Below are 104,122 nucleotides of genomic sequence, written 5' to 3'. Positions count from 1 at the left end.
TCTTCCATTGAGATTCTTGAAAACCATATGATATAGTAATAATTATGTTTCGTACTATTTTGTAACAACAAACTTTAGGAATTAAAAACACAAAGTACATGTGAGAGATCAAATTGTGTATTTGTCTACAACAAACTCTTGCAAGAACCGCACATCAGTAAGCAACAAATGAGTTACTTTCTTTATTCAAAACACAAAAGGCTATATCTGCGACAGTTAATTTTATGTGATTAAACTCTTGGCATTTATAAACTCAAATGTATTAGACACTGAATTCAAGAAGAACGTCCTTATTCCTTGGACTCAGCTACAACTTTCACCAGCAGTCATTTAAATTACAACAATTGTGTGGTTTGGTAAAAAGGTCAAAAAATTTCAAGGCACGCCAGATAAAGCGAAAAAATCACCTGACAAAAATTTGCATTGTAGTCTGTAGAATACAATCCCCATACTACGCACTTTTCTGGATTCATTTTCTTTGGTTAACCTACAATTTTCTCAATACCTTCAAATTTAAATACTACCTTCTCAAACTTCACAAAATTTTCATGCAAGAAACGTATTAAATTCTTTACATCAACCTCAGTGATCATGAGAAATAGCCCGGTTGAATGGACATGGACTCCTCACATTGAGCTACGACAGCTTCCTCGGCTATGATCCAACCATTATTGCTATTGGAGTTCACTTGTTTATCTTCACAACAACTCTGAATAAACGAAGACATGAGAACATAACATGCACCAAAAGATGTATTATTCTCTAATATCTACAAAAACTGAAACTTACATCGTACCAGTAAGAGAAAAAGCCTACAAAACATACTACAAGCCTACTTGTCTACAGCTGTGCAATATTCAGGTAAAACATTGACCAATTATTGGTCAAATTTCCATATACATGGCAAAAGATGTATCCTCCTCCGCATCAAAACACAATCAAGATAGAAACCAAGGAGGAATTAAAGAAATTACGGCTAACATGAAGAGATAACAAGGTTGGAAAATCAAGTATGTTGTCAGTAACCAGCACAACCAGTGTTGTTAAATAGCGGCTATAGGGCTATTGCATAGTGGGATTTGAACATATCGCTATTGTTCCGTGTTACAATAGTAGTACAAAATATTGTGAAAAAAAGGTGCTACAGCACTGTTGCATAGCGGAACAGCTATTTTCTGTGATCCGCAATTGACAACACTAAAGTATACAAACCCATAAATCCTCCTTTTCTAATCCCAGTCAACAAAGCAATTGGCCTGATATATCTACCAGGAAAACACTAATTGATACCATTGCCATCAAACAACTTTTTCATCACTAAGCCTAATATTTTCAAATTTGTGAAAGGGCAGGGACTAATTATCTAGATAAATTTACAATTTCAATAAATTATTAGAGGCAGAATACCAACCTCAGGACAAGTATATACGAGAAGGGTCATCCAATCCCAGTTTTCAACCATCTGTCTTTGGTTGTCAGCAAGTGCTTCCTGTAGAAAGTATAGTAATGGGGGCATTAGTTGCATCTCAAATTGCCTTGGTTTGCCACAGAGCCCGCAACTTCCAGGGCTTATGTCATTAGCTACAGCTAAAATTGGCTTGCCACCATGCGAATATCTGCACAAAGGAATAATAACAACAGAACGTTGCAGTTCCTCGAGTTAGGATGGAAGAAAAACACAGGATAGGGAAGGAATGTATTAGAGAAAAAGAAAGATATGATGCTATGGAAAAACATAATTGATAGCATGAATGCGAGGTTGATGTATGTATCAAAATAACCTCGGTCAGTATGCTTTCACTCAACTAAAGGGAGCCACAGAGTGAACTGGATGGAGAAACCAAATTTTCTCCAGCTTTCTTAACTCGTGTGTATTTGTACAATTATATTTACATTACTAAATGTTCATAAAGCCTAGCCCAGGTAAAATTATTGCAACTCCAAATCAGTATGATGATTAGAAAGAAATTATAGGTAAAGTTGAGGAAATTGCTTCTTTGAACAGCTCTCAACAGTTACATCAGAACCATACAATCTTTAATTGAAGGAGGTCTAGTGTTTAATCTCTGCTACTAACAACAAACAAGTTCTCTCTCTCCCCCGAACAAATTAACCATTAACATTTGACTATAAATTAAAAACAAACTCCAATTAAAACTATAAGCCAACCTTATGACCCCGGTGTGACTGCAACACCGGTCTCACATTTTTTCACTTTCTAAGAAGACAATGGACTGTTCTAAATCTTTAATCAGTACTTTCGAAACTGTTTGGATCAAAATATGTGATATCAATGTGTCAGGTGCATTTAGCTCTGTAGTAAGTGTAGGTTCACTCCAAAGCATAATTTCTTACATACCTAAAACACTGCTCAGGATACGCATCCAACCGTTTCTTGAACTTGAGGTATGTTCTATCAGCTGTCAAAGCTTTATCATATTCATATTGTTCCTTTTCCCAGGTTTCTTCTGCTTGCATATTATCCTCAGCAGAATTTCCATTCTCCTTAATAGAAAGTGATGAGTAGCTAGAACATACAGAACTAAGATCCCATGTAGATGGCTCTTCTTGTGTGTATATATAAAAGCAAGGCACCACTGAAAATAACCAATGTTAGCACAAAATCAATAATGTTACAAAGTAAAAATTAATTTACATATTCCAAATCATATTTTCTGCACCTGGAATATCATTATGATTGTTAACATCTTCAGAAGCTGTTGTTGGTTCTGGATACGGAGAAGATGTAGGGAATTTGTGTTGGCGCTTTTTCTTTTGTTTCTTGCTCTTAGATTTAGAATTAGAAGAAGCCAAAGTCCCAGCTTGATAAAGTGCATTGGCCAGTTCTTCAAAACTCATGTCATCATCACTTTCGTCTTCATCATCCCCTGAGTTGGGATTTTGAACTTCGACTTGTTTATGTTGAGAGGTTTCCACGTCAGCAAGTTTCTGAAGTCGAAGAACTCGCCAAGAGGTTGCGCATTTGGGCGAAACACAACCGAAAATGAAAAGAATGCGATGATGATGAGATAGAGGAGCATAAATCTGTGCAACGAGAGAGAGGCTATTGGCACAGGTAGCACAGCAAAGTAAATCAGTATTGATGGCATCCTTGGGAAGGGGCCAGTCCTGTTATTAATATTATTAGAATACAAAAGCAAATCAGTTACAGTTGAAGTTGCAATTACAGAACTAAGGATTCACACACACAAAAGTTGAAGAAATGAATTACAGGGAGGCCTCCGATTTTAGTAGTATAAGGATCAGATGGTTCGCGGTAGTCATCGGCCCATGGCCCCGGCATTCCTAGCAAAACTTTACCCATCATTACTGTTGTGAGGGAGAAAGCTCAATTGAGTGAAACAGTGCTTTGCTTCCTCCTTTTCCTCCAAAGTCGTAGTCAGGTCCAGCGGCCGAACTTGAATAAAAAACTTGGGTTGTCAAAACAAATTTTAATAATGCATAAATCAAAAATATATTAATCAAAAATATATTAATCATAAGCATATTTTTTGTCTCGTTCTCTACAAAAGCACTATCTCAAATAATAAGGTTAACAATTTGCCATTAAATTAAAAATAAAAAAAATAAAAAAAAGGTTAAAGATTCTGTCTTATTGAGATTATTTAGGTATTAACTAAGCAACTGAGCAAAGAGATAGTAATGAAGTACTATATTGAATTTTAATGTGAAAAACATAAAATATAAGATAAGTGAAGAGGAAGACTAACGATGAAGAACGACGCGGCAGAGCAGTAGTATTTGAGGGAAATCAATGGATGCACTGTTCGCATCTGGGTGGGTGCACACTGCACTCACTGCCTCTGTTTGTTAACTTTGTGGGAGTTTGGATGGTAGTCTCAGAGTGTTTACTTCGCAATAGCGACCACGCCGAACAACCGATCAAAAGGACTCGGTTAGATTGGTTTGATTCTACTGTTGTAAAATTTATTTCAATTTTGTTGTTGTAACCCCAAGTTAAACAAAACACAGTTCTGGGCGGCAAGGGACGGCGGCGGCAGCGGAGATGAGAGGAAGAGGGGTTTTCATATCAGTGGAGAAGGGAAGAAGCACTTTTACTTTTATTAAAAAAATTGTAATTTTTAAAAGTTTGATCTCAACCATTAGATTTATTTTTTAAACACGTGTCACACATCCGTGCAATTAATTGGCTACATGGAGGACACACTATGGAGGGTAGGGGTGATCGCGGTGCGGTTTGGTTCGGTTTTGAGTATAAAAGTCATTCTAACCGCGAGATAAAAATGCATGCGGTTCGGTTTGGTTCGGTTGATTTTTAAAAAGTCATCCAAACCAAATCAAACCAAACCAATGCGGTTTGGATCGGTTCGGTTGGTGCGGTTTAAAACATAACGATTGTACCGAACAATTTTAAGCATAAAAAAAAATAAAAAATTGAAGTTCCAAAATAACATTGTAGTACCAACAAAAATTATTTATCCAAAATAACATTATAGTAACTTACAATTTTAAATATATAAAAAAATTGAATTTTCAAAATAACATCACGGTACCGATAAAATTTGTTTATTTAAAATAACATTACAACACCAAAATAAAATTTCAGTACAAAAAATAAAAACAACTTGAAGTTCGATTAATTTGGTCGACTGACTTGGTAATTGGGCATGTATATTGGAATATAAATATATTTTCTTTTACGATATTGGAATATAAATATATAATAGTAACTTAATGCGGTTTTTGCGGTTATCCGCGGTTTTTGCGGTTTTTGCGGTTTGCGGTTCAGTAAGAAAGCCATCCAAATACATCCAAACCAAATGCGGTTTTTGCGGTTTTCGGTTTGGTTTGGTTCGATTTGCGATTTTACTTTTGGATTGGTTCGGATACGATCACCCCTAATGGAGGGAACCTGGCAACCTGCACTCGGTTAGAGTACATTTTCTTTTCAATTTTTTTTAATTGTTTCTTTATTAATTAATTTTTTTTGAAGAAGCAAAATTAGTCTACTCAAATCGGTACCAGAGATAAACACACTTACAGGTTTCAAGTTAGGGTCATGCTAAACAGTGCCCCTGGGGCACTAGTTAAGCATACTAAAAAAGGAAACAAATGATAAAGTTAATGATGAGAGAGAATAACTTTTCACATCATTAAAACATTGAATGCACAATTTACGAGATAAAACTTCTATATTTGTATCCTTAACTAATACTCCTTGTTATTTTTTTTTTTCACTTTTAATTTCTAATTTTTTAGTTGCATTTGCATTTTTTCTCTTTAATTTTTTTGGAACATTTTTTTCTCTTTAATTTAATACAAGACTCTTTACAAAATTTTAGTAAAAAAAAAAGAATTTTTACAAAAAAAATTAAATATTTTTTTACATAAGAAAAGGAATTAAATTATAAAATTAAAGTTGCTCAAAAAAAATTATACTGTAATAGCAAGTCAAACAAGCACCTCTTACATCATATTCTAGCACAGGTTTTAAAGCAAGAGGAAAACTTAAAAGAAAAAGAAAACAAAAACACGTGATAAGAAAATCTTTTTTTACCATTTACTCTCTTGTTATTGAAATAAAAGGTTTAAAAAAATGACAAAAAAAAAAAATCAAAACCATAATACAATTGTATATTCATGACAAATTTGAAGCAATTTTTCTTTTTTTAGAGAAGTCAAAGAAATATGAGGTATTCTTGCTTGGGCACAAGCCTAAATGTTTTATATTTAGGTACATACATAATTTTTTTTAAAAATTAATAGAAATGTTAATGAAGTGATGTTAAATGATGTGACTAATTTTTTTTATATTTAAACATTTTTAATCATGTGTATCCAAATATTTTTTATTTAGGTTTGTGTCTATATTAGAATTCCTCAAGAAATATGCTATAATTGAAATATAATTAGGCACAATGATGTGCTTAACTAATGAGTTTACAAGAGGTTACAAAAGATGCAACAACATCAACATTCAGAAGCTCAATTAAAATCTTAAACAAGGCAATCAATTTAACCACCACATATTCAAATCAGAATTAAAACATATCTTTCTAGTCTTCAACTACTACCACGGTAATCTTTTCACCTTGTCAAACGACATTTCCACCGAAGAATCTTTATCAACAAAAATCCTATTGTTTCTCTCTTTCCAAAGAATCCAACAGCAAGTCAACCAAACTATTTGTAAACCTAGTCGAACCTCTTTACTAAAAACATAAACATTATAAAATTGTGAAGCGTGGCCACCAACAACATGATGTTTTCTCTTTCCCCATCCCATGAATCTTTTATACCCCCAATATTCCAATTTTGCCCTTGTAGAAAAATTCGGTTCGCAGAAACCGAATTTTTTCTAGTGCAAATTCAGAGTAAATTTCGGTTTTTAGAAACCGAAATTTGTTTTCAAGGCAAAAAAAAACTTCGGTTTCTACGAACCGAAGTTTTTTCAAGAGCAAAATTGGAAACTCTGGGGAATAAAAGATTCACTGGGGGTGGGGAGAGAAAACATCTAACAACATTTGATAATGGACTATACACATCTAAACAATGAAGACTTTTATTCCAGAGAAAATGAGAAAAATTACAGCCAAAAAACAAATGGTTGGAAGTTTCAGCGACTCCACACCACCTGCACATAATATCGAATCCAAATGAGTCATTCCTCGACGAATCAAATTATCTTTTGTTGGAAGCCTATTATTGAATAACCTCCAATCAAAAAGAGACACTTTCATGGGAGTAATTTTGTTCCAAATAACGCGATTGTGGGCAGCCACTGCTAACGGAACGATGTGAGTTAACAAATGATAAGCTCCGCTGACCAAATAACCTGCGTTAGGATCAGACAACCATATGCAACTCCTCCTCCCACAAAAGAGACCTGCCGCCATCATTGAGGAAGCAAACAATTTTCGGTATGTGTTTGCGGAATCATTCAGGTGTTTTTCTTTCCACTAAGATTTATTGCATTTTTCCATTCGCTATGGGTCTTCTAAAAGGTCCTTCATTGGATGTCGAGATTGAATTATAGGTCTTCTAAATACCTTTTGAATTTTACAATGATTATTAGATATTGTCTTAAACATTATTTCCTATTTCTCAACTTCAGCGTAAGTTGCCTTAGGCACCAAGTGATTGGTGTAGCTCATTCCCTTGCAAAAGCAGCACTATCCACAATTTGTCCTTGCTTATTTCATCATATTACACTTTGTACTATGCCGTTTGATTGAATTAAAGATACTTAAAAGTGATAAAGAGTTGATAACGAGAGAGAGATGAAATTTTAGAAAGAAAATAGATGAGTTATAAGAAAACTTCTGAGATTGAAAGTATTTCTCATTTCCAGTTAGTAACTTTGTTCCAATCATGCGAATAGACCATCTAAATGTGGATTCTATACATACACTTATTTTATGTCAAATAAATTTTTCTAGGTACAATGTCATCTAGGACAACCTCTAGTAGCACCATCTATTGCCCTTAATCATATCGCATTAAGTAGGAATCCAACTAAACTCTTTGATCCTAGGGAAAACAAGGATGACTAACCACCCTAAAAATTTAAGAATCATGAACTCCTCACACCACTAGAAAAAGTTGAATTAACTACGAAAATTAGCAGCTAATGTGTTTTATTACTGAAAAAAACCATGATGCTCTACAGGTCCGGCGAAACAGTTTTTTTTTTCCCTTCTAATTACTGAAAACAAGTAGTTGTTGAGACTGCAAACTTTACTGGAATCATCACAAATGCTATAATCGAGCTTTTCTATATTCTAATCATCAATTATATTCAAAGTTAGTACATTGAGACATGATATATACAAAGGCGTAGCTAACTCAATATGCTACTTCACCATCTATCCTCCTCACGCAGTGAACAAGTCTAAGATTGTGCTCTTCTTATATGGTGTAATGGAATGGGTTACTACTCAATTCCATCTCTTTGAGTTTTTTGCACTTTTAGACTTCTGTTTTCCTGCCTGAAAGGCCTGCATCTTTTGCTTCTTCCTTGCTTCTTTCTCAGCCTGATATTGCAATTAAATAAATAAGTAATGGAATCTAGTATAATTTATCATAGAAGCTCTTTGATACTATCTACCGCTTCATTCATATCTCTGTTTGAAAGAAGAAGTTTACCTTGGACATCTTAGATTTGGCTTTCAATTTAGGAGCTTTGTCCTCAAGCTCTGCCTGGCGTTCAAGCTCCTTTTCCCTAGCATCAAGATTCTTCTCCAAATAATACTGCAAATTTTCAGATTCATACTTGTTAGAAGCTTATAAGATCATGCAGTATTCATTATATACAAAATAGGATAAGATTATTCCGTAGAATATTACCATTTGATATGTCCATTAAAATTAAATCGATCAATGAAAAAATAGCTTCAGACACAATCACAAATTTGCCATTAACATGATAAATTATACCCTCAAAATTAAGTTACATAAACACATCTAAAACACAATATAAGGCTATCTACATAAACACACATAGATCATCCATTATTCCATGAATCCCTCCAGTGAGGGCATTAGCAACAGTTTGCCCCTTTATGTTCGTAAAAAATTATTTTTGACCCTCTCCAATCAAATCTAAGTTATTTTGCCATTTAGATCCCTCACAGGTGTACTCACTAATCACTATCATTTTTTATACTCACTTTTATTCCCGTCCCTATATCCTTCCACTTGTGTGATGAAAGACTGCAACAAATTGAGCAAAGGATCCAGCAGACTGTTCACTTCATTATTATATTTTACGTTTGAAAGGAAAAAAAAAACTCGATTTAAAATTCAGATATGTTGGTGAAAATGTTAAATCTGTATCACAAAGGAACCAAAATGAAGTGAAGAAATCTGTCAGGGATAAAAAGAGTTACACAATTTTACTCAAATTTTACAGTATGATGGGAGAAATGAGACCAATTACAAACAAGGTCACCTAGAAGAGGGCAATGCAGATAATTAAGAAAAGTGAGAATTGAGTGAAGTCAGGCATCCATTGAATCTAGATAGTATTACACATCAAAATACTGCCAAGAATCCAACTAATAACATGTTTACTAAAACAGATTATATCAAGAATAAAGTTCAGTTACCCTGTTTCAACTAACTCCAAATCTTTAAAAAAAAGTATATTTACACAATCAATGGACTGCAGAAAAGATAGTGGCAGAGAGGGGGAAATCGAATGACTTACATTATAATCTCCAGCATAATCCTGTAAATCGCAATCTTTTACTTCAATCACTCTATTAACTATCTGCTTTATAAAGTACCGATCATGAGATACTGTGATAACAGTGCCCTCATACTCTGATATTGCCTCCTGATAGAAGAATTATGAATCATTATTAGGCTGATGGGTGATAGTGAGCATTAAATGCATAGAAATGTAAAAAAGTAAAAAGGAGGCAGACCTCAAGCATTTCTTTAGAAGGTATATCCAAGTGATTGGTTGGTTCATCCAAAACAAGCAGAGTTGATGGTTTTACCATGAATTTGCAGAAAGCCAATCGTGCCTAGTAAAACAAGACTATTAACTCCAAATAGTTTTGCATAATACGAATTTAGTGAGAAAGAGAGTAGAACACCGTGATGAAACTAGGGAAGCTATCATAGAAGCATGTAAACAGTTTAATTTAAAAATTATATATTTGTGAGGAGTAAAACAGAGGCGCTTATAACACAATGAGTTTGACCCTACCCAGAACCCTGCCATTGCGAGAACTTAATAGCACCATGTTTCCTTCTTTTTTTGGCAGGAATAAATCATGCCTAATGAAATTAAAAGAATTTATATATATATAGGGGAGGGATCAAATTACACCGGTGTAACATTTGAGTAATGTTACACCGCTCAATAACGCTTCAACGAATACAAATTTTACAAAATCCACCGTTGGATTGAAAGTTTATATCATATAGATCATCCATGTTCAATTTTACAAAAATCTAAAATCGTTTGATATGTCATTGAGACCGATCAAGATTAACGTTTTATGTGTTTTTATTGAATACCGTTAAGCTTGATCAATCTCAATAACATATCAAATGATTTTAGATTTTTATAGAATTGAACATGAATGATCTATATGATATAAACTTTCAATCCAACGGTGGATTTTGTAAAATTTGTATTCGTTGAACCGTTATTGAGCCGTGTAACATTACTCTAATGTTACACCGGTGTAATTTGATCCCTCCCCATATATATATATATATATATATATATATATATACTGTACTTGACGGTTGACGCTACAGTACATGAAATGCCCAAAGGATGCACGTATATGAATATCTCCCAAAATTGTCAAATCATTTGCCAAGAGAGGGATAAAAAGAATCCACTACCTCAACGTTCGAAGTTGGATTATGCATCTTAACATCATCATGGCTATTTTAATTATTGTTTCTTAAATTTCTCTAAAGACAGACATTTTAAAGATACTACTCAAGCAACAAACAACCACCTTTCAAAGGAGAGCAAAAAAGGTTTTCAAAATGTCTAGTGCATTTAACAGCAATTTCATCTAATCTGCGGGTAAAGAAGCAACTTTCGGTTAAACCTAATTACATATGAATTACAAACTTGATGTTGAAAAAACAAACCATTCAATCATAGAAATAACACAAATAAGCAAGAATTTGAATGCTCCGATTGTTCACAAATGCTAACTGAATGTCAACTGGAAAAGAAAACACAGATCTAGATATTACCTTCTCACCACCACTCAATAGAGAAACTTTACGATCAAGCATATCAGATTTAAAATTACAACGCCCAAGAAGTCCTTTAATATCGTCACTCCTCCAGTCCTCTGCAGCTTCCTCTACTGTCTGAAGCACTGTCTTTTCCAGATCAAGCGCCTCAGCCTGTTAAATAAATCAAGTCAGCACTAAAATATAAAAGTTTTGAAATGAAGAATTGGAACTGATGGCACCAGTTAGCATTTCCTCAGTTAAAGTTGCGAACCTGATTCTGCTCAAAATAGTTAGGCAATACATTGTGCTCCCCAAGGATAACTTCACCGCCAGTTGGCTTCTCTAAACCCATAATCAATTTTAGTAAAGTACTCTTGCCACATCCATTTGGACCGAGAATGGCAACCTTTTCTCCCCTTTCAAGTGTAAGATTTGCCTTGTTGAAAAGTGTCTGGCACAGAAAAACTTGATCAGATGATGTCTTTTAACATTTTAACATTTTAACACTACTTTTTATATAAAAATATCACGCTAACTCACTTTATCCTCAAATCCAAAATCCAAGTTCCTAACTGTTACAACAGATCTACCACTGCTTCCACGCACAGGGAACCTGATTTTCATTTGTTTCCGTTCAAATGGCTTCTCTATTAGTTCCTCTCCCAGAAGTTTTTCCAATTTCTGTTGTCACATACGAAGGAAATTCTATTAAGCAAATAGCATAAGAAGTGAACAATGAGTCAAAAAATAAATATAAGTGAACAACAAAACATTACAGTAATATTTACAATGTGGAAGGATGCATTGCAATATGCAACTATTTCAGTAATTAACACAACTGTACTGTTTTTAAGTTATTTAAGTGAATATTATTTAAGGTCACTTAAACTTATGGCAATCACAGTGCTAGATAAATAAATTCATGAATCTTGATCCTTGTGATTTTGGGAGAATTGGTTCTTGACCCATTTAATGAGTGCATTTGACTTGTTAACATTTAGTACAAACAATGTTATATCTATCTAAATTAAATAGTTGATCACATATACCTTCTCAGCGGAAGAAGCGCGGCCCGAACTTGCTCCGGCACCTAACCTACTTATCAATTCTCTTGTATGTTCAATTTCTTTCTGCTGCTTCTCCCATGCAGCATACTGTGTTTCAATCCAAGTTGCCTTTGAAAGTATATACTGAGAATAATTTCCCTCAAATGTCCTGGATACACCCATGTCAGTTTCCACAATTTTTGTACATAGTTGATCGAGAAAAGCTCTGTCATGGGAAATGATAACCATCGGCACATCCTGCTTGTTAAGATATTCTTCAAGCCACTCAATGGTGTCAAGATCAAGGTGATTAGTCGGTTCATCTAACAACAACAAATCTGGTTCCTGCAAATTAAAGACACGTTGTCATTCTTATCAGCAATACTTTCACCTTCAAACGCACGTAATCAACATCAAAGATATATATATGCACATCAAGTAACATTCCTTACAAAGTAACATTGGTTATATCACAATTAGAGCATATGGTTAATAATAGGTACAGCCTAAGGTTACCCTTCATTGATCTATTATTTAAATATAAATGAGACGTAAAGATTATCTTCCTAATTATTAACTATATACCTACACTAGAATCACTGTCTCTCAACAAAAATGCAATTTGCAATACCCTATACCTATCACCTGTGTAGCACAGACACTTTCAATTGAAGGTGTGTCGGTCTCCAACACTAACGCATGCATTACATTCATTTATTCGATTTTCTCAAATTAGCATCAGTGTCATTTTTCGGTGTATGTAACTTATATTATAGCCCAATAGTATACCATGTTGTGCAATATACCTGAAGTAGAATCTTGCCAAGACACATCCTCATCTGCCATCCACCACTAAAAGAAGCAACCAACCTATCCGAATCCTCGGTACCAAAACCAAGCTCGGGCATCAATTTACTAATCTTCGAATCAACAACATCCAAATTCACAGCTTGTGCTCGTCTCTGAAGCAAATCAAACTCATCCAAAAGCCTCCCCATCAATTCCAAATCATTAACAGAACCCTCAAGAGCCTTCTGCACTTTCTCCAACCTTCCAGCAACTTCCATTTCCTCTTTAAAAGCACTCATGAACTCCTCCCTCACAGTCCTACTCTGTGACACCTCAAATTCTTGACTCAAAAACGCAATTTTCATATTCGGTTTCGCTTTTATCACATTTCCCGAATCCGGTTCTTCAAGACCAGCAATAATCCTCATTTGAGTCGTTTTCCCCGCACCATTTACACCAACCAAACCAACTTTCTCTCCTTTTTTCACTTCCCAATTAACCTCTTTCAAAACCGTAACACCTTTATAAGTTTTACTTATATTTTCCAACTTCACACCAGACGAAACGCTGGAAGCTCCTGTACTCGATTGTTTATTCTTGCCGCGTCGTTCATCGGTTGAAGTATTGGAAAATAGAGATTCGATATCGTCTTCTGCTATTGGAGTATCGTCGACCGCTGTTACAGCGGATAAACGTGAAGTGTAATTAGGTTTTTTGAGGTAAAGAATCGATTGGGATAAACTAAATTAGTGTTAGTGTTGGGTTTAGGGGTGAGATGAGTGTGAGTTAGGGTGCGTGGTAGACGTCGTGAGTCTAGAATGAATGCTCCGGTGAGGTCGAGGTGGTGGAGTTTACCGGCTAATTCCATTGTGTTTGATGATCGGAATATTTTCGACGGTTAGAGATGAATGTTTAGCTAGAAGAAGAAGAGGTGTGAGGCAGAGAAAGGAGGATGATGAAGCTTCTCTACCCCACCAAAATGTTTGGCAAAATTCTGCGGCTAGTGAATTTAATGGAGTTTTTATTTTTTATTTTTTATTTTTTCTTTCTTTTTCGAATAAATTTCTTTTTTTTTTTATTTTCTTTTACTATTGATTTAATCTGGTTTGTAATCAGTTCTGACATCAAGTGATTTCAGATTCCTCCCGATCGTAATTGCGGGGATTGAATCGTGGTCTTTCCTACCAAATTAAGCGTCAACCATCATTGAACTAACTAACGATTGGTGAATAAATTTCTTTTTATTTTATAATTAGTTTGATTACAATTTTGATTCATATTCTCACTTATTTATGAAATTGATTTTCTCATTCTCATTTAAAATTAACTAGTTTTGATTTTTTTTTCAAATTTTTAAATTAAGAATTTTAACGTGAAATGTTTTAAATGACGTATTGATGATAGGAAATAATCAACAAACTCGAATTGCAGAAAAATCCCTTACCGTAAAAATTTCTATTTAAGTATGATATACCTTTTTGAGCAAAAGTATGATATACCTATTGCATGTTTGAATTTGAGTTGTTTGTCAAATGTCTTTCTATTTATTAAAAAAAAAATATTTCCATATATTTTACCATTTCATTTTTTGGATTTAGCCAATAAATATATTTTGGTTTTAATAAAATCTATATGATAATTACTTTGGGTAAGAATTGAAGTTGAATATTCTTAATCAATTCAACTATAAATTAAGCTTAACACTTGGAGCATCTCTAATGATAATTTTGCAAAAAAATCATCTTTAGTTTTATGCACAGTGATTTTTATAATATCATGTCATACTCATGCAATTGATATATATCCAAAACAACTAATATTTATAGGCAACTTCTAACGTGCATGCACCATATGGTGCACAGTGCACAAGTTAGCGATTTCATTGTATCAAATATGAATTTTACAAAATTTACTGTTGAATTGAAAGTTTATATCATATAGATCATTTATAATTTTTTTTATTTCATACAAAATTATACTCATGTAACTCATACACATTTTATATCAATGATATAAAATAATGCAACTTTTAAGCAACTCATATTTTTATACAAAATAATTTAAGTGTCATGCTAAACAGTGCCTCCGAAGCACTAGTTAAGCATACTAAAAAAAGAAAGAAAGAACAAAATTAATGATGAGAGATAATAACTTTTTACATCTTTAAGGTATTGAATTCACAATTTTCAAGATAAAATTTTCATTTTGATATCTTTAACCAATGCCCATCACTGTTTAGCATTTTCCATAATTTAAATATGCTCACTTAAGCAAGTCATAAAAGGTAGTTGAACAATTTCATTGCTACCTACCCACCCTACCATAGTTCATCCAATGAGAAGAAAAAATAAAAAATAGGCTTAAATGCAGTTTTGTCCCCCTGTTTTGATTAAATCAGAATTTTATCCCCTATTTTAAAACGCGGATTTGTACCCCCTCTGTTTTATAATTTTTTGGATTTTGCCCCCCCTAATATTCTGTTTTCGAGTCACAACTTCAAAGCTTCACACACAACTCAATTTGGATCAATAATTCACCAAACGGATATCAAAATGACCGTAATCGAGTTATCTTTTTACATAATCAAACCCCACTAAATTTGGAGTTACAAAGAGAGATTAATTACCATTTTAGTGAAGGTATGTCCCTCAAAATTCTGCAAAAATCTGCTTTCGAGTCACAACTTCAAAGTTTCGCACACAACTCAATTTGGATCAATAATTCACCAAACGGATACCGAAATGGAATTATGGTCATTTCGGTATCCGTTTGGTGAATTATTGATCCAAATGGAATTATGTGCGAAGCTTTGAAGTTGTGACTCGAAAGCAGATTTTGTGCAGAAATTTTGGGGGACATACCTTCACTAAAACGGTAATTAATCTCTCTTTGTAACTCCAAATTTAGTGGGGTTTGATTCTGTGGAAAGATAACTCGATTACGGTCATTTCGATATCCATTTGGTGAATTATTGATCCAAATTGAGTTGTGTGCGAAGCTTTGAAGTTGTGACTCAAAAACAGAATTTTAGGGGGGGCAAAATCCAAAAAATTATAAAACAGGGGGGGGTAAAAGTCCGCGTTTTAAATCGGGGGGGGGGGGTAAAATTCCGATTTAATCAAAATAGAGGGGACAAAACTGCATTTAAACCTAAAAAATAAATCATTATTCTACGAAACTCTCTTAAATATGTACTTTATAAATGCTCTTAAATAAAGTTTTGTCAAAAAATATTTTCACCAAAAATCGAACTCGATTACTCTCAAACATCATAACGAAAATTCATTAGCTATTTAAGCTCAATATTTTGGTTTACTTATTAGAGTTAATCTTATTTAACAAATAAATGTGTTTTATTTTATGGTAAAAAAAGTGATTAATAACTATCTTTAGTTACCTTCCAATGCTCTGAAAGTCTGAATTTTAATGTTCTTTTTTATTTTAAAATCAGAATATTAAGACAAAATAATAGTACAATATATTATATTATATTATCATAATATAATTTATTGTAAAAAAAATGATCATAGTAAATAGCATAATATAATTCTTGTAAAAATAATGATCATACTGAATAGCATAATATATTACATTATAGGAGTATTATCATAATATAACTCCCGTAAAAAAAATCATAATATAACACAGTAAAATATATAAATTATAAACAGTGTTACTGAAACACTTGTGAAAGTATTAAATTGAATACGCAAATTTTAAAATAAATTTTTTTATTAATATAATTAACTAATGTTTAAGAGACAGTGCTTAGCACTTATCTTATAATTATTATGATTATTAGTTAATATCAATGAGTGAGAAAAAATAAAAGTATGAACCAAAAATATTGATAATATTGAACAATCTTCTTTTTCTCTTACAAAGATAAAATTTAACAATGAAATTTGATATTTATATCATTGAGGAAATTGTAAGCTTTAAATTCGTCTTTTGAAGCATCTTTAAAGAGAGTTTGTTGCTCATTAATACTCTGTTTGAATTGGTGGAATGAGATGGAATGAAGGAGTATATAGTGGTATGGAGACAGGTTCCATTGTTTGGATTTTTTAAAATTGAGTGGAATGGAGTGGTATATGATGGTATTCATTCCACCTCATTCCATTATTTTCTCTCATTTTTCTTCCTCTCCAATTTGGAGTGAATGAGATGGAATACAACCACTTTATAAAATTGTCCAAACAATGGAATGAAGTTTATGTTTCATTCCGTCCCGCTTCATTCCATTATATTTTATTTTATTCCGCTCCGTTTCATTATGTACCATCAATCCAAAAATAGCTTAAGAGCAACGATTTTTTTTTAAAAAATGATTAAATTTTATAATTGGGTACACAAAATATTCACTTAATAAAATGAAAAAAAAATCAAGTATAAACATAGAGAAATTGAATTTCTTGATTAAGGATATAACAGATAGAGGGCCTATTTGTTATATATGTTTTTTTAAATAGATTCTGATAGTGTTACATAATTTCGTGTAAAAAAATTTACAAAGAAACTTTTTACAAAAGGTTCAATGAAAATTTGATTTGAATAATTATTTCTAAAATATTATTTTAGGTATTTGATCATTTTATTGAAAAAAAATTTGAATATCACAATTTCAAAAAATCACTTAATTTTAAAATTATTTCAAATAAATTTTCATAAAAATAAATTTTTTTCCAATCGTTTTAAAAAATCATCCAAAATCAAAGCCATAAGCCCATAACTATCTTGGTCGAGTATGTTTTGTGTGGTGCATACTTGCGCTTTATGGCCCACCCCTGTCATGCCACGAGTGTGTTTATATTGGGTGGCCTGCATCACCCTATTCAATCCACGTGTTGCTTTACAAACAAACTAGAAAAAAATCTTTTTAACTTATCTTATAAATAAATCTATTAAAAGATAGTCCTATGAAATTTCCCAAATTATCCCTCCTTGTCATTTCTTTCTTTTTGACACATCATTATAATTAAGGGTAATTTTATCTTTTCATACTAAATTATAATAAAATAATATTATTATAATCATTATACTCTATTACATATTACTTTTACATTTTATTTCTACTATTTATATGAGATCTAGGGCTGTGCAAACAATTATGATCCGACCGAAACCCGAGCAAACCAACATAAACTGAAGGAAACGGGTCGGGTTTAAATAGTCCACGGGTCAACGAGTTGAATTTATCAGTTTCACATGGATATTGCTAGGCGGGTGCGGGTGTGAATTATTCAATCCACAGATACCCAGGCCCGACCGACTGCATAACTTAATCAATGATAATAGTGTTTTACTCTGTCCAATCATAACTTTTAAGAGGCAAATCTGTTAACCTATAATACCTACATGTACTTAATGTTCATTGAAACCCACAAAAAACCCACTTCCCCTAAAGTGATAAGACCAATCACTGACCCAAAATTTATTTGCAAGACACGTTTTCTATCCTTTGGCATATTTCCAAGACACTTTCATAAATCTTAAATATTTTTATATTATTATATTAATAATTAAAAAGTACTATTATTCATGAATAATTATCAACTTGCATTTTCATGGTGTTCTTTCTTCTTCTAAAGTCATTCAAGTAGAGACTACTCTACTAGCAACAACACCACGCCACCATTGTCATCTGTTTTGACCATGAAATCCACTATAGCATGCAGTTAAGTTACAATTTTTTCATCTCTTGCATACTCCAAAGTCATTCTTCTCTCTTCTGTTAAGATTTTTGACAAATATAGTAAACAATAAATAGCGAGCAACCTTCTTCTTCTTCTTCTTCTTCTTCTGTTTCTTTCATGATTTTTCTGAAGCAGAAAAAAAAACACAAAACGATCTAGTTTACCCGAACAGATCCGTCCGATCTATCCGACACCCGACCTGTCCACCACCCGACAAAACCGTGCTTGTAATCGGTCGGTGATGGGTGGACTTTTGCCTTCAATGGGTATCATCGGTTTTGCTTTTTCTGGCCGGAATCCGACCATAACCGCCCGATGCCCAGCCCTAATGATTGAGACCTATATTTTTACTCATATTAATAAAATCGCATATTTTTTAATAATTTCTACCAGACCTATATTTATGCCCATGTATTAATCTGAAGACCTATATGCACGAAAATTGGAATTCAAAAGTGAATTTACTAAATTAATTTACGGTCAGAGTGAGTGAAAAATATTAAAACTGAAATTACGTTCATATCATGTATTTCAGAATTTAAGTCAACATGCAATTCTCAATTTCCCACCAACCAAGTTAATAAACAATCATTTGTTATAAAATTTAGGAGAACAATTTTCTCATATCCTATCACACACAAATAATCCAATGGAATTGGCTCAGTTATAGTATGCTAGCTCTACAAGTGGTGATAATATGTTCAAGGATACTGCTTACTCAGAGATCCCTTTTTTGATCTTTTGTGTCAAACAAATTTCTTTTGAGAGCTATCATACTTTATTGTCATTATGTAGGTCTCGAATAGAATTGTCTTCAATAAGGAATAATAAGTTAGTGAATAATGTGAATAATATTGAAACTGAAATTACAAGCAATGTTCATATTTTGTATTTCCTTATTAAGAAACAACATCAAACTATTCTTGCTTTTCCCTGTTTGAATTTCAGAATTTCAATCAAATGTGTGATTCTCAATTCCACAAATAAGAAACATCATTTTTCTTGTCTCCTTTCCCACAAATAACAACATTCTTATTCCATTGTAAGTGTGTGAGGAAAAAGATGAAATTGGTGCAGAGTGTGATTTTCTAACTATAAATAACCCTTCTTAGTTCTCACTCCGCATTAAACACGTAGAGAAACATGAATTTATTCCCACTACCAAACGTGACCGTCTTGTTCTGTTATTGTTAGTTACCATTACATAAGCACAAAACCATAAATTATAGAAAAGTAGGAGAAACGGGTTTGTGAAGCACAATTATAAGGAATGAATTTAACAATTGTGGAAGTTTAATATATTGGTTTTAGAAATAATTGAAATTGGATGAGTATTAAAAATTAGGTTAAGCAAATCATCATGGGAGGTGGTAAGAAAAAATGTTCTTGGAGTTTCTTGTCAATTTTCAATTTTTTTTCCATCTAAGAATAAGTATAGTGGAGGGTACGATGATTATGATTCCAGGTGCAAACCATAAGGAAGACGTTTCAAATACCACACGAGTTACTGGACATGCTAACTTTATTTGGAGGTCCAGTTCCGAATATTAAAAATAGATGTCTTATAATAAAAAAAGATGCAAAAAATTTAAAAGGAATAATTCTTATTTAAATTGTAAATAACATTAATAACATAAAAAATTGTCATCTTTGTAACTAACATACAAAATATTAATATTCTAATTAATAACAACAAAATATTTTTTAGCTACGTAAAAACAAAACCTCACTTCAAACAGTTTTTGAATTAAACTCATCAAATAAATTTCATATTGTATTTTTTTTCACTTTATGTTTTTTTTCAGAAGCATAGCCATTTCCATTTTAGTTGAGCCTTTCAAATTATTTTTTAATAAAAGACAGATTAGAAAAAAATTGAATTCTTATTTTATTTTTGTGAATCAATTTTTTTCATACTTTTTTAGAGACCTACTACCATATAAATATTTGTTGAGGCCCCGTAAAATGGAGGCTCGGCTATGTATAGTACACTTTGTACCTGCTAATAGGCCTTGCCCAAGCCTCACCTTCAGCTAGTATCATGACTCCATTATTATAAGCAAACATTGTGAGGATGAAAGACCTCATTGTGTCACGCACACAAGCACCCATGCTTACCTTCTTCTCCGGTGTCTCTGTCTTGTTTTCCCCAAAACTGCAGATTTTGTATTGGTCATAGACTTAAAGTTGTCATGGCAAAAGTAACAAGCTAGAACAAATCGAGTGTGCCATAACTGTACGAACACGTCTTTGAAGCTTTCAGCCTGATGTACTGGTGTTTCAAGCTTATTCCATTACTGTATCTTTCTTCAACATGTAATATTTTCAGTGCAACAAAGAAAAATATGCAATTGTTTTCATTGTAAGTTTGACATATAACACAATTTGATTACCACTCAACACATTTACTCAATAGTCTATTTGGAAAACAATCTCTCCCAAGCCTCCACATTTTCACCTTCTCGATATGAAGTGGTCCGGAATTCGAACCCTGATGATATGAAGTGCCCAAAGCTTATTCCAATCACCAGGGACGAATCTAGGATTGTTTTTTGGCGTGGCCAAAATTTATTAGCCACAAAAGTTTTAAAAGCTGACCCGCCAAGCCTGAATAAATGTAGGACTTGAGTCTTAAAATATTAGCCTAAATTTTTTATTGCTTTTTTGCCTGCCCCAAAAAAGGCTGAATTTAAATATGGAATTTTTGGCCCGACCTGAAAAAACCTCAAAGTTCATACGTGTCGGTCTGTCTAGGGCATGTAGCCTGTTTAGTTAAAATAATCTAGTCAGTATGGGTCATGCTGCCAAGCCGGAATAAATGTAAGGCTTGAGCCTTAAATATTAGCTTGGCCCGAAAAAGCCGAAGCCCATCTGAGTCGGCCCATTTAGGGTCGGGTAGCCCGATTTGACAACTCTACGTGATAAGCACTTTTAACAGTATAAATTCCTTTTTTGTCATAGCGTCAAATAATTTCATCATTTGTACCATAATTCACAATAGGTATTTGTAAGATTTCTTGCACATCTGACATCTCTCTCATTAAACATCGTAATAATAAGTTGAGTATTCCAACAACTTTATTCCTCATCTATAAAGTTGCTAACCTTGTGCACTACTTGATGGGAGTAATTATGAAAAGATTGCTCTCATTGTGAAGACAAGAAGTCTGCCATATTTGAATCGACGAACCATCACCAATTCTCCAACGATAGCCCTCTTTCAACACTATTCGGAAAGACCATATGTTACGTACGCCAAACATAACTAGGATTATGTCCCGAGAACGATCCTAAAAAAATCAAATTCAAAATATTTAGCCTCTAAATTAGTTAAGAAGTTACAACCCTGCTTACCCAAAATTGCTAAATTAAAGTCATGTATGCCCTGAACCCCATACCACCCATTTTTTTCCTCCTAGTAAGCCTATTCCAACTCATGACTCATCCATCGAATACTTTTTTGATTTCCACCTTTCGCACCCATCCACCCAAATGAGTTTAGCAGTTTTCTATGTATTTTTCTAAAGATGTTGAGAGAATAAAAACTCCCATACAATAAGAAGAAACAGCCTATGCAACTATCTCATGTTGTTTAAGAAATGAAAGAAGTGTCATTTTTTATGAAGTAATTGAGATTTAAATATAACCATCGAAAATCTATACGTAGAATTCTACAAATAATTTAGCAACTTTGTATAATTCAACTATGACCAATCAACTATATTTGTTGAATTTATGGCAGTCATTCATCCTTCAAAAGTGGCAATAATTTAGCTAAAGCTGAACAAATAATTATTTTTTTTCTTTATTAGTTACTAGTAAAAATTATTTTTGCATCGATTCTGGGTTCGATTCCCGGTCGGTGTTTATCGAGAAACATTTGTTGGGAGGGATCAATCCTTTAAATAGATCTCAATTATCTCCAGGGAATTAGTATATGCAGTTACGTACGAAAAATACCTATAATTTAAAAATAAAATAAAATAATTCTTACATCTCAAAGATAAGGAAAAATAAAAAAACGACGAGGCAATAACTAGCTGGCAAGTGAGGGAATATCTGTTGTGTTGGGTAGACAGCTAGTAAACCGAAAGGCAAGAGTCAGAGACGGGTACCACAACACGTAAAGAAGGTAACACATTAAATAAAACCAATAACATTACTCTCATTTTCTTTTTCTTCTTTATCGGTGAGATGATCGAAGTTCAAAAATCGTGACAACACGCCTTGCATATATAATATAATGTTATGCTAATTGAGTTAAGCTCATATGATCATTCCTCTGTCATTTTCTAATTATAATAAAATCTTTTTACTTCAAAAAATAATTATAAAATCTTTTCCAAATTTTAGTTGATTCTTACCCAATAAACAATATTATTTTCCAAATTTACTAACATATATTAACGATTTGTTTGTAAAAATATATCCATTTAAAGCAAATTCTTAATTTATTGACAAATTTATTAGTATTCTTAATTGAGTTTAATTGTTGTGCGCTGTCAGTGTAAAGATTGTTTACACATGCATCCAATAATGTGTTGTCACATCATTTAATGAACGTGACACATCATGTGTTTTTAAATACCATACATCATATGTTGTATATTATTGGACGCATGTGTAAAATAACTTTACACGCATATAAATTAAAGTATACCAATTTATTGACAAATTTATTAGTATTTATTTTAAATGTAGGAGAATGTTAACATGTGCCCTTAAGGCACATGTTAAGGAAACAAAAATAGAAACCATTAAATGTTAATTTGTGCTTTTTAACATTTGAAGCATTAAATTTCTAGCATCATTAAATGTTGAGTTTCTATATTTGGATATCTTAACATGTGCCCTTAGGGCACATGTTAACAAGACCCTTAAATGTATTCTTTTATGCATTTATTCAATGAACCTTTTGAGAATTTAATTCTCTTCCTAAAAAGAAAAAAAGAAAAGAAAAAAGAAAAGAAGATTGATAACAGACACGGTGAAACAGGTGTATATAGCCAGTGGCAGTAACCAACCCTTCTTCAAAACCCAATCAGAGATACAAACTCTTTCTCATAAACTCTCTCAAAATCTGAAATCACTATCATCAATCCATGGAACAAAATAAGGAGGTAATAACTTCCTCACTCTTCTCTATCAGTAGTAAGTAGTAGCAAACTCAAACAAATTTTTGCAGCACCATTCTTTTTTTTTTTTGCTTGAAATTGCTGTTTTCTGTGTTAGGTTGAATTCTACTCCGTAACAGAGTTTTTTTTTTTAATTCAACAGAGAAATTATAGAGAACAGAGTATTTTCTTCTTCTTATTTTTTTTTATTAATTTTCAACCTAATAAATAAAGTTTCTGTGATTTTCTTTTTGTTAATAGTATGCTAGACTCTGTAGTAGATGTCAGCGTTAATATGTTGATGATATTGTTTTCTTTTATAGCTCTTTAATTTCATTAATATATTAATTTTGTGTTAAAGCTTTTGATATGATGATTTCAATTCTCATGTTGTTGAATTCTGCAATTAATCGGTAATCTATTTGCATAAAAATTTGATTATTAAATTCCGTCACTGTGATTTAGGCTCTGTTTGGTAAGGCCATATTTTGATCTTATAGCTATAAGCTCATATGATAAAAAAAATCTGTTGGTAAAGGTTTTTCAAAAACAGCTTATAGCTTATTTTACTAGCTTATAGCTTATTTCTCAAATGTTATTACAAGTAGCTTATATCTTATCATTTTTCTTCCAACTTTACCCCTGTCATCTTAGCTGAAAAAAAATTAAATATTAATTAAACATATATTTTTATGTCATTTCATACTTATAAGCTAGTTCAACCACTAATTTTACCAAACACTACAAATTCAATCAGCTAGCTTATTCGTTATAAGCTAAAAGCTAGCTTATGGACGAGATACATCAAACATTCTATGAATCTAAAAAGTAAATTTTTTCTTATAATAAGGAATAGAGGGAGTATGCTATTAGGAAAATACTAATTTTTTAACTTGAAATTGAGTCTTCTGTTTTAAAAATTATTTTTGCCTCTGCTTGTAATGGTTCTGCTGGTTTAGGAGTCAAAACTTTTCAACAATTATTACTCATTCATTTGTTTAATTAGAATTTATTACTGTACAATGAAGAACACAAATATTGCAATTAACAACTGATTTTGCATTTCATAATGTGAAATTCTGCTATGATGATCTCATCATTCCTCTGACCTTTAATTAATTTCTATGCAGAAAAATGGCCCTTGGCTATCAGTTCCAGCATTTGGGGACTGGGATCAGAAGGGTCCAATGCCGGACTATTCGATGGATTTTTCAAAAATTCGGGAAATGAGGAAGCAAAATAAGACAAACCTTTCAAGAGCAAGTCTTGGAAATGAGGAGGAGTTGGTTGCCAATTCTACCAAAACAAATACTATAAACACCGATAACAATGAGCGTCAGCACCCGCATTACCACCAAACTGACTCTCCAGTTGTAAGTTGTCTTTTCACCTTTGCCGTTCTTTATTTTGTTAGCTACTAAAGTACTATTTTAAACCACCACTTAATGATGGTAATATAATAGTTCATGCAAAAAATTTATATTGCTCAAATGAGTAAGCATTGTTATTTACTGTATTACATTAGCTGTTGTTGATGAATGACTTCTCTGGTAGATTTTGTTATTAGAAAATAATTCAAATGGATTTAATTGACTGCATGCATATACATGATAACATGAATCTTTTACTCAATAGGTATAGTTAAACTATGGCTTGAGTTCACATGGAGAATTCCTCATACTCTTCCATAAGAAATCACTCAAATCAATCATTTCTTTTGTTCCCTCTTCAAGTTGAAGTGATTTTTTTTCTTATATTCTTTAATGGAAGGGCACTAGTTAGTATAATAATCTTGAAACTTGTATAGTCAATATATCTAAAATCAATGTTGTTTTCAATGCAAAATTTACCTTTTTTTTTGGTTCCTTAACTAGTGTCCATTCAGTCACTAGTTAGCATGACCCTTCTTTAGTTGTCTATGTGTGTGTACTAGTATGAATTAATCTAGTTTTTTTGGCGAATGACTCAAGTCCTTGAAAATGCAAATATCCTGAAGAATTGTTAATGGCAAGTATGTTCCCCGTTGGGAATAGACATTAGTCCTTGAGAATGACTAATACTATGACCGATATTTGTGGTTTTTACAATGTGATTTTTGCATTTTTTTTTTGTTTGTTTTCATAAAACCAATGAGTTTGTCACCAACTTCTTTTACGGTTTAATTGAGGAGTTTAGTCAACAAGCAAAGAACATAAAATATCTGTATAATAGTACTAGTAATATTGGAACATGGTATGAGGAGAAAGTACTGAGAAGAATAATATGGTGGAAAGTAGGTTGTAGTAGTACTAGGATTTTAAAAAACAACGCCACAAAACTATGGTCAGGGACTTTGCTGGTTAATTACTGGTATAATTGTCATATGCTTCTTTGGCCAAAGCTGGTAGTGGAAACTTATGTTTTTCTATCCAAAGAAAAAAAAAATACTACTTTTTATTATACATTATACATTTATTGATTTATACAATGCATTATTTTTAGCAAGGGCGGTGGTTAGGTTAAAGGATATAAATAAACATTATCATATGACATAATATATGATACTCTTTTGTTGCACATGCATTGGATAATTGGTGTAATCATTTCATTGGTAATGGAGGGTCCCAAAACATGATGATAGGTGGGATTATAGTATTTTACAATCTTTATTAGAATTTAGATTTAGATGTGTTACTGTTACATAAAAAAAAACTATTTATGTGCATCATATTCATTCTCTCTATTCATAAAATAAGTATTTATGGTGCATAAAATATTTTTTTAATTGAAAATTTCTCTCTCTTTCTACAGACAAGGAGGAGCTTCCTGAGCTACTTCAACTGTTGTATAAAAGCATGATATTCAAGGGTGTCTACAACCTTTCTCGTGTCTTATATAGATTGTTGATTAGGACAGTTATGCTTTTGCTATTGGTTATATATTAATTGTCCATTGTTCTTTAGAAAAACAAACAATTCTCAATCTTCAATGAGGATTCTATGTGTTTAATTTGACATATTCTATGTTTCTTTTTGACAAGTTGACATATTTTATGTTATTTCTAGTTAAAATTACTAACTTCTTTTGGGGAGGACGGTTTGAGTTAAAGAATAAAGGAATCAAAGGAAACATATAATTTATAAATGTTGCCCAAGACTAAGAAAACTTTACTACCAGCTCCAAAATATGCCATGAGGGAATTCAGGAAAGTAAATCTTATAATCTTAAAAAAAAAAAAAAAAAAAAAAAAAAAGAAGCTTATAATCTATAGTGAAACCTGTTTACTTTCCAATTAGTCTTTTCACTATTTTGTTTCTTTTTAAATCAACAAAATTACATAATGTTTTGTGAAGAACTTGGTATTAAAAGATGCAAGCACATTCTTCAAAAACAAATGATGCAAGAACCATTCTAACCTAAAGTTTAAAGTTAGGAGTTGGAACCTAAACATGCTAAACACAACTAAGAAAAGTAAAGACAGTGCAGAGAACTGCCTTGAAAATACTGCAGTATCCTGCATTAGAGCTCAATAACTTGGGGTCAAATAGTAGTATTGTCCTTCTTTACCTTTGACTCAGAGGTGGGTGCCTCCTCATTGTCACTAGTGCTTTGCATCAGACTTCTTCCTCAGTTGATCTTGCTCAGCCACCTTTTGTTCTTTCTTCATCAGTGGATTACAAATCCAAGTCTTGTCTTGTTTTCTTCCTCTTCTTTTGGGGTTATGGTGGCTCCAGATCAAATCTCACCTATAACCTTTACCCATATTCAACCCATCAACCCCGACTAACTACCAATACACAACCATCACAGTACGCCCATAACCTTCATTATTGCATCACCGACCAACAACCGTGCATGCTTCCAAGCTGTTGCTTGCCAGTTCATGCTTCATGCAGATTTCATACCTTCGCTTTGTTGGATTATTGTAATATTTTAATTTTTCTAAATGTTTAACTTGGCAAATTATTCGGGGAAAATGAAGTGTGGTAGCAGTGATACAACATCAAAATAGAAAGCCACATGCAAACTTGATCTACAAGTCATACGCTATATTACTATAAACAACTAACAAAATATATTGACAAGCAGTTTTACAAGTCATGCGCTATATTACTATAAACAACTAACAAGCCATTAAAAAAAACTAGATATATTGACAAGCAGTTTTCAATTTAGAGATTCTCACAATTTTTTATTTTTTTATTTTTCAATTCGACACATTCCTATTCAATTCAACGCTTGTACCGCTGCTTGGCATCCATCGCTAAATGAAGGAACCAATTAGCATGGCATCCCAACACTTTTTTACCGACAATTGATTGGTTTCTACCAACAAAATCACAGCAGTCAAATCAGCCAAGTGGTACTGTTAGGGATTAAGATAGTGAAAAGCATAAATGAAATTTTACATAAATGTAGTACCAAACTGTCCAGCATAAGCATACCTGAATATTCACCTAGACCCATCACAATGCTAATTAAATATCCAGCAAATCATATTAGTCTTCACAAAAAAAAAAAAGGCCCCAATTATTCTGTTAAAGACGTATAATCCCGCAAGATGCATCATTTCCAAAACTAACAGAAAAACAGAACCCCTCGACAGCAAATGGTTTAACTAACCATCACACTATGTATTTCACCTAATCGCTAATAAGAAACAAGTAATTGTAGTGTGATCCAACAACCCTGGAGAAAACTTTACAAGGAGACCTTTGATTCTTCACAGACACCCTCTAGTATCTCATGCAGGCATTGTGGTCCATTTTAAGAAGTCTGACTACGAGTTTATATTTTCTTGATAATCTGAACAACGTCTTCGTCCTCAAGTTCATGTTCCTAGAGCATAACAAGGCATTCGATTTATTATTATTACAAGTATCTTCACAAATGAGGGAGAAGAACAAAAGAAAGAAGAAATTAAGAAAGAAAATGTTGCAAAAAATAAAGAAAACTGTGTAGAGAATCAAAATCAACCTTGCCGACTCTTTGAGGCTTGTGTTTTGCACTTGAACCCCAGACCAGAGCACTGCATCATTTAAAAAACGTAAGCATTGGATGAAGGCGAGGCAAAAAATTGTCAGGCGTGGTAGGAGGATATATTAATTCTAATAACTCTCTTCTTCATAATACAATATGCAGCTTTTTCCCAAACTAAGTTAAGTCATCAAAGTAAAGATCCATTCTAAGTATATAAAGTTCAGACGAGCAAAGGACACAGCAAATAGATAATAACCTAAACAATAGCAGCATATTAATAAAAGGTTTCCTGACTGACAACAATTCAGATCTAATTGTTCGGAAAAACAAAGTTAATCTTCACATGCATTGCTGAGGTTCATGCAAACATAGAGAAATTGCTCAACATCATAAAGCAATAAATCTTAAGATATCCTTTGGGAGAAGGTACTCACTACTTAAACTGTTTAAGCATGTCCTTGTGAATGCGATCACAGAAGTCTTCAACTGTCTTCTTCTTGGATGACAATATTACAGGGTCTTCATAATCAGGATTCATACCTTTAGGTTTAGTATAAATACGAGTTAAACTGAGATACTCCCAAACCATATCCAGAAGTCCATCAAGGTTCCACTCCAGGTGTGCACTGAATAACAGACAGAAAATTACTCGAACTTCTATATTCTAGTAGTAGATGCAATACAAAAGGAGAATTCTTAATGCCAAACAAAGACAAATAAGAAAGAATACAATAATATAAAAAGCAATTAGTTTCTGAGAATGGGCATGGAGGATTGAATAACCAGAATAAAGGTAGACAGTTAGAGGAACCAAATGGAAGGCAATAAAATACTCCCTCTATCCTTATTTATAAGCAAAACTCCACTTTTTAGATTCATTCAATAACGGATGTATCTGGTCTATAACATAGGTCAGATACATTAGTTATTCAATGAATAAGGTTGACTTTTGCTTATAATTAAGGATGGAGGGAGTATTGGATAGTGAAATCCCTCAAAACTACTGATAAACAATAAAAAATAGCATCTTAAGTGCCTTCACATAAGAATGAATAAAACTCTTATGAAGATTTCTTATTTTTCCAAAGGGGGAAAAGGATTGAGGTAACAATAAGATGGCGACGAGAAGAATTACCTGACAGGGCAGTAATGAGGAAGCTTATCCAAGATCTCCAGTTCCTCAAGTGTGATCTGATCAATCTTATTCACAACATAGATGCAGGGTGTATATATTCTACTGCCTTCAATGACATCTATAAGGTCATCAGCAGTGGCATCGTACCTTAGAGTAATATCTGCATTATGAATTCTGTACTCGCTACATATAGCCTTCACAGTATCAAGATCAAGATGTGTGTTTGTAGCAGTTGAAGTGAAATTGATGCCACCCTTTTCTTTCCTCCTGAAAGTCAGGTTTGGTGGCTCTTTGTTTAACCTGAAGTAGGAAATAAGAGAAATAAATAATCATCAGGGGAAATAAAAAGCAAGAAAGACAGCAACAGACATTAGAGCCCATAATTATATAACCAAATTTCTTTCCCAGAAGATCCGGCCCACCTGCTACATATGTTGGGGGTTACATGTAGTCGCACTTATCTCGTTGCTTATACAGGTGTGGGAAAGGTTGTCAAAGTCAAGATTCTATGTAAAGTCGTTTTGCCTAGGTGAACTCTGATCATAAACTCGTAAAAGTCCGCGTTTATCTCATATTAGAAAAAATGTCTTAAAAACTTGTATAATATTATTATTATTATTATTTATTTTTGGGTTAAACAAACGCAGGACAGAACCAAACCTGTAGAATGTGCATGATGGAAACAGAGCACATCAAAATACAAACATGTTCTGTTTTTAAGTTATGAAACAGAGGCATAGTGATAAAACGAAACGGAGATGGTTGTTTTCATACGCATCACCGGCATCGGAGGTTTCCTTTGTGCCCTCGGAAACAGCTTTCTTTCATTGTGGCGCATGATTTAAGCTCAGAGACAGGGACGATGGTAACCCCTGCTTTCATTTGAAAAAACAGAATCGGCAGTAACCTCTATTTTTGCGAAAAAAAAAAGAAACGACAGTACCCTCTGTTTTTCACACAAAAACTTAAACGAGAGAAAGGGAAGAGTAGTCTCTTAGGCCAGGTTATGCTTTTTTTTATTTTATTTTTTTATAATTTCAGCAAGTATGTAAACTAGTGATTCCATCCGAGTTGAGTGAGTGCACGAGTCTCCTACAGTTGGCCACATAATTGGTACCATATCATAAACATCATAAATAAACAGTATAACATGTTACCTTATACCAAATCCTTCTAACTCCTTTTCTATAAGACGCTTATGAGTTATTGGCTTTATTGCATCAAGAACAATTAAAATGCAATTGCATGTCCTTGCGGTACTAATAACCTGTGTTTGCAGACAGGTATACAAAACAAAAGATATTAGTGTTTGCCTGTGTAAATGAGGGATGAAAGATGCATTCCAAACACAGATGTTAATTGCTGCAAATGAAATATTCTGTAGGTAGAAACTCAAAAGATACGCCATTACCAAGTAAGGATCATTAAATAGGTAAATATTGATCACATTAACAGAAACTTGGCAGACCAAAAATAAAGTAATAAATTATTGTGACTTAAAAACCATATTTCCTCAAAAATATATGCTATGGATATTAGTTCAACGTTCAGAAAAATGTAAATAGAAACAGATTAGAAAGAACAAGCTTTGGCTGATGAATATTATATCATCATAAATACCAAATGTAATTGATAACAAGAGCATATTATTGTTACCTGCCTTCCTCTGCCCTTTCCATCCTTAGCACCCTCAATAATTCCAGGGAGATCCAGCAACTGACAAACAAAATTAAACATTTACAACAGAAAATTGCATGAAACGAAAATATGTATCACAAAGATAAATTCTCTTATGATTAAGTTGCAATTACATAAACTATTTATTAAGTACTAAAAATTAAGGGTTGAAAACTTCATTTTTTTTAAATAAACAATAATAGTGGGATCATCTTGTCTATCATGTTGCATAAAAAAAAATTTGTCTATCATGTAATAGATTTTGAGAATAAAGTTAATTTTAACCCTTAAATGTCTAAATTATATAAAAGAAAAACTGCCAAAGAAACACCTCTACTTCGTTGTAGAAACTTCAAATAGGCAATCTTCCGATGCTTAAATTGACAATAGAAACAAATCTAGATTGGGAAACATAAGAACCTTAAATATACATTCTAAGTTGTAAAATTTTCAATTGAAAAGGTGGGCTAAGGGATAGCTGATACAGCAATGAACAATCAAGACAATGTTTATATCTTTTTTATTTTTAGTCATTGAGGGATAATTGATACAACAACCATCACAATGTTGCAACCTATCTATCAATGCCTGGAAATGCTCCTTGAAAACTAAGTGCACGTGCATCTGATAGTCAGAAGTCATTGTTTAGAGAGGCACCATTCATATATCATCTACAATTCTCTCAACTATCATCAGAAAGAGGGTCAGCTAAATTTAGTTTTAGGCATTCCGAATTTTTCAACCCACACAAGAATATGTAATATATTGCCCTTAGTTTTGGTCCAAAAAGAAAAGCAAAAAAACTATTTCCCTTAGTAAGGTGACAAATTCATCAATATATACCTGAATTTTAGCTCCACGATATGTGATCACACCTGGGATGCAAGTTAAGGTAGTGAACTCATAGGAAGCAACCTAAAAACCAAAATAAGTAAACTTGTTAGACAAACTATTTAACACAAGCTAAAACTAAGATAGATTACAAAATTGTTATGATCCCATCACCCAAACCCAATACAAAGATAAAGTTACCCTGTAGGCACAAGATGACTGACTACTAAATAAACACAGTGAATAATCTTTTTCCATTTTCCAAAAGGAAAAAATAGTTGATTTGAGATGGAAGAGGTAGAAACAACAGAAGTAAATACAGCAAGTAAAGTAAAAATGAGAAGTTTAATAAAAAAGAAACAGCTGCTCATATAATGCATCAGATTAGAGTACGTTAGGGATAATGTGAACAATATAAGATAATATAAAATAAACGCATATCTCATGCATTGTTTGATTAGTAAAACACATTAGAAACATGATATATAATAAAATAATATAATATTAACAATTACAATATTTATAATTATAATATAAGATACATTTTTTAAAAGATATTAAGATACTATTAATATGTATTAATCCACTTATAATTTAATAACTGTTACTATATATAAAAAACATCTAATATCTTAATAGTAAGGTTGACTCTCTCCCTCCCAAAACAAAGGTTGATGTGGAACAATTTAAGTCATCCTTTAGGATTGGTTTCCATGTATCCTTACATATCAAAATTTATTTCCTTATTTAATTGAGAATAGCAGTCTAGTATTTGTTTCAATAGGGATAACCAAGTGAATGGGCTCAGGTGGTTACAAAACTCCAGTTAATGATAACTTATTCGGGATAACCCGAATTTGAATCCTGGCTGGAACAATCCTTGGCTAGGCTTTACTTACCAACTGGCCGAACAACGTATTACCAGGGCCAATTCCCCTAGGAAGGAGGGTTAAGACAAAAAAGAAAAAAAGAAAGCATTGGTGCTGTCTTTTTGCAAAAATACTTGACATTCATTTACATCATCAATACAAGTCTATTGTAGAGTATCCGTTTTCCTATTTTCTATACAATAAGCACTGAGAGTGCGTTTATTTAAGATTTTCCCCCTTAAAAAATCACTTCATTTGAATTTTTTCTCTCTCAATTATAGAAGTTAAACATAGTGTTGAAAGAGAGAAACAAGAGAGACATGGAGAAACCGTGTTTGAACTACACAGTGGAGTCAATTTTTTATATGGCAATAAATACAAAAATAAATATAGAAGACACTATCCCTATTTACATATTATGATATGCCTGTACAATAAATACAAAGTCCATATGTTGTTGAAAGGTTAGACTTCCTTGGGCTCCATTGTATAATATTGACTCCAAAACACGGCACAGAAATTAAAGATTGGCCCATAGTATAAATGACGAAGACAATGCATGAATATTCCAATACATCCTATACCTCTGAAAATGTCCCAGTCAATTTATTCAGCAGAGTAGACTTGCCAACTGAAGGGAAGCCCACGAGACCAACTCTTGCATCCCCACTTTTGGTAACATCAAAACCTTCGCCAGCACCTCCACCTCCCTTAGTTGTAGGTGTAAGGAGTTCCCTCCGCAGTTTTGCAAGTTTAGCCTGGCACCAAGAACGGAAAAGAGGTAAAAAAAAACGAGAGAGAGGAGCTAGAAAACCTAAAACGATAGGGGTAGTAATAGTAAGGAATAAAATTCTAATTCTAAAAATAGAACACTCATTATTCCTTCAATATTGCATATTGAATAAACAATAGTACTATAATAGCAAGGATGCTTGTGGACTATAGAAACCAGAAGGAAGGGAGGAAGAAAAAAAGATAAAGAATATAAGAAACCAATAGCAGGAGCAGAATGTGCTACGCAGCCCATGCCTAAAGCTACAAAAACAACTTCTGCAAAGAAATGTTGGCAAATTTATAGGATCCTGAACAATTGCACTTCAAAATGCAATCCCTAAAACAACTATTTGATCTAATATATACAAAGACACTACTATAACAGCACTTGAAATAAACATTTTATACAAGCTTAACATAAAAATATGCCCCATTGTCTTCAAAATCAAACCTCAACTAAAGCCAAACAGAAACCACCAACAAAAAAAATAGAACAGCACACTGCTTCTTCCCCGTATACCATATAATATTTAATAATCAAACAAAATGTACTAATATGATTACCTTGAGTAACCCCAAATGATGAGCAGTTGCCTTGTTCTTTTGAGTCTTTGCCATCTGTAAAATACAAATAACCATGATCATCCTCAAAATAATAATAACTAAACGACAGAATAAACTTTGCAGCTATTGCATATAAAACAATCAGTACATATCTAATGCAGTTCTTTTAGTTGACAATTGACATACACCAACTTCACTTATTTTGAGTAGTGTAAAATTCATCATATTTAGTGGCTTGCAAAGCACAGACACTCATTTGATGAGGTGTGTCACCGTGTTAGACATGCACCGACACTGACACATATGATTACATTGAACTATGTCATTTTCTCAAATTATTATCGGTGTCGATGTGTAAGGGTTTGTGTCTGTGTACATGCTTGTAAACATTCATATAAGCAATCAAACAAAGGATAAAAAAATTTACATTCATATGTACACAAATAAAATATAAATTGAAGGATATAAACTCAGAACTTAAATTAGGTCCGTCAGATACACTTCAAAAGGGGGGGGGGGGGGGGGGGGGGAAGTTGATGATTCAAAATCAAACGGTAGAAAATTCAGAATTTGTTAAAAGAAAACTAATAAACTCCAGCAATATACAAAAAATTCTATCAATTTATAAAATTCTATTCAAAATGCGAAATCAGCACTTCAAAAGGGGGGGGGGGGGGGGGGGGGGGGGGGGAGTTGATGATTCAAAATCAAACGGTAGAAAATTCAGAATTTGTTAAAAGAAAACTAATAAACTCCAGCAATATACAAAAAATTCTATCAATTTATAAAATTCTATTCAAAATGCGAAATCAGCACTGCTATAAAAAAGGTGAAGTTTCATTCGAATAAATCGTATAAGCCTACAACTATTTCCCTATGTTCCATTCATAATCGAATCAAACGAAGCGGAAATTAATCTTGTGGTAAAGCATAAGTACCTCATCTTCGATGTCTTTGATTTTCTGCATTACCGTCGACATTGTTGAAGAAGGATAAGCTCGAAAGCAACAGGAAATAGATTCGGTTTACTTCCGGCGAGAAGTGAAGTGAGATTGAACTTTGAAACCTATGCGGTGGTGAAATGTATAGACTTAGAGCGTTGCGTTGCACCGGAGAAGAAGAAGGTGCTAGAACAAATATGCAGAAATGGTTATGGTGAAGCTTAGGGTAGAGAACGAATTTGCGATTTGTATTGGGCTGGCCCAAAATAATCTAAAGTTATTTGGGTTGGGCTAAAATAAAAAATATGGAAAGAAATATGTTAGAGATTTACTTTTTGCCACCCCATCCATTTTCTCGGGTGCCCTACACAGGGACGGATCTAGAAATCAATGAGACGGGGGGCCGAATGGGCCGTTTTTTTTTAATAACAAACAATACATATAAAATAAAATCACTATAGTTTTTTTTACAAACATTGTAGCACCTAAAACAAAATAAAATTTTGTGATAAAATAAAGGAAAATGCTAACATGTTAAAAGTTGGATATGGTAATTTTGACTAAAAAATCGTGTAATCAATTTCTTAAAATTACAAAAAAAAAAATTGCTCTTATCAATACAAAATTTCTATATTTAAATTCATTATTATTAGTAAAACTCTAAAATAGAATAGACAAACATATAGTATTAGATTAGATATTGTATAAAAAGAAGTAGCTAGGAAATAGGATGTGTCATTAGCAACCCATAAACATTAAATGATCATCTATTTAAACCACTAGTACACAAAAAAACAACAACTAAAACACTCACTCTCTCCATTCACTTATAGGATAGGATATACATACACATATGCCCAACTTAACAACTTATAGATTATAATATACATATATATAACATAGTATACATATTTAGGGAGGGGTTTGGAGCCCCTGCTCGCCCCCCCTCCAGTCCGTCCCTGCCCTACAAATTTACCAAAATATCTCCGTCCGCTATTTAGGTAGCAAACACATAAAAAAACTTAAACTTTATAACGTCTTTAAATAAATAATATTGAACATAGAAGAATTGTTTTGTTTTTGTCTTAAGTATAGAAAAAATATTTAACTTATACGTACAGCACATTAGTGCAATACACAAAAAAAAAAAAAGAAGCATGTACACTAGCACAACCTACAGAGTATGTGCGCTATTGATGGAGCATGCTACAATCCAACGTTGCACAAACTGCAGCAGAAATGGCAGCAGGCATCACCGCTGATCGATCATTTTAATGATCTAAGGGGGGTGTATTCAATTAGGATTTCAATGGATTTTAAAAGACTTTTTTATGATGACAAAATCTTGTGGTATTCAATTAAGATTTTAAAAGACTTTAAAAAAGTCTAGTGGTATTCAATTAGGATTTTAAAAGATTTTAAAAAAGTCTAGTGGTATTCAATCAAGACTTTTTACAACTTACAAAAAGTCTTGTGGTATTCAAAAGTATTCTAATTTCGATGGATTGTTTAAAAAATAGGATTTTAATGGATTTTGATGGACTTTTTAGTGAATTTTGAGCTACAAAAAGTCTTTCCTCATATCATGAGATTTTGATGGATTCTCATTTTTTTTTTATTTCTTTCACCTTTCCTCATGTTTCTATTTCATGTTTCATGATTATCTCATGTTTTTTATAATCGTTTATATTTTCTCCCTACCTTTCTATCACGTTTCCTCTTCATGGTTGTCCTGCTACCATAGAGTGTCACGATTCATTATAGGATATAGACATTGAAAATATATACAACAACATGTTTCAACAACAGCAACAAAACCTTGTTCGTCATTTTTTTTTTAAATTGTTTTTTTGTTTATTCATTGATTTTTTTTTTTTTTTGTAGAATTTTATTCATTGATTTTTTTATTATATTAATGATTGTTGATTTTTTTAAGGAAGGATTAATTTTCATTGATTGATTCATTATTGTTTTAGAAAAAATTTATATCGAATTTATTGACTCATTTAAATCTTAAAAGTCTATAAAGTACTTCAAAATCTCAAAAGTCTGTGTCATAAAGTCTCACAAATTCTTGTGTTAAGAATCTTGATTGAAAAAGTCATTCAAAAAAGTCTTCTAAAATCTCATAAAATCAATACAATCTCACAAAGTCTTTTAAAATCTTCAAAAAAAAAATTTGCTAAAATTGTCTTGTGAAATCTTAATCCAATACACCCCCCTAATATTAATAATACAAGATTATCGTGCCTAAAAAAATACTACTATCATTTTGATGTTACTATTGTGGAGTTCAAAACACCGGATAAAATGCATTTTTTAACTAAGTGTATAAGAATTTACTAAGTCGCAATTAAAGGGTTTTAACCCAACTTTATAACGTCTTTAAATAAAGGCTTAATTAGTCTTTTGGTCCCTTAAAGATATTTTAGGTTTCACATTGGTCCCTTAAAGAAAAAAAGGTCCGGATTGGTCCCTTAAAGTAAAAAAGGCCCGGATTGGTCCCTTAAAGACATATATTTTTGCCATATTGGTCATTTCCGTTAAATTTTAACTCCAAATATAACAAAAAATTCCAATGGTTAAAATTTTAAAAATTAATAAGGTTTTTAGTGGACCACTTACACTTAATGACATCCACAATTCAATCTACTAAAACTAACGTTTTTTTTGTAAAAAATTGACGGAAATGACCAATTGAGAAACAAATGTGTCTTTAAGGGACCAATCCTGACCTTTTTTTCTTTAAGGGACCATTGTGAAACCTAAAATATCTTTAAGGGACCAAAAGACTAATTAAGCCTTAAATAAATAATATTGAACATAGAAGAATTGTTCACACTAGTGCAATACACAAAAAAAAAAGAAAAGAAGCATGTACACTAGCACAACCTACAGAGTATGTGCGCTATTGATGGAGCATGCTACAATCCAACGTTGCACAAACTGCAGTAGAAATGGCAGCAGGCATCACCGCTGATCGATAATTTTAATGATCTAATATTAATAATACAAGATTATCGTGACTAAAAAAATACTACTTTCATTTTGATGTTACTATTGTGGAGTTCAAAACACCGGATAAAATGCATTTTTTAACTAAGTGTATAAGAATTTACTAAGTCGCAATTAAAGGGTTTTAACCCAACTTACACCGTAAATTGAGTTCATATTCACTCGATTTCATTATGCTTCATTTAGTAATTCCTTTTAACAAATGTTTGCTAAGTGGCATTTAGAGATTCCAATGGTCCAAATTTATCCTTTAAAACCAGTTCTTTTTATTTAAAATATAAAAAACATGTCCTTGTGACTCATGTTTCTATTCATCGTCATCTCACCACTCGCGTCATCATTGAATCACAGTTGTATTACTTGGATATATTCAATATCTTCCCCTTTTTAGTTTTAGCCTTTTATGCTATGTTTGGTTCGGGGTTTTTGGAGGGGAGGTGAGGGAATATTTTAAATGTTTTGTGTTTGGTTCAAATTTTATGAGGGGAGAGGAGGGGAGGGGAGGTGAGCAAAATCTCTCAAATGACCAATTTTTGCTTCCCCCCAAATTGGGGGGATTTGGAGGGAAGGGGAGGGGAGGTGAGGAAAGATGAGTTATTATAATTTTAATTACATTGACATAATTATCCTCATATTTATTTGAAAATACCAAAACTATCCTTTTAAAATTTATATTAAATCATACTGAGTTATTTGCTTGTTGCCATTTTTTTGACGTTGCCAACATGTGTTTATTTTTTACGTGTACTATTTTTTTTTTTTTTTTTTAATGTACTTTGATACTTGTTTTTATTTTTTACCTATCGTACAACATTTTTAAGAATGAATACTTTTTTTTATATATAATAAAATGAACACTTTTTAATTCGTTGCACTATATATATATATATATATATATATATATATATATATATATATATATATATATATAAACTATCAACAAGTTTTTTTAGGAAAATTAACTATCAATAGATTGTTTTATACATATTTTCATATTCTACACATTATTTTAGAAGTACTCTAATATTTTTGAACATAAAAAATTTTGTTAGAATTTTGCATTTGATTATTTATGGAGTTTTTGATTATTTAGTTTTCATATTTGATTGTTTATGTAGTGAATAGTGAATAATTTTAAAATGTTGAGATTTTGTAAAGATTATAAGAATAAAAAAGTAAATTAATTTTAGAATCTCTCTCCTCCCCCCATGAACCAAACATATATTTAATCAAAATACCTCCCCTCTCCTATTCTGAACCAAACATATATGTAATTAAAATTTCTCCCCTCCTCTTCCCTCCCCTCCCCTCTCCTCCATTAATATCCCCCCTCTCCTCCCCTCCATTGAACCAAACAGACACTTAGGGTTCAACATCCGGAGATTGAAATTAGCTTCTCAAAGGTTTAAGCAATGAATGAAATTAAAATGATAAGTTATGGCTATTTAATTTTATTGTTTTTATGGTATCTATCTATTATTTATATGTTTAGGAGTTTCTCTCTCATGGTCTTATTCCTATGTGGCACCATTTCATTGATCCATGTCTTATGTGGCATTCTAATATTTCTCCAATTCCTATGTGGCTAACTATGAAGGCCTTTGCAATTTCTCTAATACATGATGATATCATTTTACTTAGAATCTTTGGCTAATTTGGAAATTCAATTATTTCTCAATTATTGTTTATAAATCGAATATAATGTTCTTCAATTAAATCAGGATATATTCAAATCATTTGATTCATTATATTACATATTAATTCATTAATATATTATTAGTGTCAATCCGTATTATTATTATTTTTTTTTTTGTAGCAAAATTTTTGTGTGAATAGTAATTATGCTCTTTATTGACATTAATTAAGTTTTTTTATTTTGAGAAAATCCTCATTGACTTATAAAAAGAAAATTCTAATCATGATTAATATCATTTAACAGCAAAAACGTTTTAGTGCCTGGGATCAATATATAGGTATAGTTTTCACCATTATTTATCACATATTGTTTTTCTTCCATTTTTTTTAAAAGGTATAGCACACTTTTTTTTTCTGTTCACTTACTTATTTTCACGTTTATATTGTTCTACTCTAACCATTTTTGTACACTTTTTTTTTTCCAGCTAACATTTAAAGGTACTCTCTTTCTCTATTCGTCTATTTTGTGTGAGTAGTATATTTCATTTTCATCTGCTTCATTGTTGGCTTATTTTTGTACTACTGTTTTTATACATCTCTATGACCAATAAAATACTATGAGCACTTATTTATGAATTTATTGAGCACTTATTTATGAATTTATTTTCTACGCAGATTAGACTATTTACAATGCATATGTCCTTAATATAGATAATTTTGTTTTGTTGATTGTAATTTTTTTTGTTGATTATAATTGTTTTCATTGTATATTGCAGATTCATGATCCTTGCAAATATTTGTGATCTTTGCATGTTAGAGACAAAAATTACAACACAATATTCACGTGTACAGCCGCATCGTAACCGCACCACAACCGCATCAGAAGCCGCATCAGACATTTTCGACGATGTTGGTTCAAATTTTCTCACAAAAAAATAAAATTTATGACCTTTAAATCATAATTTGTGTCAAATCTAATGAAAAATCTTACTTTTAACCATCTCTCAACCGTGTATTTTAAGCACATTCAAATTAGTGTTTATGGAATAAACTAAGACTATGCAATGATGAATAAATAATATAGTTACATAGTAGTTTCATTTTATATAGCTTGTGAAATGTCAAAATGATTTCACGCCGCAATAGCCGCATTGCGCGTTGTAGCGACCGTAATGACCGCATTCGCAACAACCGCAACCACATCCATGACCGCAACCACAATTTAAAACCTTGACATAGACTAAAAAGATGGTTTAACTTTTTCATGATGACTAAATTGGATCCTTTATTGAAGGAATTGTGTCTTTTTTTTTTTATATCAGAAGAAATTATGTCTTTACTCTAATAACTTTTTAACAATTATATTTATTCAATTCAATATAATGACTTATTTATGCATTGACCATATTTAAACTTTCTATGAATAAGATCATCCTATTAAAATTCAAATTTCATATAATATTAGTGCAATAAAAATATGGAATATGCTTAACTGTATTATAGTAATTATTGTAATACATTAGATGTTAATACATGTCAAAATGCATTTGAATATTCATATGTTGTATATCAATCAAATAAATCACTTGATACCAGAATTAACCCCGAATCAAATTAAACTGGCTGTGAAAACAGAAAAAGAAAGAAATAATTTAGTGCTTTTTTCTGCAATTTATAGAATTCTTTCTTTTGATGTTCAAAAAAATATGTGTAGATCCACATTATTTGTAGTGTTTACTATTATATAGTACAAAGTTTCCACATCTGTTGCTTGACAAAAAAACCATGAACATGTTTATGAATAAAGAAGGCCAGAAACACTATTTTTTTTAACACTTTCAATTACTCAGTTCGCTCTTTAAGTGAGTGACACTCATGTGAGTCTCACCACTATATATAGAATATATTAAGAAAATGTTATTAACACTCTTCTCAATTTTATTTTCTAAACAAGAGAATCATTTAAAAATATGGTCACGGGGAGGTTGATCTTCATCTGAAAAATAATATAGAATTTATTTATTCAATTTGTTATGTTCATGAGATCCTTGCATTGTAGTAAAGACCCGTGGAGATGGCTACAAGAGAGAAAATAACACGTTGATCGGAAATAGAGAGTGGATGAGTTTCACTCTTCGTCAGACCATTCCGCCCTTCCCCTTTAAAATCTCTAAAATCTGTATCATTTTTCATATTTAGATAAATTACATTGAATATATCAAATAAATTTTGTTAATTAATAAATCACAAAATATTATTATTAATATTTTAATATTTTTCAATGAAAATTAACCCGTGCAATTGCACGGGTCAGTTATACTAGTTATTTATATATTTAGGAGTTTCTCTCTCATGTTCTTATTCTTATGTGGCACCATTTCCTTGATCCATATCTTATGTGGCATTCTAATATTTCTCCAATTCCTATGTGGCTAACTATGAAGGCCTTTGCAATTTCTCTAATACATGATGATATCATTTTACTTAGAATCTTTGGCTAATTTGGAAATTCAATCATTTTTCAATTATTGTTTATAAATCGAATTTAATGCACCTATTAAAAATAATTTTAAAAGGAAATAATTGACTATTTTTGTACCAATTTCGTCAAAAAAAAATTATTTTTGTACCAAAGCAATTGTTTTTAAATTTTTTTTTATGAAAGGAAGATTGCCAACTGCATATAATAATTAGGTATAATTGTCGGCTGGATATAATAATTTTTATGATCTTCAAATTCAATTAAAAAAATATTAAATCTTTATGGTCTCCAAATTATTCTCTCACAAAATTTTTTCTAAATGGTCGTGTATCAAAATACTAAGGTCACACACACACATATATATATATATATATATATATATATATATATATATATATATATATATATATATATATGGGAGTCCCTAATATGCACCTCTCTTTTTTAGGTGCACCGGTGCACCCCTGTCTTTTACCTGCTATAGCAGGTTGCATTAGTTTTTAGATAGTGGGGCCCACATGAGAGAAAAAACTAATTTTTTAAATTGAAATAGGTTGATTACATTTATGTCATTGGATTGATTCTCAATCTCTTTTCAGCTTTCCTTCATTCATCTTCTTTTCCAAGTGTTAAAACTCATATTTCTCTTCTACTCTCAAAACGTTGCCGACAAACTCATCGTTGCTGCATCGGCCGCCGGTAAAACCATCCTCCGCCTTGACCCTAACTCTTACGGAAGCCATTTCGCTTCTCTCTCCCTCGAAGATCTCACCTCTTACCTCAAATGTTTCTAATTACACCGAAGAAAAAAAAATTGGATTTGGGAATTTAAAAATGAAAATAGTTTTTTTTTTTTTAACTGCGAAAATAGTCTTCTTCTTGTTGAATATGACACCATTGTTCTCATTTTCTTTCTCTCTCTTTACTCACTCTTCTCACGGGTCTCTCACTCTTTCTCTCAAGAACACCAACCGGTGTTCTTCGATTCCGGTGGCCAACTCCATGTTATCTTCATCTCTCTCTGATAATTGTAACCCAACTGCAAACCGTAAATCCCTAAATTATGTTTTCCCCAAATTTTAATTTTTTGTTGTAATTTCAAGTTATTGTGTGTTGTTGTAGTGAAGAAATTGGAGTATAAATTTAGATTTGTTGCTGCTGGTAGTACTAGAAATCATGTATTTTGGACTTTTATGTTTGTTTGTGAGAGAACAAAAGTAAAACAAGTGAGATGAAAATATCTTAGTAAGAATCGGAAGAGGGTGAAGGAGAAGAGAATGCCTTTTGAGACTTTTCTACAAATGAATGAAGGAAAGAGTTTGGAAATCAATCCAAGGACAAAAACGTAATCAATCAATTTTCATTTAAAAAAAATTATTTTTCTCTCTTGTGGGCCCCACTGTCCAAAAATGGGTGCAACCTGCTATAGCAAGTCAAATGAAAAGGTTCACCGATGGACCCTAAAGAAAGGGTGCATATTAGGGGGACCCTATATATATATATATATATATATATATATTGTATTACGGTAAAAAAAAAAATTATATATTTTCATAATTTTATAATTATATAGAGTCACATAATATAATTAATATTTTATTATTATTTAAAAAAATTGGAATATGTGTGTTATATTCATGTGCATTAATTTATTTAATTTATTTATAATATAATGGAATATGTCTTATTTACTAATTTACTAATTACTAATTTACTAATATATTTTTAAAATTAAAAATGAAATCAATATATTTGACTTTTAATGAATTTAATTTCATATTAAAGACAAAATTACTCATTTGTCCATTTTTTTAACTATATATATAACATTTGTCTGAACTCTAAAACTCACAATTTTTCAATCTTCATTATCTCTTATTCTTCTTTCTCGATAATCACTATTTTTTCTGTATATTGTCACCTTTTTAAATTTCTTTATTTTTTCTTCTTTGTTCGATATTTCTTATATTTTTAATATATTGTTTGTTTTACCTTTTAGATTATTTTCTTTTGGTCATCTTTTTATTTATTAATCCTATTTATTTTTTGTGACAGGGAAATAATTGAGAGGCAAGACGAAATGCATCACATTCTCACAAAATGGATTGAATTGAGAGCTCAGAGTCTGTTTTAACAACTGTAGTTTTGTTTTTTTAGAAAATCTTGCTTATAGCACTTTATCAATATCAATGATGTCTTGGATACAAGTTGGAATATCAATGATGTATTTACTTGATGAATCTATCAACAAATTAATCAAATGATGTATTTTTCCAATAGTATTAAGTTCATCATTATTGTATATTTTTCTATTGCAATTTTTATTTTATACTTCTTTTTTTAAAAAAAATGAGATCTTTATTTTTGTGAATCTATTATTTATATGTTTAAGAGTTTTTTCTCAGGGAAACAAATCTACGTGTCACTTTCTTATGAACTTTAATTTTTATTAATCCAATGTGGCATCCTCTCATTCATCATTCTCTTAGGTGGCGTCCTCTCATTTCTTTTACCGGTCAAAATCTCACGTGACAATCTCTCAATTCATTTTGCTGATATGTCATTCTTCTATGTTTTTTCCTTTAGTCATTAGTGCTCAATTATAAATATAGAAATTGTTCAATCAGGTTTTATGAACAAATGTCTATATATTAATATTTTGATATAATTGAAATTTTATATATGGAAACTTTTGATTATTGACCAACTCATTTTTGGAATATATATTGATTAAATTAAATCAATGCTGAAATGTATGGAAATTTCAAAAATTAAGGACCAAAAATCTACTATAGTTTCTATATATACGGGTCAATATGTAAGTGTGAGGGTCATTTAGTGTCTCAACGCCCCTTCTCTATTTTCTCTTCTCACCTTCACTACTCTCTTTTTTTTTTTTTGACAGAATCACTACTTTTTTTTTCTATCTATTGCTATTGTTGGTTTTTTTTTAAATAAAAAATCTATTGCTATTGTTGGTTATTTCTTATTTATTTGTTCAATATAATTTTTGAAATAAACAAATAAAAATTATATAAATTTGGACATTTTTTTAAATTTGCACATTAACAAATGAGATATGCTTAAAAAAATTATATAAATTTTTTTTGTGTCAAGCAAATGACAAACAATTCTACTGTTCATTACTTTTAAATAAATAATATTAAAATTAAAATCGGCCCATTTTGCTTCTCAAATGTGAAATTTTTTCACACGGGGACATGAGATAAAATATTCCTGAAGAAAACAAATGTCTAAAGGAGAGAGATGACGATTAAGAACAAGTATATTAACCGTTAGATTAGTTTTTGCATAATGACTTTTTTTTTATGAAAATAAAAGAATAAATATATGAACATGTGAGTTTGGAACGAGGAGTGGAATATCACTCTCCATTATGTCATTTCTCCTTAAAATATCCAAAATTTGGATCTTTTATCATATTTAAATAAACTATTACATTAAATATAAAATTAATTTTACAAATAATTAAAAAAATCACAATATTAAAATTTTAATAATCCATATTTTTCATGTGTGAAAAAAAATGATCTATATTTTTCATAGAACATTAACCCGGGCGATAGCACGGGTAAGTTATACTAGTAGTTGTTTAAATCCATTTGTATTGTATTCAATTGCCGTGATGGATTTCTTCTATGATGTTTTGCAAAGACTCCTTAGAGAAAGCTAAGAACGCCGCCGGTAACCTGAAACTTAGAGCATCTTCGGTAAGAGTATCTAAGAGAGTTTCATAGATTAATGATACGGTACTTTAAATTTTTTTTATCATTAGAGTTCCATGACAGGGCACAAAGGATATCAAAATTGGTGATACCGGGACCTTAAATAAGGTACCGTATCATCAGTTTAATGTTATTATTCTTTTTATTTTTGGTATATAAATCCAATTTAATATCTTTCATATATGTCAAAACATTACCGTTTGTCATTAATGTACTCAAAAAGTGGTATAAAATAGATGACTTGCATAAATATTACATGGTATTGTATGAACCACTCGTTAGTAATGTATGATACCCAAAATGGTATCACCATTAAAGATGCTCTTGGTATTTTTTTAATAAAAATATTGATTTTTGAAGTTTTAATTACGGCCATTGAAATGTTTCATTGTCACATAATAAAATAGATGACTTGCATAAATATTAGTACATGACATTGTAGGGACCACTTGTTAGTAATATATGATACCCAAAATGATATCACAATTGAAGATGTTCTTAGATATGTGTTTAAAAGATCCGGACTAGGTTATCTTTTGGGTACAAAGTACATGATAGTGATTAAACCCCACTGCAGACAAACTTAGTTTAGGTTATTTTTGAGCTTATGCAATTTTTATGTATTATTATAAGTTTGTCAAGGTAGTTTATGATAAAATAGCTTATAAAAATACAATTTTCACTAGTGTGAAATTATAAAATAGCATAAAACCTAATTTATATAGCATAAGCTGGTTGCATAAGCTCAAAAATAAGCTAATACAAACGGGCCTTAATCAAGGAAAAATCACTATAGTATACGCCCATAATTAAGTTTTAGAACTTTTCAAACTAACAACTTTGTTCAAGTATATCTTATCTTATTTCATATAAAAAATAGGTAAAAAATCAAATTAATTACTTAAATATAAAAATAATTTTAATCAGATACAAGTATTATTTTTTATAGCATGGTTAACTTCAGAACATAATAAGCAAACAATAAAATGAATCAATATGCTTCCCCAGAAAACAATTGAAACATTTTGCAATGTACAGAACGAAAATCTTGTATCAGACCAACACTTTTTTGTTTGAAATTATTGTGAGGTATGCCAGCAATGAAGTCTCAAAATTATAAAATCAAACAGTGCACGAAGATAAAATATATTAAGGAAAATACCTGACAACATAAAATACAAGTTTTTCAGAAGTCTAAATACCAAGAAAATGTAAATGATTAAAACTTAAGATCCAACTTTGACAATAAATAAAAAACAAGGGCAAAAACAATTCTCTAACACTCTTGTTTCGTCTAGAAGAGTAACTCGTGAGGCTTCACACCAGCCTTCAAGGAAAACCTAGCACCTAGGTAAGTCTTCAAGTCCGGAACACTCTCGATGGCTTTTAACAAACCAGCATCGACAGTCTTCTGATCATCCTTCTTTTCCTGGGGGAGAACCTTTTTATCCTAAAAAGACAACAACATTGTAAAGATCAGCAAAAACAGGAAACTCATATACACATAAAAGATCAATGATAAATAACTACAAAAACATGATCAATCGACGAACAAACCTCCTTATCTGCCTCAAAGAACTCGCCCTCTCCCTTCTTTGTCTTCTTTTGGGATTCCTTTGAAAAGTACTTGTCATCAAACTTATCGACATTAACTGAAGAAACGTCTACTTTGGTTGATGTTCCGATAACATAAGCCTGATTCACACGCCTCAAAGGGACTCCGTTAATCTTGAATGGACCTGAAGCAGTGAGAATGAGCAAACGAAGACTGGTCAGAGATGAGCAGGGACTAGGATAAGTAGCAATACAAATGCACAACACCTTCGTACAATGCATCAAAAGCTAAAGTATAATTAAAAAACAACCTAGATACTAGGTTTAGCATGCAATTAGACATAAACAATTAAAAGCAATGAGCAAGAGATATTTATTGATTAAGTGCACTGGTGAAAAAGCAACAGCAGAACAATAAGGCGCAACCAAGCAAACAACTTAACTCAACAATCCCATCCCATCTGTGGAGCATAATTATGTTTAGCTAACTGAAATAAGTTTTGCACAACCTATGGGCATATATCAAGTAACTGTATCCAAACACTAAAAAAAAGTAGTACATGTCAAAATATAAACCATACTAATTCAAGCAATAATATCTAAATCAGTATTCTACTTAATCTTACTCTTTCTCTATAAGAAATGCAATAATATCTGAGTCAACATTTCCAAACCAATTATTCATCAAAAGTGGGGAAAGAAAAAAAAAAAAAAACCACAAACACAGCTAATAAATTCAACAAACAACCTTGAGAACAAATGAAGTATCTACACCAAATTATCAAGACACAAACTCAATAAACTCAGGCAATAACACAACTGGAAGCCATCAAAACAATGTTGATTTCTTAGAAACAATAATTACCGGTTACGAGAAGAAGTCCAGAAGGAAGTTGCTTGAGAAACACAACTCTCTTCCCCTTGAATCTTCCGGCAAGAATAATCAACACTGTGCCGGGAGTAATGCTAGCCCTGAAAACAACAATAAAATCATTCATTCAAGTAATTTCATAAACCAACACTAAGAATTCAGATTATAAACTATAACAACATTTATCAGATCCAAAATAAATTAAAAGTAAACTAAAACCAATTTATCAATAGAAATGAACTAAAATAACAAACCTGAGCTTAGTAGGTTTTGGTTTGTGCTTGTTACGGAGGGGCTTCTTGACATCATCAGCGGGGTAGAATTTGGGAGGCTTCTCAGCGGGAGTTTCAGGTTTAGCGACGGGATCATGGCGAGGAAAAGCGCCGCCGTGTTTGGCCTTGATAGCCCAAAGACCTCTCTTGTGGTACATGGTAGACCTAGAGTATTTTCCGATACCCCTGATCAATTCAGGGTTACGGCTAACTCTAGCTGTTCTTTGTTTTGGTGCCATTGCCGCTGTGTTAGCTTCCAAACGCTAATTTACTCACAGTGTAGCCTTCTTTTCAATCCATTTATATATCTCTGTGTCTTTCGGTTTTTTCCTCTCTTACTTTGTTTGGGTCTCTAAACAGACCAGTTTCTAGCCCAGCCCAATTCTACCTCATTTTCATCTTTTTTATTTATTTTTATTTTTATTAATAGCTTTTTTTGGTTAAATTTTCTTAATTAATATTGTACTGTATGTATATATTTGGTCAAAAAATAAATTACTGTATATAAATATATTGGCAATTCTAAATTAGCCCAACCAAATTCTCTATTTTTTCCTATTAACATTAACATTTCTTCACCACACTACCTTTAATCATTTGCAACACCCGTGTAGTGTCATAAGAGAGTTAACAATTTTTAATAAAAGATTTAATCGAGAGGGTTTGTATTGTAAATTTCTGCTTATAAATTGCATTTTGTATGATAGCCTTTACAATTTTTTTTTCTTGTAAAAGATACAAGTTGAGGGATACAATATTTTGTTGTGAAATTATGAATGCAGATATGAAGTGTCGTACCACATTAAATTTGTGAGCTGTCTCCTCTCTTTTTTTCCTTTCCTGTGTGGGTTTGCTTAAGCTTGTTTGGAAATTTTTCCTTGTTGCTTTACTAGTAACTGACATAAGAAGTGAGGTTTTGATCAAAGAATGACGAGAAATGGCGTAGCTGGTTTGTCGTCGACACCCCGAGTTTTGTTCAAATCCAGTAGACTAAATTCCAAACCCGTGGACAAACTTTACAAACTAAAAAGATTGCATGACGTAGAACCGTGTGATACTTATTACACGTTATTTCCACCGATTATAAAAAAAAAAAAAAAAAAAAACACGTTATTTCCACCGACATCCCTTTCATACCAGCACAAATCTGATACTGACATTCAAGCATGTCTGCAGGGATGTAAGTGGATGTAATGTGTATCAAGCATTGCTCTGTAGAGCCAATGTGTCCTACACAACGAACATCAATCACAAGATGAAACAAATATAAAAGTCACTTGCATAAGTTCAAACTGGACACATACACACCATCAATTTGATAGTTATTATTACAATTTACAACTATTACAACCAGCAATGAGTTGAGCCTCACCACCTATGTGCAACTTATGGATTGACAAGGATATAAAACGCAATAACGGGAATACAACACAGTACATACAAACATTACAGTTGTAAATATGTACTACTACTTGAGCAGCTCCTGTTTATTCATATATACACCAATGGAGCAATACCTGATCAAACTAGAAAGAATTTAGGAGACCAAGGAGGAGAAATTAATCTAAGAATGAGGTGTTTGGGGATCTTGAATTCTTGATCCTGCAAGACATGCATATGTTGGGAGAAACAAACAGGTGACCTGAAATAAAGCAGAAAGAATTTAACCACAAGGACAACATAAATCAATAAGTGTTGCTTAAAAGAAGCATAGAAGAAAAAACTATAACACATCTTAAAATTAGAGGATATAAAAAAATGTAATATGCAGAATTTGTTGAAGATAATTTTCGGCCTCAAAAGCTATATATGCTAATCACATTTTAAACCCGATTCACAAACTAAGGCCACTTTGAAGATTTCCCCTATAGCTGTTCCATCATTTCCATCCTCGTCATTGTTGAAAGCCTTAAACTAACTAGTAGCTAACTTTTGTAATTCAATCAAAGTGAAACCTTGTCAAGTGTTAACTGTTAACCAACATGTTATGAAAGGATGATCAATGTTGCAATTTAAATTTTGAATCTAATGGATGAAGAAATGTAACATATTGAAATTTAAAAGCAATACATTGAAAAGTTATTTAGGAACCATGGTAACTACTAACTCCTCATCAATACCATTTATCCTGCAAAACCATGACACAAAACTGGTCTGATATAATGTAATAAACAACACAATGAGTTATTCAATTACCATAGGATCAGTTGCTTAATCTCACATTGATTGTATTTCCGTTTATTTACAAAAGTAAAAAACTACAAGTAGTAACCTATGATCACAAAAGCAAAGTATATAGAAACTACTAAGCAAGGAATTAACTTACCAAATTGACTCATTCAACTTGAATGGATGATTAATGAGAAAAGAAAAACAATAGTGGAATACCTTATAAGGCAAGCAATGTGATATGTGGTTACAATCACAAGGCAACAGAAGAACAATGAACAATGGAGGATCCTTTTGGAACAGAGAGAACATTTTTTACCCAACAAACTTCACCCGACAATTCACCATCCTTGTTCTTATTCACAGCAATCTCAGCACACCAAATCTCCATTTCTTTTTCTTTCCCCTTCCTATTCAAATACCCATGGCACTCCCAAACCACAACCAATTTTCCACCAACATTAGCCATTGTAGCTCCACAAAGAAACCTCGGCAAACCTTTACTCAAACCCTTCAATTCCTTCCACAAACTATTTTTCACATCAAAACCTTTGATTTTCCCCAAGTAATCATAGCAATACAGAATTCCATTGACAACACAAGCCCTCCCTCGCCACCCGAGGTCAAGCTCGGTCCCCACGCTCTCCCACGCGCGGCTACTTGGATCGAGTGAAACACCACCGCGATCAGCCATGGCGTAAACCTTGCCGTCCATGACAGCACTGGCATGCATCCACTTCTCACGAATCTCCGGCGGGCTAGGAATGCCTTCCCAGCGGCTAGTGGCTGGATCGAAAACCTCCGCCCAATTAGCTGATTTAGACCAATTATCAGGAACGCAACCGCCGATTACGTAAATTTTGCCGTCAATAACACCAGCAGCGGCGAATTCACGTGAGACACGCATGGAAGGACCGGGAAGCCAGCGGTGGAAGCGGCAATCGAGGATCCAAACATGACGGGAAGGGATATCGTTGATTGAACCACCGATGATGTAGATTGTGTGGCCGATGACGGCGTAACAGGAGCCAAGAGCGGGAGAAGGGGGAGGAGGTAGAGGAATGAGGCGGTGATTATTGTGGAGCGTGAACCATTGAAGAGTGGTGGCGCGTGAGCGAAGTGAGAGGTAGAGGATGTGTTGGGTAGAGTGAATGAGAGAACGAGCGGTGAAGAAGAGTGGAGAAGATATGAGAGAACGGATTGGTTTTGAAACGAGAGAGAGAGTTGTGTGTTGTGAGCGAGGGACACGTGCGAGACAGTTTACGGCGACGTCGTCTGGAAGAGATGGGATCAAGTTCTGATTCTTCATGCCTCTGGTGCGAGGAGGAAGAAACACATGCACAGTTTTGGTTACTTCTGTTTGTTCGAACTTGCTCTCTTGGAATTGTTTTGGTTTACGAAGATAAATTATGGTTTGCGAGATTGAGTAGCATCAAGTTGAGATGGCCGAGTTGGTCTAAGGCGCCAGATTAAGGTTCTGGTCCGAAAGGGCGTGGGTTCAAATCCCACTCTCAACATAATTATTTCATTTTATTTTTCTTATACACAAGAGAAAATGCACACTCTTTATGTTGTACATGATCTGGTATATCTGCTCTAATATTGTGAAAATTTTTAGATCCCCTTTTTATGGATCTTAGGAGACAGAAGTGTGTAGGTTAAGCTGGTTTCATGAAAGACACGTTTACGGTGGAGTGATGATCGATAACATGTCATTTGTTTCTTATTACTCCCTCTGATCTTATATATGAAAGACACGTTTACGGTGGAGTGATGATTGATAACACGTCATTTTTTGAACAAGTTGATAACATGTCATTTTTTCTTATTACTCTCTCTGATCCTAAGGAGCGTGCATAACTATTATAGTCTAGATACATCAATTCTAAAATGTGTTTAAAAGTGATTTTTTTTTCCTTATGTATAGGACCGAATGAAGTATAATATTATAATGAACATTTTCGCAGTATATATCATTAAACTTGCACTTGAGGTGCAGATTTTTTGGGTTCTTAACACATAACAAAATTATTGAATTCATACAATTATTATTTGGGATATTGATCCATGCATTCTCTCTGAACTAGTCATACCATGATACAAATCCTTACAAATTCATTTTTGAGCATGACAGAATTGCTTCTTTATATCACCAAAATGGTTCAGGTGAACTATCAGAATACCGGGGGTTACATATACAAGAATGCCTTAAGTATTTGCGATATCATTAGAAATCACAAAAGCATCCAACTTTATTAAATTTCTTGAACAACACAAGGCACCTAGCTTTTATCAAGATTGTGCCCACTCGAGGGACTTGTGAATAAAGACTGCAGGCTTGGCATTTTCCACTTGAGCTGCCGTTGCAAGGGAAACCTTTCTGCTTTACACTCAGAAAGGGATTTCATATTTCAAAGCCGACCATACATTGAAAGCAACTCTTTAAGTCTGGTTGCCTCTCTCTCTAACCTGTCAAAGCTCACAGAACTTGGAACCCTCCATCCCCAGTTTCCAAACTGCATTGGTCAAAAGATCAGCACTTAATTTTCTTAGTTACGCTTGAGTAAAGTATTTCTGATAGAACAAACTATGAACACTATGCATGAACTTTTACCTGAGTTGCAGGAATATTCATCCTGGCAGAACTCCCGAGTCCAAGAACATCTTGCATAGGTATTATTGCTGTTTGAGCAACAGAGGCCAGAGCTGTCTGGATTAGTGCCCACGGAATATCATCTTCTCTGGTTAATGAAATATAACTCAATACCTGAAACATGAAAATAAAGAAGACGATGAAGTCATCCAACTTGATTAAACAATAACATTTCACTACCACACAGGGCATGGCACCTACATGGGATTTCTCTTCTTTGGTTAAAGCTTCCCACCAACCCTGAATCTGCAGCAGAAACACATCTCTAGATTTATTGTTGTTCACAGAAGAAATTATTTAAGACATGATAAATGGAAACAAAACAAATGAGATATCATAAGCTATACATGTTGGTAGCATGCATTTCCAGTGCATACCCCGATCCTTTCTAAGAAGATAGATATGATGCATTGGGAAATGCATAGAAGAATTAATTTTTACCGTGTCATTGTCATGAGTCCCTGTATAGACAACTTGATTGCACTCGTGATTATGCGGCAAATGAGGGTTATCAGCACCACCTCCAAACCCTAGCAAAAGTAAAAAAGATTATTATCAATTGTTCAGGCTCTCGGACTTGAGATCACTTTAGAGTATGATACTAAAAGATGGGTAACAAAATTAGCAATTAGTTGTTTTTTTTTTTGCAAAGGAAACTTAGCAATTAGTAATCATTACCAAACTGGAGGACAGCCATTCCAGGGGCTCCAATGGATTTTCTTAGTTGCACTACATCCTCAGTGATAACTCCCTGCCATTAATACAAAAACCCATAAATTTAGGCAGTGCTTCGGCAAGAGCCAGGTATAAATTAAAATCAAGGCCCTCGTGAGACTAATGAAGCAGGAATATTAAAATTCGGAACTTTTTTTATAATACATACCAAGTCTTCTGCTGTGATATTAATGCTCCCAACAGCTCTAGAAATGGCATCAAAGAAGGATGTGCCAGGTCCTACCTATCAAACATTTAAATATGAAGCATTTTAAAGTTTGACAATTAGATCAAAGATAGAACAAAATGACAGGACCTGACCTTCCACTTTCCACCCATAGCTACTTTTGCTTCTGCATATTCATACAAATCACACATGTTACACAAGCATGACATTGAGCAAAAATGTTAAAATAAACTGTGTAGACTTACCAGAGGGAACAGCCCAAAATCCAGCCAATCCTCTAAAATGGTCAAGCCTAAATTCGTCATATATATCTTGTGCACGTCGTATGCGGCGTATCCACCATGAGTATCCTTCTTTTTCCATGGCTTTCCAATCATACAGGGGGCTTTTTTCATTTAAACGTGAAAATGTAAGAAATCATTAATTGGAATGAGAGAGGAGGGCTTCTACAATGCGCTTCAATATAATAAGTGAGCAATTATTACAAGAAAAATAAAGCAAAATGCCAAAAATGGGTTTAAAGAATCAAACCAAGCAAGACACTAAAGCACGAAAAGATGAAAGGAACTAAAATGACTTGTCAGTGGAGACTCATGCTCACCATGATTACATAATAAGAAGATACATTTAAGAAAGAAAAAAAAAAATTATGCTGAAATGAGGACAATTATTGAATAAAGAACGTGGAAAACTAAGATTTATGGCTAAACATTTATCCTGGGATTAGTATTGAACCTTCCCCACAGCTGACCAGTTTCACTGAATGCATCAGGAGGAACGCCACTCACTAAAAGAGGAAAGCCTTTCCTGTTCTGCCAATTAAATAAGTGGAGATAATTTATGATCACAAGTTACAACTTGCTCCAAAAAAAAGGTTTGGTTTAGACTTTAGAGACATATTCTTTGGAGATAACTAACCAGTGCAAATTGGTTCTTATTTGCCCAAACATCTGCACTATGATAACCAACGTAAATGGGCATGTCTCCCATTATTCTGATTCCCTTACTCTGCGCATAGTTACGAACTTTCTGCCATTGCCTTTGAAACAAGAACTGTTGGGCAATAAATACATTTATCTGCATGCAAAAGTATAGATGATGCATCAAAAAACTTGTGGGGCTATAGTTAGGTATACAATGAGAAATCGTTAATGATGATATAGCAAGAAGGATTCTTCATGATCTTACAAAATCTCGCTTTTGTTCATAAATATCTTCTAGAGCTACAATATGGCGGTTTTTTAAAGGTTCAGGCCAATCATACCAGCTGAGTGTGTTCAAACTGTCGTCAATAGCAGCAAAGTAAGCTGCATCTTCAAGCCAGCCTATTATAAAATTAAAAGATATTACTGCCTTTCAAAAGGAAATCCCCAAATGAGTTGTTTACTTGGAAAGAGCTTAGATACAAGGAATGTCAGCAATATTTAATCAAGAGCAGAGAAATTCTTCCCGTTTCTCAAAAGAAATGAAAGCTCCATTACTATGGTTTTTGGTGTAATATTGAAGCTTAATTGTGTCACAAGTTTTAGAAATGTGGGTTTTTATACACTCTAAACTATAGTAATGAAGGTCTTCGTTCCTTTTAAAGAATGGAGAGAATCCCTACCCAATGTTCAGAATGATGCATCCTCTTATAAAAGAAATGCCAGGCAATTCCCCAATGGTCATGTCTTTTGTCTCTTCAGTATTTCAATTATTACAGCCACAAATCCTAATGTTTCTTTCCTTCTAACTTCTCCATCACATAATCCTACAACCCCTAAGTCATCTCCACCGTGCAAGCATCTGAAGTAAATTCTTGCAAGTATTCAATTATTAGCTTGTTTCTAGCTTGAATTGATTGCTTTGGTTCGATCGTTGAACAGGGAGTTTCTAAATACAATTGCATTGTGTTTGATTGAATTTTCCCATCAGAGCAAGTTTCTATAACTTAGATATTTTTCCGTTGAATAATTTTTTGATAAATGAAAATTCATTAAGAGAGAAATGCCACAAAAATGATCAAGGATCCCCCCACAAGCAGCAAAGAAGCTTTTTGACAGAGACTTAGATGAAGAAGTGAGCCTAAAGTCAATGCTCACTTCCTCATCTAAGTCTCTGTCACTTTTCAAGCTTACAATGCATTTAAATGTAACATAAATCAACTTTATTTGCAAGTTATACTCACTAAAGCGAAACACTGAAGATAAAATGAAACATAGATATAAAATCAAAATAACAACTAAATGAGTGTCTCACTTGATATGCTAGGATCCCTACGAAAATTCTCAAGCTGCGTTTTGAGCTCCCCTTTGCTTGAAATGAGCCTCTCTGCAGCCTGAGGAAAATTAACATAAAGTACCAGATGAACACAAGGCACTGAAAAGTTCAATGACATAAAGAAAATAAATTAACACTAATATGAAAAGGGAAGAATCTCAAAAAAGATCGCAAAAAACCTCCACGGATCAGTAACTGGCTAACCATAGAGCACTTGTAGTCTTTTTCAGTTCATCATTATAAAACTAGACTTTTCTGGGAAAATAAAATTGTATTTGTAGACTATTACTTAGGTAAAAACTACAGGCATGTTCCCTGGCAAAATTCCATTGGCAAAACGAGTGTGGCTGATGAATGACTAGAAAATTGTTAAAGGTAACATATGCAGTTCATTTCATGCATGCAAGGGTATTGTTGAAATAGAACGGACAAACCTTTACAAAATTGAAAGATTTCTATAATGGATAATTATCATCAAATTACTCGGGGGTGGAAAATATTCAATTCAGTTCATGATTCAACCAATTTCAACAACACTAGCAGTAACTATGACTCTAACTGTCTTACCTTAGTTATCAAAGGATCCTTAAGATCAGCAACAACCGAAAAATTCACGCGCTCTGCATCACTGTATTCATTAAATAAAAACTATAAGATATGCAAATCATTAACACTGGGATTAAAATAGCTCAAAACTAAGATGCCAATAAATATATACAAATTCTCACATTGGTTTGGGAAGCTCGTGTTTTTCCAACAATCCATCCTCAACAAGCTCTTCAAGAGAAATCAAAAGTGTGTTGCCACAATTCGCATCCTATAAAGCAAAATTTCAAATCACATTGTCTTGACGATCCAAAACTCGGCGACATTAAACAAATTAAATTAAAAAAAAATTGATAACCTGGCCTGAGTAAGGAGATCCCTCTTCATTAGCCTTTCTACCAGGTGGCACAAGAGGAAGAACCTGCAAACATAACATGTTTGGATTGAAATGATTAAAATGTTTAGATAAACACCTTAATTAAGTGCTTATAGCATAAGCACTTATGCATAAGCAATTTATATATAAATTGTTTTCATATAACTAAGCAATTTTCATATGCTATCTGGTAGAGCTAGTCAAAATAAGCTAAAAATAGCTAGTGGATATGCTCATATGCAAGTTGTTTTCATATAAGCTCTTCCAAATAAGCTAACTAAAACGGTAAAAATGGGAAATCAATCCATGTAAAGAGGGGAAAGAGTGAACAACCTGCCAAAGGGAGCAACCGGTTTGATGGAGCCAGTCAATGAAACGAAAGGTCTCATTTCCGAGATCGCCGATTCCGTAGGGGCCTTGAAACGACGTCGGATGGAGTAGAATGCCAGCTCTTCTACGAAGGTGAAGTTGGGGTTTGGGAAGCCAATCACCGTAATTTGGCGGTAAATCTTCACCGACGGTGAGTTGAGTTAAGGAAGTGGTAGAAAAAGAAGAAGCACGAGGGAATGAAAGTGGTGATGAATTGGGTTTGAATTTGAGAATGGATGATGAGGTCCACCGTGGGGAAGATACTGTTGTGATGCTGAGACTCAGAGTCATAGCCATTTCTTTCTCGGTCTACAATTTTTCTGTGCGACTGTTTTTAGCTGGAGGAAGGAAACACGTGACTAGAGAGAGAGAGAGAGAGAGAGCTAGCTAGCTGATGATAAGTACGTGAAGTGTTTTTGATCCAAGACAATAAACTACCCCCTGTTTTCTCACTTTCTATTATGATGATGATGATGATGATTCATCGCGGGAATGACACACCAATGATCATTCTTTTGGTTTAGGTAAACTCAAAAAATTCCGCGTTCAACTGTAGTGATGTTATGAATATTATTAGTGGATGTTCTGGCCCATGTAATTGGCCCATTATGTTTACCTATATATAGATACTATGTATCACTATATTGTAACCCTAATCCTAGTGATGAATATCATACACTATTCTTTCTCTCTTTTCTCTCCTCTCCATATATACTATTGCTTCTATTTACATTAGTTTATAACACGTTATCAGCACGAGCTTACCAACTGAGGTACGCAATTCTTATTCTATTTTTATGAAATCACAAGTAGTTTTTATTTTTGATTATTATATGATTATGAATCGTTTGAACCTTGTATACTTATAAAGATCAAATAATAATAACTAAAATTAAATAAATAAATAAATAAGCATCATTCCTTTATGTATTTAATTGATTCAATGTTGTTTACGCTTCGTGATATCCGACATTTGTATGGTGAAGCATAACACTTTGATCATTAATATTACATAAAATGTTGATCAATTATTTATTTATTTATAATATGTATCTTGGATGTTTGATATTGTTTGAGTTTCGTGACCGACAATAGTCTGGTGAAGCATCATTATGCTTCGTGACCGACACCTGTATGGTGAAACATCGACACTTCGATCATCCAAAAGAACATAAACATATTTAAGAATTCATAATCTTGGTTCCTGAAGAACCTAGAAAGTTAATACATGAATTCCCGAAGAATTCATAATCTTGGTTCCTAAAGAACCTATTCTTAGTTCCTGAAGAACTTAGACATTTAATACATGAATTCCCGAAGAATTCATAATCTTAGTTCCCGAAGAACTTAGAAAAAATTAATTTTGTTCCTGAAGAACTTACGAAATATCACCATTTATCACCATGCATCCCTAATGGATTGCACATCAAAAATATTTTTATGTGTTATATAGTTCCTGAAGAACTAATAAAACAACTTCTTTTTCTCTTCAATGAATTCTAGATGAATTCAATATTCATACATCCTTGAAGGATTGTAAATTGATAGTGATTTATTATATAGTTCCTGAAGAACTCAATGGATAAAATTGTAAAATTCAATTGCTAAGTAAATTTCACAAAAGCATGTAGCATGAATCGCACCGTTTTTACGGCCTTACAGATTTAATTTATGAATTCCCGAAGAATTCAAAAGCATAGTAACTCAACATTATTCTATGTCAATTCCTGAAGAATTCAAAAGCATAGTTCCTGAAGAACTCATATTATTCTCTATGAATTCATAAGAATTCAAAAGGGTAGTTCATGAAGAACTCAAGATTATTCCGTGTGAATTCCAGAAGAATTCAATAATTTAGTACACTACTAATACATTCATATGTCATTCATATGTACCGTCAAAAAAAAAAATGTCATTCATATGTTAATTTGGTCAATCAATCTCATTGAAAACAATTGAATGCCTTTTATTTCTTTCTTTTATTGTTTTCAATTTATTACATTATCAGTTAAGGAAGTATTATGATTGATTCATTTGAAATTAAATGATTTGTTTTGAAAATAAAACTAGTTGATTTGACAAATTTTCAAATATCAATTGAAATATCATATCGTTTAATTTCTTTTGTGATTTCTATTAGTCCCACAATTTGTCAGGTGATACTACCTATTACTTTTGGGATTTTTGCAAGATGAAATCAACTTGACCTTTTAAATCATGAATTAAGGATTATTTATTTAAATTATTTTTGACAATTGTGATGTTTCCTGTTATTTTCATATACTAAGTTTGAATGTTACTAAAATAAAAGGTGTGCATGACTTAATACTTTATTCATTTTATTTTATACGATAACTTTGTACTCTGTGTTATTATGAATTAATTCAGCTACTACAATGCTTAAGGTATGAATTGTGTCTTATTAAGAAAATATTTTTCTTCCATAATAAATCAATTTAATTGATATTTTTTTTCTTTTGGAAATAAAATTATAATTCATACCTTAATCATATCTTTTTTCTTTTGGAAATAAATTTAATTATAATTTATACCCGGAATATTTTTTTTATATTCAATTCAAGAATTCAAGAATATTTGTTAGATATTAATATCATATCCTTGGTTTATGGGATTTGAATTTATTTTGTGAAATTTTTAAATATTTGGTGTTGATTGAATGTGAGAATTGAGAATCATATATAATTTTAAACTATATAATCTGACAATTTGAGCCTAAAATATTATATGAGACACTCTCTTTTACTTTAAAAGTTGTAACACTAATGTTAATTATTTTGTTAAAGTGTTCTATTTGGAAATTTATTTTAGGCTCAATTTTGTTAATTATTACACCAAATGTTTTTTTTTTACGATAATTATTACACCAAATGTTATTTATGTGAATATTTGTAAATATTTTGTAAATTTTATATTGTCATGTTGTTATTTGAATATTCACTTGCAAATTGTTATTGAAATTATTATTTTGAGGAACTATTAAGATAATTGAGTATTAAATTATCTTTGCATTGATTTATTATTAGAGTTTTTTATTATTATTATTATTATATATTGGTTTGCCGTTGATTTGTGGCTATTTGAGATGACTTGTAAAGTCATCAAAATTTATTGACTCCATTTGTAAGGAAGAATTCGAGTGGCAACCTGAAGTTTGCTTGGAGCTCATTTATATAAATGTACCAATGATTGGTAAAGGCACTCACTCGCTAATATGATGAAACGTTTTTAAACGTACATAAATGACAATAGTCCCAATTGATTGCATAAGTATAATCTTCTTTCATTCATATATGAATATCAATATGGAAACAAGAAATGAAGAGATGTTAATATCTCTATATATTACTAATTTACTACACATATTTTGGATAAATTAAGTGTAATGAAAAAGTTATAAACCAGAAGTTTATACTGCACTTTTATATATAATAGTGCAATTGAAGTACAAATTATTGTAAACCAGAAGTTTACAAATTATATTAAATTTATTGTTGGCAATACCGGTTGGGTCATCCCAGATTTATTATGATGCGAAAAAAAAACTATAAATATATATTGAAGGGCCCGAAGTTCCTTCATTCTAATAATTTTTATTGGTTACTAATTCCCAAAAGAAATTGATAATTTGAGAATCTGGACCATTTAGACATTTTGTGACTTGAATTGATGCATCAACTAAATTGGTCACATGCATATTTACTCACAACCAGAAGTTTGTGAGATTATTTTCTCAAATAGTTTTGCTAAGATCTCATTTTCTAAATTCTTAGAAAATATTTGATAAGTATCGTATGTCAATTGAAATCGATATCAAATAGAATATGATCATACAAAAAAATGGACTTAAGATCCATTCTTTAGACGTCTAAAGTTAATTACATGACTGATACTTATGAGATCATAACTTCTAATTTACATTTTGGGAACATTCAAACATGTATATTGAGATACTAATTCGCATCAAGCCAACTAGTTATTATAAGTTCTCCCCTAATTTACAATTTGAACTTTGTTTATAAACATGATTCCCATTAAGCATTTTTGGATGTGTTGTGTATGTGCAATTGCTCCAATAGAATGCATTTAAACGGTTCTTAAAGAATATTGGGAAAATGTATTTGATATGAATCTCCATCTATTATAAATCATCTTGAGCCAAAAATTGGAGAATTATTCACAGCCCTGTAGGCTGATTTTCAAGTGATGAATTAATTTTCCCAATATTAGGGGGGAGAATAAGCAGCTGAAAAATATGAACCAGAAGTTCAAATGAATCACTTGAAATAAATTAATGTTATTATCTCACATTGATCCTCATATAAAATAGTTTGAACAAGAAGTTCAAAAGATAAATCATTTGCAAAGTTTATGAAATCAACTATCAGCTGCTAATGCTCCGATCAAAATGGATGTCCCTGATGGACAGTCTTATATTGCAAATGAATTTTAACCACCCTGAAGCGTGGTAGATCAGTCGGTTCCAATGAAAATCCTCAAATAAGAAAAGGAGCTAAAAAGAAAGATGACCCGAGCGAGGATATGAAACTCTCAAAAGAGTATTTGACATAATTGAGTTTTAAGTTCCAGAAGAACTTCTCAGGTACCTGAAATTTATGATAATAAAGAGATCTTGACGAATTATGTCATGAATGAAAATTATGTCATGAATGGAATATGATGGAACCGAAAGGAAGTCAACGTTGATGATATTTTTATATATAATATAGCGCTATTTGTGAAAAGAGTTAATGAGGATCATGAACTAAATTCTATTGAGAATTATAGACAATGATTGTCTAAATGAAAACGCAATTGCTACGTAATTAAAGTCACTTTGCAAAGTGAAGATTTTTGGACCAGCAGTCCATACACCTGAAGATGTAAAACATGATAGATACGAATTAATTTTCGTGTGAATAGAAAATGTTGACATACAAACATTAAAAGCTTGATTTTTTTATTCAAGCATATTGGTAAAAGTTTGCCATTGAATGTGAAAAGAAATATTCACCTGAAGTGAAATCAAAATCTTTCTCTTACTTGATTAAGTTTATTAACACATGGAAAATTCAATTTATTTGAAAAATGTGTCACGATATATTTGTATGGCTCACTTGTTAGTGTGAATTATATAAAACTCCATGAAGAATTTAATTTCCACGAGACATACATTTCAAACTATTGAAGAGATGACTTAATGAAATGAATAAGTCACTTTGGAAATGAATTTGTTATATGATGACATAAACTCCTGAAGAGTTCTTGAAATCTATTGATTAAAGAAAAGTTTGAAATGAAATATATTTGATATTAACAAATATAATTTATTGTCACTTGAAGTGAACAAATATCATTTCATGTCTCAAGAAAATGATCACTTACTTGAATTGGTCTTGAAGGACCATATTTTAGTTCAATCGAGAACACTATTGCATTTTGCTAATTATGTATGTGATGGTATCAATAAACTCAAAAATATTTGAACAAAGTCAAGTATATAATTTGTATTTTAGAGATACAACAATATCATCCGATTATGTGGAAGTTTTAACACTACATTCAGAAAGTCTAGAGTGTGGTTTTGTTGAAGTTTGTGATTCTACACATACAATAAATTTGAAGAAGATAATACTGCATCAACAATTAATTCAGAGAAGATTATATTAAAGAAGAAGAATCAAATCTTTCTACAAAGTCATCATCAAGTAAAGCTTCTGATCAACTATATTGAAGATTAATTGCTCTTATTCGTCTCAGATATAATTGTCTTCATGAGGGGGAGATATAATTGTGTTCTGCACTCTTTTTCCCTTAACCATGGTTTTGTCCCATTGGGTTTTCCTGGTAAGGTTTTTAATGAGGCAGTTCAAACACAAAGGATGTTGTACTCTTTTTCCTTCACTAGAATTTTTTTTCCCACCGGGTTTTTTCTAGTAAAGGTTTTAATGAGGCATATCCTCGATGGACATCCAAGGGGGAGTGTTATGAATATTATTAGTGGATGTTCTGGCCCATGTAATTGGCCCATTATGTTTACCTATATATAGATACTATGTATCACTATATTGTAACCCTAATCCTAGTGATGAATATCATACACTATTCTTTCTCTCTTTTCTCTCCTCTCCATATATACTATTGCTTCTATTTACATTAGTTTATAACAAGTGATTAATTTTATCGACATAATTGAATTTTTTTTTTGTTACAAGACTAATAAAAAACAAAAGACAAAAAAAAGAAAAAAGAAAACTATTCTTTAAGGAAGAAAGTTCCAGCCGCGTCGTTCCGGAGAATATCTAAGAGACCTGCTGGGGGAGATGCGTGAATCGTAAGATTAGAATCTGAAGAGGCTCTAAGCTTGGCTAAGCAATCCGCACAATTGTTTTCCTCTCTGAAAGTATGGCAAATAGTAGTGTTACTTTGAGAAATCAACTCCTTGATGTCTTGAATCAACACGGCATAAACATGATAATTTATATTGGGACCTTTTATGAGGTTAATGCAGTGGAGAAAATCGGAGTAGCAAACCAACTCATCAATAGCCATATTTTTCGCCAAAGTGAGACCTTGGTAGATGACAAGTAACTCTGCGTGTAATATGTCCAAGGATCCCTGAATGAAACCTGACAAATAATAACCTGAGTCATTCCTCCAAAGCCGACTCTAACAGGTGATCCGAGGCAACTTCCATCAACATTGAGAATGATACCGAAGTGATTATTGTTGTTCATTTAACATGTATCTCTTCCGAGTTGGTAGTTGAGTGTTCATCTCTTTCAATAAATATTTATTTAATTGAAATTTATTAATCGGTTTATAATCATTTCATCTGGGGGTGCTCAAATCCAAACCAATCCAAAAAATAATCGCAAACCGATCCAAAAAAACCAAAAACCGCAAAAAAAACGTATATTTTTAGATGTGTTTGGATGTCCTTTTGTGAAAACCGCTGGATTGGATCGGATTTTGGATTGATTTTTTAAAACCGATTCAAATCGAACCAAACTGCATATATAATTTTTAATAATTATTTAACTTTTTATGTATGATATATTGCATTAACATATTAATTGTTGGTTTTAATTTTCTCAATAATACTTATTAGTTCAATTTCATCTATCTTTTTTTTACTATTTCATAGGTTTCGAATATATTTGATAATTGTCATAGCAAAATATTAATTTTTAACATATTATGTGTTATATTTTATATCAAATATATTAGTTTACCATGTATTTATAATATTAATATTTAATTAAATAAAATTTAATTTGTAATTTGGATATTCAAAAACCGATCCAAATTAAACCGCACAAAATTGGATCGGATTTTTTAAATTAGCCATCCAAAACTGAACCGAACCGCGAGTAATTTTAACTTTAGATCGGATGAATTTTTGCCACAAAACCGATTCAAACCGAACCACGAGCATCCATTTCATCAACAAACAAATTATAGATATGGACTTGTTTGTTTCTCTTTCTTATGGAAAAAATAATTTATTTGAAAATTGCATCAAAATATATATATATATATATTTGGCTCCCTAAAAAATTTATGCTAACTTTGACATTGTTTTTGTTTTGATAAGAAAAAATTGAATTATAAGAAGTACTAGGTGTACTCAAACCTTACAATTCAAGAAAAAATAAACTGTTGGATGCTATAAATGCACACTAACGGGTCATTACACCAATCAGAAAATACAACAGAAGAAATATTCACTATTCGTCCTATAAACCAAAATCAGGAAATAAACATAATTTGATCCACTAAGGAAGACAAATTAACCACTTCTCCTCTAAACATGATGTTATTGCGTGCACGTCATATACTCCAAGTGGTTGCTAACCAAATTATATGCCTTACTTTCTTATTCTTCACCAAACTGCCAAAAGTGTTAAAATGCTTCCATCCTTCTTCAAAGGGTATGAATTCCACATTCAACCACCTAAAATTTTTTTTCCATACTTGTAATGAAAAAGAGCAATTAAAAAATAAATGGTCGATGTCTTCTTCTTCTCGGAAACAAAACGCGCAACTAAATTCATGAGAATTGACAATAATATTTTTTCTCACCAAAGCCATACGTGTCGGAAGTCTTGCTAATAATTTGACATTGTTTTTTAATTTTGAATTGGTTTTATCACTTCATTTTAATTAAAGATTATTCGAGCACTTCTCCCGGTCAACGTACTAAAGTGACTTTCAAGTCAAATTTGTATATCGTGTTAACTTTCACAAACCTAAGCAAAAACTATAATATCATAGTCGTACAAACATTTTTTTCACCAAAAATCCAATTAAAAATGTAACGAGAAGAAACATAAATATTATATTTACACAATAATGATTAGCAAAACGAGATAAAAAAGGAGTCATGATGTTACAAATATAACATCAAACTTTACTTCCCTAGTTTTATATCATCCAATTTTGATCATGTAAAAAATAGCGGATAACTGATAAGTTAGTTTATAGCGGATGAACTTATAAGTTATAACGAATACGTTAGCTAATTGAATTTGTAGTGTTTGATAAAATTAGCGGTCGAACTAGTTTTACGGTATGAAATAGCGTAAAAAAGATATGTTTAATTAATAATTATTATTTTTTTACAAGTAAGATGTCAAGAGTAAAATTGGAAAAAAATAATAAGTTATAAGTTCATATACTACTTAAAATAGCGTTTGAAAAATAAGCTATAAGATAATAAAACAAGCTATAATTAGCTCTTTTTGAAAATTATTTATCAAACAGGATTTTTTTTATTCATATGACCTTATAAGCTATAATCAAGCTATAAGCTCAGAATTTATCCTTAGCAAACAGAGCCTAATTAACTCACCATGCACCACCCATCCTCAAAAGGAATTGGATTTCCTCTGAAGTATATATGTACTAAACTTCATCATCAAATTGTACATTAAACAAAACAATTAATAATTCTTAAATCCTCACAAAAAATATAGTAAGCTCAGGACCAGTATCACTTCCCTCAGGACTCAACATATAAAGAGTCTCAGAATCCTTAGACCCTATTACATGTTCAAAAGAAGCTCTCATATAAGCCAATTCTCCATCAACATTTTCAACTTCAGTTTTCATTGGAACAATTCCAGCACCCATTGTAGTTGCTTTAAGAAGTTCCATAACATTTAAATCCTCTTCTGTTGCTTCTCTCCTCACACCATAACCTGTTTTCTTCCCATTACAAAACATTGTCCACAAAGGCTCTTCAATCAACAATGTCTTATCTTTATCTTGTCGTTTTTCGCATTCGAGCGCAATCCTCACCATCCCTGCAGCCATTTCTTTTTGTAGAACACTTGTTTGCATGGAAAGTTCAATTACCAATGAAGGTAGACACTTTGGATTCTCTTGAATGGAGAGACTAACACGTCCTTTCCGGTAACCGAACAATGTACCGGATACTTTTATACCGGTGCTTCCACCGATGTTTTTATGGTGGCTTTCGGCGGTTCCGGTTTGAATTGATGGAAATTTACATGCAGGAGATATGATGGGTAAAGATCGAAAAACGGAACGGAAAACACGAAAAGGTTTTTGTTTGTGTTTTTGTTTTTTGGAAGGTTCGATGAGGGATATTTTCTGAGGAAGTGGTGGTGGAGATGGTAATGTTGTTGTTGATGATGATGATGATGATCTTGGAGAATTTGGAGATGTTGATGTGTATGATGATCTTGGCTCCCCCATTGATTGGTGAATGTGAAGAGGGAAGAGAAGATCAGTGCCATCAGGGAGAAAGAGAGAGAGAGAAATGGTAATTGGTTACTACAAGTTTTGAGAATTGTACGTTCAAGTTTTGTTTTGAGTTTTGCGGCTTAAGATGGTTCTTCGGACCTTAATTTTATTTATGAACCTTTTTTTTTGTCTTAATTTTACACCATCTATTAATTGAGCATGTGATGAGATGTGAAACACTTTAAATAGAAAGAAAAAAAAAGCTTATATTACCGATCGTTAGTTGGTCGTCCAGTGGTGATGGGCACTACACTTAATATGGAAGATCACGGTTCGATCTTATTGTAATTGTGATTGGACCGTATACTGGTGGTAAAAAAAAACTTATATTTGTTTAATTGTTAGCTAGAGTTGTTACCTATAACTGTTTGATGATATTGATTCTTGAGATATATATAAAGGTTGTGATATTAAATATGTTAAATAGTTTAGAGTTTGATTCGAAGTTAATTTTTTGGGATAATAATATGTTTAATGAATGATAATTTGGATCAAACTATGGATGCCAGAATATCCAATCTTTGAATCATATCATAATATCATAGCTACTCTATTTTGCATTCGTGGAACTTTGTTTTGAATGGACAAAAATAAAAAGAATTAAAAAATAAAATAGTGGAGCTTGGTGTTATTGGAATGACACTTGATAAATTAACATGTTATTATAAGCAAGAGATTTTAATTATTCACTGGAGTTTTAGTTGAGTGGTTCATGTTTCCTTCGTAAATTATTTAATGGAGAAATAATGATTGGTTTATATAAGGCTTAATTAGTAAAACGGTCCCTTAAAAATATTTTTTGTTTCACATTTGGTCCCTTAAAAAAAAACTGAATAGGTCCTTTAAAAAAAAAAGGTCCGAATAGGTCCTTAAAGACATATCTGTTAATCAGTTTGGTTGTATTCCGACTTTTTTTTAGGGATCAAACTGATTAACAAAGATATCTTCAAGGGACCTATTCAGACCTTTTTTTAAGGGACCTATTTGGACCTTTTTTTTTCTTTAAGGGACCAATCTAAAACAAAAAATGTTAAGCCTTTATATAATGACAAAGGAATATATAAATAATGGTTGGTTTGTTCTTCTTGGTGGTTTCCTCCCTTTTGAGTGTCTTCTTGGTCCTAGTCTCCTAGAGATGGGCATGGTCCGGGGGATTTTTGGTGGTTGATGCTCTTGTCTTGAGTGTTGAGGAGCTTCTATGTTATTTTCCACCAGTGCTTTAGGCGACTTTGGTTTCTTGTGATTTTTCTCTTTTGATGTGTTGGAACTTAATTAAAGTAAGAACATACACACATAATTGAGAGAGAATTAAGAGAAAAATAAATTATTGTTATTGATCACACTTTACTCACTTTACACCACTATTTATAATATGTTGCTTGTGGGTTAAGTTACTAACAAACTAGTAACTACCCCTAACTACCTCATTAAGATCAAATAACTAACATAACAGAAAAACTAACAAACACACACAACTCATCACATAAAATCACCTAACTAACTCTATTACTTGTGTTACAAGTAACCAATATTGGTTACAATGAATTCCCCTCAACATGATGTACCTCTCAAACTATTTGTAGTTTTATTTTCTATATATTCATCTAAATTATAGGTCTATTGTACAAAAGAAAAACTAGGTTTACTATGAGGAGAATATATGGTTTATAATTTATTTGATTTGATGTTTTAAGAGCAAACAATTTTTTACGGTTATTGAAGTGCAGTTACCATGACACCTGACATACATGTAAAGACCTAAGGCAGTTACTCTTATGAAATTTATTTTCAAAAGAGAAATATATTGCCTAAGCCAGAAAAACATATGCACGTTAACACACAAAACGATTAGGGATACACTTCTTAACACATGTTGTAAACTCTCGATTGATGTTTGAAACCCAATTTACCTTTCAACAATTTGTCGTTTTTATTTCATTTTAAGTTCAAGTTCATACGCACGTAAATTATCATTACTCAAACACACCGATTAACCACCAATTTGAAACAATCATAAACCTATTAACTGAAGAACCCGCGAAGATCTAATCCAAGTACTAGATTGCCCGTTGGATTCATTATGTTGGAGTGTAAAAATATTACTTCTTAGTGTTAATAAACCACAGTTAACAATGACTTTTGGACGTTTAACTTGTATGTAACCAAACACTTCACAGTAATGACATCTGACAATAGTGATATCTCTTGTTGAACTTTTTACTATATTAATCACCATAATGATTTCTCTGTCCACCTACCATTATTTGATTGTCTTTGAAAGATTTATCAACACCCATTTTTTATTAACTTTCTTTCCGTGATTGCACCACATCATCTAGCTTTGAGGTACTCTTTCTTGCTAACATTGACTGAACATATGGTTATTAAGATTTTGGCAGCGAAGCCAATAAAAGTAATGCTTGTTTTTCATCTTGGAGAATGTTAACTTGTGCCCTTAAGGCACATATTAAGGAAGTAAAAATAAAAATTATTAAATGCTAATTTGTGCATTTTGACTTTTGAAGCATTAAATTTCTTTGTATCATTAAATGTTGAATTTCTATTTTGGTATATCTTAACATGTGCCCTTACAAAACCCTTTCATCTTTGATATCATTCCCTGCTTTTATAAGTCTAGATACTAACTCATTAAACGTATTAATATGGTCAAACGCATCACCTTCATCTTCTGTGAGACAAATTTATTTTAATCATAAATCGATCTGGTTAATATTGTTGATGCAAATTTGTATTTCAACAAATCTCAAATTTCGTTCAATACAATCAATTTAATATGTGCAGCAAGCGTCAAATAAATTTTGGTCACTTTTTTAAAAAAATAAATAAATTATACTCCATTATGGATCTTTCATCTCACTTATTATTTTTTTTAGAGAGCAATCAAGACATTGTTGTACCAAATAGCATTGGATTGTGTATTGCCATAAAGAGAAGTTCATCCTCCCATCAAACACGAGAATTTTCAACTTCAAAGTAATCTTAACGCTATTACAAATAAAATCATAACTAATCTCTCTTTGTAGCACAACTTTTCTTCGTCTCTTGATCGAAACTTTTGCTCTTATGTCACTTGTTGGGAAAATAATTAGAAAAAATGTTCACACAATATGCAAAAATTACGACTTCTTAAAAATTACTCTCGACGTCCTTTTTAAAAAGAGAGTCGTTTTAGAAGAATTTTTTTGTTTCTATTTAAGTATCGTTTTAATATTTTAAGGTACAATTTATTAATTATATCCTACTTTCTCCGTAACTTAACTTCACATTTTCTTTAAATTTAATTAAGAAATGAAGAATACTCTCTCCGTCTCAAAATATAAGCAAAAGTGAGTCAAAAAAATTGGATGTATTTGGTTAAAGATTTGGACCAAATATATTCACTTTTGTTGACCAACTTTTGCTTATATTTTGGGATGGAGGGAGTATATATCCTAAATTTATTTTTAAAAAGAAAATAAATAGTAGATTAAATGACAGTAGGGTAATTTCTAATATGGACCATTTCATCAAGTGGTCTATGGTGGATCAATTACGAATAACATTATAACGAATACGGATTTTACAAAATTCATCGTTGAATTGAAAGTTTAGATCATATAGATCATCCATGGAAAAATTTAGAAAAATTGAAAATCATTTGATATGTTATTGAGACACATCAAGATTAACGATTTATTAAATAACGTAAATCTTGATGGATCTCAATAACACATCAAATGATTTTTAAAAAAATTTAAAAAATTTATGGATGATCTATATAATATAAATTTTCAATCAAATAGTAAATTTTGTAAAATTCATATTTGGTATATCACTTGTCCACGGTGACCACTTGTGAAGATGGTCAACCGTATCATTAGCCATAAAAGTAGAGTTAAAAAAAAAAGTCTTGTTAACATGTGCCCTAATGGCACATAGGGCACATGTTAAGATATACCAAAATAGAAATTCAACATTTAATGATACAATAAATTTAATATTTTTAAAGTCAAAATACACAAATTAAAATTTAATAATTTCTATTTTTTCTTCCTTAACGTATGTATTAACCTTCTAAAAAAACTACAATAATTCACCCACCCATCTTTCTTAGCCCAAAATTAAAGTAATTTTAAATAATGTTACTGTCACCAGAGCAGCACACCGATTTCGACCCTAACTCCAAAGTAATGCATGTGAAGAAGACTACCAGCCAAATCCAATAGCCATCATTTTCTTTCTTGTTCTTTGAAAAGGTTAAAAAAAGTGTTTGCAAACGACGCGTTGAAACACGCGTGCAGCTTATTTACACTAATTTAGGACTTTATTCATTCATTTTTTCTTTTCCTTATTCTGAACCTTAACGTATCTTCCACTTCATTCAACCCTCACACACACCCTCACACCAAAACTTCTCTCTCTCTCTCTCTCTCTCTCTCTCTCTCTCTCTCTCTCTCTCTCTCTCTCTCTCTCTCTCTCTCTCTCTCTCTCTCATAATTCTTAATTATCATCACCAAATCAAATTCAAATCTCATGTTAACAGATTAATTAACATGTTCAACGAGTTAACAACAGGGAGCTATAGAATTCCATGGTTGATTTGGATTCAGTTAATTGTTCTTATTCTCCTTTTTGCACTTTTCTATTTCTTCACTATCGTTTTCGATGATGACGCCGCCACCGTCTCCGCCTTACCAGAAACCTCATCCGCCTCTACTAAAGGCTTTTTGTTTGAGGAGATTCAACAGATTGACAATGACTCAATTGCCCCTGTTTCAACTAACCGTCAACACCAGATTACGCTGGAGGTTAGTTTTACACTACCTAATTTTTCTCTCTTACCAACTCTACTATTTCAATTTCCGATTCTAATTTAATGCCACGTTTACTATCGATGAAAAATCCAATTATTTAGTAAACCAAAAAAAAAAAATCCAATTATTTGTCTTCACATAGTTTCTTTTTTATTTTGGTCGTATTCTTTTGTTTGTGTTTTTCACTTTTCTGAATATTTTTTGTTGTTGAAGATATTATTATTAATTACTCCCAGCTGTTTATTAGTATATCTAAAAATGTATAATGTTGTTTGACCACATTTATATTTGTTAATGCACATCTTTTAATAGTTAATATATTTAGATGTGTAGGATTAAAAATGATAAAACTTGTATATTTTATAAATATTCATTGAGAAAAATCAAACATCATCTCATATGCTAATATTTGCACATATATATATTAGTAAAAAAATATGGTCAAAGCAGATCATACGAAATAGTACACTGAGTCAAAATTAGGTCATTTATTTTGGGACGGTGAGTTAATTTTTAGTCATCTTTAATTATATATCGTGAGAGTGTGATTTTTTTTTTTTAATTGAATCGGAATAGTGTTGAATATGCACATTGCAATGTTTCTATATATGCAAATTGATAAGATTGTTTGTGTCTGAATTAGGAAATGGATTATGGAGCCACCACATAATTGTTGGCACTCTTATCCTAACATCGTTATAATACTCTCAATAATAAAAACTTATTAATCATAATTTATCCTTCTCGACAAAAACACTAAGGGCATGTTTGGTGCACAAGATATGATAGAGACAAGATATAAATATAATAAGCAGCTGGATAAGGATATGATAGGATAGTGACAGGATAAACACATATCATATCTCGTGTTTGGTACACACATGATAAAAAAGAGGATAACATTGTTTTATCCTATCATGTGTTTGATGCATGTATATTTAATATTGACATGATAACATATTTTTTTTTATAAATGTTAAAAAAAATAAACAATCAAATATAAAGCCTTAAAAGACAAAATCCACAGAAGAAGCCAATTAAGCTATTGATAAAGCTATGGATGCCACAACAAGTTAACCAGAGAAATGAAGATAACATTTTCAACAACGACATGGAATCATGGATAGATAACACCAAACAACAACAGCGACGATGGAAAATTATGGAGAGAGGAGTTTGTTGCAGATGATGGATATGAGCGTGAGAGAAGTGGGACGAGATTTGCTGACAGCAGGATTCGAAGAGGAGTCTTTGTGTTGAATAGAGAATTACGCCTCCGAGTGTGATAGATTTATCCTATCAGGTTGCTAACCCAACAAAACTAAGGATTAAAATAACAAAGGGACCAACAAGATAGGATTAATAATAGGTTAAGTTTATCGTTTCCTATTGTGCACCAAACAAAGGATTTAAACAGGATATGTTAATTTTATACTATCCTGTCTTCCTATCCAGCGCACCAAACGGACCCTAAAAAAATGTGAAAGATTTCTCATTTTTTTTCTCTTCTCTTCTCCCCCAAAAGCCCTCCCTTCCAAACTTTCAAAAAGAGCCTAAAATTTTACTTGGATGTCACCCAGGGTTCAATAAATAATTAACATGTTTCAATTAAAGTTAGGTTATCAATACCCTTGTCATCATAATTCTGAATTGAGCAATGCTATATCTCCAGAAAGGGAGCGTCATGAAGTCCTGACGAATAAGAATCATGCAATAAAAAATTGGCAGCTGTGTTGGGAAATATTCGCGAGGCTGTAATCCGCTAGAAATAATGTTTTCCTTCTAAATTTCAATTTCAAATCAAGACCAAATTTGATGTCACAAACAAATCACTATTTGTAAATTCAAAGTCAAGAATTGAGGAAGGATAATTAAGTTGCTTTCAACAGCCTAAAACAAATTACTATAGTATTTGCAAAGCTCTATCATTGCTCTTTAATCAAGATGAACTCTTTCCCATTTTCCAGTAATAAGATATCGATTTCTATCAGTTATTATTTTTCTGCAATTTATTTGATAATAACTATAACTTTGCTATTTTAGGGCTCTGCTGTTTTTCACCTGTTGCACTTGGATGACATATCTGGACTTCGTATATACCCAAATTTGAACAGTGAAACAATTTTTGTTGATTCCTCACCAATCTGATGAAACCATTGTTCTTCTACTGGTATGAATCACTTAAAAAACTAAAATGAACTGTTTTTTCAATTCAATTCTTGAACAAATAAAGCTAAGTGACATGTCAAATTTAAATCATTAGCATTTTGCTTGGGATTATAATCATATTTGTTGAATTTCTCCACTATTCTACAGGTTGACCCACATTGCTCTTATAAAAGTAGCATTTCAATATCTGTCAGGCTGTCGCAGGTTTCTGCTAATGCATAGTTCGAAGTTAATGGTTTTTTGTAACCTTTATTTAGTACCTTGAAATGTTGCTTTTTATAAGAGCAATGTGGGTCAACCCATAGAATAGTGGAGAAATTCAACAAATATGATTATAAGTCCAGGCAGAATGCTAGTGATTTAAATTTGACATGTCGCTTAGCTTTATTTGTTCAAGAATTGGAAAAAACGGTTCATTTTAGTTTTTTAGGTGATTCATACCAGCAGAAGAACAATGGTTTTATCAGATTGCTGAGTGGAACTTCGCTGTGCTGGTGAGGAATCAACAAAAATTGTTTCACTGTTCAAATTTGGGTATATATGAAGTCCATATATGTCATCCCAAGCAAGTGCAACAGGTGGAAAACAACAGAGCCCTGAAATAGCAAAGTTATAGATATTATCAAATAAATTGCAGAAAAATAATAACTAATAGAAATCGATATCTTATTACTGGAAAATGGGAAATAATTCATCTTGATTAAAGAGCGATAGAGCTTTGCAAATAGTAATCTGTTCAACTTTGAATTTACAAATAGTGATTTGTTTGTGACATCTAATTTGGTCTTGATTTGAAATTGAAATTTAGAAGGAAAATGCTATTTCTAGCGAGAATTACAATCTCACGAATATTTTCCGACACAGCTGACAATTTTTTATTGCATGATTTTTTTACTTCATGATGCTCCCTTTCAAGTGATATAGCATTGCTCAATTCAGAATTATGATGACAAAGGTCAAATTGATTGATAACCTAAGTTTAATTGAAATATGTTGTTAATTATTTGTTGAGCCCCGGTGACAGCCAAATAAAATTTTAGGCTCTTTTTGAAAGTTTGGAAGTGAGGGCTTTAGGGGGGAGAAGAGTAGAGAAAAAACTGAGAAATCTTTCACATTTTTTTAGTGTTTTTGTCGAGAAATAACTTGTTGTTATCCACATTTCTTAACCTTTTAATAAATTCTCTAAATGTTTTACATTACTATAACTTGCATTGTATTTACACAAGTGGGAGCATTTTTTTTTTAATTCATATTATTAGTGCTTCATCCACAAATCCGAGTCTTTACTAAAAAAAAGATTTGAGTCCAATTCCTCATATGTGGAAATTCAGCCTTAGTTGTTAAATTAGTAAATTCAATCGAAAATGATAAACATGCGGTGAATCCTTTAGATTCTTATTTCAGAAAATCAGAAATAGAAATTTTTTTTTTTTTTTTTATAAAATCACAACATTTTGATAAAAAAAAAATTGACTAATAAACATTTTGATAACTTTAATAGGTCCACTTTTTGGGATTTTTTTTTCCTTTTATACAAAAAATTGTTTTGAGTAGAAGTCCACTTTAGAGAAATTAGATAAGAAAAATAATTGGTCACAAAAAAAGTCAACATGATTTTTCTTTTGATTTATTTGCTTAAAAAGTAGTAGTACAAATTCTTTATAATGCATGATGATTCAGAAATAAGTAGTACCAAAGTTCTTTATAAAGTGATGTGCCTTTTGTAAAAGTTTAACACATGATATATTTCCCCCAAGGAATGAATCAATCATTCTATATGAAATAAAATATCATATAAAATTCTTCTTGCAATCTTTCTTAATAAACATCAAATAAGTGATGCATTATATAATTATAATTGAAAGATTGTATTGGTGAATTATCATCTCAATTGATGATGCATTGAGTATTGCTTTAACAGGGTGGACGGAACCGAAGTATTAAAGGCGAGAAAGGATGTTCTTCAAGCATGAGAAGCGGAGAGATTATGGAGGCAGGAGAGTCTTCAACAAAACTGAGTTTCCACCCTTGTCAATTCTTCCAATCCGCCACAGTAGCATTTCTCAAATGTTTTGGCCTCGATTCCACTTCTGATGAAACTTCATCAAACCGGAAACGTAGAAAAAGAAAAGAAAGTTGATTATTATCAAAATTATGCTATTGTAAACTATTGTAAATGTAAATTTCATTGGTGGAATAAAAAGAAGGGTTGTTTCAAAGAAGGGTTCTCTTTTAAGCAGTTCCTTAAATTGTTTTCCAAATTTTGCTTGAAGAAAGTTTCTTTTTCATAATAATACTACACAATTTAAATAAATTAAATCAAAATTAACATTGTCCAAATGTGAATAGAATTTTTTTAGTAGTAATATATAATAATACAACCGTGATCTTTCTTGTATCTCATAAGTGCAGTTGAGATTTCTAAGGATTCCTAAGACATTTGATGTATTAGGACGTTCATTTGAACACCTTAAAAGTGGGAATGTAGAAAATTCGAGGTACGTACTCTAATGTCGAGTACAAATAATGTCTTTAATAATTATCAATTTACGAAACACATTTTTTATAGACTTTAATAGATAAACTTTCAAACTAACTAGCCATTAACATGTTAGCAAAATGTAAAAATAGAACGATTATATATAAAAATACAAGTTTATTTTATAAAATATAAAAATCAAGAAAGTTAATTATCCAGTTTCACATCTAATTTTGAAAATAAAAAACATGAAAGTAAAGTAATAGTTCAAAATGTAATAAAAAAAGACTAATAATCCAATGAAGATCGAAATTATTTTGTCAAATTATCATATACAAAACCAAATGTCTACTCACTAGAATATTGAATTCAAGTTACATTTACCTCCTGCCAAGATTAATCAGATGTTGTCCCTTCCGGCGCCCATGGACGCTGATGGATTTGGCCCGTTAATCGGAAAGGTACTAATATTTGTCATTTCACAGTTCAAGTGCCTATGAATTTCAATGTCAAAATTCTACTATACTGAGGGGGATTGACAAAAGATATGTGACTTGAACAGTCTTCACAAACTCCAAACTTTCACTCATTTGCTCTAGTTGTGGGAATGGTGACGAGACACTCATCCATGTTTTCGATATTATGTTTACGCAATCTAGGTATGGATTAAGTTAGTTGCTTCAATTCACATTACTAATTTATTTTAATTGAATTTCAAGGACCGGATCTTCAAGAACCTCGCCAATCTAGTGTATGGAGCACGCAAAGAGGAGTGGCGATCTATATTTATGGTGACATGTTGGAATCTTTGAACGTGGAGGAACAAATCTATTTTTGAGGACTTTCATCGGTCTATTGATCCTATTCTTGTCATTCTTTATTTGGTTGGAAGAGATCACAAACAGATTGGGTTAAACTTAATTGTGACAGGGCTTATAAGGAGTCCTTGGACCTTGCAGATTGTCGTGGCCTTGTTCGAGACTCTGACGATCAATGACTGCTCGAAAGATTGAAACATATGATGTTCTTCATGTTGAAATGTGGGGAATGTATGAGGGGTTAAAAATAGCTAGACGCCATGGTTTTTCGCATTTCATTGTGGAAAATGACTCCAAATTGCTAGTGGACATGATTACAAATAATTGCAAAATTAATTGAGCTATTCCGTTCTGATTCGTCGAATCCAAGATCTTATCTTATTAATCTCCTTGACATGTTTAGACCAACCACACTTTGCATGAAAGTAACAAATGTACTCGTTGGTTAGTTTCATATAGTCTAACAAAATATTATTTTTTTGTCCAGTTTCAGAGGTCCTTCAATGGAGTTGTAGAGTATCTGTTTGAGGATATTTCAAGAACTTACGTTACGTGCTTAAAAATGTTCAATTAATTTCGTATTCTTTCTTTAGCCTTTGCCCTCTTCTTGTAAAGAATAAAAAAAAAATGTCTGCTGATTAGGAATGATGTGATGTTATGAATACCATCACACCGACCCACGGCAACATTTTCGTTTATAAATTACCGACCCACAACCCACTAGTACATGATTTCGACACCTCTCTATTATTAGATTTTTTTAATACTATTTATATAACATAACATTTATGTAAACTAGTAGGCTGCCCGTGCGTTGCACGGGTTTTGTGAAACGCCCAATATATATCAATCATGATCGATATGAGCCAAGGGGATTATTCATATGCATCTATATGTCAGTCATGGTTGATATGAGCCAAGGGGGTTAGTCATAGGCATCTATATGCCAATCATGGTTGATATGAGATAAGGGAGTTAGTCATAAGCATATGGATATTAATATAAAGTATGCAAAAATATGGTAGTTAAGATAAAGTATAGAAAAATAATATGGGATCATGTTAATTCTTTGATCAAACAATGAACATATGATTTTGATCGAGGAAGAGGCAAAGTAGATTAACCAACCCCACAATCAAGACCACTCTTATCCAATAAATGTCTCCAAGGATTAGAGATAGGATACTTAATCTCATCACGCCATATATACTTATACTTCAAGCATCTCTATTAAACCCGTAGTTTTTCACGATTATCTTAAAAACTCAAAACCTGTTATTAAAGCCTAATATTTAAGTGCTAGGCAGAAATTGATAATTTTTCCGAGATTTAAGTGCTGGTTTTATCTTTTGTAAAAAAAAAAAAAATAGCAAATCATTCCATCTTCTTTCTTAAATTAACGTCACCATGACACTTTTGAGTCCAACAATTGGAAATATGATATTGTTTAAAACATCAAGTTTAAAACTTGAAATATAAATTGAATCATAGAAATTTATTTTAAAATAAATGGAAATGAGATTTAAAAGTATTAGTTATAGAATGAAGTTGCTCATATGAGTTGCTTCTATCTTCTAAATTCCTAAAGTTTAACCAAGTATATAGCTTAACCATTCAACATTACTATCAAAATAAAATATGACACTACCATCAAAATTCACATGATAAACCATGAATTCATACATGTGAATCAAAGAAGACAACACAATTCCGAACAATTCAAATATGGTGTGACCGCAAAGAATTGTGCCATGACCACAAAAGGAACAAACTTTTCGTCTATCACTTGCTGCACAGCAGCAACCTTAACATAAATAACCTAGTTGTCAAGGGGCTCGGTGGCTATAAATTTAACTGGTATCCCTTCAACCAATCTATGTGTTCTACAAAAATCAACCCATCCACTAACATCAGATGATAACTTGCTCTCGAAATGAACTTTGACAAAACCCACGCCATGGAAGAGTCTGTTTTGCACACGAAAACAAAATTAATCAAATACATAGTGTCATAAAAGATGATTAGTATAAGGTTCATAAAAAAGAAACATGTATATATACACACACCAACACTTAGTCCTTAGTATAAGCAAGCTTTTAATGCTCTAATGACAAACACCTATAAATAAGCCAACTTGATAAAAGTTGTAAAGCTTGGAAAGTGTTGAGTAATAACGTTGGAGTCCGATGCATAATATATACACCATGGAGAAAACCTCTAAATAAGCAAACTTAATAAGCTAACATTTTTGGTTTCTAAAATGAAGTAATTTTGTTATACCTGAATAAATAAGCTAAAAAATTATCAGTTATCACTAATTCTTTCACTAATGGCATACAAATGATGGTTTAGAAAAACACAAAAAGTAAGATCACATGGGGTCTGAGCTTCGTTAAACAATCTTCAATGATAGGCTCTGTGAGGTCCATTGCAGTCATGAGAAGGGAATGCAATGCGAAAGGAAGTTCTGCAGTTGTTTCAGAACAGAGAGGGAGGCCATCGACATGTGGTATGGTGATTGGAATGAAGGAGATGAGATTTGGGTGGAGATTCAAATGCTCCAATTTGGATATAGTATTTCTGGATATGAGAAATGAAACCTTGTGGCCGCACTCGGCTAGTTTGTTGGATATATGAAGGTATGAGGTAAGATGTCCTAATGCAAACCATGGATACATTGCAACATGAAAGATGTTAGCATCCATGTTTGATAAAAAGGAATCAAAGCTATGCAAACAATATGTAACCACAAGAATGTGATAAACTTGTTAAGTTAAGAGCTCAAATGATATAATATATTGCATGAATTATTAGCCAACGTTTTTTTTATGTTCATGAAATTTATGGGGTTCTATGTCCCTTGCCTTTCTCCCTACACTCTTCTAGAAGTGGTTTTGTCATAATCTTTCTCATTTCAAAGCTTAGTTATAGAAAACTGGCAATTATGATATCACAATAATAACAAAAAAACTCACAAAATCACAAACAAATAAAAAAAAAAATTTATGAAAACCCAAAAAAATGAAAAGGGGTTCATTCTAGTAAAATCAAATACTAAAAATAAAGGTTAAAGAAAACAATACCTTCTCTAAATCCACTCTTGAATCTGTGCGGCATCCTAATAGTATTCTCATTCCAGTTATCTTCCATTAATAATATTGTTAAAACTGTTGATAGCACAATGAAAGTACCACCATTCACTCAATCTGATAATAATGAGGCAAAAAAAAGTTTTAAGACAACAAAAAACCACAAACACAAAGATGAACTATGGAAGGCTATGTGACAGTGTATTTCGCTTAACTCATTGACAAAGCAAATTTACTAAAAATGAATGGAACTTAAAACTTTCAAAACACAAATAAATTAAGATAGCAACACGGGATGTTCAAATACATAAGACAATCAAGTAATGTAGCAGCCACAAAACTCAATCATCAACAAAATGAAAACTAATTTAACCATTGAGCCATTGAGATTCTCATCAAGGATTTATATAATAAGACCCTGTACACATAGTTTCCAACAATAGAACATAACTAAGGTATGAAAATTTCAACATAGAAATCATAAATTAAAGACCGGTTGAAAAATGAAAAACCAGCCATAACCTTCATAACCACAGAATCAGAACGGGTTTCACAAAACCAGCCGGTCCAAATAATCGTGCAATAAACAATTCTTTCATTTCTCGCTTCAGAAAGTGAGTGACCTGCACGTTAGGAAAAAAATTACAGTCTAACACAATGTGAATGTGCACGGAAAACTACCTTCATGCGTAAAACAATTAGCGCTAATATGAACGAATGAGCTATAGCTTCAATATTTAAAGGTAAGTTATCAGGAAGATTGGCTTGAATCCAAAGGCAGAAACCACGAGTCCATGTTAATCCATTAAGTATCTTTTTAAAACATATCCATAAATTGTTTCAGGAGGTGGATAATGGATATATCTAATTATATTTGCATACATTTTCAATAAACATAGTTTTATTAACCTCACGCCATTTGCAGAAACGGGACCTCCATTAAAGCTCAAACGGAGGATTTCGACAAAATCATTTTGGCCTCAAAAATCACAAACTAATACACTATTTCGCTTGATTTTTCGCATTGGTCATGAATCTATGCTTAGAATTACTTTAGAATTCCATGTGTCGAAATCACAACCAACTATATTTTTAAGTAACTTAAGTAGTTATGATTGAAGACAATGTTTTTAATAATATCATATGTATTATTTTTATAAGCAAAAGATAGTTGTTAGTATTAATATCCAAAGTTTGAACCCTATATTTCTCAAACTCCCTTCTGTATCACAGCTCAACCACTCCATTTTTCAAAAGACAAAATATGTTAAAAGCTCTAGTACACACGCAAGATGCGTAAAACATCAAGACTAATAACATTAAAATTAACAAACCTCAATTTAAAACATCATCATTGCACCAAAACAAATGGCCAATTGCTCAGCACCCGCATCAGCAGCAGCACACCAATAATGTTGTCAAAACACCTGAGCTTAAAGCCTCAAGATAGCCACCAAAAAATACATGATATGCAGCAAACAAACGCATTTCCGTAAACGGCACTGATATATGTAAAACAGGCCAAGCATGTGATAAGTTAAAAATGTGTTGGTATCTTAACTCACCAAGGAAAGATTATCTGTTGTCAGAAGTTCATCAGGATGCTCGAATGAAGAACGCAGAATCTGAGCGGATGAAAAGTGATTAAACATGACAAAAGAAAGGCTCAGCAAATGTGTTCATGAGGACTGCAATATTTCATTATAAATACTTACAGAATTAGACTTCACTTTATTGTAGTTCAAATATTTTCCAAATTCTGTCTGTAATTTATCTGCTTCCCTGTAACAACCAACCACAGGAAAAAGAAAGGAAGAAATTTGTCACCAGTCTACTGCAATATAGTTTTTGGGGGTACAATTATAGCATCACTATCACCACAGTCCATTGTCACATAATCCTGATATGCAAAAAGAAATTAAAGACACAAAATCGGATTTTAATTCCAAACAGTCACATGTTAAGTTTTTCACATTCACATCATAGCCATCATAGCCATCATCTTTAATAAAAGGAAAGCATAATGTATGATGGCTATGCTTTGAAAATGCTTTTGCAACCATGGTTTATACCTTTTTTAAGAGTCTCTAAAGAATAATATACAAATTATTTATATATAAATGATTTATAGAGAATAAAAAAATGGGCTCAATATTATTATTAATAATGATATAAGCCAACTGTCTACCTAAGCAACTTAGAATTCATATTCTGCAAACTTTTAACTCCTGTGTGGCGTCAATATCCTGAAAATTCAAAGAGCATAATAAGTGAAAATAGGAAATCTTAGTAAGGAAAACCAATATTACACGAGTAATAAAACTAAAGTTGACCTGATTTTCATTTTTCATGGAGAAAGTAAATTTTTCTTGGAGATGGACCAAGAGCTGCACAAAAAAAACAGGCAAATATTCATAATCACACTCAGCTACAACATGAGATTTGAGTTTCATCTATCAGGATAGGGCAGGACAAATTCTGGAGTCTGGCCAACCTGATCGCGTAATTCAGAAAGTTCAGCCAGCAATCTTTCCCGCTCTCCATGCTCATAGAAGTTTTGGAATCTGGTAGTAAGTACTGAAGCAAAATGAGTCATTGACAACCAAAAAGTTATTAGAATTTAAGATATTATCAGATAGTATCTGACAAAGCAAAAATATAGGATTGGATGATCAATACTTCCTAAAAAGTAGCCATGATAATGTAGCCATCCCTATAAAATAGTAGTAACCATAAATATCTATCCCCCTCCCCTGAAAGTAGCAATTATGATTCACCAACATGGGTTCCAAATTTATCTGCATAGCTTCAGTGTCTATGGCTGCTTAGTGCCTTTTTTTTTTAATCCTAGGCTTTTTTCTCTTAGAATTGTTATGTGTTGGATATGTGTTTTAGGTAATTCCTATGTATCAATTGTCTCGATATAACTATAATTGATTGCAATTCACATCAAATAGATGAAAACTCAGGAACATTAAGAACATATAATACATGTGCTAAATGCTAATTAAATTCGCAAATAAAAAAAAAGATCATAATGTAAAAGATGCAAGAAGAGAAACTACCTCTTATAATAGATGATCAAAACCTTCAAGCTAAATCAAAATCCATCCTTTATCTGCAAAATGCTGCATGAAGCAAGTCTTGTGCAGTTCTTTCTAAAAACCTAAAAAAAATGAGGTAAGGATATCATGTCCAATTAACAACATCAAGTGATTATTTAAAGAGAGATGCAGTGTTTATGAAATTTATACCTAAGTATAGCAGTTCTTGGCATCCTGCATTTTCCACAGTAAAACTGGCCTCCTAATAGTCCTGCAAAAACTTTAATAATACAACATCAACACACAAAATTACTAACATGACAGACAACACAAACAATCCAACCTCAAAATCAACACACAAAATTAATACAATAACCATATATATTAGAACATTGCATAAAATCATAAACTAAAGTATTTCCACAAATCGTCAGTACAATCAAATTAAAATCAAGATCTATACTTTTCATGCATGAAAAACCGAAAATAGTGAAAAATTGAAAAGAAGATGAACAAATCAGCAAGAATGATACAGGAAAAATAGAAGAAAAACCAGCAAAGAAACAGAAAAACATAAACCAAACCTAAGATTGAGAACCCAAAAATTGAAACTGACCTACCTCTTTTATAGAGCCTGCAAAAAACCAACACAGAAAGCCAATTAGAGAGATGAATATTCACAAATTGAGAAAGATGAAATCAAGAAGATGAATTTCGAGATACATCACCATCCACCCTAACCACCACACATCACCACCACCTCCAATCTTCAACCATCCTCACCAACAAAAAAAAAGCAACATAAAAAAAAAAAAAATAAACAGAGTATAGAAAGTAAGATCGAACCAGAGAAAAGAAGGAGAAAGAAGCTCCGTCACCGCCGTGTTATCGCGAAACGTCACCGGAACTCTTTATCTCGGTCGGAACACTCTCTTCCTCGGCCGGAACTCTTTGTCTCCTGCCGGAAAATTTTCTCTCTCGGCCATTCCCTCACAGGTGGTGGTGGTGGCGGTGGTTGTTGTGATTGTGAAGGACAAGATGGAAAGGGAGAGAGAAAGAGTTTGAGAATGTTGGGTATAAGATTGGGGAATAGATAGATGAATCTGTGGGCTGAACCTCTGTCCTCATTCACTTAGTTTACTTGTTTCACTCAGTTTACTTCCTGTCATCTTGTGTTTAGTGGAGTTCTCCCATTGGTGTAAAGCGAGGTCCAATATAATTGATGCAGACTACCATATGTCACTTAGTTTACTTGCTGCCTTCTTGTGTTTAGTGGAGCTCTCCAATTGGTGCAAGGAGAGGTCCAATATAATTGATACAGACTACCATATGTTGGCAAGATACAATTGGACATTATGCAAATGTGTAGAGCACCAATTGGCTAATAAATTAGGGTTTCATTAGGGTTTTGAAAGTTGGTTCCAAACTCCACCATCCTTTAGTATAATAGGATAGGATAGGATAGGATAGGATGTCCAACTCCAACATTAACCTAAACTAGTAACCGACCCGTGCGATGCACGGGTTTGTAGAAACTGCATTTATATAACAATCATGGTTGTTGCCAACCATGGATGATATGGATCAAATTATGCTAGCAAGAAGCATATGGATATTAATCAAATTGGTAACATCATTGAACAAACAAAAAGCATTAGGGATTAAAAGTTTAATAGTAGTAATTATGGTACATGTCCTTACATTCATCACCAAAATGGTCCTTAAAAGAGTATGACCTTGATATTGAGATCCACTAATGGCAAAAAGGATGGAAATTAAATATTGTTTGGTACATTATAGCATAAGTTACAAAACAGATAGAGGAGTTAGAGTTGAAGAATAGCTAGAGAGAGATCTAGAGCATATAATAGTACTGACTTTGGTAGAATTTCTTCCGATTGCTGGATGTTGACGGAGCATGCAGGGTAGTTTTAACACCAATGAAAGGGGATAGCTTAAAGTAGATAGTCCTATTGTTAGATGACTTAGTAACACCGAATTTAACAACCACACCCTCGGACAGTTTATGTACCTTGCAAACATCTCCCCATTGTCCTGAAATTTTGCAGCTGATATAAGGGCCATTGTCAAACTTCAAATCACAGTGATCCCAGGTGTTACCAAGCCAGTCAATTAATCTGAGTTTAGTCTCTTCATTAGGGAGTGCATTTTGACAGAAACCTCTCCAATAGATTGTCTGTTGAATAATTAAACAACACAACATTTAGTAATGAATACAAAGTATTAAAGATATTGTAGCATGAGAAATGAAACATACCAAAGTCCCAGTCTCAACATCAGGAGCAGTGAGGGTTTTTTCAAGACTGTGGGTAAAAACTTTTGGAAGGACAAAGTAGGGAATAGGTCCATTTGAAGTTGCTTCTAGGAAAGGTTTTTCCAACACAAGTTTATATGGGGGAGTCCTATGAGGATAGGTGATTTCCACACCAGTAATGTATGGTACCCGAATAAAGAAGACAAAAGGACTGATGAACAAAAGAGTAATCCAAGCGCCGGCATTGATGTTATAGAAATCTTTCAATCGAGACCAGCCATGAGTGAAATAAATCTGTGAATTGTTCTTTTTGAATACAGCTACTTGGATTTGATTTTCGTTAATGTCCTGTAAAAGAACTGTATCACCAATGTACTGACCAATGACGCTTGCATATATTTCCGGTAGTTTTCCTCGATTCTACATAATAAGCATAACATTAGACCATTTCAGCTTATCATTAAATATATTGTAGCAATGATGTGAGTGTATATCCACTCTACATAATAATCATAATATCAGGAGCAATGAAATGGAAAGATGGTGAAATGATCAAGAAAACAAAACAGGTAGGCCAAGCTAGATTGGCCTGGATTGATTGAAACTGAAAATACTAATTGTGAGTTCACCCAAGTCTAGCAATTAAAAATGACAGCAAAGTTGTCAATCTATTATTGAAAGAGGAATAATAGAAAGGAAATTGGAATCAATAATTTTGATAGCAAAGTTGTCAATCTATTATTTCAATTGAACTGACAAAAAAAAAAAAACTAATTGAGTGAAAACAAAGATATTCTTTACCAATAGTCACACTTCTTGTTATAAGAAGCATGGGGATTAAGGAAGATCATATCAAACCTTACAATAACAAAAAAAATAACTTGAGTCAGGATATGCATTGCAACTTTCAAAACTATAAGAAACAATACACTACACCACATAAGAAATATCAATACTCTCTCATCCTCTCTAAAAGGTATTTACAACAAAAGTAAAGCAAAGGATTAGGTACCAAGGTGGCTATTTTACATTCGATAATGGACTATCAAAAAATAAAAAATTAGGTCCAAGCAAAAACAAAACAGAAACAGTGTAGCACATACTTTCTTGTTATTAACCTCTTCGCATCAAAAAGATTGTGGTCGCGAGTTTTCACCACTTACAAAAAATGACAATGATTGCATGAAAATTTGAAGACTCATTGAAAGCATAAGAAGCCGAGTGATCAGAAAGAAGACAACGATTGCATGAAAAATTAAAGCAAAAGTAAATTATACAAAATTTGGAATGCAAAATATATAACACCAAAACTTATAAACTTCACATATACTTTCTCTGGAAGTTTCTCTAAGCATCATAATACTTTTCAAAGTAGGTTGGTTACACATGAATATTATCCAACTTTCCTCCCTAAGTGAAAGAATTTTTTAGAAGTATCAATTTGCACAATGAGAGTTTTGAAACAATGAAAACTAAAAATCCATCATACATAGGAGAATGATAAGGAGTGTAATAAGTCACTCCACAATACACTGCCATATCACAACAATAATGGATAAGCAAGCAACCATGAAGGATAGACCAAAGAGGACTATAAAGTAAGTGTTTTTCATTTTCTTCAGGCAAGTATACGGTCATAGCAGAATTGAGCAAGGGAGGAAATTTTCAAAAGATAAATTTATGAAAACAAAAAATGTTTATGGTTCATCTAAAACTGGACTGATCACATCATAATCAGTAGGCTCAAGTTGCTTATACAGCCAGTTTTCAGCAACTAACAAATAGGTCTTGTATGTAATGTGACAACAACCATTAAACTTGAAAATGATATAATATACTACCAGGCATTTTTCGTACAACATACCTTAGTGAATATAATATAACAATTGAATCTAAAAGAGACAAATTAGACATCTATCTTCCAAAAAGTTCATTTGTAACATTTTTTATTGTAGTTCAAGGGCAAAGGAAATGCCACGTCCTTGGAAAAAATTCATCATTGCAATTGTTGAATGTATAACTAAGACATAATTTTTTATTTTAAACTCAACAAAAACATAAAGATATAAGAGCCACTTATAACAAATTCATCCTCTGCATGAGTTTCAAGCTCAAGCTTCATGAGTTTCAAGCTCAAGGCAGTTCCGTCTTGTCAAGGTTATTGTGCACACATGCATATGACAAATTACTACCTGTAAGCACATTAAGAACAAAATAAATGCTATCATCACCCATAGCCACTGCCAGAGCACCATTTTAATTTATAGGACCAATGTCCTTCAGGACATATTTGTTCTTCTCCCATTGCAGACATGACAGAAACCGGAATGAACATAGATTTGTAGAACCAAATATCTCAAGCATAACACATAAGAGGAGAAACCTTACAAAGAAATTCTAATAGATTAAAAGGAAGTTATAATAAATGAAACCTAGAAAAGGGATTATTAATTGGAGAAACATATGCAGAACACAAATTATTGATAAGTAGTAAAATGCAAGGTAACAAAAGCATACTTTGGGATGAGCAGGTGGTTTTCCTTTTCTTTTATCCTTCTTTAGCTCAGGCTGGTATACCATAGAAGCACCAACTGTCATACTTGTTCTCCCTCTGTTAAAAGGAATTTTCTAAAAATTAGACAAAAATTAACAAATAGATGTTTGGTTTCAGTTTTGGGTTAGGTAAACTGGTGAAATTAATTAATTTTGACATGATTGGAGATGTCCTAAAATAGAATTAATTATGTTATAGAACTTATTCTAACCTTAAGCTAGAATTTGTAGCTTTCCCTTTTACATCAACATAAACCACTTGGAATGCATAGCAAAGTTAAACAAATTATAAGTATATCCAGAAAAATGATGTCACCAAGGACAACAAAATTAAAAGGATCTACATGCATCTAAGTGATCTAAGTGTTGCATAAGAAGTAAAGAGGTAACATAAGGAAAATTATACAATATGATATATGTTCAATATGATATAGGTTCACCCCTGGCAACCAAAATTCTCACTCTTATTTTCCTTTCTAACTCTTCATTCCCTAAAGTGTAGTTGCACAGCCCCATGAGATGAGCATCAAAGTGTATGGCCTACAATTAATTTAAGGAATAATTATTTGATTGATTTGGTATAAAATTGAAAATTCAACATTATTGCACATTACCGTAAATTCCAGATATGACATTGTGACCTCCAGGAGCTTGATCACCGGAAAGAACAACGCCAATCTTCAACTTCCGATGAGGAAGCGATTTGCTTGAATCTGCAGGAACCAAAGAAGCAGAAAGTTGTCCGAACAAAAATGGAAGCAGTTTCACGATCTCATCTACATGCAAAGATTGAGAGTTAGAGGGAGAGAGTAGAAAACCAGATCGAGTATAGATCGAAGAGAATGAAGATCGAGAGAGTAGAAACCTGGATTGCCGGCGGCGGAGCTTTTAGGACCGTCGATAATGGCGAACGGTGATTGAAGAAGTTGGATTGAAGAGGAAAAGGAGAGATTTCCGCCACCGCCATCTCCGGCCGGAGCACCACTGCTAGCAACTCCCTCCTCTGCCAATCTCTCTCTCTTTCTCTCTCTTTATCTCTCTCTCTCTCTCCCTCTCTCTCCCTCTCTCTCTCTCTCTCTCTCTCTCTCTCGTTTTTTCACTTTCCATGTTCTGTATTTTTTTTCTGTCAAATTCCCCAAATATGAAGAAGAGAGGCAGCAGCTCCTAATGTGTATTTAGGTTTCATTTATCTGATGTCAAACTCACTGTTTGCATAAACCAGCAAACAACCCATTGTTTGCATAAACCAGGAAATTGATCATTGCATTACATCATGATGACATCATGCCATGTGACCAGCCAATTGTTTGCATAAACCATCAAATAGAATAAAACCAGAAAAATAGAGTAGAAAAAGGAACCATGGAACCCTAAAAGAAACCAAAAACCTAAAGATGAAACCCTATAGATGGCATTTGGTGATTGGGCAACATAAAAAAATGTATGGTTTTGATTGGACAAGGATTTAGGGTTTGCATTTGGTGCTTGAAAAACCACTCATCCTTTATTATATAAAGATAGCTAATGTGATAGAGATGGTTTTGTGGCTTTTTACTTGAATGATTAGGTTTTGTCTGGCATACCCTACCACTTGGATATTGGGGAAAGCAAAGCTTGGAAAATAATTTGCTGGCTAATCATGCAATTCATGAATCTAGAAAAAATTTCATTTCTGAACTACAAAATACTAAGTGATTTGTTTACCAATTGAGTTTGATAATGATTTTATTTTTTTTTGACAAAATAATGATTTTTTTTAACCAAACAAATTTAATGCATTTCATTAATTATCAAAAGTTCAATACATGGAGGAATAATCTCAAATTTATGAAAACTAGTCCAAGAATTGGCCGCCCTAGCTAAAGTATGAGCAACCGAATTCACTTATCTCTTAATAAATTTAACTTCAAAGTTCACACATGATAACATAACAAGAATAATTTCATTAATGATTGAAAGAAACTCTGAGTTGTCTCGCCGCTTGGTACGAATAGCATCAACCGTCACTTGAGAATCACTTTGAAATTGGACGCGTTCAAAACCTCTACTCTTAACTTCATTCATGGCTTGCAATATGCCACTGCGTCATTTCAGCCGTAAACTCGCCGAAATTATTACGAAAACAAGCACCCATCGTGGTCCTTCCTGCGCCGACAAAAAATGTTGCATCTACATTGCACTTTAACCATCCTATACGAGGCTTTTCCCATCGATTTGTGCTTACAACCGGAACATCATGATCATCGTTGCTTCGCAACTTATGGACTGCAAACCACTCATTCCAATGATCAAACGCAGCCCGACCAACTTGGTTTGGACTGCTAACATTATCATTCCAAATTTTATCATTCCGGTTATGCCATATACTCCAAAGCAGCGTAGCCACTCTACCTATAGTAGCGTAATCCTCATTCCGACACAAAGCAAACACTCTATCTGCCGCACTACCTTGATGACAAGTTGCGGAACCCAAGACAAATGACAGTCCAGCTGCTTGCCAACTAGATTGAGCAGAAGCGCAGGTGAAAAAAGTCTGTACATCATTTTCTACCTCATCTTCACATAATGGACAATAAACATCACAATCCACATTACGTTCTAATAACCGACACCTCGCTGAAAAGCATCCCTACATAATGGACAAAATAATGATCTTTTTTTAGTCTTATAATAATTGATATGTTTATAAAAGAAAAAATGAGTAAGAAATATTTCAATTTGTTTTCAATGTAATTTTAATTATTTTTAGTGTCTATTTGACCCAACTTTTTTTAGAGCTTATGCAAACAGGTTATGCAATATAAATTAGGTTTTATGCTATTTTATAAGTTTACACTAGTGAAAATTGTAATTTTATAAGCTATTTTATCATAAACTACTTTGGCAAACTTATAATAATATATAAAAATTGCATAAATTATTTGTATAAGCTCTAAAAAAACCGGACAAACGAACCCTTAGTATACGTTCTAATTAAAATTATATATAATTATTATTTTCATTTTGTATCATTCACTTTTGCCCCAAAAATTGTGTTTTATAGTCCCTATTTTTAGTCAAAGCTTATGAATATATTAAGTCAAAATTGCGACAAATGTGATACTATAAGTGATAAACATTTAAACTTTAAATGATGTTATACCTTATGTTAGTGATGAAAGGTACAAAATAAACTTAAATAGCCATACAGAAAATCTTATCCGGCTAAATAACCATAGAGACACACATATACACACACTTTGGGGCAGGTGTCCCTTATTAGGACATCTTGGAAATGCAAAGTTGCTATTGTTACATATATAGCCACACACTAAAACAAAGAGAAAAGAAGCGGTAAGCGGTTGAAAGAAATATGGATACAGTGCAGAGAGAAAGAGAATCAGCATGTCATTTCATAGAACAAGTTATGAAAGCTTTCTCCAAATGCTTAGGACTTGATCCTACAGCTGAAAAAATTCAATATCGTGCTATTGAGAATGATGGTGAAGTAACATCATCCATAATCTCACGAGCCTTTAAAAGACCACCAAAACCTCCTTTAAGCGCAGGACGTGGAGCTCAGATCAATATTTCCACCTCTTAAAATTTACACAACACTATGTAAGCTTTATTTAATTTTTGAGCAATTCTATTTAGTAAGAATAATATAAACAAGAAAGAGAAGAATCCACGAAAATAGTGAATTTGACCAATTAGATTTTGGCTTATCATACTTGGAGTAGTGGGTAGTTATCATTTGGAAGAGTTACATGATGTCATAAGATTTTTATATAAAATACTAGCATATGTATATATATATATATATATATATATATATATATATATATATATATATATAGTATATGTTCTTGATTTGTACTAGTATATCGTAACATTTTCTCATCAGATTTATGCTTGTTATGTTCTAAAATTTCAGTTGCACTGAATATGGAGAATGAAATCAAAGACTTCATAGTTAGAAAGAGCATGCACGTTCATGGTTTGAGAGTTGAGACAGCCTTTCCTTTATCCTTCTTGTACACAGTTTCATGTAACTGTTACAGTGTCATTTCCTTTTATTAGGACAAACACGTAGGTTTTTTATATAATTGATCTTATCTAATGTTTCATTTTATATAGTTAGATTGTCCTTTTAAGTCATTTCCATGTAATTGTACTGTGAACTGAACGGTACAATATCATATATTATTTGACAATATATCACTTTGCTTTTTTAGGACAGACATGAAGGTGTTTGATTTTATTTCACCAGATTCATAAACTGTTACATGTGCACATATATATAGTATCGTTAATCGTTAATTATTAATTCTCTCATATGGTGATTATTCACTAACTTTTTAGAGTGAATTTCCTCTAATATAAAAAAAAAAAGTGAATTTCCTCATTTTCAAAGGAGACAAATCTCCTAACAAGGTAGTGAAGTCAATTTTTTATATTTTTATCACCGTGACGGTTGATTCATTGTTCTGTACTATATATACTATAGAAGTATATAGAAGTAATTTGGTGGGATGGATAGCTCAACTGATTGAATTAGTTGAGCTAAGGGTTAAAGAAATTGGAAGTCCTGGGTTCAAGTACCGACAAATATATAAAAAAAAAAATTTAACATAACAATTAACATACTAATAATTTATTATTAAAAAAAAAATTAACTAGTTGAGATAATGGTTAAGGAGTCGGAGATCCAAATATATGACAAGGAAAATAAAAAGCTAACATAACAAGTACTACTAATATACTAATGATGAATAACCACATGCCAATTGCCAAGATATGCCAGAATAATCAATTCGGTGCCTGACTCTTACTGGTGGTCAGCGTGATTGTTTAATGATCGTTCATTCGGTTATGTATTTGTCACTACGAAGCTGTGAGTTGTAAGAACCATAGTGTTAGAGAACGTCTAAATGCCTAACTACTACAAGATCCTAGTATTTGATAACAAAGACATTTGATTTGAACTTCTCGCACTCCCTAAACATATTCGGTCATCCTCTGAAACTACCAAACTAACCCTTTCGCTTTTTAGGATGCGAGCACTTTTTCGCACTCTAAGTAGAGTGGCAATATTTTTAGCTCAAATCCACCCCTAGAATGAAAAAACTCATGAAAAAAGGAATTCGCATTCTAAAAAACGAACTCGGCTGTAGTTTGCTATCTAGAAAGCGAACTCAGTTCGCAGTTTGCTATCTAGGAAGCGAACTCTTTCCCCCCAATTTTTTGCTATTTACACACTCACTTCCTAAGTAGCGAGAGGGGTAAAATGGGGTTTTCACGGGGTGACCATGACTGCCGGGGGGCCAGAAGTAAAACTCTACTACAGTAAATATCCAATGAATTTGTGTCAGTTGGAAAATTGATTTGGAGAGTCTTTGACAAATTATTTTTTGAATGTTCAGAAACATCTAATGTTGGCAAAAATATAACTTGTGGTTGTTGTTACAACCAGTTATGTATAATTTCACCATCATAATTTCGTAATAACTTCATTTTTTTCATATTATATTTTATAAACACATCATTACGAGTAAGAGTTTGAAATAACAAATGCAAGTATTAAGGTTATGTAGAGTACAAACTGCACTCAATCTGTTGATCCTTTTAGGTTTCTATACACATTATTGATAACACTAGACCCTATAGCCTCGTCTAAAGGGAAATTATCACTATTGCAATATGTAAAAAGAGAAATAAGTACACAACCAAAAACATCAATGAAAAAAAAACAGAAGATCACCATCATCATCATCATAATAACAAGAGAAAGAGAAAGTTGATGCTGCTAGCATATGAAGAAATCTATAAACTTCTCTGGCCTCTACCTTTTTCCACGTCCAGTAATGAATTTGAGAGCAAAACTTGAAAATTGGGCAAGGGAGAAAAACATCCTCAACATACCACGACCCTTGATAATACCCTCTGTCGCTCCCCTAGCAGTTCTTGCCACCGCAAGCACACCCGAGTCAGGCTCAGTTTTTGGGCTGTATTCCCTTCCCTGCAATGAAGCTAAAATATAACCAAATGAAGAACATTGTTTAACAACGTAGTTTTAAATTGCAGTCCACAACAGTAATTGCTACTGTAATATGATTTTAGAAGTCTGTTAAATATAAAACCAAAAACCAAATGAAGAACATTCTGCAACAGCAGAGTTTTAAATTACAGTCTGCAAATGCAATCGCAGTATGATGAGTCTGTTAAATATAACTAAATGAGGAACATTCATTAACAGCGGAGTTTCAAATTGTGGTCCGTAATAGTCTTCGCTATGGCAATCTACACGACAGCATCACAATCGCAATTGCAGCCATATCAACCGCATTGTACCACATTATAAAAGTTCCTAACTACAACCACAGTTTAAAACCATCTTCACCCATCTACAAACTCAAATTATAGAAACCTAACAACACACTCATAAATTAGTAAGTAACCTGAAGAAGAAGGCATCATAGTGGTAAAACGGCGAAGCCTCTCCTCCGCTGATCGAACCACGCGAGTGGAGCTTTTAACACCTTGGGTAATCTCTTGTCTGCAACACACACAAACAATAATTTGTTATATAATTTCAATATCATTTACATTTAAAACATAAAAAATAAAAATAAAAATGGCAATTAATTACCCAAGATCACTCAGTTCGTTGGTTAAGTCACTAATTTCCATGCCGGATAATCGAATTGCAGCCATTGTATCAGGAAGTTCTTCTCTTGCCGTATCCATAAGCTTCTCAAGTGATTCCGCTGCTCTCTTGAAAGCCTACATTACACTTCCACATATTCTTAAATCAGATTTTCAATTAAGCAATTTCAGAAACAATTATTTACTACCAAACAAGGAACTAACCAGAAGCGTGGGAATTGCAGAACAAAACAGCCACGTCGTGCATATCGATGTCTGCAAAAAATAAAAAACCTAAAATCAATTGAAGAATTTAAACATTGAATAATGGATTTGGAATTGAAGAGAGTATGGAGGGTACCACGACGGCGAGGACTTGGAGAAGAGTGAGGTGGCGTTGGGTGAGATTCCAATGAGGGAGGTTGAGAGATGGAGATCCAACGGTGGAGATGAAATGTGAGGAGGGTTGAGGTGAGTGTGTTGTGAAAGAAGAGAGAGGTTTGGGAAGGGCGAGGGGTTTAGTAGTAAATGAGAGGGTACGTTGTGAGTGAGAGTTGTTAGTGGTGGCGGGGAAAGGATTGTTGAAGGTGAGAGAAATGGTTGAGTGGTTTGAAGGTTGAAATCGCAGGGAGCTCAACATCTCTGTTACACGGGGCCAATTACTGAGCAGTTTTCTGTCTCTCGCACTCTCCGAAACTAATTCACCACACCATTTCTTTGCTCGTTGTTTAGGCCTCCCTAGTTTTTTTTTTTTTAAGATGTCGGCAATGACCAATGAGAATCAAACTTAGATTTCATGCATTCAAATCCTTAATAACTAGACCAAACTAATGTTTTCTAGCTTTCTTATTTGTGCTACTCTTATTATAATAAAAAAAACCATAGGTTCATTGAAAAATAAAAAATACCTCAATTTTTCAATGAACCTAAAAAATGATTTTTTACTATAATAGTGACCGAATCAAATACTTTTCATTATTCATCTTCCTCTTCTTCTTTTTTTTTTTTCAATTATTTTCTCTTTTTTCTCAACTATCTAGTCGGTTTTACCAAAAGTTTGGAGTAAACAACTACATAAGAAAAGCACACTTAGACAAAGCCAGGAAGAATAGAAGATACTATCAAGATTGTCAGTATCTAGTTTTTACGCCAGCTCGTTTTGGTTAAGTGGAATCGAAACGTAGATTTAATTTGTGAACTCGTAGAGTTTACCTCTTATTTAATTTTGAACATAATATGAAATTAATAATTTTATTTTTAATTTAAAAATTTAAGTGTTATTGATGACAGTCAATAATATGATGTTTTTAGTAGCAATTTAGGATAGTTTTAATAGCAATTGAAGCCCAAAAGCAAGCAAATACCTGGAAAAATGAAAGTTATTTGGTCCAGAAGCAAGAAAAGTGGAAAAAGCATAAAAAAGGACAAAAACGTAATAAGCAGCGCAATCCATCATACCTACGATGAGATCTGGCGTGGTGCGATGAGAATGCGGTTTAAATTGAAGAAAATCTGCAATAAATCTTTACCATCATACCACGATGACTTGTCATCGTGGCACGATGAAAGGCGGTTGAAGAAAACAGAAAATCTGGAGAAGATCTTCCATCGTACCACGATATGATCCATCGTAGCCATGATGAGGCAAAATTACACGACATCATGACCACGATGGGTGCGATGGACGCGCAGAAAAAGTCCAAACTCAACTGAAAAACTATAAATAGAGTCTTCCTCCTTCACTATTATTCATTCAGAAATCACTCAATAATAGTGATACTCAAAAGAGAGTCAGGAGAACTCTATAGAGGAGGCAAAGAGGGCCATGAAACTCCAAGGCCAATAAGGTTCTTTTCTTTATTGTCTTGGTAAGTTATTTTTTCTAGGTTAGGTGGAGTCGATGAACTCCCTTACGAATGTTTGGTTTTATATAATTTGGGTATAAATTCAGTTGTTCTTATTGAAACTCTTTTATTGTCTGGTTTTTATATTTATTTTAATACTGATCACATTAGAATAAAATCTAAGGAAGTTAGTGGATATTGGATAGGAAATGAAGCTAATTATCCCGAACGAAGGACGGTGTGCTAAGGTCCAAATGAGACCATTAAATTCAGTATATGAGGTCTTAGTATAGGATTAAAAGCTTAGTCTAGAACGATAGATTCTATCTGAAGTCAAATTTAGGACTAGTTTGAGGCATACATGACAGTTTGCGACACATTGAGCCTTAAGGGTAATGATACCAAAGTTTAAACAAAAAAATGGAACTGACTAGGGCGGGGATATTTAAGCAAAGTAAAGGCAACCCTAACTAGGCTCCGACCAGTTTGTAATAGAAATAGGGAACGAGTGCTACCGAACCTATTTTATAAGACTAATCCTGATAGAGGGGAACAAGAGAATTAACCACCAAGCAGGAGTAAGGGAGGGACACGAAAACACTTAACCACCCTGCGTGGACACACACACACCTTTATTTATTTTTCAGTCATTTAATTTCATGCAATTTACTTTTACCCGCACAACTATCTCTAAACAAAGTGATGCAAAACCATTCCTAAGCGAAACTAGTAACTTTGGCACAATCCCTGTGGAGAACGATAACTTATCACTTTATTACTTGGTTGCGATTCTGTGCACTTGCAGAGACACCATCAGTTATGAATATTAATAAGAAAATATGAGAAAACTAATATATTATTAATTTAAAATTTAAATATTAGATAATTCACACTTAATTAATTTTCACTCATTTTTATTAGTTAAATATGACTAAAGTCATCAATAGCAAAAAACACAACAACTATATGCCCGTAATATATCTTGTAAAGATATAATATCTCTCTTTTTTTTTCACGTATTAAATATGACTCTTTGAATCATGCATGTCATGTGAGATTGAATACTATATATGATTGAATACAAAGTGATTGTACTCCTATCTTTTTTTTTAACCTCTATTGTTTTATTTTATTTTTACGCCTATTTTTTTTTGTTGAGAATATTTATGTATCTATTATTTATCAAATAACTTATTATATATAAATGTCCACCAATATATTTAAATATCCACAAATAGCAACTCAACCGGCAAAAATATCTAAATTGTTAGGCCGAACACCATTTCGTCTATCTACAAAACAAATTTATTATATTTAAATAATCGCATAAAATTTTGGTATATTATATTATTTTATCAAAATACAATTACTTTTTTTTTTCACTTATTTTCATCTATTTTGTTTGTATTGTTTTTATTTTTTTTTCTTTTCACACACGTGCATAAAAATAAGAGACATTGAGAACTAAAAAATATTATCTAACTCTTAAAGTACCCCCCCCCCCCACACCCCCATCCCCTCTCCCCTCCATCCCCTTTTATGCAAACATTATCTTTTTAGAATCGTTGAATAATTATTGTATTTAGTCTATAATATTGACAAAATAATCAATTATTTTTGCTTATAAAAAATAATCATAAATGTAAATTTTTTTTTTTTTTGCGAAAAATAATCGTTTCTGTTATGAATAATATGTAATGAATGTCCATTATTGTGTAGGTTTTCTTGTCCCCTAATTGTGTCCTATAAATAGGACCTCTTTGTTACAATGTAATACACACCTTGAATAGAATAATACAATAGTCTATTCTCTCTTCTCTTTCTCTCCTTCATCTATTCTTCCATATTATTGTTCATGCTTAGAAATTGTTCATAACACGTTATCAGCACGATAGTCTCTCCCCTTTCAAGAAAGGTATAGCAACAAAGGGAAGTGACAATTTTATTTTATGTATGATTTTTTTTATTCTATTCTTTCAGATAATTTTTTGTCTTCTTGTTTTTTTTATATTGATTCACAAACCTTCGATCCAGAAGTATCGTGGTTAAATTTTTGAAATATGAATCCTGAAGATTCATAGTGTGATAAAATTTTAAAATATGAATCCTGAAGATTCATAGTATGATGAAATTTTAAAATATGAATCCTGAAGATTCATAGATATAAGTAAAATGAACATCAATCCCTGAAGGATTGGATAAATAACTGATTGAATATATATTTGATCCGTTATACAGTTCTTAAACAATTTTAAAATCAATTTGTATTACCCACGAATTCCTGAAGAATTCATTACAGATACATCTTTGAATGATTGTACAATTAGATATATTATAATATAACGAAGAATATGGATTATTCTTATGAGGATTGCATAAAGGATTATTCTTACATTATAACAATATTATATAGTTCCTGAAGAACTTAAAAGAAAAATCAAATTATTTCTTAAGAATTCCAGAAGAATTCAATATACATATGCATCCCTAAAGGATAGTTTTACCAATTTTTATAAAATTTTGGCAAAATTTACAATTTTCAATGGATTTATTTATTTATTTCTATATTGTACAAAACATAAAAAATGTATATCATATGCCAATTTTGTTATCAATACGTTATATGCCAATTTATTTTTATTTTTTCAATAAGTTACTAATTAATCTTATTCATAACATAGGTTACATTATAATTATTATTAAGTTACTATTTAATTTGCATTATAAATTTTCAGTACGTTACATTACATTAGTATTAATAAAAAATAATTGGAATTAATTTTTTTTATTTGACTATGTTTATTATGCTTATCTAAGTATTTGCTTAATTTTATTATTTGATGATAGTATATATCAATGATAAATGAATGAAAAATCATTCCCAGAAGTGAATGAAGTCCAACCCATTGATGTTACTCCATTCCCGGAAGTGAATGTAGCAACACACGATTACCATGGACAAAATTGTGGCCATCGTTGAGGTAATAGTCATGGCCGTGTTAATTTTAAAAGCTCGGCTTCTCGCTAGAATTGAAAGAAAAAAAAAGGAAAAGTAGACAAATTAGCAAAACTAATGAAAATATATGTGATATTAGCTAGTTCCCGAAGAACTAATTAAAGAATAAAAAGGGAAAACCTTAATATTGAAGCATCTTTGAATGATTGCTCAAAGAATAAAATTTTCTTGAAGAAATTATGAAGATTATTATGATCATTATATGAAGATCATTTGTGATATAGTTCTTGAAAAGCTAAAGCTTTAATATTAGCGCATCTTTGATGGATTGCTCAAAGAATATGGATTTTCTTAACCAATATTATGAAAGATTGTAAAATTGTGTTTTTCTCTAGCCATTCTGAATAGAGATTTGTTGTTGAGTTCCTGAAGAACTAATTTTTGTTTACAACATGATTAAAGTCCATATGATCTATTTGATCTTAGTATAAATTGGACCAAAATTAAAAGAACAATTATGTATGTCTCTTGAATATGCTCCTGAAGTAGCAAACTTATGAAAATAATTTCAAAAAAAAAAATATTTGATTAATCATATTTTAGATTGGTACAATTTCAATAATTATCAATTGAAATGTGAAAGTTTTTACATGATAATTCGACTTTATTTCTCGATGTACAACTTAGTAAGATCTCTATCTATCTATTTTATATTTTACTATGAGGTAGACGATTATTATTCCCTATGAAATATATGCCTAAGAAAAAAAGTTACATTTAGCTTTTTATACATTAAACTTTGAATTTATTTTATGGTGATTATGTTTTCTTAAGCTTTGAATACAATTATTTTCTTAATTACTTATAATTATAATTCGGTTACAGTTTGTAAATATAAACTGATTTTAATTATTCCGGTTACATATTTAAATCAATTGATTGATTTTAATTTTAAAATCTTTTAATTGTTACTATATTTTAATTTCTAATTCTACTGAAATCCACATAAAAAAAAAATTGTTATACTTTATTTTTACTCTTTTAATTCTCATACAAATAAATTATTACTATTTTTTATTGTGTTCCACCGAAAAGATTTTTTGTAGAAACATATTTGTTTAGCTTGAAAATATTCATCGATACTACTATTCATGAAAAATTAAATTTTATATTCGGTAGTACGAAAATTATTGAAGACTCCAGAAGAGTCAATGCATTGTTATATCGAGAAACAAAGTTGCACTTTGCTAATGTATTTTATATTTTAAGTCTTAAAGAAATTTGTTACCGAAGGATATTCACATAAATGAATATCATATTGAAACAAGAAACGACGGAGATATTTTATCTCTATATTACGAGACATATTATCAACTTTTATCTCTAGTTTGTGGTGTACTTATGATATTAGTGCAACTTAAGCACATGTTTAAGTAAACCAGAAGTTTACAATTTAAATTATATTAAGTTTGTAATTGGCAAGATCGGATGGGTCATCCCGAATCTATTATGATGTGAAATATAAAATAATTTTATATGAATTGAAGGGCCTGAAGTTTCTTCAATCTAATAATTTTTATGTGTTACTAGTTCCCGAAGGAAGTTGATAAATTAAGTAAATGAGCATCTTTTATTTTTTAGAATATATATAAGGTGATATTTGTAAATCAATACACCGATCATGTGGACGTATTAGATTCCTAAAATTTTAATTGATGCATCAACTAAATGGTCACATGTATGTTTGTTATAAACTCACAACCAGAAGTTTGTGAGATTATTTTTAAGAGATCGTTTTATATATATTATTCTAGAAAATATTTGATAAATATCATATGTTAATTGAAATTTATACCAAACATCTTGTGAAATATGTTCATACAAACAAAAATAATGGACCTGAAGATTCATTCTAAGTTATAGTTGGGAACACTCAAACATGTATGTTGAGATATTGAATAGCATCATGCCAACAAATTATTATATACATAAGCTCTCCCCTAATTTATTTGAATTTTAGTTTATAAACCTATTTTCCCATATAAACATTTTTGGATGTGTTGGGTACGTCTCAATTGCTCCAATATAATGCATTTAAATGGGTAGTAAAAGAATATTGGGAAAATAATTTTTATATGAATCTCCAAAGTGAGCCAATAATTGGAGATTTTTTTACAGCTTTATGGGCTGATTATCAATTGGTGAATTAGTTTTCCCAATATTAGGGGGAGATAATAAGCAGCTAAAAATATGAACTAGAAGTTCAATTGAAATGTTTTGAAATAAATTAATAATTGTTATTTTGATCCTCTTAGAAATCAATATGAACCAGAAGTTCAAAAGATAACTCATTTGCAAAGTTTATGAAATCAATCAACAGCTGCTAATGCTCCAATAAAAATGAATGTCCCTGTTGGACAATCTGATATTGCAAATGATTCCTAACCACGCGTGAAGCATGGTAAGCAAATCGGTTCCAAAGATAAAAATCCTCAAATAAGAAAATGAGCTAAAAACAAAGATGACCCGAGTGAGGATATGAAAATAGTATTTGACATAATTAATTTTCCAGTTCCAGAAGAACTTATCAGGTACCTGTAATTTACGAAAATATAGAGATCTCGACAAACTATGTCATGAATGGAATACGATGGAACCGAGATGAAGTCAACGTTGACAATATTTTTGCACATAATAAAGCGCTATATATGTGATAAATGACAATGAGGATCATAAATCAAAGTCTATTAAGGATTATAGACAATGGAATGATTGACTAAATAAGATAGACGCAATTGATACAAAATTAAACTAGCTTTGCAAAGCGAAATGTTTTTGGACCAGTAGTCCATTTCATCTGCAGATGGAGATAAATCGATATGAATAAGTTTTCAAGAGAAAAATAATAAAAACAAAATGTTTAGAGTTTGAATTGTTATTCAAGTATATTGATAAATGTCAATCATTGATTTTCAAGAAGCATATTCACCTGAAGTGAATTCAAAAATTAATTAAGTTGAGTAGCATCTGAAATACTCAATTCATGTGAAATATGTGTTTTAACGTATTTTACTGGCTCACTTGATAATGATGATCCCTGAAGGATTTAGTTATATTTGACAATGAATTATTTATATCCGAGGCTTATATTAATGATAAAATATCATCTAGACTCCCGAAGAGCTTATGAGATATTCTCATTTAAATTTATAATTTAAATAAGATTATATAGCAAAAGTGTTAAAACAGTTTGACATTGACAAATCTAATTTGTTGTATACTAAAAATGGTTGCAATGTCATTTGATGTGTCATGCCTCAAGAAAATGATGAACAATTTGAATTGGTCCTGAAGTACCATATCTTAATTCAATTAAGCTCACTAATATATTTGCTATAATTTTGTAGTATTTTATTTTTGCCTATTCATCCAACCCAAATATTGAAGTAAAGCAAAACATAGAATTATTTATACTTTAAAGAAACAACAATATCATCCAATCATGTGAAGATTTTAGCACTACATCAAGCAAGCTGAGAAGATGTTTTTGTTGAGGATTGTAATTCAACACATACAAGAAATTCGTTGTTTTATTACAAAATGATGGTTCCTGCAACAACTCAACATGAAGATAATATCAGACGCAGTGCTAATTTAGAGAAGAGTATAATAAAGAAGATATAACAGATTTTTCTACAGAGTCAACTTTTAGTAAAACTTTGGA

General features: G+C 32.1%; 12 protein-coding genes, 1 long non-coding RNA gene and 1 other non-coding gene across 19 annotated transcripts; 3 read left to right on the top strand and 11 right to left on the bottom strand.

The window, feature by feature from the left end:
- Nucleotides 1-274: 274 nt before the first annotated feature.
- LOC123917620 (programmed cell death protein 2-like) lies at nucleotides 275-4,134 on the bottom strand. Of its 2 annotated transcripts, XM_045969388.1 has the most exons (7): nucleotides 3,732-4,134; nucleotides 3,233-3,418; nucleotides 2,682-3,129; nucleotides 2,360-2,597; nucleotides 1,412-1,616; nucleotides 582-709; nucleotides 275-487 (listed from the first exon to the last, which is right to left on the bottom strand). In XM_045969388.1, the coding sequence occupies exons 2-6, from the start codon at nucleotides 3,326-3,328 to the stop codon at nucleotides 590-592; spliced, it is 1,107 nt and encodes a 368-aa protein (XP_045825344.1). In that variant the 5' UTR covers nucleotides 3,329-3,418; nucleotides 3,732-4,134; the 3' UTR covers nucleotides 275-487; nucleotides 582-589. The 2 variants fall into 2 exon arrangements, with proteins under 2 accessions (XP_045825344.1, XP_045825343.1); XM_045969387.1 differs by having other exon boundaries at nucleotides 275-709; nucleotides 3,732-4,133.
- A 3,468-nt stretch (nucleotides 4,135-7,602) lies between these two features.
- On the bottom strand, nucleotides 7,603-13,523 carry LOC123913582 (ABC transporter F family member 5-like). The gene is given in 10 exon segments (XM_045964368.1): nucleotides 7,603-8,015; nucleotides 8,128-8,232; nucleotides 9,191-9,319; nucleotides 9,411-9,512; nucleotides 10,714-10,869; nucleotides 10,970-11,149; nucleotides 11,239-11,379; nucleotides 11,748-12,089; nucleotides 12,551-13,251; nucleotides 13,254-13,523. Coding segments are annotated over 10 exon segments (2,100 nt in total). The 5' UTR covers nucleotides 13,402-13,523; the 3' UTR covers nucleotides 7,603-7,919.
- Nucleotides 13,524-23,167: 9,644 nt separating this feature from the next.
- Nucleotides 23,168-26,338, top strand: LOC123914483. The gene is made up of 3 exons (XM_045965677.1): nucleotides 23,168-23,349; nucleotides 24,474-24,716; nucleotides 26,134-26,338. The coding sequence occupies exons 1-3, from the start codon at nucleotides 23,332-23,334 to the stop codon at nucleotides 26,179-26,181; spliced, it is 309 nt and encodes a 102-aa protein (XP_045821633.1). The 5' UTR covers nucleotides 23,168-23,331; the 3' UTR covers nucleotides 26,182-26,338.
- A 1,027-nt stretch (nucleotides 26,339-27,365) lies between these two features.
- Nucleotides 27,366-35,679, bottom strand: LOC123914482 (developmentally-regulated G-protein 3). Of its 2 annotated transcripts, XR_006811833.1 has the most exons (11): nucleotides 35,091-35,317; nucleotides 34,153-34,206; nucleotides 33,399-33,572; nucleotides 31,958-32,029; nucleotides 31,094-31,153; nucleotides 30,595-30,704; nucleotides 29,438-29,737; nucleotides 28,737-28,928; nucleotides 28,300-28,351; nucleotides 27,768-28,161; nucleotides 27,366-27,648 (listed from the first exon to the last, which is right to left on the bottom strand). XR_006811833.1 is itself a non-coding variant. In XM_045965676.1 (10 exons), the coding sequence occupies exons 1-10, from the start codon at nucleotides 35,130-35,132 to the stop codon at nucleotides 28,111-28,113; spliced, it is 1,107 nt and encodes a 368-aa protein (XP_045821632.1). In that variant the 5' UTR covers nucleotides 35,133-35,679; the 3' UTR covers nucleotides 27,712-28,110. The 2 variants fall into 2 exon arrangements, 1 of the variants encoding a protein (XP_045821632.1); XM_045965676.1 differs by lacking the exon at nucleotides 27,366-27,648 and having other exon boundaries at nucleotides 27,712-28,161; nucleotides 35,091-35,679.
- An 11,422-nt stretch (nucleotides 35,680-47,101) lies between these two features.
- On the bottom strand, nucleotides 47,102-48,957 carry LOC123915796 (60S ribosomal protein L6-like). The gene is made up of 4 exons (XM_045967038.1): nucleotides 48,651-48,957; nucleotides 48,391-48,497; nucleotides 47,529-47,710; nucleotides 47,102-47,421 (listed from the first exon to the last, which is right to left on the bottom strand). The coding sequence occupies exons 1-4, from the start codon at nucleotides 48,905-48,907 to the stop codon at nucleotides 47,266-47,268; spliced, it is 702 nt and encodes a 233-aa protein (XP_045822994.1). The 5' UTR covers nucleotides 48,908-48,957; the 3' UTR covers nucleotides 47,102-47,265.
- A 967-nt stretch (nucleotides 48,958-49,924) lies between these two features.
- On the bottom strand, nucleotides 49,925-52,226 carry LOC123915795 (F-box/kelch-repeat protein SKIP6-like). The gene is made up of 2 exons (XM_045967037.1): nucleotides 51,057-52,226; nucleotides 49,925-50,310 (listed from the first exon to the last, which is right to left on the bottom strand). Exon 1 carries the CDS (start codon nucleotides 52,144-52,146, stop codon nucleotides 51,091-51,093), a length of 1,056 nt encoding a protein of 351 aa, XP_045822993.1. The 5' UTR covers nucleotides 52,147-52,226; the 3' UTR covers nucleotides 49,925-50,310; nucleotides 51,057-51,090.
- A 47-nt stretch (nucleotides 52,227-52,273) lies between these two features.
- On the top strand, nucleotides 52,274-52,354 carry TRNAL-AAG. The gene has a single exon. It is a non-coding gene; the product is annotated as a tRNA-Leu (tRNA).
- Nucleotides 52,355-52,865: 511 nt separating this feature from the next.
- Nucleotides 52,866-58,485, bottom strand: LOC123915810 (4-alpha-glucanotransferase, chloroplastic/amyloplastic-like). Its single transcript, XM_045967057.1, has 16 exons — nucleotides 57,906-58,485; nucleotides 57,555-57,617; nucleotides 57,379-57,467; nucleotides 57,218-57,278; nucleotides 56,630-56,708; nucleotides 55,580-55,716; nucleotides 55,310-55,468; nucleotides 55,127-55,203; nucleotides 54,637-54,776; nucleotides 54,526-54,557; nucleotides 54,374-54,448; nucleotides 54,169-54,241; nucleotides 53,932-54,020; nucleotides 53,692-53,736; nucleotides 53,452-53,604; nucleotides 52,866-53,353 (listed from the first exon to the last, which is right to left on the bottom strand). Exons 1-16 carry the CDS (start codon nucleotides 58,236-58,238, stop codon nucleotides 53,249-53,251), a joined length of 1,710 nt encoding a protein of 569 aa, XP_045823013.1. The 5' UTR covers nucleotides 58,239-58,485; the 3' UTR covers nucleotides 52,866-53,248.
- Nucleotides 58,486-66,547: 8,062 nt separating this feature from the next.
- On the bottom strand, nucleotides 66,548-67,865 carry LOC123916905 (protein MIZU-KUSSEI 1-like). Its single transcript, XM_045968483.1, has one exon. It carries the CDS (start codon nucleotides 67,680-67,682, stop codon nucleotides 66,915-66,917), a length of 768 nt encoding a protein of 255 aa, XP_045824439.1. The 5' UTR covers nucleotides 67,683-67,865; the 3' UTR covers nucleotides 66,548-66,914.
- Nucleotides 67,866-72,083: 4,218 nt separating this feature from the next.
- On the top strand, nucleotides 72,084-76,935 carry LOC123917559. Of its 3 annotated transcripts, XM_045969315.1 has the most exons (3): nucleotides 72,090-72,142; nucleotides 72,187-72,538; nucleotides 76,635-76,935. In XM_045969315.1, exons 2-3 carry the CDS (start codon nucleotides 72,284-72,286, stop codon nucleotides 76,851-76,853), a joined length of 474 nt encoding a protein of 157 aa, XP_045825271.1. In that variant the 5' UTR covers nucleotides 72,090-72,142; nucleotides 72,187-72,283; the 3' UTR covers nucleotides 76,854-76,935. The 3 variants fall into 3 exon arrangements, with proteins under 3 accessions (XP_045825272.1, XP_045825271.1, XP_045825270.1); XM_045969316.1 differs by lacking the exon at nucleotides 76,635-76,935 and adding an exon at nucleotides 73,572-74,150 and having other exon boundaries at nucleotides 72,084-72,538; XM_045969314.1 differs by having other exon boundaries at nucleotides 72,106-72,538.
- A 2,677-nt stretch (nucleotides 76,936-79,612) lies between these two features.
- Nucleotides 79,613-82,799, bottom strand: LOC123913868. Its single transcript, XR_006811748.1, has 5 exons — nucleotides 82,665-82,799; nucleotides 82,434-82,539; nucleotides 81,622-81,722; nucleotides 81,094-81,216; nucleotides 79,613-79,977 (listed from the first exon to the last, which is right to left on the bottom strand). It is a non-coding gene; the product is annotated as an uncharacterized LOC123913868 (long non-coding RNA).
- Nucleotides 82,800-83,448: 649 nt separating this feature from the next.
- On the bottom strand, nucleotides 83,449-89,449 carry LOC123913867. The gene is made up of 10 exons (XM_045964763.1): nucleotides 89,434-89,449; nucleotides 89,184-89,229; nucleotides 88,936-89,029; nucleotides 86,422-86,838; nucleotides 84,990-86,340; nucleotides 84,764-84,777; nucleotides 84,354-84,414; nucleotides 84,165-84,265; nucleotides 83,594-83,676; nucleotides 83,449-83,486 (listed from the first exon to the last, which is right to left on the bottom strand). Coding segments are annotated over exons 1-5 (900 nt in total). The 5' UTR covers nucleotides 89,435-89,449; the 3' UTR covers nucleotides 83,449-83,486; nucleotides 83,594-83,676; nucleotides 84,165-84,265; nucleotides 84,354-84,414; nucleotides 84,764-84,777; nucleotides 84,990-85,998.
- Nucleotides 89,450-91,027: 1,578 nt separating this feature from the next.
- Nucleotides 91,028-91,598, bottom strand: LOC123914984. Its single transcript, XM_045966144.1, has 2 exons — nucleotides 91,567-91,598; nucleotides 91,028-91,472 (listed from the first exon to the last, which is right to left on the bottom strand). Exons 1-2 carry the CDS (start codon nucleotides 91,596-91,598, stop codon nucleotides 91,028-91,030), a joined length of 477 nt encoding a protein of 158 aa, XP_045822100.1.
- A 2,900-nt stretch (nucleotides 91,599-94,498) lies between these two features.
- Nucleotides 94,499-96,337, bottom strand: LOC123915855. 2 transcript variants are annotated; one of them, XM_045967122.1, is made up of 5 exons: nucleotides 95,960-96,337; nucleotides 95,824-95,874; nucleotides 95,603-95,736; nucleotides 95,412-95,509; nucleotides 94,499-94,983 (listed from the first exon to the last, which is right to left on the bottom strand). In XM_045967122.1, the coding sequence occupies exons 1-5, from the start codon at nucleotides 96,236-96,238 to the stop codon at nucleotides 94,796-94,798; spliced, it is 750 nt and encodes a 249-aa protein (XP_045823078.1). In that variant the 5' UTR covers nucleotides 96,239-96,337; the 3' UTR covers nucleotides 94,499-94,795. The 2 variants fall into 2 exon arrangements, with proteins under 2 accessions (XP_045823078.1, XP_045823079.1); XM_045967123.1 differs by having other exon boundaries at nucleotides 94,499-94,972.
- Nucleotides 96,338-104,122: the final 7,785 nt, after the last annotated feature.

Source organism: Trifolium pratense, linkage group LG3 (genome assembly GCF_020283565.1).
Source record: "Trifolium pratense cultivar HEN17-A07 linkage group LG3, ARS_RC_1.1, whole genome shotgun sequence".
Taxonomy (NCBI): domain Eukaryota; kingdom Viridiplantae; phylum Streptophyta; class Magnoliopsida; order Fabales; family Fabaceae; genus Trifolium; species Trifolium pratense.
The sequence above is the reverse complement of the archived record's forward strand: the minus strand, read 5'-3'. Positions and strand labels throughout refer to the sequence as shown.

Coding starts and splice junctions, on each gene's coding strand:
- LOC123917620 (XM_045969388.1), bottom strand. CDS start 3,328: ATGATGGGTAAAGTTTTGCTAGGAATGCCGGGGCCATGGGCCGATGAC. Junction 2,598..2,681: donor CAATCATAATGATATTCCAG/GTGCAGAAAATA, acceptor GGTTATTTTCAG/TGGTGCCTTGCTTTTATATA. Junction 710..1,411: donor TCGTATATACTTGTCCTGAG/GTTGGTATTCTG, acceptor TCGTTTATTCAG/AGTTGTTGTGAAGATAAACA.
- LOC123914483 (XM_045965677.1), top strand. Junction 24,717..26,133: donor ACCAAACTGACTCTCCAGTT/GTAAGTTGTCTT, acceptor CTCTTTCTACAG/ACAAGGAGGAGCTTCCTGAG.
- LOC123914482 (XM_045965676.1), bottom strand. CDS start 35,132: ATGTCGACGGTAATGCAGAAAATCAAAGACATCGAAGATGAG. Junction 33,573..34,152: donor ATCATTTGGGGTTACTCAAG/GTAATCATATTA, acceptor TCTTGGTGCCAG/GCTAAACTTGCAAAACTGCG. Junction 28,929..29,437: donor CCTCATTACTGCCCTGTCAG/GTAATTCTTCTC, acceptor TCTGTTATTCAG/TGCACACCTGGAGTGGAACC.
- LOC123915796 (XM_045967038.1), bottom strand. CDS start 48,907: ATGGCACCAAAACAAAGAACAGCTAGAGTTAGCCGTAACCCTGAATTG. Junction 47,711..48,390: donor TGGACTTCTTCTCGTAACCG/GTAATTATTGTT, acceptor TCACTGCTTCAG/GTCCATTCAAGATTAACGGA. Junction 47,422..47,528: donor TCTTTGAGGCAGATAAGGAG/GTTTGTTCGTCG, acceptor TTGTCTTTTTAG/GATAAAAAGGTTCTCCCCCA.
- LOC123915795 (XM_045967037.1), bottom strand. CDS start 52,146: ATGAAGAATCAGAACTTGATCCCATCTCTTCCAGACGACGTCGCCGTA.
- LOC123915810 (XM_045967057.1), bottom strand. CDS start 58,238: ATGGCTATGACTCTGAGTCTCAGCATCACAACAGTATCTTCCCCACGG. Junction 55,717..56,629: donor TAGGGATCCTAGCATATCAA/GTGAGACACTCA, acceptor ATTTTATAATAG/GCTGGCTTGAAGATGCAGCT. Junction 55,469..55,579: donor ATGAACAAAAGCGAGATTTT/GTAAGATCATGA, acceptor TTTTGCATGCAG/ATAAATGTATTTATTGCCCA.
- LOC123916905 (XM_045968483.1), bottom strand. CDS start 67,682: ATGGGGGAGCCAAGATCATCATACACATCAACATCTCCAAATTCTCCA.
- LOC123917559 (XM_045969315.1), top strand. CDS start 72,284: ATGTTCAACGAGTTAACAACAGGGAGCTATAGAATTCCATGGTTGATT. Junction 72,539..76,634: donor AACACCAGATTACGCTGGAG/GTTAGTTTTACA, acceptor TTGCTTTAACAG/GGTGGACGGAACCGAAGTAT.
- LOC123913867 (XM_045964763.1), bottom strand. Junction 86,839..88,935: donor AACCACCTGCTCATCCCAAA/GTATGCTTTTGT, acceptor CTTATTATGTAG/AATCGAGGAAAACTACCGGA. Junction 86,341..86,421: donor ATGTTGAGACTGGGACTTTG/GTATGTTTCATT, acceptor ATTATTCAACAG/ACAATCTATTGGAGAGGTTT.
- LOC123914984 (XM_045966144.1), bottom strand. CDS start 91,598: ATGCTTTTCAGCGAGGTGTCGGTTATTAGAAC. Junction 91,473..91,566: donor GAGGTGTCGGTTATTAGAAC/GTAATGTGGATT, acceptor TGCTCAATCTAG/TTGGCAAGCAGCTGGACTGT.
- LOC123915855 (XM_045967122.1), bottom strand. CDS start 96,238: ATGTTGAGCTCCCTGCGATTTCAACCTTCAAACCACTCAACCATTTCT. Junction 95,737..95,823: donor CTGCAATTCCCACGCTTCTG/GTTAGTTCCTTG, acceptor AGTGTAATGTAG/GCTTTCAAGAGAGCAGCGGA. Junction 94,984..95,411: donor TATGATGCCTTCTTCTTCAG/GTTACTTACTAA, acceptor GTTATATTTTAG/CTTCATTGCAGGGAAGGGAA.